At 45.1% G+C, this 137,306-nt stretch overlaps 2 protein-coding genes across 8 annotated transcripts; one reads left to right on the forward strand and one right to left on the reverse strand.

The window, feature by feature from the left end:
• Window positions 1–32,597: 32,597 nt before the first annotated feature.
• MAMDC2 (MAM domain containing 2) lies at window positions 32,598–120,994 on the forward strand. Of its 7 annotated transcripts, XM_081880984.1 has the most exons (14): window positions 32,598–32,664; window positions 32,781–32,897; window positions 63,950–64,221; window positions 65,405–65,489; window positions 66,781–66,918; window positions 83,474–83,730; window positions 85,006–85,099; window positions 89,672–89,818; window positions 93,384–93,649; window positions 108,675–108,768; window positions 115,994–116,146; window positions 117,870–118,129; window positions 119,595–119,679; window positions 120,205–120,994. In XM_081880984.1, exons 1-14 carry the CDS (start codon window positions 32,634–32,636, stop codon window positions 120,267–120,269), a joined length of 2,064 nt encoding a protein of 687 aa, XP_081737110.1. In that variant the 5' UTR covers window positions 32,598–32,633; the 3' UTR covers window positions 120,270–120,994. The 7 variants fall into 7 exon arrangements, with proteins under 7 accessions (XP_081737110.1, XP_081737113.1, XP_081737115.1 ...); XM_081880987.1 differs by lacking the exon at window positions 66,781–66,918; XM_081880985.1 differs by lacking the exon at window positions 32,781–32,897 and having other exon boundaries at window positions 32,606–32,664.
• On the reverse strand, window positions 46,330–47,153 carry LOC309352573 (uncharacterized protein; the record flags this gene model as incomplete). The annotated part of the gene is made up of 2 exons (XM_081881119.1): window positions 46,559–47,153; window positions 46,330–46,485 (listed from the first exon to the last, which is right to left on the reverse strand). Exons 1-2 carry the CDS (start codon window positions 46,877–46,879, stop codon window positions 46,330–46,332), a joined length of 477 nt encoding a protein of 158 aa, XP_081737245.1. The 5' UTR covers window positions 46,880–47,153.
• Window positions 120,995–137,306: the final 16,312 nt, after the last annotated feature.

Here is a 137,306-nt window from a genome sequence, read left to right on the forward strand (position 1 = left end):
GGCGCTCATCTTGCTTTATTGGCCAAGGGAGCCGGCGTGCAGCTTCCGGGTCATGTGGCCAGCTTGACTAAGCCGCTTCTGGCGAACCAGAGCAGCACACGGAAACACCGTTTACCTTCCCGCCTATTTATCTACTTGCCCTTTGATGTGCTTTCGAACTGCTAGGTTGGCAGGAGCTGGAACCGAACAATGGGAGCTCACCCCGTCGCGGGGATTCGAACCGCCAACCTTCTGATCGGCAAGTCCTAGGCTCTGTGCTTTAACGCACAGCGCCACCCGCATCCCTTAGGTCTTCCCACCTCAAGGTTAAATCATGGTAATATAAAATTTTATGTTTGGATGATGTGGATAATTCTTGTCTTCTTCTTCTTTGGCGATCACTCATAGCCGAGTAAGACTGTCTTCCATAAACACGGTTTTAACAATGCGTAAGTGACTATGGAGGCCAATTCTGGACCCACACGTCTTTCCACAGTGGGGACATTGGTTTCCGGGTGGGAGTTGATCACAGTGTGGATTTGCCAAGCGTGCCTTCCTCTTAACATGTTTCTCCCTTGAGTCCTGAATTTGAGTGTCTTCAAAGCCCATGCACCTTTGGTAAAGGCTGTTCTCCAACTGGAGCGCTCGCAGGCCAGTGTTTCCCAGTTGTCGGTGTTTATACTACTTTTTTTTAAGAGTTGCCTTGCGACAGTCTTTAAACCTCTTTTGTTGACCACCAGCATTACGCTTTCCATTTTTAAGTTCAGAATAGAGTAGCTACTTTGGAAGACGATCATCAGACATCCGCACAACATGACCAGTCCAACGAAGTTGATGTTGAAGAATCATTGCTTCAACACTGGTGATCTTTGCTTCTTCCAGTACACTGATATTAGTTCGCCTGTCTTCCCAAGTGATGTGTAAAATTTTTCGGAGACACCGTTGATGGAATCTTTCAAGGAGCTGCAAATGGCATTTATAAGTGGTCCATGGTTCACAAGCATATAGTAAGGTTGGTAGTACAGTAGCTTTGTAAACAAGCATTTTGGTTTCCCTGTGAATGTCAAACACTTCAGTTGGGAGAAAGCTGCACTTGCAGAGCTCAGGCGATGCTGGATTTCGGCATCAATGTTGGCCCTTGTGGAAAGATAACTGCCTAGGTAGGAGAAGTGATCAACAATTTCCAACGTTACACCATTGAGTTGGATTTGGGGCACTTTCAAGCACTTTGTGTGGAAACTTACCCAGTGCCAAATATTGTCATTAGGTACAGAATCAGTTCTCCCAAGAACATTCTTTGGCAAATGTGTGTGTTTGTCAGTGATTTTCCAATTGATATGATCACTGTTAAATCTGAGTTCTCTTTCCTCCTCTAATAATGACAATAGCTGGGTCATTATTGTGTTAATCATTATATGAGAGCAAAACCTTTTGGAGTGTTCTTTAACTACGTTTCCCTCAAATCTCCTAGAATGACCTTTTCAGCCATGTATTATTTAATAATCAAAAAAGTATTCTCTCTGTGTTGAAGGTGCTTGTCAGCTGGGGTGCTGTTTTGTCTAAGGCTGGCTTTCCTGCGGTCCTGATTTTGCAAGCCAGCCTAGAGGTGCACAGTAGTGGCTTAATGCTATAGCTGGTTGAGTTACCAAAAAATCAGAAAAATGCAATGTACTGCTCTTCTGTGATACACAGAAATCAACATGTGAATTTTTTCACATAATAGAGAGGAAAGTATTACTTGCTGGCGTTTCCACACCAAGTGACTCTTCAAGACGCACCTAGATTTATCACTTGAAAAGCTGGCAACCCACAGACTATTCCTCAGGCCTGTGCTATATTGTATAATAAGGCTGTGGCACAGGCTCTCAATGAAGCAAAACACAAATATATCCAAAATAAAGTGTCTCTTGTTTCCCTTCCTTAGCTCCGTTAAAAATGATCATGTGATACTGAAGAAATACACTGGTGTCTCTTGAAGAAACTCTTATCCTGAAGAATGCTGTGTAAATAAATAACAGTCATAGAGAGTGTAATCTATATCCTGATTGATTGATTGATTGATTGATTTTAAACTGTGGAGCTGTAATCTCTTTACAGTGAAATGACGTAATGGATAATAATTCTGCCCCTGTTACGCTATGGCCAGAAACTCAGGATAAGCTTAAATCCTTTGGAACCTCTTCTTGCAATCTGAGGAAAGACAGAGCAGAAAAGCAGGTGCTAAGAAGTAATCTCAGGAGGCTGGCATGTCATTCAGGGGAGAACAGCCCACCAGTCCGGTGTCTCTAATAAGGCATCTAGACAACAGCTGGGAAAGTGATGTATTGCCTTTCATGGAATTCTAGGAATGGATCAGCGGCAGCTGTGTTAACTGACAGTTATAAGCTCCCCAACAGTAGCCATGTTCAAATTATAGTTGTTGGTTGTAGCTCTAATTTAACCCAATAATAAATAATAATAATAAATTTTATTTATATCCCGCCCTCCCCAGCCAAAGCCGGGCTCAGGGCGACTAACAACAATAAAAACAGTACAACACAACACTCTAAAATCATTCATTATAAAATTAATTCAAAACAAACCACTGGCAACCATTGGGCCAGAGCTCGGCGAAGATTGCCGAAGGAGGGGGTCAGGCTGTGCCCTGGCCAAAGGCCTGGTGGAACAGCTCTGTCTTGCAGGCCCTGCGGAAAGATGTCAAGTCCCGCAGGGCCCTAGTCTCTCGTGACAGAGTGTTCCACCAGATCGGAGCCACAGCCAAAAAAGTTCTGGCTCTAGTTGAGGCCAGCCTAACCTCTCTGTGGCCTGGGACCTTCAAGATGTTTTTATTTGAAGACCGTAAGTTTCTCTGTGGGACATACCAGGAGAGGCGGTCCCGTAGGTACAAGGGTCCTAGGCCGTATAGGGCTTTCAAGGTTAAAACCAGCACCTTAAACCTGATCCTGTACTCCACCGGGAGCCAGTGCAGCTGGTATAGCACCGGGTGAATGTGATCTCGCAGCGAGGACCCCGCAAGGAGTCTCGCTGCAGCATTCTGCACCCGCTGGAGTTTCTGGGTCAGTCTCAAGGGCAGCCCCACGTAGAGCGAGTTACAATAATCCAGTCTGGAGGTGACGGTCGCATGGATCACAGTGGCTAGGTCAGGGCGAGAGAGGTAAGGAGCCAACTGCTTAGCTTGGCGGAGATGGAAAAATGCTGCCTTTGTTATAGCTGCAATCTGCGCCTCCATGGAAAGGGAGGTGTCGAAGATTACACCCAAACTCTTAACGGACAGTGCTGGCACTAATTGGGTCCCCGCAAGAGATGGGAGTTGCCCCCTCAATCCCATATCGTCCCGTCCCAGCCAGAGGACCTCTGTCTTTGAAGGATTTAGCTTCAACCGGCTCCCACGTAACCATCCAGCCACAGCTTCCAAACATCTGGTCAGTGTGTCTGGGGCCAAGTCAGGATGGCCATCCATCAACAGATAGACTTGGGTGTCATCAGCATACTGATGGTAACCCAGCCCAAAACTCCGGACAAACTGGGCGAGGGGGCGCATAAAGATGTTGAAAAGCATCGGGGAGAGTATCGCACCCTGAGGTGCGATACTCCACACACCAAGGAGTGGCGTGATGACAATTCCCCCCCAAGCGCCACCCTCTGTCCCCGACCAGAGAGAAACGAGCACAGCCATTGAAGCACTGTGCCCTGGATCCCCACGTCGGCAAGGCGGTGGTCCAGGAGTTCGTGATCGACCATGTCGAAAGCTGCTGACAGATCTAGAAGAATCAGCAGCCCCGACCTGCCTCGATCCAGCTGTCTACAAAGATTATCTGTTAGGGCAACGAGAGCCGTCTCGGTACCATGATCAGCGCGGAAGCCGGACTGGAATGGATCCAGAGCCGATGTTTCATCCAGAAACCCACCAAGCTGTTCAGCAACTGCTCTCTCAATCACCTTGCCCAGGAATGGAAGATTCGAAACCGGGCGGTAATTGGATAGATCTAAAGGATCTAATGATGTTTTCTTTAAGAGCGGGCGCACCACTGCCTCCTTCAGTTCCCCTGGGAATGTCCCCGTGCCAAGGGACAAATTGATGATATCCCCCAGGAGGGCCCGCATCTCGTCTGGACACGCTCTAATCAGCCAAGACGGGCACGGGTCGAGAGGACAGGTGGTGGGCTTTCCAGCTCAGAGGAGTCTGTCCACATCGGCTGGGGATATCTGGTTGAAGTGGTCCAATACTGGACCCGAGGACAGTCAAGAGGCCTCCAGTTCCTTTATTGTATCCAAATTGGCAGGGAGGTCATGGCGGAACAACAAGACCTTCTCCGCAAAAAAGCTCGCAAATGCCTCACAGCTGTGTGTCAAATTGTTATTTAAATTTGGCTGTCCCTCAAGGGATGTTAAAGACCTAATTATACTAAATAATTGCGCTGGGCGAGAGCTAGCGGATGCAATGGAGGCCGAGAAGTAAGACTTCTTAGCAGCCTTCACCGCCATCTCGTAGGTTTTCATAAAAGCTCTATAAGATGTTCTTGAGGCTCCGTTACAGGCACCCCGCCATACTTGCTCTAGCCATCTGAGGTCCCGCTTCATTTTCCAGAGCTCCTCGGTAAACCAGGGAGCCCAGTTTCTGTGGGGTCGCAGAGGGCGCTTAGGTGCGATCTCATTGATGGCTGCCAGGAGCTGGATATTCCAGCCCTCAACAAGTTCAGTCAATGAGTCGCGAGGGGGAACAAGGTCCCGCAAGGCTTGACAGAATCTATCAGGGTCCATCAGCCTCTGCAGGCGAGCCCAAATCGGCTCGCCACCTAAGCAGGGTGGGGGTGGAAAGTCAATCCTGGCTTTCAGAGCGTAGTGATCAGACCATGGCACCTTCATCGAAGGAGACATGATCACATCTATACCTACGCCAAAGATCAAATCCAGCGTGTGGCCTGCTTGATGTGCGGGGCCCGAAACAAACTGGGAGAGCCCTAGTGTCGCCATGGAAGACACCAGGTCCAGAGCCTGTGAGGAGGGAGTGGCATCAGCATGGATGTTGAAGTCCCCCAATACCAATAGGTTAGGGAACTCCAAGGCCCAGCCGGCCACCGCCTCCAGCAGGCCTGACAGGGTGGCTGCTGGTGCGCTAGGTGGCCGGTACACCAGCCAGACAGCCAAGCTCTCCTCGGAGCCCCACACTAGGCCAACACATTCAATGCCGGGGATCGATGGCGATGGTAGAGCCCTGAAAGGACAATCTTCCCGGATTAATAATACCACCCCTCCCCCCTGGCCCACAGTCCGCGACTGGTGGAGGACGGAGAAACCCAGGGGCGCCATCTCTCGTAAGGTAACTGTTTCCCCTTCACGCACCCAGGTCTCCGTCACACAAGCCAGGTCGACCCCCTGCGAGGTAAAGAAATCTTGCAGGGTGGTGGTTTTGTTGCCTATAGACCTGGCATTGCACAGCACCAGTGACAGAGGTGAGTAATCCTTGCTCACCCTACCCTCGTCCCTCGGGATGGGGCACAGATTGGAAGGGGTACGAGCATATCCATATCTCGATCCCCTTCGCCTATAACATCTGCCCAAGAGGTTGTGCCACGTTATCTCCAGTAACACTGCATGCTCTGGTAGTGGAGAAAGCAAGGTCACACTTTAGTAGGCTAAAGGCCTTCAGGGTGTTAATTTGTAATAGTACTTAAGGATATTAACTTTTGTTAAACATCTGTCACATCTGGACACTAAACTGACTGGCCCTTGCAGCATGCATGTACCCTTTTCAGGTGGATACTTCTCCTCATTTTCAAATTATGGAAATGCATTTTTGTTGCTGTGTGTGAGATTTTATGGCACCAAAACTTTAAAAACAGACGTTGTCATGCAACACCCTCCACAAGGGATACTTCATTCACTTTCATCTGTTGTTTAAGGAGAACAACTGACAGCACAATACTATACTTGTCTATTCTGAAGTAAGTGCCTTTGTGTTCAGTGGAGCTTAACTCCCACATGTGTTTGCTACATGAATTACCGTATTTTCTAGAGGTGAACACTTATTTTGAAGAACTCAGCTCCTATTTCAAATAACAATTGGCACCTGAGAGCCAGATTAACAGATTACGAACAGACTGTGAAAGCAACTTTAATTTGTTTCACGTATTGGTTATTATTCTGGAGCAGTGCTGTAGCAACTGGGTTGGGGGCTAGCTGGGGTTTTTGCCCTGGGTGAAGCCTCCATAGGGGCGTCATTGGGGCTCACAGCCATGTGTGTGTGTGTGTACACATGTGTGTGGGGGGGTGTCAAACTGGGTCTTTGGCCTGGCTGAAAGAAAGCCTAGTTTCGCCCCGTCCTGGAATATTTGTGTGCAGTGGCTCATCACTGCAGTACCACAAATAAACCTCTGATTTTCTCCTTGCGATACTGGAGGACAGGGAAGGAGGGAGCACATGAAGGTCAGGGTCCTACATGTCCAAATTGTCTCTCATAAGTAAATCAGCTCTAAAACTTGTTATATGGGAGGTCATTGGGGGTTGGGGACGGGGCTTTAGCTTCCGTTAATGATGTATTACCTACGGGACTGCCTCTCCCGGTATGCCCCACGGAGAGCCTCAAGGTCCATAAATAGCAACACCCTAGTGGTCCCGGGCCCTAAGGAAGTTAGATTGGCTTCAACCAGAGCCAGGGCCTTTTCAACTCTGGCTCCGGCCTGGTGGAACGCTCTGCCTCATGAGACCAGGGCCCTGCAGGATCTGATTTCTTTCCGCAGGGCCTGTAAGACAGAGTTGTTCCGCCTGGCCTTTGGCTTGGAGCCAATTTGATTTCCTCCCCCTCTTTCTTTTTTCTTTTCCTTTCTCCTCCTGCGATGAGGCTACATTTTAATATTTTAATGTTGTATTTTAATTTTGTTTTTAAGTTGTATTCATTCAACTTGTTTTTATTATTGCTTGTTAGCCGCCCTGAGCCTGGCCTTGGCTGGGGAGGGCGGGGTATAAATAAAAATGATGATGATAATGATGCATTTGCGATTGTTTAATCATCAGTTTGGGTACATAATTACAAGACTGAAGAAGAAGAAGAGTTTGGATTTGATATCCCGCTTTATCACTCCCTTTAAGGAGTCTCAAAGCAGCTAACATTCTCCTTTCCCTTCCTCCCCCCAACAAACCCTCTGTGAGGTGAGTGGGGCTGAGAGACTTCAGAGAAGTGTGACTGGCCCAAGGTCACCCAGCAGCTGCATGTGGAGGAGCGGAGACGCGAACCCAGTTCCCCAGATTACGAGTCCACCGCTCTTAACCACTACACCACACTGGACACGGAAATCAGGCTATTGCTATCTCAATCATGTGACCACTTTGAAATGTTTCATTCATCAATACTCTGGGACCAAGTGGATATCTTATAATGTGTTAACATAGCCACATGTATTCTTCTTAAGCACATGTTCAGTGATTTATAAAACAAGTGTCAGCAAGTGTGAGTTGGCTGGGTTCCTTGCAAATTAGCCCTAGGACAAAAGCTTTGCAATGGCCCCTTTTGGAGACAACAAACATTAACAATGAGGTGAATGTAAGTCTACAGTTCTCAAAGGAATCCAGGATTCTTTCATTATGGTGCAGATTATTTTCCAGTTAATGGTGAAAAAAATCCAGCCTGTTTGGCTCAGAATTACAAAAAGCAAATGCACTGCAAATCATATCCTATAACTGTGTCACTCTGGAACAAGTTAATGAGAAAGCAAATAACTGTAAATGAACTGGGAGTTTAACCTAAAACTATGAGTTTTGTATGAAGTTCCCACTATCCCCCAGGAGAGAGAAAAATGAGATCACACCATTAATACAACATCAAAACAGAATAAAGAAAGCTGTAACAAAAGGAACCTCCCAAATAGCTATCTATTCCCCCCCCCTCAAATTTTGGCTCCTTCTAATCAAAGAGAACTCTTCCATTTGCTACAAGGTTTAGTTTAGAGAAGGTCAGCCAGCTCAGCTGCCTAGAAAACATCACAAAAAAAATGTTCCATACAGTCTGAAGTCTTCCGGGAACTGATCCTCACAATATAGTTCGGCTGTGTTCACACTCTTTTACCATGCACTCACTGTGTTTCTAGTGCTGAGTTTTTAATTTTAATTATCCAAAATGTATGTGTGTCCTGTACTTTGTTACAAAACATTACTGTTTGGTGCATTGTTTCTCAAACCAGTTTCTTCTTTAAAACCTTCCTTGAAATGAACATACGAATGCTGTGAATTTTTTTTACTCAGTGTAAGTCAAATCTTGCTGCAATCACATGGCTTACTCCCTAGCAAAAGGACTCAGCTACATTAGTAAAGAAACAGCAATTTGAATGAGCTATAAACATGCAACACCTGATTGCACCAGAGAGCAGGAAATTTTAAAACACAATTTTCAATAAATATTTTTTTCTTTTGTTAAAACAATCTAATTTCTGATTTATTTATATTCCCCCCTCCCCCCCGTGCTTAGATCCACCCAAAGTGTAGAAGGACTGTGACTGTAATCTAGTTTGATTTATCCAGGACTTATCTGCAAAATCAGTTATTTGTGCCGTGGCGTCAGCACCACCAGCTGAGTGGCATCTCAGCACTGGAAATGTGGAATTTTCCCACTTAAAAACCACAGACCTCCTGGACCCCAAGCAGCTCCATCCATCCAAGCAGCTCTGTGCCTTGCTCCACATCTCCCCACATGAATAGCCAATGCCATTCTCTGCTTCTGTATAAATGTCCTCTTCTTGCCAGACCATTTTGTGCAATGAAGCATTTCCAGTGTGCAGCTCAGACTCACTGCTTTCATGTGTTTCCCATAGGACATCCGCTTGGCTAACTGGACTGAGCATCTGCTTAGAACACCATTGCTAGACTCTCTGGCAGCACTGCCTTGCTCCCTGCTGCTAGACTACTAGAAGTCATGATCTTGCCTGTCATGAATGAGCCAGCTCCCAGTGAAGGAAGCAGTCAGGGAGAATTAACTGCCAGGCAAGATGAGGATAGCCTAGTGCCAACTCCCCCGCCCTTAGGAATGCCAGTGGATAAGAGAATGATGGAGGGTGAACCAGAGCCCTGCCAACTCTCTTGAGAAGTGCAAAAGACCGCCAAGAGAGAAGGAAGCAATTCATCAGGCGGGAACAGAGACAGAGATAGTGGCTCAAAAGAGATTGGAGCTGATCCAATCTCTCCCCGGAGCCGGTGTATGGGGGGCTTGCTAGACAGGAAGCAGAAACAACGTAAGCTTAGTAAGTTCACTTTCTGTTTTAGGAAACAGAAGGGACCTTTAGAAGGGTCATCGTAATTCATTTGTTAATGCCATCCGGAGTTATCTGTTTGTTTTGACAATAAATCATCCTTTTTAATTAGCTACGCTCACTGTGTTATCAAGCCGGGGACTGGACTCTTGACATTGCCCCTCCTAGGCACAACAAATTTGTCACAAAACATTTGTTTCTCATTTGTCATGCAAAGTTGGTATCTCAGCTTGCACTATTTTGCACATGAGAATAGAGGACAACTCTCCCACTGAAAAAGAAACGCAGTAGGAGTATCAGTAAAGGCTAAAATGTAGTTGTTGCTGCAGATTGACTGGTTGGGTGGCCATAAAACAAGCAAAAATGCCAGAGAAAGGTATACCGTACTTATACAGCATGGTCAAGCTATTGTAAACAGAATGGAAATACCAAAGTCACAGGAGATCCTGAAAGAGATAAAGTTATACCAAGTACAATATATGAAATTGATGAATCAGGAAATAGAATGGAAGATTAAACAGATGAGACAAAAGACATTTGAATCGGCTAACAAATGTGGGAAACTGCTGGCTTGGCGAATGAAAAAAAGACAAAAACTCAACACTATTACTAATTTGGAAGTGGAGGGAAAGAATATACAGAATCCTGTGGAGATCAGGAAGTGTTTTCAGGAGTATTTTAAACAGTTATATACACAGGAGACCCAGAAAGAAATGGATATTGTCAGGGAACTGACATCAGAGAGAAAAGCGGAGGCAGGGCTCCAGAGCGATGCCGGAGAGGGAACCAGTCAGGGGGAAGGAATTCAGCGTGACACCAATAGAGAGGAGAGGGAGATGGAGGAATCGGTGTCAGGGCTCCGAGACCCTTCAACCGAGACCAGCGGAGAGAGCGCTGGCACGCCCTTGCCGTCCCCTTACCTGCGCAGACGCGTTCCGCGCAGGGAACATAGGTGGAGACTTGGGGTCAAACAGCTTTTATGCTGGAAGAGATTTAAGAAACGCCCACTGACGGATTCTGCAAGTGACTAACAGGTCACGGAGGGCGAGCTCTAACCCTTAACATGGTTGAGCAAACGATCTAACTGAAGTGGAGGCAGTTTACACACAAGTAACCCACCCATAACCATCACAGCAATCCGTCAGTCCCTTGCTGTTACTCGTGAGTAAGCAGTGGAAACATGAGCCAGACTGGAGGCGCCGGGGCAGCGGAGCCAGCTGCGGGGGCGCAGGACCTGGTGAAGAGGAACCAGGAGCTGGAACGACATGTAGCACTGCTGATGGCGCGGCTGGACGAGAGGCACACCCAGGACGCGCAGGTGAGACCCACCCCAGTGGCAAAGAAGGTGCCTGGACTGGTACACAAGTTTGGGGGGAAGCCCCAGGAATATAATGGCTTCCGAACAGAAATAGAGTACGCACTGCAGCTGCAGCATGATGACTTTGCTGACGAGGCAGCGCAGGTGGCGTATATCGTGGGGCACCTTGAGGGCAGCGCGAGGGAATGGGTTAGACCCCTAATGGCCGCGCAGAACCCCGCCATGAAGGACGTCCGGAAGTTTCTTCAGGCAATGGACGCTATGTATTCAAGCCAATTGGGGGAGAGTGTGACCCAGAGGGAGCTGATGAGATGCAAGCAGGGGGACCTTTCCGTTAGAGATTACTGGTCCCGCTTTGCAATGTTAATACACCGGCTCGAATGGGATCTGAATAGCCCACCCATACGGATGCTGTTTGAGGAGGGGTTGTCCCCAGCCGTTAAAGATGAGCTCTCCCGTGCGCCCCGCCCGGAGACTATGGATCAGCTGACTAAGGCGGCGCTGGCGATAGGCTCTCGCCAGGAAGCGCACGCTTTGGAAAGGTGGGAAGGGAGAGGGGAGCGTTGTCCTGATTACCGCATTCCTGAGATGCCAAGGCAGCCTTCAGATGACGTGGTGCCAATGGAAATTGATGGGGCGCGCGCACGCGAGGTTCCGAGCGCCCACCAAGGAGGCAAAAGGGAAGGAAAGGCTGGGAAAAGCACCAAGAAATGTTTCCTCTGCCAACGGCCAGGACACTTTGCCAGGGTCTGTCCACAAAGAAAGGCTTGGCAAGGGATGGTGGGAGCCGCTGGAAACGAGGAGGAGGGGGCAGAGGAAAAGGTGCAGGGAAACGACAGCGCTTGACTGCCCACAGGGGGGCACAGCAGCCAAGCGAACGACTAACAGAAGTGCCCCAACCTGACCCACCCAAGGTTTCTATAGCGATAGAGGTGACGCTAGAACTCCCAAATGGACACCCAGTCAAGGTGAAGGCAATGTTGGACTCAGGCAGCTCCTGTAATTTTTTTAGTAAGGAGTTTGCACTGGAGCACCAGATCCACTTGCTGCCACTGGATTTCCCACTTCAAGTGACCACGATTGATGGCAGGGAGTTGCTGGGGGGGGGGGAGTGACACATCAAACCCCGCCAATGAGAATGAGTGCATCCAGGCACACAGAGACCATTGCCTTCCACGTGGCCACACTGGCGGGACCCCCGATAATACTGGGGATGAGCTGGCTAGTGCTACATGATCCAGTGGTGGCGTGGCACCAACGCACAGTCACCTTCGGGTCAGCGCACTGTTTGGAACACTGTCTAGGGGGGAAGAAGCCCAGGGTGAGATTGGCCAGAGTGGCAGCAACCACGCTGAAGCAGAATGCGCAGGTGCCGCCACAGTACGTGGACTTACAAGAGCTCTTCAGCGAGAGGGAAGTGGACAGGCTGCCGCCACATAGGCCCTTCGACTGCCAAATCAACCTACTCCCTGGGGCGCAGCTGCCGGTGGGTAAGCTGTATGCCATGTCCGACAGAGAGATGCAGGAGTTGCGAGACTTTATAGACAAGAACTTGAAAAGGGGGTTTATAAGAGAATCTAAGGCAGTGGGGGGCAGCCCTGTGCTTTTTGTGGATAAGAAAAACTCGGATCAGCCGAGGCTCATCGTAGACTATAGAAAATTAAACCTTGTATCGGAACCCGTGACCTTCCCAATGCGCAGAATTGATGATATTCTAACCAGGGTAAGGAAGGGTAAGATTTTTACCAAGCTGGACCTTAGGGGAGCCTACAATTTGATTAGAATGAGAGAGGGGGACGAATGGAAAACCACCATGTTCACCCCCCTAGGGGCCTTTGAGTACTTAGTCATGCCATTTGGATTACAGTTGGGCTCCGCCTGCTTTCAAAGCTTCATGCACCATGTGCTAGGCCACCTGCTGTACAAGAACTGCGTAGCATTTCTGGACGACGTCCTGATCTATTCGGACAATGAAAAACAACATGTCCAGGACGTCAGGGAAGTGCTGAAGAGGCTACAAGAGCATCAGTTATGGGTCAAGCTGGAGAAGTGCCAATTTCACGCCAGAGAAGTGGAATTTCTGGGATACAGGTTGTCAGACAGAGGTCTAGCCATGGACCCCGGCAAGGTGCAGGCGGTGCTGGAATGGAAGGCCCCCAAGACCCAGAAGGATGTGCAGAGGTTCCTCGGGTTCAGCAACTTCTACCGGAAGTTCATCAAGAACTTCGCCCACTTAACCACACCTATCACGGATTGTCTCAGTAGCAAAAAGAAGTTTGTCTGGACGGAAAGTGCCCAACGATCCTTCGAAGGGCTAAAGAAGGCATTCGCCTCGGAGGAACAGCTCCTGCACGTGGATCTGCAGAAGCCGATGAGGCTGGAGACCGACGCATCAGACCGAGCGGTAGGAGCGGTGTTGCTGCAGCCGGGAGGGAGCCAACACACCTGGAGGCCGTGCGCCTTCTTCTCACGGAAACTGAACAAATCAGAACAGAACTACACGGTGTATGATCGCGAGCTGCTAGCTATTTACACAGCCTTTCGGCAGTGGAGACATCTCCTAATAGGGGCTCAGCACAAGATTCAGGTGTGCACCGATCACAAGAACTTGGAATATTGGAGAACAGCTCGAGTCCTCAACCAGAGACAGATTCGATGGGCAGAGGAGTTCTCCAAGTTCTTCTTTGAGATCAAGTACGTGCCGGGAGAACGTGAGGGCAGACGCGCTTTCCCGGAAGCCGGAGTACACGGAAGGAGAAGGACAGCCGGAAGCTCGACACGTGTTCCCAGAGGAACGATGGGTGTGTGGGGGAGCGTTGGTTGGGAAACGAGAACTAGCCGAGCTGATTCGCCAGGACGAATTCGCCCAAACCAGAATCAGGGAACTCAGGGGAACTGGGGGAGACCGGGGAGGCTTTGAGGAAAGGGAAGGGCTGCTGTATTACAATGGAGCAATGTATGTGCCCGGGGAGGCCTTGTGGGAAAGGGTGCTCAGACAGCTTCACGACAACCCTACAGCGGGGCACTTTGGGCAACACAAGACTATGTTATTGGTCACTAGGGAGTTTTGGTGGCCGAAGGTGAGGGAAGATGTACGGGGGTGTGACCGCTGCCAAAGAGCCAAAGGAGAGTGGGCAGCCCCGGCAGGGTTACTAGAACCCTTGCCCACACCGGGAAGACCCTGGGAGGTGGTGTCGATAGTTTTCATGACAGATTTGCCCAAATCAAGAGGTAAGACAGCAGTCATGGTAGTAGTAGATCTGCTAACCAAGATGTGCCATTTTATAGCATGCTCTCATGCGGTGACAGCCGAGGAAACCGCACAACTGTTTGTTACTCACATCTTCAGGTTGCATGGGGCTCCTTCGAGGGTTATCTCTGATCGAGGGAAACAATTTACCTCGAGGTTCTGGAGGAGGCTTATGAACTTATTGCAGGTGGAGGTGGGATTCTCGACGGCAAGGCACCCGGAAACTAACGGGCAGGCAGAGGGGGCGAACAGCATATTGCAGCAATATCTCCGCTGTTACGTCAATGAGAGGCAGAATGACTGGGTAGATAAGCTAGCACTGGCCGAGTTTGCGTATAACAATGCGGAGCATGTGTCCACGGGGATGAGCCCGTTCTTGGCTAATTATGGGTGTCACCCCAGGGCCTTTCCTGGGAGGGGGAGGAGGGGTGGAGCGTGCCCGCCGCAGAGCAGTTTGTGGAAGAAATGGAAGCACTGCACCAGCAGCTTAAGATGAATCTGGATAGGGCCAAGGAGGAGTACAAGAGGCAAGCAGATAAACGTCGCCGGGAAGGGGAGACCATTAGGGTGGGGGACCGGGTGTGGTTATCCACTCAAGGATTGCCCTTCAAGGGTGGGTGTAAGAAACTCAGGCCGAAACGGCTGGGACAATTTGAGGTGACACACCAAGTCAACCCGGTGGCATTCAGGCTCAAGTTGCCAGACAACATGAAAATCCACCCGGTATTTCATAGGTCACTGCTCTCGCCGTACAGAGGGGAGCGGAGGGTCCGGGAGGTAGGAGGAGAAGGGCTCAGACACCCACCACTGGAAGAGAGGGAACACCACCGACACATAATGGAGATCCTGGATTCGCGATGGCGGGGGCGGCAGGTGGAATACCTAGTAGCTTGGGAGGGGGAACCCGAGTCAGAAAACACGTGGGTTCCAGAAGGGGAAATAGGTGATGGGTATCTAGTGGAAGAGTTCCACAACAGGTATCCGAGGAAGCCCAAACCCCTGGAGAGATTCTGGGAGGAGCAATTTGCCACCACCGATGAGGAGGAGGAGGATTTTGTGGGTTTTCCAGCGTCCCCAGAGGAAGAAGGGGAATCGTCAGGAGAGGAGGAATCAGATTGGGAAGGCCTTCCCGTCAGAAACCGGAGCGGGTGGGAAGCGGGGTTTGAGTCCTCGGACGATGACGGCAGCTCCTTTCGAGGGTTCCCTGCATCGTCGGCTGAAGATGGGGACAAGGTCACGTCACCGGGTCAGGCCGCAGGTGGAGGGGGTCCTGGGGGGGAGGTGGATGTCAGGGAACTGACATCAGAGAGAAAAGCGGAGGCAGGGCTCCAGAGCGATGCCGGAGAGGGAACCAGTCGGGGGGAAGGAATTCAGCGTGACACCAATAGAGAGGAGAGGGAGATGGAGGAATCGGTGTCAAGGCTCCGAGACCCTTCAACCGAGACCAGCGGAGAGAGCGCTGGCACGCCCTTGCCGTCCCCTTACCTGCGCAGACGCGTTCCGCGCAGGGAACATAGGCGGAGACTTGGGGTCAAACAGCTTTTATGCTGGAAGAGATTTAAGAAACGCCCACTGACGGTTACTGCAAGTGACTAACAGGTCACGGAGGGCAAGCTCTAACCCTAAACATGGTTGAGCAAACGATCTAACTGAAGTGGAGGCAGTTTACACACGAGTAACCCACCCATAACCATCACAGATATTGACCGATTTTTGAAAATAAATGGACTACAAAAAAATCTCTCAAGAGAATAAGTTAATGCTGAATTATAAAATAACAGATCAAGAGGTGGAAGGAGCCATTCAGAATATGAAATTGGGCAAATCTCCAGGGCCGGATGGCTTGACTTCAAGATATTATAGATCTTTGAAAGAATGGTTAGTACAGCCTTTGAAGGAAGTTTGCAATGGAATATTGGAGGGGGAAAAGGCACCAGAGTCGTGGAAAGAAGCTTATATTACACTTATACCGAAAATAGAGTCTGAGAAGACACAGCTTAAGAAATAACGGTAGAGAAGGGTACAAGACAAGGCTGCCCACTCCGTTGCTATTTATAATAGTACTGGAAGTACTCCTTGCTATTTATAATAGTACTGGAAGTACTCCTGAACTCAATAAGACAAAATAAGAAAATAAAAGGGATTAGAATCGGTCAAAATGAATATAAAGTTAAGGCATTCGCAGATGATTTAGTAATAACAACAGAAGACCCGCTGAACTCAATAAAAGAGATACTGGAAGAACTGGAACAATTTGGTAAGGTGGCTGGTTTTAAGTTAAACAAAAGGAAGACTAAAATAATGGTGAAGAATTTAGATTCGAAGGCAATCGAGGAATTACAACAACAAACAGAAATAGAAGTGGCCAAAAAGGTAAAATATCTAGGAATATGGATAACCCCGAAAAATATAGACCTATTTAAGAATAACTATGAGCAGGTATGGAAAGAGATAAAAAAGGACTTGGAGAGGTGGGGGAAGCTGAGATTGTCATTCTGGGGTAGGATAGCTTTAATTAAGATGAACGTTCTCCCGAGAATGTTATTTCTGTTCCAGAACTTACCGATAATCAAGGGCACTAAGATATTCAAAGAGTGGCAAAGATGAATCTCAAAATATGTCTGGCAGGGCAAAAAACCAAGGATTAAGTTTAAATTGTTAACAGAAGCTAAAGAAAGAGGGGGATTCGCTCTGCCAGATCTGAAGTTATACTATGAGGCATTGTGCCTCTGCTGGGTGAAAACGTGGATAAAATTGGAAAATAAGGAACTATTAGACCTGGAGGGGTTCGACAATAGAGCAGGATGGCATGCGTACTTATGGCAGGGGAAGAGGAAGCACAAGGGTTTCGCAACACATATCTTTAAAGGCCCTCTAATGGAAGTTTGGGAGAGGAATAGATTTTTACTAGAACCTAAAGTACCACACTGGCTATCCCCATTGGAAGTTATGAGCGTGAAAAAAGTAAACATGAGAGGTGATTGGATAACTTATGAACAATTGTTAACAAAAGTAGGGGGGACATGGAAACTGAAACCATATGACCAGGTTAAAGGAAAAGTCTATGATTGGTTACACTATTTCCAAATAAACGAAATGTTTAGACAAGACATTAAAGAGAGAGGATACGCGGATAAAGAATCTAAATTCCAGACTGAAATAATAAACAATGATTACAAAATTCTTTCTAAAACGTATAATATGCTATTAGAGTATAACTTGATAGATGAGGAAGTGAAGTCTGTGATGATTCATTGGGCAAGGGACATCGGCCATAATATATACTATGAAGAATGGGAGAAACTCTGGAAAAAAAACCTTAAATTTACAGCTTGCATAACGTTAAAAGAGAACCTCATGAAGATGTTTTACCGTTGGTATATAACACCTGCAAAATTAGCAAAAATATATAAAACTTGCAATAAATGCTGGAAATGCAGGGGAAAAGAGGGATCCTTCTTCCACATGTGGTGGGACTGCAGAAAGGTCAAAGGCTTTTGGGAAAGTGTATATAATGAAATGAAAAGTATATTAAGATATAACTTTGGGAAAAAGCCGGAGGCTTTTCTGTTAGGCCTAGCAGGAAGTGATATAAAGAACAATGACAGTAAATTCTTTCAATATGCAACAACGGCCGCAAGGGTCCTATTGGCTCAAAATTGGAAACAACAGAACATACCGACGCTTGAGGAATGGAGAGCAAAACTACTAGAATACGCGGAGATGGACAGATTGACGGGGAAAATTAGATATTTAAAAGACCAAAGGTTCATTGAGGACTGGGGAAAATTTGTGGAATATCTGGAAAATATAAGTGAAGGTCAGATAACGCTAGTTGGGTTTAAAAAAGCTCTGTGAAAAGGTTGGAATATTGTCTAAAGAGAAAAAGAAGGAAAGAGAAAATAATGTCAATATAAGCTAGGATTTGTGTGAATTTGTTAAATTAGGGTATGGATGATTTCAGGGGAAGCTGAAGGAAGTCTTATAGAAAGAAATCTGTGACAACAAGGTGTAAACTGTTTTATTTTCTTGTTTGTTATGATTTAAAAAACAATAAAAATTATGCGAGAAAAAAAAAAAAAGAATTACCGCCCCATATCTTTGCTCAATGTGGATTACAAAATTTTTGCTGAAATTATGGCTAAAAGACTAAAAAAGGTATTGGTAGAAGAAATACATAAAGATCAAGCGGGCTTTCTCCTGGGGAGACACTTGTCAGATAATACAAGGAATATAATTAATATTTTAGAAAAATTACAAGTGAATATTAATACTAAAGCGGTTTTGATATTTGTGGACGCGGAGAAAGCCTTTGACAACATTTCTTGGAGCTTTATGAAGAAAAATTTACAGGGAATGGGGGTAGGCCAAGGTTTTGAAAACGGTATAGGTGCAATTTATTCAGAACAAAAAGCAAAATTAATTTTGAATAATGTAATTACAGAAGAATTTAAGATTGAGAAAGACACACGACAGGGCTGCCCAATTTCCCCATTGCTTTTTATATCGGTCCTGGAGGTCCTGCTCAATATGATTAGAAGGGACCAATTGGTCAAAGGCATACAACTCGGAGCCAAACAGCTTTTGCTGATGATTTAGTCTTGACATTACAGGAGCCAGAATCCAGTACTAAAAGAGTATTACAATTAATTCAAGAATTTGGTCAGGTTGCGGGTTTTAAGTTGAACAAGCTGAAAACTAAGGTGTTAGAGAAAAATTTAACAGTGACTGAGAAAGAGAGAAGGAGACAGGATTAACATTGGTTAAGAAAGTGAAGTACCTGCTAAGAATGCAAATTTATTTAAAGATAACTATGAAAAATGTTGGATGGAAGTGAAAAAGGATCTAGAAATATGGTCAAATTTGAAGTTATCATTGCTAGGCCGAATTGCTGCGATAAAGATGAATGTATTGCCAAGGATGTTGTATTTGTTTCAAACATTGCAAATTTTGGACAGGATGGACTGTTTCAAGAAGTGGCAGAGAGACATTTCTAGATTTGTCTGGCAGGGCAAGAAGCCTCGAATAAAATTTAAGATTTTAACCAACGCTAAAGAAAGAGGTGGATTTGCCCTGCCAGACCTGAAGCTTTATTATGAATCAGCCACATTTTGTTGGCTGAGAGAATGGCTGCTTATTGAAAACACGGACATTTTGGACCTAGAAGGTTTTAATAATGTCTTTGGGTGGCATGCATATTTGTGGTATGACAAGGTCAAAGCACATAAAGCCTTTAAAAACCATATTGTCAGGAAAGCACTGTTTAATGTATGGATAAGATATAACGACTTGCTTGAAAATAAAACTCCAAGGTGGTTGTCACCAATGGAAGCTAAGGCTCTGAAAAAACTCATTATGGAGGCAAACTGGCCGAAATATTGGGAAATTTTGGAACAAGAAGGAGACAAATTAAAACTGCAGAGTTTTGACAAATTAAAAAACAAAGTACAAGACTGGCTTCATTACTATCAAATAAGGGAGGTTTTTAATTTAGATAAGAAAATTGGTTTTCAGGTGGAAAAATCAAAATTGGAAACAGAATTGTTAGATCCTAAAACTAAGAATTTGTCAAGAATGTATAACTTGCTGTTGAAATGGAATACACAGGATGAAACGGTTAAATCTGCTATGATTAAATGGGCACAAGATGTTGGACATAACATTATGATGGCTGACTGGGAACAGTTATGGACCACTGGTATGAAGTTTACGGCATGTAATGCCTTAAGAGAGAATATAAAGAAAATGATGTACAGGTGGTACATGACACCAGTCAAGCTTGCAAAAATTTATCATTTGCCCGATAACAAATGTTGGAAATGTAAAGAGATTGAAGGTACATTCTTTCACCTTTGGTGGACGTGCCCAAGGATTAAGACCTTTTGGGAGATTATTTATAATGAAATGAAAAAGGTATTTAAATATACCTTCCAGAAGAAACCAGAGGCCTTTCTCTTGGGCATGGTCGGCCAATTGGTGCTAAAGGAGGATAGAACTTTTTTTATGTACGCCACAACAGCAGCAAGAATACTTATCGCAAAGTATTGGAAAACACAAGATCTACCCACCTGGGAAGAATGGCAGACGAAGGTGATGGACTATATGGAACTGGTTGAGATGACTGGCAGAATCCGAGACCAAGGAGAAGAGTCGGTGGAAGAAGATTGGAAAAAATTTAAAGTTTATCTTCAGAAATATTGTAAAATTAAGGAATGTTAGAAAGATGTTGGAATAGAATTATGTGGTTTTAGCAGAAAAGATATAAAGGATTAAGTAAAAATAATTTGGTGAAAGAAGAGAATGCAAAATCACAATATATTAAGATAAAATATTAAGATAAATTATTAAGATAAAAACAAAGCTGGAAAGGATTTGCTGAAATATCTAATTGAATTAGAATACAAAAATGGGAGGTGTGAGGAGGTCAAGGAAATAAGTGAATGAAAGCAAGTGATGTAAACGTTTGATTTGTTTTTTCTTCAATTGTTTGTATTTTTTCTGTTTTGTCTATTTTTCTTTTTTTCTTTTTCTTTTTTCTCTCTGTAACCTTTAAAATTTGAATAAATATTATTTTTTTAAAAAAAACACACAACAGAATGGAAATACCATTTATACACAGCACGTCAGGGAACTATAAGTTTCAATGAAGTGCAAGTAGCAGAAAATCCAGTGAGCCAGTTTCTTTAAGGAAGAAGTATGTGCAGACACCTTGATTCTGAATGTATTGATAAACTGCATTGTGCAATTGTCTAAAGAATGATAGTGCTTCTAGAACTAATACCACCAGAATAGTTCATCAGAAATGTACGGTAATTAAAAACAAATATAGCTTCAATTAGATGGCTTTCTTTGTTGCTTACTTGCTAAATCTGGAATCCTAAGTAGAGCCAGGTATGATTTCAAATTGGATGGGGGACTATCCAGTGGGGCATGTTGATATTTCTGCATTTCAGGGGGTTGGACTAGACTACCCCGGGGTCCCTCCTAACTCTGCAGAACTATGATTAGCAACCTATTCCCTTATGACATTGTTGCATATTATGTCATAGTTGAATCTCTACCAGTACTTCACAAGATGATGAGAGACAAAGTCTGTTTTATAACGTGCAGAAAGGTGGTGGAGCTTGGGTCCCAAAACGCAGCACATGTTTCTTTGGTGTGACACAGAAGACGTGCACAAACCGTGTGTCTGTGCAACCTAAACATGTCTATTTGTAACACATGGGGAACCATTGAAGCTTGTGCCACAGAAGATCTGGCCCAACACTGCAGGAGAGGCGGATAAGGGAGTTCTCCTGCCTTTGCTGCAGTGCTCTGTGAGCCTTGGTGGTTGAAAATAAGGGAAAAGGTAGAGGTTTCATAGAAGCAAGACTGAGCCTACTTGCCCTATACTGTACATTGTATTGTGATGGCATTTCAATATGTAAACCATTGCAACTGGGAATCCCTAGTGCTACTCATTGTTGTCCACAAATACAGGGAGAGTTACTACTTTTTGCATAAGTATTCTCCACAATCTCTCTGGATTTTTATTTTCTCTTGCTATTCTGGACTTTGTGCAATGGGACAAGAGCCTCTAAAGTAATGGGTAACCTGTGACCCTCCAGATATTGGACTGCAGTTGCCATTGTTCCTGACTGCGGTCCATGCTGGTTGGAGTTTATGGAGTTGCAGCTCAACAACATCTGGAGAGCCATAGGTTCCCCATCCCTGCTCTAGAGAATAACATACGTACATGTTCAAAAATCTGTTTTGCAGGCCATCTGGCATCCCTTGCAAAAAGTATGGAACGTGCTGCTACACTTAATATATCCCTAACTTACCAATATAGACAAAACAAAACAAATTCCTTCCAGTAGCACCTTAAAGACCAACTAAGTCAGTTCTTGGTATGAGCTTTCGTGTGCATGCACACTTCTTCAGATACACATTTTCGTGCATGCACACGAAAGCTCATACCAAGAACTGACTTAGTTGGTCTTTAAGGTGCTACTGGAAGGAATTTGTTTTGTTTTGACTATGGCAGACCAACACGGCTACCTATCTGTTACCAATATAGAGATTCACTGAGAATGTTATTCCTTGAATCAAGTACAGTAGAACTTGATCAAACAGTTCCGCTACTGGCAGTGTTGTCTTATTTCATCTTTTGGAGGCAACTTTACTGCACAGGAAGATTTCTTTTTCTAACTCACCCTGAGTAGGGAGAAATGCATCTACTGACATTTTTAGTTTTCACTTAGCATTCAGTTGCATGTGGCTACGAATATACACTGGCAGGAGAGCAATTTGAGCACATTTGTCAAGCAAGTTCACAGTACAGCTTGTATCGTTTCCAGCATGCATTTGGCAGAACTGCAGCCCAGTTCATTAAAATAGTCACTCTATTGTATATACATTTTAAGCAGATGTCTGTTTTGTTTTGCCCTGAGCAAAAGCTGTCTAAGTGAGAGATCTAAGACAAATGCCAACACTATGCATCATCCTAAAAAACTGGGCTATGGAGAATATCCAGTAAATACATTAATAAAGTGGGCTGAGCTTTGGAAACCAGGTTTGAATATATACGGTACATGTGAATAAAAGGGCATTGTTGTAGAGCACTGCATATGCATTTGTTTTGTGGGTTGTGGAAGAGTCTGGGTTTAAACAAAAAAAATTCCTTCCAGTAGCACCTTAAAGACCAACTAAGTCAGTTCTTGGTATGAGCTTTCGTGTGCATGCACACTTCTTCAGATACACATCTGCATGCACACGAAAGCTCATACCAAGAACTGACTTAGTTGGTCTTTAAGGTGCTACTGGAAGGAATTTTTTTTGTTTTGACTATGGCAGACCAACACGGCTACCTATCTGTATCTGGGTTTAAAATTAGCCAAATGGCAAGTCTGAACTAGCCCAACTGGGTGGTTTTAAAAAACCACACACTACAAAACTAGATTTTTTTTGCTTCTCGCTGATGCTAGGCAATGAGAAAATTAAAATATATTTAGAATACAAAAATGTCTAATGGCATATCCTTTTGGAGAACAGGCAACTTGGTTTAAAAAATGCAAACGTGGATAGTACATTTTTACAAATGATACTGATACCACATTTTAAACATAAATATCTAACATAATTTGGTATGGAAACTGCAAGAGATAGTTTACATTCAAATGTATGCTTCTTCAGTACCACAGAGAGTATGTGGAGTGTGCAGATGTTTAATTGACTACATTTCTTCTTTAACCAGGTCAGGTTTGGGGGAAACACATTATCAAAGTGACAAAGGGGGAAAATGAATGGCTTCCCTTAAGGCAGATGGAATAGTGTTGTCTGAGCAGTCTGTATTGTAAGACAATGTAGATGCTGTAAACCAGGGATGAGGAACACTGGGCCCTCCAAATGTCACTGACTTACAACTCCCATTAACCCTGGTCATTGGCCATGCTTACCAGGGGCAATGGGAGTTGCAGTTAAGCAACAGCTGGAAGGCAAAAGCAATTCCCTACCCCTGCTGAAAAGTGAACCCAGTTGAAATTCCTCCTTGATTATAAGCTCTTTAAAGTCTGCTGCCCTTATGAATATGACTGTAGAAATCTCTGTTTAAGCAGCAGGTTATTCAGTGAAATCTTGTACATGAGAAAAAGTGTCCTTTATTCAATTAGCCTTTCGGATGCTGATTGTTAGGGGAGCAAGCACTTCTGATCCTTAAGCACATACATAGGATGATTCAGTTTGTCCTGCTTCCCCATAAGTCCACATAGGGTGCAGCCAGACAGGATTCCATCACATATCAGCAAATTCATGTCACACAATTATAGTTGATTGGGGAGGTCTTGCACAACAAACCTGCACCCCTAAAATATTGGACTTTTTGCAAGACTGGCCCACTCATGAGGTCAGGTAAGGAGGCCATCTCAGCTGGCAGGATCCACCAGGGCAGCAGATCCTGATGTTGCCCCCCCCCACCCGCCCGTGGTCATGATATAGCAGCTCTTCCTTTACTTGTTCTTCCCTGGTGCCATTTTGAGGTCTGCTTTAGGTGCCAGAATGCCTTGGGCCAACCCTGATTTTTTGTGATAAGGAAAGTGAAGGAAAATGCACTGGGAAGTGTATTTGCTCTGATGCCTCTGATGTATTGGGCCTCTGGTATATTTTGTACAGGTTTATTCCATTTTATTGCTTCCTGTTAATGTGGGCTATGGGATTAGTGATCAATAGATTGTTAGTTGCACTTGAATAGCATTACAGTGGTACCTCGGGTTACATACGCTTCAGGTTACTGACTCCGCTAACCCAGAAATAGTACCTCGGGTTAAGAACTTTGCTTCAGGATGAGAACAGAAATCGTGCTCCAGCGGCACAGCGGCAGTGGGAGGCCACATTAGCTAAAGTGGTGCTTCAGGTTAAGAACAGTTTCAGATTAAGAACGGACCTCTGGAACGAATTAAGCACGTAACCAGAGGTACCACTGTACTGAATTTCCCCAGTATCAATTTCAGTTCCCACCAGGAAGGGGAAATTTGGATTATTGTATTAATTTATAATAGTGAAATTGCTTTTTAAAAATAGTGAAAAGGTACTAAGAAAAAATAATCAGAGGAAACCGTTATTAAAGTCTTCCACCACCCCTACATGAACAACACTGGGGCAATTCAGAGAGGCTATTCAATGGCAAATAAAAATCAGCTTGTGAATATTCTCCTAGCAATGACATGAGATGAGTCTTAATTTAAAGGCACAGGGAAAATCTAAATAGCAATTATCTTTTACTATAATAATAAAAATAAAATTTAAAAACTACAAATCAGCTCAGGGCAGGGGGACATAGGAAGACAGCAAAGAAACACTAGATTGCCATGGACTTAGAAATGCTTTTAAGGATACTCTGTAAAAAGTGAGTGAATAAAGGATGGCAATTTGAGAGGAAATGGCTCTTGTAGCACCAGAAGCAACCAGTTCTCCGTCCGATTTCTATGTTTCATTACAGAACCTCAAAGGCCTATTGTAAGGAAAGAGAGATTAGGCTGCAAATGCAGGACTGTGTTTACATATGCACAACTGAGAACTAGATTGCTGCCAGAGATGTGAAATATTTATACACATGCTTTATATTTCAGGTTCTTATCAGTGGAGACTGGGAGATACAGCATATGGCAAACCAGTTTCGATTTCCTGCAAAACATTCAGTTGTTTATCTTAAAAGCCTTTTGAGATAACTTAAAATGTTTGTGAGTTTATCACTCCAAGGCATTGTTGTTTAGTCGTTTAGTCGTGTCCGACTCTTCGTGACCCCATGGACCAGAGCATGCCAGGCACTCCTGTCTTCCACTGCCTCCCGCAGTTTGGTCAGACTCATGTTCGTAGCTTCAAGAACACTGTCCCACCATCTCGTCCTCTGTCGTCCCCTTCTCCTTGTGCCCTCAATCTTTCCCAACATCAGGGCCTTTTCCAGGGAGTCTTCTCTTCTCATGAGGTGGCCAAAGTACTGGAGTCTCAGCTTCAGGATCTGTCCTTCCAGTGAGCACTTAGGGCTGATTTCCTTCAGAATGGATAGGTTTGATCTTCTTGCAGTCCATGGGACTCTCGAGAGTCTCCTCCAGCACCATAATTCAAAAGCATCAATTCTTCGGCGATCAGCTTTCTTTATGGTCCAGCTCTCACTTCCATACATCACTACTGGGAAAACCATAGCTTTAACTATATGGACCTTTGTACAGTAGTATTCCCATGTAATGATGTCTATTTTAAAAGACCCAGGAAGTGATGGATGCTGCGAAGAAGGCTATGCAAAAGAAAGAAAGTATGAGATGGACTCTGTTAAGTTGTGGGTGAACATATCAGACAACACAGCGATTCTTCAAACAGCTCTTGTTTATTCACAGACCAGAACAGAACTGAACTGAAGGGTTCAGCCAGCCTGCTTATAAAGAGCTCCACTAGAACGCAACAGTAACCATTTTCTGTAACTATCCAATCACTGAACGTCACTTTCAATCCCTTATTTGCATATGTGGACCTGAGTGAAAACTATCTACAGTATCCCCCTGCTGGCTCAGGGTGAGAACTTCAGTACATAATAATAATAATAATTATTATTATTATTATTATTATTATTATTTATTATTTATACCCCGCCCATCTGGCTGGGTTTCCCCAGCCACTCTGGGCGGCTTCCAAAAGAATATTAAAATACTGTGATACATCAAACATTAAAAGCTTCCCTAAACAGGGCTGCCTTCAGATGTCTTCTAAAAGTCTGGTAGTTGTTGTTCTCTTTGACATCTGGTGGGAGGGCATTCCACAGGGCGGGTTCCACTACCGAGAAGGCCCTCTGCCTGGTTCCCTGTAACTTGGCTTCTCGCAGTGAGGGAACCGCCAGAAGGCCCTTGGCGCTGGACCTCAGTGTCCGGGTAGAACGATGGGGGTGGAGACGCTCCTTCAGGTATACTGGACCGAGGCAGTTTAGGGCTTTAAAGGTCAGCACCAACACTTTGAATTGTGCTCGGAAACATACTGGGAGCCAATGTAGGTCTTTCAAGACCGGTGTTATATGGTCTCGGCGGCCGCTCCCAGTCACCAGTCTGGCTGCTGCATTCTGGATTAGTTGTAGTTTCTGGGTCACCTTCAAAGGTAGCCCCACGTAGAGCGCATTGCAGTAGTCCATAACACCCCTCCCCACCGAGATAAGGCGTTAGTTACAAGCGTAATGGTTTCCTTATATACAGCACTACACGTAATGGTTCAATTAGGCACAAAAGCATATCGGTTACATTTCACCTACTTCCATTAGATCAACAGTATTACATGTCCAACAACATAGTCCTTTAAATAAGTTGGGCGCTTGGAAACTCTGCCAGACCACTGGGGACTGGTACCCAGGTCCGGGGGGGGGGGCGCCCGATTCTTGCTGAGGCTGTGGCGCGACCCTAGGTGGCGTTGAAACCAAGTCCCCTGGATCCACTGCTGTGGGTGGAACATCCGCAAGTGGAGTTGGCGGAACGTCAGGCACGGCAGTGGTCTGAGTCTGTGGGAAGTCTGGCAGACTCTCTGAAGCGGCTTGGTTCGGCTCCACACCTGTAGTTTGTGACGGAGGTGTAGGTGGAGCCTCACCATCTGTAAGTGTCTGTTCCGGAGCCACGAGCACAGTTGGGGGCACTGCGGTAGTGTCCAAGTCTCCAACCCTGCGCCTAAGCTGGTCTATGTGCCGGCACCACAAACGTCCGTCTTCGAGTGCCACCTGGTATGAGCAAGGTCCAGTGACTCCCACTACTGTGGCTGGCACCTAAGGAATGTCCCCCACAAAGTTCCGGGCAAAGACCTGGTTTCCTGGAACACAGCCTGGGGGTTCGGCCACGGCAAAGTCTGGGTGCAGCCGGTCAAGCGGAGTTCTTAGGCGGCGGCCCATAAGTAGTTTGGCAGGACTCCGCCCTGGGGCCGCATGAGGGGTGACGTGTTGCATGAACAAGTATTCGGTGACCCGCTCTTGCCAGTCTCCCTGGTCCAAGCTCGCCAGTGCCTCTTTTGCCGAGCGCACCATTCTCTCCACTTGCCCACTGATGGATGGATGAAATGATGCCGTTAGGGCATGGCGGATGCCCAGTCCCAAAAGGTACCGCTCAAAACTGCTTGACGTGAACTGCGGTCCGTTGTCGGAGACGAGGACATTAGGACACCCATGCATCGCAAAGAGGCCTCACAGCACCCAGATGACAGCCTTGGTAGTGGTGGAGGGCATCAGGGCCACATCCAGCCATTTGGAATAGGCGTCCACCACTACCATAAAGGTCTGGCCATGAAAGGGGCCAGCCAGATCGATGTGCACCCTCAACCAGGGTGTCTTGGGCGTCTCCCAGGTTTGTCCCTTAGCTGCTGGTGGTGCAGGCCTAGATTCTTGGCACGCTTGACAGATGGAAACCCAGGCAGTGATGGCATCGTGCCACCAGACGTAACACTGAGCCAACGCCTTCATTTTGACGATTCCTGGGTGGCCAACGTGCAGAGCCTCAAGGACGCGTTGACGGAGTCTTTGGGGAATCACGACATGGTCTCCCCACAGCAGACAGCCGCGATGAGCTGAGAGTTCATGTTGTCTGGTTGCGAAGGGCTGGAACTCCAATGCAAAAGGCCCTTGTGGCCACCCCCTCCACGCCCAGTTCAGCACATGGCTAATGGTGCGATCCTGGGCAGATGTGGAGGCCACAGTGGCAGCCGATATAGGCGCTGCTGGAAGATCCTCAATCAGGAGGAGCGATAGAGCAGGAGCCGGGTCTTCCACAAACGCTGAAAGAGGGCAACGGCTGAGGGCGTCAGCATGGCCCATCAATTTCCCCAGGCAATGGACGAGCTGGTGGTGGTAGGCAGCCAGGAAAACAGTCCATCGCAGCATGCGCGGTGAGAGGACCGGTGGAGTTGGTCAATCTCCGGCAAGGAGGCCCAGGAGCGGCTTGTGGTCGGTGATGAGGTTGAAAGTTCTGCCGTAGAGGTATTCATGGAACCTCTTCACTCCAGCCACAAGTGCCAGTGCCTCCTTGTTGAGCTGGCTGTAATTCTGCTCAGTCGGAGATAGCGTCTTGGAAAAGTAGGTGAGCGATACTTCTCTTCCGTCTGGAAAATGGTGACTAAGGACAGCGCCAATGCCAAAAGGTGAGGCGTCGCAGGCAAGGACCAGCGGCCTGGCTTCACTGTACCAGCACACTGTCCGATGAAAGGAAAGCCTTGACCGCGTTGAAGGCTGCCATCTCCCGATGACCCCAGGACCAAGGTGTCTTCGTGCTGAGGAGTCGGTGAAGAGGCTCAGCCACCATGGCTTTATGGGGCAGGAACATGTTCTAAAAGTTCAGCAGGCCCAGGAACGCCTGCAACTCTGTCTTGTTCTTTGGGATGGGGCCTGCTGGATAGCGCGGATCTTCGATGTCGTCGGGTGAAGGCCGGAGGCTTCGGTAAGATAGCCCAGGAACTCCACCTGTGGGATGGCGATCTGGCACTTCTCCTTCTTTACCTTGAGCCCGGCCTCCTGGAACCTGGTCAGCACGGCAAGAAGGCACTCAAACAGCTGCTAGTGTGAATCTGCGGACACCAAGACGCCGCCGAAATACGGCATCATGCCCGGAAGCCCTTGCAGGAGATGCTCCATAAGGCTTTGGAAGATGCCAGGAGCCATACTCACCCCAAACTGCAAATGGCGGCAACGAAATGCCCCTTGGTGGGTGATGATCGTCTGGGCTTCAGCAGCGGCATCATCGACAGGCAGTTGTTGATAGGCTTGGGCAAAGTCCAGCTTAGCGAAGACCTTACCCTCACCCAGGGAATGCAGCAGGTGCTGAACAACAGGAACCGGGTAAGCATGCTGCTGAAGTGCCTTGTTGATCGTGCATTTGTAGTCAGCGCAGATTCTCACCGACCCATCTGGCTTGACAGGCGTGACGATGGGGGTTTCCCACTTGGCGTGGTCAACTGGCTCCAAAACTCCTTGGGCGATCAGCTTGTCCAGTTGATCGTCCACCTTAGTCTTGAGAGCAAAGGGAACCCGGCGTGGCTTTAGCTTGATGGGGGCGACTTGTGGATCAAGGCTAAAGGAGATGGGTGTAGCTGTATATTGACCCAAAGTGCCGTCCAAAACCTCGACAAAGTCTTTGACCAGACCCTCCATCTCTGCGTTAGAGATGTAGTTGATGCCGGTGACTTCCAGGCCGAGGGCATCAAACCAGTCTAGCCCTAGGAGGCTTGGCCACTGCCCTTCGACCACCACCAGTCGGAGCAGGCCTGAAAAATCCTTGAAGGGGATTCGGAACCGGCCAACACCTACCATGGGAATGTCATTTCCCTGGTAGTCTCTCAGGTGTACATGGTGAGAGTCGAGTTGCCTTTTGGACACTCTGGGTACCAGTCTTTTGAGGGTGCTCCACGACACGATGGACAGGGCAGACCTGGTGTTGATCTCCATGTCACACGGAGCTCCTTCAATGAGCACCGTGACGTTCAGCTTGCGTCGCGTATGCGAGTCAGTTTGGCCAATCGTGGTTCCGGACGGGCAGCTGCAGTTGGTGAGAGCGAAACAGCTGTCCTTGGCGGACTGGAGTGAAGCCTTGGACTTGCAAGTTGGTGAAGGGGGGTTGTCGGACAGAGCCGATTGCCAGACCTTAGCGATGTGGCCCCTTCTGGAACACTTCTGACAGATGGCGTCTCTGAATCAACACTTGGCACGGAAATGGTTGCCTCCGCAGCCGGCACATTCCAATTGGCCCTTGGACTTCTGTTTGAACTTCCCGTGCTCTCGTTTTGACTGGTGCACGTCATCATCTTCACTGGAGGATGCCCCGTCACTGCTGGCCTCTTCATGATGCACCGGAACTGGCTTCCTAGCAAGATGTGGGCTGCTGGCCTTGCGGATCTCCTGGGCGGAGCGTTCAGCAGCTTCCGAGGCCACAGCCTCCTCAATGGCTTTCTGCAGCATGAGGTCTGGCTTGGCGAGGAGACGCCGTTGCAGACGGATGTCCCAGACCCCGCAGGCGATTCAATCCATCAGGGCATCGTCTAAGTCTCGGAACTTGCAGTGCATTGCAGCCTGTCGGAGGGCGGTGGTGTAGTTGTTGATTGACTCCCCCTCTGCCTGGTTCCGGTGGTAGAACGCATGGCGGGCCGGGCAGCAATCTTAATAATAATAATAATAATAATTTTTATTTATACCCCACCCTCCCTAGCCAATGCCGGGCTCAGAGCGGCTTACAAGCAATAATAAAAACAAGTTGAATGAATACAACTTAAAAACAAAATTAAAATACAACAATTAAAATATTGAAATATTGAAATATTAAAATGTAGCCTCATTGCAGGAGCAGAGGAAAGGAAAAAAGAGAGCGAGGGAATCAAATTGGCTCCAAGCCAAAGGCCAGACCGAACAACTCTGTCTTACAGGCCCTGCGGAAAGAAATCAGATCCTGCAGGGCCCTGGTCTCATGAGGCAGAGCGTTCCACCAGGCTGGGGCCAGAGTTGAAAAGGCCCTGGCTCTGGTTGAAGCCAATCTAACTTCCTTAGGGCCCGGGACCACTAGGGTGTTGCTATTTATGGATCTTGAGGCTCTCCGTGGGGCATACCGGGAGAGGTAGGTACAAGGGTCCTAGGCCATTAAGGGCTTTAAAGGTCAAAAGCAGCACCTTAAATCTGACCCTGTACTCTACCGGGAGCCAGCGCAGTTTGAAAAGCACTGGGTGAATATGCTTCCATGGCAGAGACCCCATGAGGAGCCTCGCTGCAGCATTCTGCACCCTCTGAAGTTTCTGGGTCAGCTTCAAGGGCAGCCCTGCGTAGAGCGAATTACAGTAGTCATGCCTGCAGATGACCGTCGCATGGATCCCTGTGGCCAAGTCGGGGCGGGAAAGGTAAGGGACCAACTGCTTGATGCGGCGAAGGTGGAAAAATGTCGCCTTGGCTGTTGCTGTAACTTGCGATGGCACTAATTGGGCCCCCGCAAGAGAAGGAGTTGGTCCCTCATCCCCATGCCATCCCGACCCAGCCATAGGACCTCTGTCTTTGAAGGATTTAGTTTCAATCGGCTCCCACGAAACCATCCAGCCACAGCTTCCAAGCATCTGTTCAGTGTGTTTGGGGCCGAGTCGGCTTGGACGGCTTTGGCGCATAGTGGTTGCAGAGCTTCTCTTGAATCGTGTCCCATGGCGCTGCCTGGACTGCTTGAGGCGTAACCAATGCTTGGGCCGTCTCGAACACCTTGTGCCCATAGAGGCTGAGGAATAGGCCTCACTTCCGCTCCTGTGATACTTCTGTCAGCTCGTTGGCTTGGAGGTAGCAGTCAAACTGAGGGAGGTAGGAGTCCCATGATTCAGAGGCTGGCGCAAATGGCAGTAGAGGCACAAGTGAAGCCATAATTCCGATGCCGGCGTGAAGGGCGATGGCTGGAAGACAGTACTCTAGCCAGAACAGTCAACTCCGAATTGGTTCTGTTCAGTGATTTCGCTCAGTGATTCAGCTCAGTGATTCAGCTCAGTTCAGAGGATGGCCGCATCTGGCTGTGCTCTGATGTCCATTGATCCCACCTTCGTCACCAGTGTTAAGTTGTGGGTGAACATATCAGACGACACAGCGATTCTTCAAACAGCTCTTGTTTATTCACAGGCCAGAACAGAACTGAAGGGTTCCGCCAGCCTGCTTATATAGAGCTCCACCACAATGCAACAGTAACCATTTTCTGTAACTATCCAATCACTGAACGGCACTTTCAATCCCTTATTTGCATATGTGGACCTGAGTGAAAACTATCTACAGTATCCCCCTGCTGGCCCAGGGTGAGAACTTCAGTACATAGCAGACTCTACAAAGGTTGAAAAGAAAGGCATGAAACCGAGAGGATGCTCTCGAACAAGCGGCCCCATGAAGTGGCGTGGAAGGCCCCCCCTCCCCGCAGAGGCGCAGGCCAAGCCGGGCTGCAAGTCCTCCGAGCCCCCGCCCGCCCGCCCGCCCGCCCGGGAAGTGGCGTTTCCTCCGGGAAGTGCTGCCATTCCCAGCCCCGCGTCGACCCTGCACTTCTGGGGCACTGGCGGGGGGGGGGGCCGCGTGCTGGACAGGCAGCTGGACTCCGGCCCCGGGGCTGCGCAGCCCCCAGGGAGACCTGGGCAGGGCCTCCGTCCCTGGGCGGGCGCCTCGCCGCCGGCCGGCCGGGCAGCAGCTGCTGGGCTGGCGGGCCGCCTTCCTCCTCCCGCCGCCGAGCCAAGCTCAGCCCTCTTCCCTCCTCCGCCCCCTCCAGCCCGCCCGCCCGCCGGCCTTTTAACGCCGCTTCCCCTCGGGGCGGGCCAGCCTTTCCTCGCCGCCGCCGCCGCCGCGCCTCTCCTTCCTCCGAGGGACGCGATGCTGCTGCTGGGTCTCCTCGCGGTGCAAGGTAAGCAGGTGCGAGAGAGCCGGCCCGAGGGCCGCCGCCGCCGCTCTCCCCCGGGCCGAGCTGGGGCTCCTCCGGGCTCCTCCCGCCGACTGAGCGCGCTCGCTTTGTCCCCGCAGCCTTGCGCGTCTCCGGAGCGCTGCGCCTCCCGCCCGCCGGCTCGTGCGCCTTCGACGGCAGCGCCTGTGGCTACGCGTCCGAGCCGGCGACCCTGCCGTGGACCCTGAGCGAGGAAGGTAAGGAAGATGCTCCCGGCTCCCGCTCTGCCTCTCCGGCTCAAAGATGGCAGAGGAAGGGACCGACCTCTCGCTTCCCCGTTGCGAAGCCTCCGAGAAGAGACGCCTGGTCGAAGCCGGAGAGAAAGCCGCGCCAAGGCGCCTCAGGGACCCCCGGGCAGCTTCCCCCGGGAAAACCCCTACAGCTCTGCTTAAGCCATACAAGAAGAGCGCAGACTAGATCCCATCCAAGGGCTAAGCTAACGAAAATGCTTTGGGAACTTCAGAGCACTAGTCTGCTGTCAGGCAGCTGCAGGTTTAAAAAGTTTAAAGAAAGTTTTCAAAAGCCCTCTTTAGTTGTTCAGTACAAAGCACATGAAGGAGCACCCAAGACTGCTCCAGGGGGCTCGGCCTCCAGACACTGACATACATTTTGGGGGGGGGGTATTAATATTTGCTGAAATAATTTGAATTACCTATAAAGAAGTAAAGTGATGCAGAAAAAAGAAAAAAAAGGGGGAAAGTGTAGATTCATGTCAGCTGTGCTGCATCATTTGGAAAGAGAGACTAGTGAATGTGCAGATGCACATAAGTAGGGTTTCCTTCAACTCGGAGGGAAAGGTTACTGTGTGCACATTGGCATCTAGCTAATGCTTTTTTGGAAGTCCCTTTCAAATGTCTGAAAAGGGTGAAAATCCTTTGCAGAATAAAAGATTATTTATGACATACATACACACAAAGTGAAACCAACAAAACATCCTCAAATCCAAACAGAGAAAAATAAAAGCAGCAGAAAAAATACCACCAGTACTCTCCAGAAAAGAATGTATACCCAAAAGCTAGGTGGAATGAGTGTTTCTGCTTTTTGAAACCTGTTTCCAGGGAAAGCCTGGAGCTACCAGTGAAAAGGCCCTGCTCCAAGTACAAGAGTGGCTGGTGAAACTCAGCCAGATGGGCGGGGTATATATTATTATTATTATTATTATTATTATTATTATTATTATTATTATTATTATTTCGTTCTGGAGGTCCATTCTTAACCTGAAACTGTTCTTAACCTCAGGTAACACTTTTGCTAATGGGGCCTCCTGCTGCCGCCGCACAATTTCTGTTTTCATCCTGAAGCAAAGTTCTTAACCCGAGGTTAAGAGGTTCAGTCTGTAACCTGAAGCGTCTGTAATCCGAGGTACCACTGTATTTGAAAGTGTTATGCAACCTGACTGCTACAAAAGTGTTGTTGTCTGCTGTGGAGGGACAAGTTGGTGGTGAGGTTTGGGCTGTTTGGCAGAACCAGTGGGAAAACCAAGTTGGCTCTGTCAGCGCCTCCCCATGGCCCTGGCTCCTCCTCCTCCTCCTCCTCCTCCTCCTCAGTACCATCCAGGTAGGCAGGTGTGGGGAGCCTCTGGCCCTTCAAATGTCGCAGAGGTACCCTTGCTAGCATCCCTGGCCACTGGCTATGCTTCCTGGGGCTGATGAGAGATGCAATTCCGCAAGCTCTGGAGGGCTAAAGGTTCCCCACACCTGAGGCAAGCTATGGCAACGCCAGGGTCAGAAGATGTGCCCCACCATACTGGCCGCTACTGCTCTTCTGTGGGCCTGAAGAGAGACCCAGGCAGGACCATAGTGGGGGCTCGGGGGCCATAGCCCCGGGCACACAACTTTTAGGGAGAGCAAGCCAGGCGCCCACACACAGGGATCCCTGTCCTACCCTGCCCCACCTGGTTCTGGGGGTCTCTGGGCCCCAGAGCCCAGTCTGGCCTCACCTCTGTGTCCCCAGGCCCCTCACTGGAGGGCTGCCTGGCCAGCGTTGGGGGAGAGTTGCCTCCAAGGGCCACGTCTGCCAGTCGGGCTCCTCCCTGTGCAGACAGGCTGGCAGTGCACCGCCGCCCCTCTAGGCTCCGGTGGCAAGGGCTGGGCTGGCACGGTGGGTTCTGTTCACCCTCCGTGTCCCGCACCTGCCCGGCATGTGTGTGTACGCTGCCCCAGGTGCCAGCGAGCGACGCAACACTGCTGGTCCCAGAGACAGGGAGGTCGGTCTGGAAGGCTGCATTTCACCCTTAGGCCTGGGCTTCCCCAGCTCTGTTCTAGAGACTGACATGGGATTGCTCTGAATTGATGCACTTGTATTGTACTGTTTCAGACATTTATTGTACTTTATTTTAAGGACAGTTCAAGTAGATGCCTCATAAATGAATGTATTTTTTATTTTAAAAACCTGGTGCAAGCCATTTATTTATTTATTTATTTTATGAACCTCTTCCCATGAGAAATCCCAAAGCAATTTTCAATAAACTAACCTATATAAAATAGTTACATAAAGAAAACAGTTAAAGAATTCCATATATAAGGACAATTTTAAAAATGTAAATATAGAGAGGATACGCGGATAAAGAATCTAAATTCCAGACTGAAATAATAAACAATGATTACAAAATTCTTTCTAAAACGTATAATATGCTATTAGAGTATAACCTGATAGATGAGGAAGTGAAGTCTGTGATGATTCATTGGGCAAGGGACATCGGCCATAATATATATTATGAAGAATGGGAGAAACTCTGGAAAAAAAACCTTAAATTTACAGCTTGCATAACGTTAAAAGAGAACCTCATGAAGATGTTTTACCGTTGGTATATAACACCTGCAAAATTAGCAAAAATATATAAAACTTGTAATAAATGCTGGAAATGCAGGGAAAAAGAGGGATCCTTCTTCCATATGTGGTGGGACTGCAGAAAGGTCAAAGGCTTTTGGGAAAGTGTATATAATGAAATGAAAAGTATATTAAGATATAACTTTGGGAAAAAGCCGGAGGCTTTTCTGTTAGGCCTAGCAGGAAGTGATATAAAGAACAATGACAGTAAATTCTTCCAATATGCAACAACGGCTGCAAGGGTCTTATTGGCTCAAAATTGGAAACAACAGAACATACCGACGCTTGAGGAATGGAGAGCAAAACTACTAGAATACGCGGAGATGGACAGATTGACGGGGAAAATTAGATATTTAAAAGACCAAAGGTTCATTGAGGACTGGGGGAAATTTGTGGAATATCTGGAAAATATAAGTGAAGGTCAGATAACGCTAGTTGGGTTTAAAAAAGCTCTGTGAAAAGGTTGGAATATTGTCTAAAGAGAAAAAGAAGGAAAGAGAAAATAATGTCAATATAAGCTAGGATTTGTGTGAATTTGTTAAATTAGGGTATGGATGATTTCAGGGGAAGCTGAAGGAAGTCTTATAGAAAGAAATCTGTGATAACAAGGTGTAAACTGTTTTATTTTCTTGTTTGTTATGATTTAAAAACAATAAAAATTATGCGAGAAAAAAATAAAAATAAAATAAAAATGTAAATATAGAAAGTTTAAAACAACAACACCACATACATTAACATCAATTCAAATCCAAGACAGGTACCATCTTTAGGAGGCCTTGAAAAGACAATAGAGAAGACAACTGTCAAATATACAGTGGGCGCCATCAGGACCAGGTGGAAAAGACGAGAGGACTCTTAACCTTAACTCTTCTCTCAACCCAGAGTGTGGCAGCTGGAGAAAGGTGAATTCCTGAGTTCTTTAAGAAAGGAGTGGAAAGTAAAACAGCCAATTGTAAGAGTCTAAGGTACTACTGCAGTTGGAATGTTTCACCTCAGAAAAGGAAATTGAGTTCTGGTCCTGTAATGGTTCTAGGGGTTGCTCGTGCGTAAGCCGGTGCAAACACCTGGCTGGGTTGCCTGAGTGAACCTTTTCTGTCCGGACAGCCACTCACCCGTGGCTGTCTCAATCGCTGGCAGAATCCGTCAGTGGGCGTTTCTTAAACTTCTTCCAGCAAAGAAGTTCTTTGACGCCTAGTCTCCTCCTACTCTCTCTGCGCGAAAGCCTTCTGCGCAAGGAGGGCGTAGGCAGCGGAGGACCCTTACTCTCCCCGCTGGTCCCCGGCAAGGAGTCATGGGACCACCTCGCTGCTTCCCCCATCTGCCCCCCTTCTCCACTGGTGCTATGCTGATTCTCTTTCCCAGAAGATGGGCTGCCTCTCCCAATCCCGGGACACTCTCTGGAATCCCTCTGGATTTTGCTCTTTCCCTCCAGCACTGATGGCAGTTCCCTGACATCCACCTCCTCCTCAGGACCCCCCTCACCCCTGACGTGATCTTCCGATACCACCTCCTCTCTCTCCTCGGTCGACGATGCGGGGAATCCCCTGAAGGAACTGTCATCATCATCTTCATCACCAGCCTCCCATCCGCTCGGATCTCTTCCCGCTGGTTGAACCTCCCAGTCTGATCCTTCTCCCTCGGACACTTCCCCTCCCTCCTCTTCAGAGGCAGGAAAACCCACAAAGTCCCCTTCGTCGTCTGTGGGCCCAAATTCTTCCTCCCAGAATCTAGCTAATGGTTTGGGCTTATCCGGGAACAAACCGTGGAATTCTTCCACCAGATACCCGTCAGTGATTGATTCAGGAGGGACCCAAGTGTTTTCAGCCCTGGGTTCCCCCTCTCAGGCTACCAAGTACTCTACCTGGCGATCTCGCCACCTTGAATCGAGTATTTCTGTGGCTTCGTTACAGTGTTCCCTCTCCTCTACCCACGGGTGGGTGGTAACCCCTCCCTCCCATCCCAGGACTTCCCGCCCCTCCCTGTAAGGTGAAAGTAGGGACCTATGGAACACTGGATGTATCTTCATGCTGTCAGGCAACTTGAGTTTAAATGCCACTGGGTTAACCTGCTGTATTACCTCAAAAGGCCCCAGCCGCCTAGGCTGCAACTTCTTGCACCCTCCCTTTAGGGGCAACCCTTGGGATGACAACCACACCCGGTCTCCCACCCGTATGGCCTCCCCCTCCCGACGGTGCCTGTCCGCCTGCCTCTTGTAAACTTCCTTGGCCCGCTCCAAGTTCAGCCTGAGTTGCTGGTGTAAGGCCTCCATTTCCTCCACAAATTGCTCAGCCACAGGTACACTCCATCCTTCCTCCCCCCTCCCTGGGAAGGCCCTGGGGTGACACCCATAATTGGCCATGAAAGGGCTCATTCCCGTGGACACGTGTTCAGCGTTATTGTACGCAAATTCAGCCAAAGCTAATTTCTCTACCCAATCGTTCTGTCTCTCGCTGACATAGCAGCGTAGGTACTGCTGGAGTATACCGGTCGCTCTCTTGGCTTGTCCATTGGTTTCTGGGTGCCTCGCCGTCGAGAAGCTCACCTCGACCTGTAGCAAGCTCATGAGTCTCCGCCAGAACCGGGAAGTAAATTGTTTCCCGCGATCCGAGATTACCCTCAAGGGATCCCCATGCAGTCTAAAAATGTGGTCCACAAACAGTCTGGCTGTCTCCTCTGCCGTAGCTTCATGCGAGCAAGCTACGAAATGGCACATTTTAGTCAGTAGATCGACCACTACCATGACCGCTGTCTTTCCCCTTGACTTGGGCAGATATGTCATAAAATCGATGGACACCACCTCCCAGGGCCTTTCCGGTGTAGGTAAGGGTTTTAGTAGCCCCGCGGGGACAGCCCTTTCCCCCTTTGCCCTCTGGCATCAGTTGCACCCTCGTACATATTCTCATACGTCTTCCCTCACCTTTGGCCACCAGAACTGCCTGGTGACAAGTAGCATGGTCTTGTGCTGTCCAAAGTGCCCAGCTGTTGGGTTGTCATGGAGTTGTCTAAGTACCTTCCCCCTCAAAGTCTCCCCTGGTACATACAGCGCTCCCTTATAGTACAGTAGCCCTTCCTTTTAGTACAGTAGCCCTTCCTCCATTGGAAGTACAGTAGCCCTTTAGTACAGTAGCCCTTCCTTATAGTACAGTAGCCATTCTTCCATTGTTTCCCTTTCCATTCCTGAGTTCCCTGATTTTTGTCTGAGCAAACTCATCGTCTCTAGTGAGCCCTGCCAGTTCTCATTTCCCAACCAACGCTCCCCCCCACACCCACCGGTCCTCAGGGAACACGTGCCTGGTCTCTGGTGGCCCCTCTCCTTCCATGTACTCCGGTTTCCAGGAGAGAGCATCTGCCCTTACATTTTCCTCTCCCGGCACATATCGTATTTCGAAGAAAAACTTGGCGAACTCCTGGGCTCATCTGATCTGTCTCTGGTTGTTCACTCGCACGGTCTGCCAGTACTCCAAGTTCTTGTGGTCAGTTCAGACCTGGATCTTGTGCCGCGCCCCTATCAATAGATGTCTCCATTGCCAAAATGCCGCATAGATCGCAAGCAATTCTCGGTCATACACCGTGTAGTTTTGCTCCGACTTGCTCAGCTTCCTAGAGAAAAAGGCACATGGCCTCCAGTTCTGCTTGGCCCCGGGCTGCAAAAGTACCGCTCCAATCGCGCGGTCGGACGCGTCCGTCTCCAGTCTCATGGGTTTCTCCGGATCCATGTGCAGGAGCTGCTCTTCCGAGGCGAACGCCTTCTTCAATTTCTCAAAGGATTGCTGCACATCCTCTGTCTACGCGAACTTCTTTTTGCTACTAAGACAATCCGTTATGGGCGCTGTCAAGTGAGCGAAGTTCTTTATGAACTTCCTGTAGAAGTTGCTGAAGCCTAGGAACCTCTGCACATCCTTTCTGTTTTGGGGGGCTTTCCATTCCAGCACTGCCTTCACCTTGCCCAGATCCATGGCTAGTCCTTTGTCTGACAACCTGTACCCCAGGAACTTGACTTCCCTGGCGTGGAATTGGCATTTTTCCAGCTTGACCCACAACTGATGCTTCTTCAATCTCTGTAGCACCTCCCTGACGTCTCTGACATGTTGCGTTTCATTGTCCGAATAGATTAAGACGTCATCCAAAAAGGCTAAGCAATTCTTGTACAGCAGGGGCCCCAACACGTGGTGCATGAAGGCTTGAAAGCAGGCGGACCCCGATTGTAATCCAAATGGCATGACTAAGTACTCAAAAGCCCCCAGGGGGTGAACATGGTCGTTTTCCATTCGTCCCCCTCCCTTATCCGAATCAGATTGTATGCTCCCCTGAGGTCCAGCTTTGTAAAAATCTTCCCCTGCCTCACACATGTCAAAATATCGTCAATCCTGGGCATTGGGAAAGTCACGGGTTCCGACACCAGGTTTATGGCCCTATAATCCACAATTAATCTGGGCTGATTAGTCTCTTTTTTGTCCACAAAGAACACTGGACTGCCCCCCACCGCCTTTGATTCCCTTATGAAACCTCTCTTTAGGTTCTTGTCAATAAACTGCCGCAACTCCTGCATCTCCCGGTCGGACATGGCATACAGCTTACCCACCGGTAACTGAGCCCCTGGAAGCAGGTTGATTTGGCAGTCAAATGGCCTGCGGGGGGGGGGCAGTCTGTCTGCCTCCCTCTCGCTGAAGACCTCCTTCAAATCAGCATATTGTGGGGGCACCTCCTTTTTTTGCTCCAGGGCCACCCCAGCCACCCTGGCCACAGTCATTCTTGGTTCCTTCCCTCCCAGACAGTGTTCTAAGCAGTAAGCTGACCCAAAGGTGACCGACCGCTGATGCCATGACACCACTGGGTCATGTATTGCCAGCCAGCACATTCCCAGTATTATTGGGGGTCCTGCCAGCGTGGCCACGTGAAAGGCAATGGTTTCCGTGTGCCTGGAGACCCTCATTCGCATTGGCGGTGTCTGGTGTGTCACTTCCCCTCCCAGGAGTTCCCTGCCATCGAGGGTGATCACCTGCAAGGGAAAATCTAGTGGCGACAGGTGGAGCTGGTGCTCCAGAGTGAAGTCTCTGCTGAAGAAATTACACGAGCTGCCAGAATCTAGCAGCTCTTCCACTTTGACGGTGTGCCCGTTTGGGAGTTCTAGCACCACCTCTATGGCTATAGCTGCCTTGGGAGGGTCAGGCTGGGGCACTTCTATTGGTTGCTGGCCTGGCTGCTCCCCTGCTGGTTGGCAGCCAGGCTTTGTCATTTCCCTGCACCAGCCCTTCTCGTTGTGGCCTGCAGCCCCCATCATGCCTTGCCAGGCTTTTCGTTGAGGGCAGACCTTTGCAAAACGTCCCGGTCGCTGACAGAGGAAACACTTCTTGGTAGTATTCCACTCCTTCCCCTCCCTTTTCCGGCCTTTGCCAGCGTTTGAAACTTCGCGCGCGCGCGCGCCCCATCAATTTCCATTGGCTCCGCCGCCTGGGAAGGCTCCCTCAGCATCTCCAGAATGCGGTTGCCATGGAAACGTTACGCCCTTATCTCCCACTTCTCCTGAGCCCACACTTCCTGGCGTACACCGATCGCAAGCACAGTCTTTGTGAGTTCATCCATCGACCGCAGGCGGGGCGCTCGGGACAACTCGTCTTTCACTTCGGGGTCCAAACCCGCTTCAAACAACATTTGTACTGGTTCAGAGTCCAGATCCCACCCGAGCTTCTGGACTAACATCGCAAAACGCGACCAGTAGTCTCTGACGGACAGGCCCCCCTGCTTGCACCCCATCAGCTCCCTCCGTGTCACACTTTGCTCCACCTCGCTGGAGTACATTGCGTCCAATGCCAGGTAGAATTTCTTAAGATCTTTCAATGCATCATTCTGTGTCGCCATTAGGGGCCTGATCCATTCGCGTTCCCCATCCTGCAGATGTCCAACAATGTAAGCCACCCTCTCCCCGTCATCCACAAAGTCATTTTTCTGCAATTCCAAAGCGTATTCAATTTCCGTTCGGAAGGCATTTTAGTCTTGGGGCTTTCCACCAAACTTGTGTACTAGCCCAGGGACCTTCCTCCCTATCGGGGTGCATCCTGAGCCCGTCTCTCCTCCAGCCGCGCAGACAGGGTAGCGACATGCGCCTCCAGGTCTCGGTTCCTCTCGACCAGACCTCGCACCATGACTTCTTGCTCTGTCTCTCCGGACGGCCCTGTTTGGCTCATCATGCTGCCTCTCCGAGGCTGCGCACAAGCAACGTCAGGGACTGACGGATTGCTGTAATGGTTCTAGGGGTTGCTCATGCGTAAGCCGGTGCAAACACCTGGCTGGGTTGCCTGAGTGAACCTTTTCTGTCCGGACAGCCACTCACCCGTGGCTGTCTCAATCGCTGGCAGAATCCATCAGTGGGCGTTTCTTAAACTTCTTTCAGCAAAGAAGCTCTTTGACGCCTAGTCTCATCCTACTCTCTCCGCGCGCAAGCCTTCTGCGCAAGGAGGGAGTAGGCAGCGGAGGACCCTTACTCTCCCCGCTGGTCCCTGGCAAGGAGTCATGGGACCGCCTCACCACTTCCCCCATCTGCCCCCCTTCTCCACTGGTGCTACGCTGATTCTCTTCCCCAGAAGATGGGCTGCCTCTCCCAGTCCCGGGACGCTCTCTGGAATCCCTCTGGATTTTGCTCTCTCCCTCCGGCACTGATGGCAGTTCCCTGACAGGTCCCCTTGCCTCAAAAAGCAGCTCTCCAGTGAGGCATGGCAGCAACATGCGGAACACTTCTGTTTAGAGAAAAGTTAGTAAGAGAAGACATGATAGAGGTGAATGAATTGTGCAGTAAGATGAAAGTGCTCTCTCTGTCTCTCATAATACTGGAACGTGGGGACACCAAGAAGGCTGAATGTTGGAGGTATCAGGACAAAGAAAGTGTTTAGCATGTAGCTGGACTATAGAATTCACTCGCACAAGAGGTGGTGATGGCCAGCAGCTTGAATGGCTATAAACGATTAGACAAATCCATGGAGGATAAGGCTGTAAGTGGCTGTTCCACTTTTGGAGGCAGTGTGATCTCCATAGACCAGGTTCCGGGAGTTGCAGTCAGATCCTGCTTGCAGGCTTTCCATCAGCATGTGGTTGGTCACTGCACACCGAATGCTGGACTACATGGGCCACTGGCCCGATCCATAGAGACCGTTAAGCATTAGCAAGTAGTGTAGCGGTGTAAACAATAAAATTGCAAAAAAGAAGACAGGTAAAAACAGTTTTCCAAAAGACATTTGGTGCCTCCTTGAGTCAACTCATCCTTCTGGGAAAGCCTGTAGAAATAGGAGAGTTGTGTTTCCTATTAATCTCTCAGTAGTATGCAACCATGTCAGAAGCACAGAATCTATACCAGTTACCGTATTGGCCCGAATATAAGCTGCACCCACAAATAAGCCGCACCTTGAAAAATGAAGGGGGGGGGAAGGGAAAAACCCCCACAATACCAAGGCTGCTTCCTGGCGAGGAGCCACACCGCTTTGCCGGCTTTGCCCTCCCCACTTCTTTCCGGCAGCTCAGGGGAGGCTGGGGAGCGGTGGGCGGCCGCACTCCCAGGCTGCTTCCTGGGGGCTGCACAACTCCCCCCCCCCCCGGAGCAGTCTGGGAGCGCAGGGCAAAGGCGCGCAGCCTGCCACTGGAGATAAGGGGGGGGGCTGCCAGCAAAGCAGCGTGGCTCCCCCGCTTCCCCCTTCATTTCCAAGGCTTTTGGGAGGCGCTGGAGTAGAGAGTAGCCACGCTCCTGGGCTGCTTCCTGGGGGGGGGGCGCACCACTTTGCTGATGACATAAGGTCCCGAATATAAGCCGATGCGGGTGGCGCTGTGGTCTAAACCACTGAGCCTCTTGGGCTTGCCAATCAGAAGGTCGGTGGTTCGAATCCCACAACGGGGTGAGTTCCTGTTGTTTGGTCCTTGCTCCTGTCAACCTAGCAGTTCGAAAGCACATCAAAGTGCAAGTAGATAAACAGGTACCGCTCCGGTGGGAAGGTAAACGGCATTACCTCCGAATTGCCAACCTTCCAATCAGCAAGCCCTAGGCTCTGTGGTTTAGACCACAGCGCCACCCACATCCCTTAAGGATATTGCTTAAGGATGTTCAAATACTGAATGAACATAACAAGGCAAATTGTCTTATTATTCTTAAACTTGCACTGAATCGTTCAGTAAAATTAGATGGGCAGATGTGTCCTGGTTTTAAAAACATGACTGATTTTGTTTTGTTTTCTTCTCTAGTCAGGAATATAATCTGAGATCTGCTGATTTGCCAGTTTGCTAGTGCTGGAGATAGGTTGCAATAGATGGGCAGCTTGCAAAATAGACCTTGTGTATTATGCCATACTTATTTCTCCAGAGTTTAGTGATGTGAGCTGTGGGGGAAATTATGTGTTTTGTGTCCTTTTGTGTGTGTGCCTCCAGTTTATGGGCACATCTGCTTGTCCAGGCAACATACTGAAATAATAAAGCCAGCATTATGATTTATAAATAGATTGTAATATTTATAAACGTTTCTAAAATAAAAAAGGACTTTGTAAATTATGCTGCAAAATATTTAAATATTGAGTGAGCATTTGTTAGAAAGATTTTTACCAGAACTATTGAATAGACTTTTATTTATTAAGTTTTGAGTTAATGTATAGATGCTTCCAGATAAAAGGTTTGTCGAATGTCAGTTTTTCTTAATTGGTGCACCTGACTCTCAAAAGCCTCTTTGAAACCAGGACAGTCTTGGTGCTCATTGCAGCTCAAATGGAAGACTGTTCTCTTTGCCCTACATTAGGCAAAAGGTTTCCTGCATTGCAGGGGATTGGACTAAATGACCCTTGTGCCCCCTTCCAGCTCTACAATGCTATGATTCTATGAATACTGCTTTAATTGTGTTTTAAAAAGTGATTTTGTGTTTGAATGTAACACAAGCTCTGGGAACTTCTCAGCTAAAATAGCCTAAAATAAATGCCTAAAATAAACAAATAATACAATTTATTTATTTATTTATTTTTAACACATTTATATTCCGCTTAATATCTCAGAAATATTAAACCAGGGATTTGTGAAACCAGCACAAATGGGACACTCCAAATGCAGGTGTAGCTCAGAATACTTGAGGGAACTTTTATATTTCTGACTGAAAGTTCAAATGTTAACTTATTCCATCTCTCTAGCCAAAAGAGAAAAAGAAGGGACACAAATGGTCAGATCAAACTGCTGAAGATTCAGAACAGAAAAGGCTAAATTAGTTGCCACTCTCTGAGGATACCACAATGTCTTCAGGTCAGCTTTTTACAGCTAACAGATGCCTGGATTTTGATCTTCCTTGAAGGACTGCTTCAGAAGTTTTCGTGTTCTTACGGCTCCTTCTTTCTCAGCTTCCATTTACATAAATTCATTATTTAGCTCTCCTCCTGCTGCTTTTCTCTCTTCTCTGGACAATCTTGATATCTCCTGTCACTCTGAAATCAGATTCACCTGGCTTGTGCCATAGCCGCGCGCAACCCCTCCCGGCAGGGAGAGGCTGCGTGGGGCTGAAGGTAAAGGTAAAGGTACCCCTGACCATTAGGTCCAGTCGTGACCGGGGTTGCGGCGCTCATCTCGCTTTATTGGCCGAGGGAGCCAGCGTACAGCTTCCGGGTCATGTGGCCAGCATGACTAAGCCGCTTCTGGCGGACCAGAGCAGACACGGAAACGCCGTTTACCTTCCCGCCGGAGCGGTACCTATTTATCTGCTTGTACTTTGACATGCTTTTGAACTGCTAGGTTGGCAGGAGCAGGGACAGAGCAACGGGAGCTCACCCCGTTGCGGGGATTCGAACTGCTGACCTTCTGATCGGCAAGTCCTAGGCTCTGTGGTTTAACCCACAGCACCACCCGCGTCCCCTGCGTGGGGGTAAAGAGGAAGCCAAAGCAGTGAGCGGGATCCATCCCGCTCGCTGCCTTGGCTTGTGCCATAGCCGCCCGCAACCCCTCCGGCAGGGAGAGGTTATGCGCAGGATGCATTTTAATTGTTTGATTTTATCTTGATGTGTTATATAATTGATGTTAACTACTCAGAGCCTCATTTTGGCCGGGGAGGGCAGGGTATTATTATTATTATTATTATTATTATTATTATTATTATTAATAATAATAATAATAATAATTTTTATTATTATGATTTCTTGCACAGAAAGAAATTACTCAGCTCTTGTTGTTAAGTTGTGGGCGAACATATCAGACGACACAGCAATTCTTCCAAAGCAGCTCTTTATTTGTAAGCTGGAACAGAACTGAACTGAGGAGCTCAGTCAGCCTGCTTATATAGAGCTCCAGAACAATGTAACTGTTGCCATTTTCTAAAACTATCCAATCACTGAATGTCACTTTCGATCCTTCATTTGCATAACTATCTACAATATCCCCCTGCTAGTCCAGGGTGAGAACTTCAGTACATAACACCCCTCCCCACCGAGATAAGGCGTTTCCTTATAAACCGTAATGGTTTCCTTATATACAGCACTACACGTAATGGTTCAATTAGGCACAAAAGCATATCGGTTACATTTCACATACTTAGACCAACAGTGATACATGTCCAACAACATAGTCCTTTATATAAGTTGGGCGCTTGGAAACTCTGCCAGACCGCCGGGGACTGGTAGCCAAGTCCGGAGGGCCACACAATTCTTGCTGAGGCTGTGATGCGACCCTAGGTGGCTTTGAAACCAAGTCCCCTGGATCCGCTGCTGTGGGTGGAGACTCCGCAAGTGAAGTGGTCTGAGCCTGTGGTAAGTCTGGCAAACCCTCTGAAGTGGCTTGGTTTGGCTCCACGCTGGCAGTTTACGAGAGAGGTGTAGGTGGAGCCTCACCATCTGTAAGTGTCTCTTCTGGAGCCACGAGCGCAGTTGGGGGCACCACGATAGTGTCCAAGTCCCCAACCCTGCGCCTAAGCTGGTCTATGTGCTGGCGCCACAAGCGTCCGTCTTCGAGTGCCACCTAGAATCATAGAATCATAGAGTTGGAAGAGACCACAAGGGCCATCGAGTCCAACCCCCTGCCAAGCAAAAACCTGGTACGAGCGAGGTCCAGTGACTCCCACTACTGTGACTGGCACCCAAGGAATGTCCCCCACATAGTTCCTGGCAAAGACCTGGTTTCCTGGAACAAATGACCGTGGCGCGTTGGCACAGCCTGGGGGTTCAGCCACGGCAAAGTCCGGGTGCAGCTGGTTGAGCGGGGACCTGAGGCGGTGGCCCATAAGCAGTTCAGCAGGACTCCGCCCTGTGGCCGCATGAGGGGTGATGTGTTGCACAAACAAGTATTTGGCGACCCACTCGTGCCAGTCTCCCTGGTCCAGGCGCGCCAATGCCTCTTTTGCCGAGCGCACCATTCTCTTCGCTTGCCCGTTGCTGAATGGATGAAATGGTGCTGTTAGGGCATGGCGGATGCCCAGTCCCAAAAGATACCGCTCAAAAGTGCCTGACGTGAACTGCGGTCCGTTGTCGGAGACAAGGACATCAGGACACCCATGCGTCGCAAAGAGGCCTCACAGCACCCAGATGACGGCCTCGGTAGTGGTGGAGGGCATCAGGGCCACCTCCAGCCATTTGGAATAGGCGTCCACCACTACCATAAAGGTCCGGCCGTGAAAGGGGCTGGCCAAATTGATGTGCACCCTCGACCAGGCCTCGATTCTTGGCACGCTTGACAGGCGGAAACCCAGGCAGTGTCCACGTTAGGCCACATCGACATAACCCAGGCAGTGTCCATGTTAGGCCACAAGACATAACACCGAGCCAACGCCTTCATTTTGATGATTCCCGGGTGGCCAACGTGCAGAGCCTCTAGGACACGTTGATGGAGTCTTTGGGGAATCACGACGCGGTCTCCCCACAGCAGACAGCCGCAATGAGCCGAGACTTCATGTTGTCTGGTTGCGAATGGTTGGAACTCCAATGCAAAAGGCCCTTGTGGCCACCCCCTCCACACCCAGTTGAGCACCCAGCTGATGGTGCGATCCTGGGCAGATGCGGAGGCCACAGTGGCAGCCGATACAGTCGCTGCCGGAAGATCCTCAATCAGGAGGAGCGATAGAGCAGGAGCCGGGTCTTCCACAAACGCTGGAAGAGGGCAACGGCTGAGGGCGTCGGCATTACCCATCAATTTCCCCGGGCGATGAACGAGCCGGTAGTGGTAGGCAGCCAGGAAAACAGTCCATCGCAGCATGCGCGGCGAGAGGACCGGTGGAGTTGGACGATCACCGGCGAGGAGGCCCAGGAGCGGCTTGTGGTCAGTGATGAGGTCAAAAGTCCTGCTATAGAGGTATTCATGGAACCTCTTCATTCCAGGCACAAGTGCCAGTGCCTCCTTGTCGAGCTGGCTGTAATTCCGTTCCATCAGAGATAGCGTCCTGGAAAAGTAGGCGAGCGGTGCTTCTCTTCCGTCTGGAAAACAGTGACTAAGGACAGCGCCGATGGCAAAAGGTGAGGCGTCGCAGGCAAGGACCAGCGGCCTGGCTTCACTGTACTGTACCAGCACACTGTCCGATGAAAGGAAAGCCTTGACCGCGTTGAAGGCTGCCGTATCCCGATGACCCCAGGACCAAGGTGTCTTCATGCTGAGGAGTCGGTGAAGAGGCTCAGCCACCATGGCTTTGTGGGGCAGGAACATGTTCTAAAAGTTCAGCAGTCCCAGGAATGCCTGTAACTCCGTCTTGTTCTTTGGGATGGGGGCCTGCTGGATAGCCCGGATCTTGGATGTGGTCGGGTGAAGGCCGGAGGCATCGATAAGATAGCCCAGGAACTGCACCTGTGGAACGGCGATCTGGCACTTCTCCCTCTTTACCTTGAGCCCGGCCTCCTGGAACCTGGTCAGCCTGGCACAGAGGCACTCAAACAGCTGCTCGTGTGAGTCTGTGGACACCAAGACGCCGTCGAAATACGGCACCATGCCCGGAAGCCCTTGCAGGAGATGCTCCACGGTCAACCGGCTCCAAAACTCCTTGGGCAATCATCTTGTCCAGTTGTTCGTCCACCTTCGCCTTGAGAGCAAAGGAAACCCGGCGTGGCTTTAGCTTGATGGGGGCGACTTATGGATCAAGGCTAAAGGAGATGGGCGTACCTGTATATTGTCCCAAAGTGCCATCAAAAACCTTGGCAAAGTCTTGACCAGACCCTCAGTCTCTGTGTTAGAGATGCAGTTGATGCCAGTGACTTCCAGGCCGAGGGCATCAAATCAGTCTAGCTCTAGGAGGCTTGGCCGCTGACCTTTGACCACCATCAGTCGGAGCAGAGTCGAAAAATCCTTGAAGGCGATTCGGAACCGGCCAACACCTACCACGGGAATGTCATTTCCCTGGTAGTCTCTCAGGTGTACGTGGTGAGAGTCTACTTGCGTCGTGTAGGCGAGTTGGTTTGGCCAATCGTGGTTCCAGACGGGCAGCGGCAGTTGGTGAGAGCGAAACAGCTTTCCTTGGCAGACTGGAGTGAAGACTTGGACTTGCGAGTCGGTGAAGGGGGGGTGTCAGACAGAGCCGATCGGCAGACCTTAGCGATGTGGCCCCTTCTGGAACATGTCCGACAGATGGCGTCTCTGAATCAACACTTGGCACAGGAATGGTTGCCTCCGCAGCCGGCACATTCCGGTTGGCCCTTGGACTTCTGTTGGAACTTCCTGCGCTCCCGCTTTGTCTGGTGCACGTCATCGTCTTCACTGGAGGATGCCTCACCACTGCTGTCCTCTTCGTGTTGCACTGGAACTGGCTTCCTAGCAAGACGCGGGCTGCTGGCCTTGCGGATCTCCTGGGCGGAGGGTTCGGCAGCTTCCGAGGCCACAGCCTCCTCAATGGCTTTCTGCAGCATGAGGTCTGGCTTGGCAAGGAGACGCCGTTGCAGATGTATGTCCCGGACCCCGCAGACGATTCGATCCATCAGGGCATCGTCTAAGTCTCGGAACTTGCAGTGCATTGCAGCCTGTCGGAGGGCAGTGGTGTAGTTGTTGATTGACTCCCCCTCTGCCTGGTTCCGGTGGTAGAATGCATGGCGGGCAGCAATCTTGGACGGCTTTGGTGCGTAGTGGTTGCGGAGCTTCTCTTGGATCGTGTCCCATGGTGTTGCCTAGACTGCTTCAGATGCAACCAATGCTCGGGCCGTCTCAAACACCTCAGGCCCACAGAGGCTGAGGAATAGGCCCCGCTTCCGTTCTTTTGATACTGCTGTCAGCTCATTGGCTTGGAGGTAGCAGTTGAACCAAGCGAGGTAGGAGTCCCATGATTCAGAGGCTGGTGCAAACGGCGGTAGAGGCACAAGTGAAGCCATGATTCCGATGCCGGCGTGAAGGGCAATGGATGGAACACAGTGCTCTAGCCAGAACAGTCAGCTCTGAATTGCTTCTGTTCAGTGATTTTGCTCAGTGATTCAGCTCAGTGATTCAGCTCAGTTCAGAGGATGGCCGCATCTGGCTGTGCTCTGATGTCCATCAATCCCACCTTCGTCACCAGTGTTAAGTTGTGGGCGAACATATCAGACGACACAGCAATTCTTCCAAAGCAGCTCTTTATTTGTAAGCTGGAACAGAACTGAACTGAGGAGCTCAGTCAGCCTGCTTATAAAGAGCTCCACTAGAACGCAACAGTAACCATTTTCTGTAACTATCCAATCACTGAACGTCACTTTCGATCCTTCATTTGCAAAACTATCTACAGTATCCCCCTGCTGGTCCAGGGTGAGAACTTCAGTACATAACATTTGTGGTGTTGGTTTTTCCTACCATGATAACCAACAATGAATTTCCTGGATAACATGCATAATTTGATGGCTTCCTCTTTGCTCTTTCTGCATTGGTCCCCCCCCCCACATGTAGGAGGTGGTTTTCACTGGCATGTGAACTTTTAAGGATAGTTCTGGTGTTTTTGTTGTATCTGGAAATCGTCTAATTGTTTTCTTAGACTCACATAATTAACTGTGGAGTTCTATTCTTATCAGCATATATTATATTGGCTCATATCCTAATAAACAAAAGCAGAATGAGAAAACTACAATACCTTTTTTATTCTAATTTATTTTAGTGTAAGTATTGTAAACTGCTATATAACCAAGTCGTGGTGGTGGCTTACAACAGTGCTGATTCAACAGCGACTAGGGCTGATTCATTTTTATACTATGACATTTTAAACGGGCTTTCTCGGTGATAGTGCCCCGAATGGCCCCCCCCTTTGGAAGTTCAGCTGGTGCTTGTGCGGTTATCCTTTTGTCAGCTGCTTGAATATAAGCCACACCTTTAAAATTGAAGGGGGGGAGGGAAACCCCCCCCCAAAAATCTGAATATAAGCTGCTCCATTCCTCTCTACTCCTGGCTGCATACGTGGCCGGGGGCTCGGGGGGAGCCGAGCTGTGTTGCCGGAGGCCTTTTCCCTTTCTCGCTCTCTCCCTTCCTGGCCTTGGGGAAGAGGACAGGGGACTACGCAAGGGGCAGGCACTGCTTTGCCACACTCCTGGCACTGTTTATCCCGTGCTCCTGGTTGCATACCATAAGGTCTCAAATATAAGCTGCACTTTAACTTTTCATGGTTGGAATTGGGGGGGGGGGTGAGTGAGGCTTATATTCAGGCCAATACAGTAATTACCGTACTTTTCTGTGTATAACACGCCCCCTATTTTGGGGAACTTCAATTTCAGAAAATGGCCCAAAGTTGTTGAGCTTTTTTTATTTTTTGACCATTCCTCAGCAGCCCTTGGCACAGCAACCAATCACACACCAATTTCCCACAGCCAATGCAGAGCAGCCCTTGCCGCAGCCACCAATCACACTACAAATTGCCAACTCGCGGCTGCAACCAATCACCCATCACCCCTACCCACTACCCGTGTAGAAGATGCCCCCACTTTTTAAACCTTCTTTTTGAGTAAAAGAACCTAGTCTTATACATGGAAAAGTACAGTATTTCCCCAGACTTTTAAGTATTGTGATTTTATAGAACCATCTATAGCATTTTATGGTTTTATGCATTTTAATTGAATCGAGTATTGGTTCTGCTTCTCCCATGCATTATGCTTTTATGTTTGTTTGTTTTCCCATAATACATTTGTACACCACCATGGGATCAATGACGATGAAAAGTGGGATAAAATGTTTCTAAATAAATAAACTATAACTAAAACTAGGAGATTCCCAGTAGCATCAAAGTCCTTTCTTGTAATCTGCCTATTTTGATGGCAGTAATAGTTGATGCAAAACCAAAATTTAGAAGCTGAGCAATGAGTGCTGGATGTTGGACCACATTTATTTCAGAACCAGGTCACAAAGGTAGAAAAATTATCTAGGTTGCTTTGTGAAGTCAGTGCATGATGGACTCAATACAGCACATTGAAAGTATTCCTGCTGTTGCTAGCCAGATTTTTGGGAACAATACTGTGTTTACAGATATGAAATGATGATGATGAATATGCTTTCCCCTTCCCAGAACTTGTAACATTCACATAAATGACCTTTTGGTTTAAAGTCATAGGGTTTTAATTAGCAACTAATCTGATCAAGACGATGAAATAAATTTGACTTGATTAATCATTTGGTTTTTAATAGATTAATCCATTATTTTTAAAAAATACTTTCATGGCACCAAGCCATCAGCACATGTGCCTAGAAAGATTCCCTAGTAGGTATACTTATTCCCTCTACCAGAGCAGCACCTTCCCCTTCCTCTGCAAATTTGTCAATAAGCCAAGAGAGAAACTGAGCTGCTCTGCTGAACCCCAGCTGCCTTCTGTCCACCTCATTGATCAAATGACTAAAGTAATAACTGTCCTGAGTGGAAGCGGCAATTTTAAAACATTTCACCTTCCAGAGGCCCACAGATGAGGAGAGATGAATTAGCTGAGACCTCCCGCCAAGAAGATAAGCAATGGCAACCAGAGCAGCTGCCCTGTGATGGCCTGGGAATCTGATTCAGAAGCTGAATCTGAGGAGTCCCAGCCTGCACAGGAGTCCCCACCTCCAGGGCCGGCTGAGCCGGGGTAGGGGCTTGAATCTGAAGGGCCCTCACCTGTGCCGGATCCTCAGGGGCAGGCACCAGATGTATCCGCTCTGGCTCCAGAGGTGATCGAGGACCCATTGCCCTCAGGTCCTCCACTCTCAGCCCCGTCAGGGGAAGAGGAGGTTGCCCCTGGGTCCAGTAACCCTCCAGCCTCTCCTGAGCTGCAGAGGCTCAGGGCAGAGAGGCGGAGGAAACTAAGTTCTCTCAGGAGGAGTGCTCGCCTTAAGGCCAGGGGAGGCGGGTCACCTGTGGTCAGGGGGAGTCCTAGTTTAAAATCTTTGCTAGCTTTAGTAGGTTTGTCATATCCTTGGTTCATCCTCAGTTCCCACCTAGGGGGCCCAATCTGGATGAGTTAAATGGTTAAAAGTCCCTCTATATCCCCAAGTTCTGATTCAGAATTTTGATTCAAATCTGGCCCTTTGCACTGGGAGTTTGTAAAAGCACCTAGAAGACAATGTGTCTAATGCCACATGGATTTGGGCCCTTATTATTGCCTCCACAAGGTTATAATGGAGATGAATAGCATCTGGGTTAGTAAGCACTCTGTACATTTAAAGTGCTGTGTTAATTATAAAATGGGAGAAATGTTCTTTGTTATGTGAGAAATGTTATGTGAAAATTATGGTTACATGAATTTTTCACTTAAACTGGTACACTTTAATATAAACCAGCTTAGTCTTATTTATTTGAATGCACTTAGGTTAGTTATATGATTTATTTTAAGTTATGTGGATTACAAATAACACCTGTCAGGTCATAGTAATGTTAATGGGAGTTTAGGAATTTGTTCCCATATATATTTTGCAGGTTCATTATTTTTCGTAAGAGTGTATTTATGCAATTGAATGGAAACATCAGAGTATTTTTTTTAAAATCAGTAACAGATTGTTCCCTAAATATAGCTACTTTAGTGCTTATTTTAAACTAAGTGTTAAGTCAGGATTGTTATGATTCTACCTTCTATTTTAAAAAGGGCTTTTCACTACAGCTGTCTTATATGGTCATGAAGGCATGAAGAGGTCTTAGTGCATGGTGGTAAAAATAACAGAAAATGAAGCACCATTGTCAAAACTTTCTTTTATTGCTATCCCCTTATTTATGTTTTTACACACCATCTGCTTTGGAGAATGAACAGAATGTCTAATGCTGTGGTCTTCAAACATGTTGCCTCCCATAAACCTTGTCCATATCAATTCATGTGCCTCTGAATAGCTGCCAAGGCATGCAGGGTACCCTGGACCACAGTTTCAAAACCAATGGGCAGATGCATTCAAAAGACTCAGAAACTGTACATGTCAGCAGAAGGCCTGTGCAAGGACTTCCATTTGTACAATGGGGCTTCTCCCTTCCCCCCTGCATGCCCCCCAAATTAGCTCTTGAGTGGTCTAGTGGAACCCCCTAAATAGTGTGCAGGGCCATTGTTCCGTATGGGAAACAGAAAAGCTAGTCCTGACACAATGATTGAAAGAGATGACGTTGAATTCCTCCTAAATAACATCTGCAAAGAAACAAAACACCACAAAACGAAACAAAAAGCCGGGTAGGATAATACACAATACCCTGACATGCAATTGGATGACAATTACATCCTCTGCACACTCTATAAAAAATGGAGAAAAAATATATCCAGTAGCACCTTATAGACCAACTAAGGTTGTTCTGGTATAAGCTTTTGTGTGCATGCACACTTTTTCAGATACAGATACAGATACAGATAAAAAACTTGTGTACAAATAAACAAGATTAAATATATAGCTTAAGTTAATCCTATTAGATATTAGAAATACAAGGTATTGTGTGGTCAAACTAGGTTTGACTCCAAGTAGACCCACTGAAAATTAATGAACATGACTGTTAGTTCCATTAATTTCAATAGGTCTACTCTGAGTAACAGTTACTTGAATTTCACCCATTACTTATAGATGGTAGAAGTTCTGTTCAAAGAAGATACCAGCTGTAAAGGTAAAGGGACCCCTGACAGTTAAGTCCAGTTGCTTTACAGGCCGAGGGAGCCGGCATTTGTCTGCTCTGCAGACAGTTTTTCCAGGTCATGTGGCCAGCATGACTAAGCCACTTCTGGCGCAACAGAACACCAACACCAGAGCAGCGCACGGAAACACCGTTTACCTTCCTGCTGGAGCAGTACCTATTAATCTATGTTCTAATTCCTCACCCACAATTCAGCTGCTGCTGAAAGGATATTTTATTTTTTCCTTTATTCAATAAGCAGAAAAATACTGTCATCTTCCACAAAGTAGATAGAGGATGCTACTTTAATGCATTAAATGGACTTATTAAGTGCTAGTAAGTTTCTCACTGGGCCAAGATACAGTAGTTTGAGCATGTAATGCCAATCCTGGCCTGACTTCACTGGCTGCCAATTAGTTTCTGAGCCCACTTCAAAGGCCTTTGAAGCCTTAAATGGCTCAGGACTGCAATACCTCAAGGATGCCTCTCCCCATGTGAACCTACCCGGACCCTGCAAAGATCTGAGGTCCTTCTTCATGTGCCTCCTCTGCAAAAGGTCTGGAGGACAGCAACATGAGAAGAGGCCATTTCTGCGGTGTCCCCCCTTGTGGAATGCTCTCCCTAGGGAGACTCACCTGGTGCCTTTGGTACAGATCCAGGTGCCAGGCTTTTGGCTAATGAAGCAATCTATGGCCTTTATACTGGGCAGGAAGTATTGCTTTGTTTGTTACTTTGTTATATATTTTTGTGTTTTTATATTGTAAACTGCCCTGTGATCCAATGATCACACTGAAGGGCACTATATAAATTTAATAAATAGGGGGAAATAACATTAATTGCATCTTTAGTGAATCTAACTGAATGACTGGGGGGAAAGTTTAGTAGTAGTCTAGTTAAAACTTTTTAAAATAATTGACAACTTATTCTTGACTGCATCCAGTAATTTAAGTACACTTAAATACACTTAAACCAGTGCTTCTTATTTTAGCCTGGGACAAGTGTTTATTACAGGCAGAGTGTTCAAATGCATGAAGTCATGGCGCATAATTGTATGCAGAACTGGCAAACTAGACTGCATATGAAAATGTGTGGCAGCTGATTCTCATGCAACGTTTTCCATCTACAGTGATCACAAGAGTGCTGTAGTTGTAGTTGTATTTGTGTTTAAGTATTTGTGATGAAAAGGGCTCATGTGGCTGAGAGGAGAAATGGGCAGCTGCTTGCATAGAAAGAAATCATATTGGTGAGAGAACCCTATTAATTTCAAAGCTGGTTTCAGCAACAAACCTTTCTCCCCACCCTCCGTCCATCCCTCTGCTTTTTAATATGTTAGCGGCAACGCTTTTGGCTTAAGAATACAGCTTCTCCTTTCAGACAGCAAGAAAACTGGAGCATGTCTGTGGTTATAGTTCCAACTGTCTACACCAGTAGGAGTTTGCAAGCAATCTCAGTTTTTCCCAAATGATTTGTACTCTTTTTTATAACCACCAATAAATTAAAAACAGAGTTCCATTTCCCCCCCTTTATATTGTTCATTGAACTCTAGTTTTCTGACTTTATTTTCTTTAATCAAAATCCATCACAGTGCTGATAAAATATGTTTCACCATACCCAAGAATTTTGCTTTTGTTATTGTTATAAGTTTTGTTGTATGGTATGATTTGGTAATGAACATGTTCATTTTGTTGAATCTTTTTTGTTAGCATCCAAATCTTTATGATGTTCCATGAAGTATTGGATTTTGAAAACACCAAGGTTAGCTTTAAAAAAAAAAAAAGGGGGGGGAATGTGTGCCATACATGTTCTATTGTGTGTGTGCCTTTTTAAAAAGCAACAGCAGTATGACCTAATAGTTTTGAAATAGCTGCTTTGTCCATATTGTATTGAGCTCATTGAAGCAACCTTCAAGGTATTAATTACAAAGCTGGCTCATTTTATCTAACCATTGTTTGTTGAAAACAATAGGTAAAGGTATCCCTGCCCGTACGGGTCAGTTGTGTCCGACTCTAGGGTTGTGCGCCCATCTCACTTAAGAGGCCGGGGGCCAGCGCTGTCCAGAGACGCTTCCGGGTCACGTGGCCAGCGTGACGAAGCTGCTCTGGCGAGCCAGCACCAGCGCAGCACACGGAAACGCCGTTTACCTTCCCGCTATAAAGCGGTACCTATTTATCTACTTGCACTTAGGGGTGCTTTCGAACTGCTAGGTGGGCAGGAGCTGGGACCGAAGGACGGGAGCTCACCCCGCCGTGGGGATTCGAACTGCCGACCATGCGATCGGCAAGTCCTAGGCACTGAGGTTTTACCCACAGCTCCACCCGCGTCCCCTGTTGAAAACAATAGTTACCCCATTTATGCATACCGAATAATCATTAGATCAGAATTCAAAATGACATTAAAAGATTAGAGAACTGGGCCCAAGCTAACAAAATGCATTTCAATAGGGACAAATGTAAGGTTCTGCACTTAGGCAGGAAGAACCAGATGCACAAGTATAAGATGGGGGACACCTGGCTTACTAGAAGTACACGTGAAAAGGATCTAGGGGTCCGTGGACCACAAGCTTTTCATGAGTCATCAATGTGATGCAGCAGCAAAAAAAGCTAATGCTATTCTAGGCTGCATCAACAGAAGTCTAGGATCCAGATTAAAGGAAGTAATACTCCCACTTTATTCTGCCTTAGTCAGACTACACCTGGAATACTGTGTCCAGTTCTGGGCACCGCAATTTAAGAAGAATGTTGAGAAGCTGGAACGTGTGCAGAGGAGGGCAACCAAGATGATCAAGGGTATGAAAATCAAGCCTAATAAGAAATGGTGGAAGAAGTTGGGTATGCTTAGCCTGGAAAAGAGGAGACTGAGAGGAGACATGATAACCATCTTCCACTATCTCAAAGGCTGTCACATGGAAGATGGAACAAGCTTGTTTTCTCCTGCTCTGGAGTGTAGCATTCAAGTCATTGGCTTCAAGTTACAAGAAATGAGATTCTGACTAAACATCAGCAACAATTTTCTGAGAGTAAGAGCTGTTTGACAGAGAAATGAACTCCCTCAAGGGGTTGAAAACTCTCCTTCCTTGGAGGTTTATAAGCAGAGGTTAGATGCCTATCTGTCATGGATCCTTTGGGTTTCTTCCAGCTCTACAATTCTATGATCGACTTATGGAGACTTGTTCATAGTTCAGTATTTTGTGCAAACACAGCCATTAAGTTTCATCATATTGAGAATGCATCATGTAGGGAAATTTTTTGGAAAAATTGCTAACAATATAATAAAATTGTAAGGTGGCTGTCAGGTTGCAGTTCCCATGGCCACCAAGAGGCAGCCATGGCAACCCTAGTGTGATGACAGCCCAGCAGGCAGGTGAGCAAGCGGTATGAGTGGCAGGAGGCCAAGGTGAGGGGGAGGTGCTCAAAGAGCAGATTGGCAAAGCACTGCCCCCCTCACCATTGATCATGGTTGCAGTGGTGTTTAAAGGAGACCAGGATGAGTTTCAGAAAGCAGCGTCATGAGCTGGCAGGACAGTGGGGAGGAGGAGGAGGGTCCTGGCGAGGGGTGCTGCCATGACTGGGACACACAAGAACAAGCTGGGGATGGATAAGGAGAGGTTGCAGGCAGGTGTATTTGTGGTATCAGAAGGCAAAAGTACACAAAAGCTTCCACAATCACATAATAAGAAATGCAATTTTTAAAGTCTTGGAGAAATAAAAGGATTTCTTAGAACAAAAAACACCATGGTGGCTTTCCCCACTGGAAGCAATTATCTGTGAAAAAAATAAATGTGAAATTTAATTGGGCAACATATACAGTGGTACCTTGGGTTAAGAACTTAATTTGTTCCGGAGGTCCGTTCTTAACCTGAAAGTGTTCTTAACCTGAAGCACCACTTTAGCTAATGGGGCCTCCTGCTGCCGCCGTGCCACCAGACCACGATTTCTCTTGTCATCCTGAAGCAAAGTTCTCAACCCAAGGTACTATTTCTGGGTTAGCGGAGTCTGTAACCTGAAGCGTATGTAACCCGAGGTACCACTGTAGAGAGAGCTGTTAACGGAGACAGATTACCAATTAAAATTGAAGGATTTTCAAGAAGTAAAAGGAAAGTTTACAGATTGGTTACAATATTTCCAGTTAAATTAAATATTTAAAAGTGATAAAAAGAAATGATTTACTTATGAAATTTCAAATTTTCAGAGAGAAATAATTGAAAGTGGTACTAAATTACTATTAAAAATGTATAACTTGCTGTTAGAATGGGAAGCTAAGGATGAAGAGGTCAAGTGTGTTATGATAAAGTGGGCAAAAGATGTAGGACATAATATTCAGATAACAGATTGGGAAAGACTGTGGAAGAATGATCTAAAATTTATGGCCTGTATCTTACTTAAAGAGAATTATATGAAAATGATCTATAGGTGGTATTTAACACCGGTTCAATTGGCAAAAATGTATAAAACAAGAGAAAATAAGTGTTGGAAATGTAAAGAAATAGAAGGTAAGTTTCATCATGTGTGGTGGCAATGTAAGGTTATTAAAAATACTGGGAAATAATAATATATAATAAATTGAAAAAAATGTTAAGAATAACCTTTGTTAAAAAACCAGAAGCTATTTTATTACAGGAATGGTTCTACCTAAAGAATATAAGGATTTGTTTATGTATGCAACAATGGCCGCCCAGATATTGCTAGCCCGACATTGGAAAGAAGAAGAAGTCTCCACTAAGAAAGATTGGCAAATTAAGTTAATGGAGTATGCTGAAATGGCTAAATTAACTGGGAAACTTAGAAATCAAGATGATAACAAATATTTTAAAAATGGGAAATGTTTATTGTATATTTACAAAAGCAATGTATGCAAGTTAATTCTTTAGCAGGATTTTTTAAAAAACACTTGTCATATTATAGATAATGTACAAAAACTGGAAGTATTCAGAGATAAAGATTTTATTGATATACGTGAATGAAAATATTATAAAGGAACCAAGGGAGGGGGTGGAGAAAATTCAGGGGATTCAAGTAATCCCATACAGCGGATTCAATATGGATTGTATATATAGTTGTTTAAAATGTTTTATTTTATGCTTTTTTTCTTTCTAAAAAGTAATGTTTTTGTGAAAATTAGTAAGAATGTTATACAAAAAGAGAGCGAGAGAAGGAGAGGTTGGTGAAGAAAGTACTGATGGGGCGAGGGAGGATGGTGATGGGATCAGGGTCAGGGCACAAGACCCGCCCCAGCAGGACCCAGAGCCAGAGGGAGCTCATCAGCAAGGGTGGGGCTGCTAGCTGAACAACATTTAGCAAATCCACTTAACTCTGTGATGCACAATAATTACTTAGCTTTTGTAGCTCTCCACTTTTATCTCCCAGTCTTTAGGTTAATAAATATGAAAGAGTAAAGGGAACTGCATGCAGTGACAAAATTGCTTTACAGAGCTAGCATAACTGTAGTGCAGAGACTTCATCTGCATTTCTGGTTTGCCAGACAGATGACATAGCTTGGTTCTGATTAAATGTCACATTCAATTGAGAACAAACACATTCTTGCTGTATTTTGAGAAGGGGAACAACAAATTCTATAGCGGCATTGACATTTAGATAGGAGACCCCAGAGGACACAATTTTAAACAAATGGCTGTTTGAGACAGAGAAAATGCTATGCTGCTTAGAATGAACAAACCATTTAAACCCTGAGGGTGCCACTTAAGATATAATTCTGACTGTGGTGCTGTTGTGAATGTACCAAAAATGTAAAATGTAATGGTTTGCATCTACAGAAAAGCTTTCTCATATGTTTAAACCCAAAATTCTAACCTACAATTGCAGTATGGATTTCGAAGTATATGCTACTTTGATAATAATATGTTGATCTTGGGTAAAAGCAAGATTATTTTGGAATACTTTGTTTTAATTTGAATGTCAACTGATTACTGCAAGCAGAAATCAATCAGAATTACCTTTTAAAATTCTATTTAGGAATTAAAATACAGTATCTCTTGGCATTTGTTTTTACCTTTTAGGCCCTAACCAGATTTCATACTCTTCACTTCACTCTGAGGAAATAAAATTCAATTGATTTTAAATGGAGATTATATACCTAAGTTAAGTGTGCCTGCAGTTATCAACTTCCTTGGACGTGTGTTTAATAAAGCTATGGGAATAAAGACTGATTGAAGTGTTTCAGTCCTTATGTGGAGGCTGCCAATGAAAAAGGTTTCCGTGTAATGGCGCAGCCACAGGATTGGGACCAAAACATGGTTTGTAGCAACACTGGGGAAGCTTTCCCTCCACCAGCCCAATAGTGTGGAGAGGGCTGCACTTTCAGATGTATTTTGAGATTGATCAAACTGAAATCTAGGGGTTAGAATGATTGTGTGGATTCCTGGATGCTTTGTTTTCCTTTGGCTCTCTGATTCAGGCCTGGAGGGAAGCTCTCCAACTTCACTGCTAGCTGGCAACTGTCCTGAGAGAGCCTCTGGGCAGCAAAGGACAGAGCGTGCTGTTCTTTGGGATAGGACGTCCACTCTCCACAGCGACACAGTGCCCTAGTTGTGTTGGAACGAGAGCACATTGTGTGAAGAAATCATTACAGATTTATAGTTTTCACTATCAGGTGACATGATGCCAGCCTCCCTTTGGTCTTGGACTGCCTCACCTGTTACTCATGCAGTGCAGACTTGGGCCTATTTACCAACAAGCAAGTTCTAGTAACCTCAGTGGAGCTCACAGCTTTGAAGCATGCTTAGAATAGTCATAAACATGTACATGTTCCCCTAGATTGTTTATAAATGTGCACAAATTGCTGGGAAATTATTATTATTATTGTTGTTGTTGTTATTATTTTATATCCCACCCATTTGGCTGCGTTTTTCCCAACACTCAGGGTGGCTTCCAACACATAAAACCATAGTAAAAGATCAAACATTAAATACTTCCCTATACAGGGCTGCCTTCAGATGTCTTCTAAAAATTGTATCGTTCCCCACTGTTATTCATTTCAGTCCTGGAGGTGCTCTTGAACGTGATTAGGGGGGACCGGTTGGTGGAAGGGATTCAGGTCGGAGCGAAACAGTACAAACTTAAAGCTTTTGCAGATGACCTAGTTTTGACTTTACAGGAGCCAGAATCTAGTACGAAAAGAGTACTACAATTGATTCAAGAGTTTGGTCGGGTGGCGGGATTTAAATTAAATAAGCAAAAAACTAAGGTATTAGAAAAAAACTTGACAGTTACAGACTCAGAACGGTTTCAGAGGGAGACAGAGTTAAATGTGGTCAAAAAAGTAAAATACCTAGGGGTAAATATAACAGCAAAAAACTTGAGTCTTTTTAAGGACAACTATGAGAAATGTTGGTCAGAAATTAAGAGAGATTTAGAAAGTTGGACAAGATTGAAACTTTCCTTGTTAGGCCGAATTGCTGCTATTAAGATGAATGTCTTGCCAAAAATGCTGTTCTTGTTTCAAACATTACAGATTGTGGACAAAACAGAGTGCTTTCGGAAGTGGCAGAGAGATATTTCCAAATTTGTCTGGCAGGGCAAAAAGCCCAGAATTAAGTTTAAGATATTAACTGATGCGAAAGAAAGAGGGGGCTTTGCCCTGCCAGACTTAAGGTTGTATTATGAATCAGCAGCTTTCTGCTGGTTAAAAGACTGGCTACTTCTTGAAGACACTGATGTACTGGATTTGGAAGGTTTTAACAATGCTTTTGGTTGGCATGCATATCTATGGTATGACAAAACAAAACAAATTCCTTCCAGTAGCACCTTAAAGACCAACTAAGTCAGTTCTTGGTATGAGCTTTCGTGTGCATGCAAGGTTTTCAAGAACCATATTGTCAGAAAAGCAGTGTTTAATGTCTGGACAAAATACAAAGACTTACTGGAAAATAAAACTCCAAGGTGGCTTTCACCACTGGAAGCGAAGGCCCGAAAAAGACTCAATATGGAGGCCAATTGGCCAAAGTATTGGGAAATATTAGAAAAAGATGGAGATAATTGGAAATTGCAGAGTATGGATAAAATGAAAGATAAAGTGCGAGATTGGTTACACTACGCTCAGATTAAGGAAGTTTTCAAACTTGACAAAAAGTTAGGATTCCAGGTGGAAAAATCGAAGCTGGAAACGGAATTGTTAGAGCCTAAGACTAAGGTACTTTCAAGAATGTATAACTTGCTGTTAAAATGGAACACACAAGATGAAACGGTAAAATCGGCCATGATAAAGTGGGCACAGGACATTGGGTATAATATCATGTTTGAGGACTGGGAAAGGTTGTGGACCACTGGACTGAACTTCACTGCATGTAATGCTTTGAAAGAAAATGTTATGAAAATGATATATAGATGGTACATGACCCCAGTCAAACTTGCAAAAATATACCATTTGTCCGATAACAAATGCTGGAAATGTAAAGTAAGCGAAGGAACGTTCTTTCACCTCTGGTGGACCTGCCCTAGAGTGAAGGCTTTCTGGGAAATGATATATAATGAGCTGAAAAAGGTATTTAAGTATACCTTCCCTAAGAAACCAGAGGCCTTCCTTCTGGGTATTGTTGGCCAGAGGGTGTTAAAGAAGGACCGAACATTTTTTATGTATGCAACAACGGCAGCAAGGATACTTGTCGCCAAGCACTGGAAAACCCAAGATTTACCCACACTGGAAGAATGGCAGATGCAACTGATAGACTATATGGAACTGGCCGAGATGGCCGGCAGAATCCGAGACCTGGGAGAGGAGACCGTAGAAGAAGATTGGAAGAATTTCAAGATTTATTTGCAAAAATATTGTAAATTGTATGACGGTTAAGAAGGATGCTAGATTATAAATAACTTGGCACCATTAAAATAGACGAAATGAATTATGAAGATAAGTTAAATTTAGGAAAAGACAAATTTTGGATAACTATTAGACTAAGCTTAATTTTTTAAGGTATGAAATAAACGTATCTAAAATTTGAGATACAACATTGGAAAATTAGATAATAAGGATGGAAACAAGGTGATAAATTGCTGGTTTAAGTTTTATAATTTGGAATGCTGGAGCGGGAGATGTGAGGAAGTCCAAAGAAGATAAGAAAATATGTTATGATATGTACTATTGTGTTTATTTATTTGTATTGTAATCAAAAAAACCTTTAATAAATATATTTATAAAAAAAAATTGTATCGTTATCTCCTTGACATTTGGTGGGAGGGCATTTCACAGGGCGGGTGCCACTGCTGAGAAGCCCCTTGCCTGGTTCCCTGTAACTTGGCTTCTTGCAGTGAAAGAAATGCAGGAGGCCTTCAGAACTGGACCTCAAATACATATTTGTGTTACTTTTATGCTGAGTGATACTTTTTACACTTTAGTGTTTGTGTGTCTTTTTTTTTTTAGGGATGGGGAATTCAGCGTATTTTCTAATTTAATTATGGATGTTGCACATAGTTTCTCTGTTACAACTGAATTTTGTTTCTGCATTTCTAGGTCATTATATTTCTGTGGACACCTCCCAGGGAACAAATGGTGACACAGCTGTACTCCTCAGTCCTGACCTATATAGCGAAGAGTGGAGCTGTCTTAGACTGATATATCAGATTGCAGCATCTTCAGAGTTACCAGTAGATCCTACTGCCTTAAACCTGTACCTAAGGGTGGAAGGTGAAAGTTTTGACCATTTGCTTTGGACAACCACTGAGCGCTCCGAGAGCTGGCTCATAGCTAGTCTAGATATACGAAACAGTACAGACAAATACAAAGTAAGTATAACATTCGTATGCTCGAATATAGTCTACATGCATTGAACAGATGTGGGGGTGGGGAGGCTGTGCCCTCAAGGCAGCAGTAGAGCTGCGGGGATTTCCTGCAGAGGTTGTAGTTGACCTCTGTGTGTGAGGGGAGTGGCAAATGCTACCCTGTGTGAGAGAGGGGTCTGCTGTCTCTCTTGTGCATTCATTGTATCCCAATGAACACCTGAAAAGAGCTACAGGAATTGTATTACTACTACTACTGCTGCTGCTGCTGCTATTTTATATTTTCTGAGGAAGACAGCTGTTGCAGGAGCTACCAAGGTAATCATATTGGAAAAATCAAAGCTTTTTTGTTGGAATACAAACAGGATTCCTTCCCATTTTGACCTCTGACCAGCGGCAGAGCACATGCTACCGCTACCCAGGGGTGGGCATGCAGGGCACGGAGGGGCATGGAGCTTGCTCGCTGTGCTTCCGGGCCAAGACCTGGGAGTGGAGCTGTGGGCAGGAGCAAGAGAGCTGCCTCAGCAGCATCCTCGCAGAGGATGGGGTGGCAAAGTTGCCACCGACTTTCCTTTTCTCTGCCCTGGTGGCCCTGGGCCATGGCGCAAGGAAGCTGTCTCCATGGTTTCTTTGTGCTCCAGAGCCAGGCTCTGGTGAGGCAGCTTGTTGTAGGGGTGCCTGGGTGTGCCCCCTCAAAAACATGTTCCCAGGGCCACGGCTCCCTGTCAGCCCCCCGCCCCCCCCCCCGTGCTACACCACTGTGACTGACTTCATTTATATGCAAAATGAGATTGTGAAAATGCAGGTTTTCAGAGTTTATTTTGTTGCCAAAATCAAATCTTAAATTAAATAGTGCTATGTATGGTATTTCAGTGTGTGAAATCATGAGCAATTATTTCTCTCTTTCATATACATGTAATCTCTGAACAGATATTCAGGGACTGTACTAGCTGAAGGTGTTAGGCATTGCCCTTTGTTAATAATAATTAATAAAATTTTATTATTTATACTCCGCCCATCTGGTTGGGTTTCCCCAGCCACTCTAGACTGTTCTTCAATAGAGTCTTGCAAGGAAAAGAGTCATTGTAGAGTCTTAATTCCAAAACTGAGATCTCTGCTGCTTCCTTAATTTTAATAAATGTTATGAAAAATATTAGCACTAAATTCCTGTATTTGTCTTATTTTGTAGATTGTTCTAGAAGGCATCTTGGGAAGAGATATTTTCGCCAGCATAGCAATTTTTGAAATTAAGATAACTACTGGCTACTGTATAGGTAGGTGACTCTTGTAATAATTGGCTCTAGTTAAAATGAAAATTTGGTGTTTAACTGTGAAACTGGGACCATTAACTCACATTGGTATAACATTAACATATTCCTTCAGATTGTTTTTGTAGCAATTTATTATTATTTTTTAAATCCAGAACAAAGTCAAAGTATTGTAACTAACATTTTATTTATCTTAAACTGAACAACAGCCTAATTACTCTCATCTGTCTAGGGAATGTTGCACCAGTGCAAAGTTGCTACAGCAAAATATCTGGGATGTAACATTTACTGCAGAGCAACTTCACAGTGTTGTCATGCAACAAATGAGGATGCAAAATATTTATGGCAGTGGCAAAAAACTTAATAGAGAGAGACGAAATGATTCACATGTGTCTGTAGTTGCTTGGGAGGTCTGGTGATGTTATTGTGGGGGTATCGAACTGCAACAGAACAGGGGGGGGAGGCTCCTTCTCAGAGGTCACTTTTATCACATATTTATCAATTGAGATAAGCCGTCAAGTTTGGAGGCACTGATCTAATTTACTAGAAAAGCAGATGTGAAGATGAGTTTTACTTTTGCCATTCTGTCTGTCTTGCTGAGAATCTTGAACCATGGGCAGAGCTTGTCTGAGGCCCTTGATGGGACTCTTGTTAGAATAAAGTTATAAACTCAAACTAAAAAGCAGCTGGTCCCTGGTGGGGGCCCCTGGCCTCTGAGGCCTGGAGCAAGGGTACCTGGCTACCTTTCCATCCCCTGCTGACATGGGCCTGCATGTGGGATTTGGGAAATTTGGTTTCATATCCCAAATCTGCCTCTGATTCCCTGTGTGGTTTGAACCTCAGGTAGCCCTTTGTAATAGTGAGTATAATAATGAGGCATTGTACAAAACTGTTAAATACTTTGTTTTGAAAGCAAAATAATAAACACCAAAGTTTATGGAAATGTGAATGTATAGATTTGCTTCCAGCCATTGCTGCTATTAAGTGAAAATTGGCTGTCAATGGTGCATTTGAATTTTTCAAACAACAACTCCTGTAGCACTGGAAAGAAAGAAACCAGCCACATATTGACAGTTTGGTTGAAAGTTTAATGCGTGGGTGATGATGGCAACAGGTGGGAGGAGAGTATGGCTCAACATTTGTATATCTTTGTGAATAAAATAAGAAACATACTTTAAAAAAAATTATTAAAGGACTGTGCTGGTTATCGCTAATGCACCAGATGTTTAGGGATATTGTGCAATGAAGGGTTGTGCGCCATGCTCTCAGAGTTTCATTGTATGCTTTGCAACTGCAGAATGTAATTTTGAAGAAAACCATCTGTGTGGTTTTATGAATCGCTGGAACCCCAATGTAAACTGGTTTGTTGGTGGAGGAAATGTTGGAAATTCACAATCCATCCTTCCAAGAGATCACACTCTTGATGATGAGTTTGGTAAGCAAGAAAGATCATTTGCTTGTTCACTGGAAAAGTGTTTTCATTTCTTGTTTCATCTATATGAGGGTCCTTGTTCTCATGGGAATATAAGAGCACAATTGATTTTTAAAAAATAGCATACAGCTTTAGAAAGTACACTGGAAGAAAGAGGGAAGGGAGGGGAATATGCAGACTAAATAAGTTAATGGCATTTCTTATATAAAGAGGGCATTCCTCTGGGAAAAAAATCTGTTAACACTTTTTCTGGGGAAAACATCTGTTAACAGTTTTTCATGAAAGTCTGCTCCCTAAAATACTTACATATATGACATACATTAGTGCAACTCTGCTCTTGACTATTTTCCAAGTAAATTGTGACCTACATCTTCACTAAATGTTTTCAGGCTTGTTTTTTTTTTTGAAGGGCTGATAGGTTTTTAATTGTATTCCCATTGAATAAATTCAGATACTGTGACTTATCTAGGCATTTTTCCAAAAACAATTTCTCTGGAATGTTGTCAACTGTGCATATAGTCCAGACTAATTATTAATTAGCACTGCTAATTAATTAGAACTTTGCTAATTCTAGATTCTCCTGTTTTTTAAGGAAGCTGAGGCTTTGTAGTAGAGCACAGGAAGCCAGTGTGTTACCCTTCAGATGTTGTTGGACCACAGTCCCCAGCAGGCCCACTCAGCATGGCCAGTGGTCAGGGATGATGGGAGTCATAGTCCAACAACACCTGGAGATGTTGGCAGAAGGTCCTAGGTTCAACCCCAGCATCTTCAAGTACAATTGGAAGAGGCCCTGGAGACCCACTGCCAATTCCTATGCTGACCAAAGATGTGCATCCATTTGTACCTTGGTCATTACTTGCACTATGAAGAAACTCTATTCCATGAACCACACCATTGAGAAAGTGTTAACTGTAACATACTGTGTAAAGAAACATGAACAGAAAGAATATGTAAACCTGTTCTTCACTTCTGTGGAGACCGGCTTTTCTGGGCCATAGTATTGAATAACCACGCAAACTCTCTGGGGCAGGTTGGATCTTCTGCTTTTAGGCACTACAGACACAACTAAGAGATGCCTCAGGATGTCCTCTTGCTTTTAATGTTTTTTTTTTGTTTTTTTTGTTTTTGTTTTTTTTTTGTGTTGTATTCTATGTTTGTCTTTTTTTGTATATTATTTCTTGCTTGTGTTTTTTTTCCTTTTTTCTTCTTTTTTGTACGTCTTGTAGTTGGTTTTTGTCTTTTTTATGCTTGTCTTTTTTCTTTTGCTATGTATGGTGTATTATGTAAAAATTTAATAAACAGCTTTTAATGTATCATGTGGGATTTACTGTTGTTAGTTGTAAGTTGCTTTGAGTTGCCCTGAGCACATTTAATAAATAATAATTCAATAAATAATAAATAAAAATCCAAAAGCAGATGTTGCCCTTTACTTTCAGTGAGATGTAGATACAGATTTTTATTGGGATGCATATTCCCATTCTGAAAGGCAAATTAGACATAATGTTAAATGCATTTGCATTTAATGTACACCATCTGCGCTGTGTGATAATTATTGTTATCATACCTGGTAGGGACAGGAAATTTAACCCCTTTCCTGCTGAAGTCCTGACCATCATTGTTCCCAGAAACTGCTATTTGCATTGGGATTAAATGGGTCTGAGAGAATTTGTCCACACAAACAGAACCACAATACAATGGTACCTCTGGTTGCGAACACCTCTGGTTGCGCACGCTGTGGGTTATGAGCACCAGTAACCTGGAAGTAGCCGCTCCAGGTTGCAAACTTTGTCCTGGGATGCAAGCAGAAATCGCACGCCAGAGGCGCACACGCAGCAGGAGGCGTACTTTCACTAATGGCGTCTCGGGTTAAGAGTGGTTTCCGGTTATGAATGGACCTCTGGAATGGATTCGGTTGTAACCAGAGGTACAACTGTATTCACTTGGAATTTTAATCTGTTGGATTACTGGCCATCCTTAATATATTAAATGTACAGCAATTTATATCTAGGCATTGGCTTTGAAAACACATTGAAATAATTCTGTTGATTTCAGCAGAAGTTATTTAGATATAAAAGATTGGATCCAGCCTTGAATTGTGTCCCTTGAAAACATTTGGGCAAGTTAGTCATCTCTTACATTTTAAACTGGATTTTTAAATCATTTTGTGTGCTACAGAAAGAAAAAATATGAGGTGAATATAGACTAATAGCACAATCCTAACCTTGTCTACTCACACATAGGGCCTACTGAACTCAATTAGCGCTTTGTTATTAAGCCCATGGCCTTGTTGAACAAAGTTCCCTAAAACTAACTTCCCAACTAAATCCAACTCATAGTGTTGTGTGTATGTACTGGATGGCTCCACTTAATGGATCCAAATGGTTTCCAGAGAGTGGTAGGGGATGTTTAATCCCACCTTGATAGCCTTTCAGCTGATTCCCTGGTGGCCCACTGGAATGTGGAGTTAACTAGGTATATTGACTGTTTTGCTCCGAAGCGCCTTCTCTGATTGCAAACAACCCGGACAGCTCTGTGGTTTCCCCCAAGGCTGAGGGTGATGAAACAATCGCTGAGACAGCTAGAGCACCGGTAGTGCAAAACTCATTTTGAATCAGACCGGACACAAAGTTAGAGCTCAACATCGAGCCTATCAAGTGGCGATAGCGATGGTGAAGAAGAGGACCTTCTTTACCGCCTGTATTGCATCTACAGAAAATAGCAGCAGGAGACTTTTTCAGGTCGTTTGCAATCTAACGGAACTACCTTTGCCATCGGGACCCAGTAAGTTTTTTGCCCCAAGTTTTTTGCAGATAAAGTTGCTCAGATTCGGGAAGAAGTAGACAGAGTCCTGTTTAGTCAAGTAGCATGGGATCAAAGGCTAGGGCTAGGGACAAAGGTGAGAGCTATTTCCTAGTTCTGCTGGATCTCTCAGCGGCCTTAGATAGCATTGACCATGACATCCTTCTGGACCATCTAGAGGGGCTGGTAGCTGGGGGCACTGTTATACAGTGGTTCCACTCCTTCCTCCTGGGTCATGTCCAGAAAGCGGTGTTGGGGGATGAGTGTTCAGACCCCTGGGCTCTCACTTGTGACACCACAAGCCTCAGAGTTCCGTCCTCTTGCCTCATGCCTTTTAACATCTATATAAAGCCGCTGGTGGGGGTCATCAGAGGGTTTGATACCCAGCTCAACCTCTCTTCTAAATAAGAACCAGTGAAGGTGGTGAAGGTCCTGCTTGAGTGTCTGGAGGCGGTTGGAGGATGGATGGTGGCTAACAGATTGAGGTTGAATCCTGACAAGACAGAAGTACTGTTTTTGGGGGATGGGGTGGGCAGGTGTGGGGGACTCCCTGGTCCTGAATGGGGTAACTGTGCCCCTGAAGGACCAAGTGTGCAGCCTGGGAGTCATTTTGGACTCACAGCTGTCCATGGAGGCTCAGGTCAATTCTGTGTCCAGGGCAGCTGTCTACCAGCTCCATCTGGTCCACAGGCTGAGACCCTCCCTGCCCGCAGACTGTCTTGCCAGAGTGGTGCATGCTCTAGTTATCTCCCACTTGAACTACTGCAATGCTCTCTATGTGGGACTAACTTTGAAGGTGACCCGGAAACTACAACTAATCCAGAATGCGGCAGCTAGACTGGTGACTGGGAGCGACTGCCGAGACCACATAACACCAGTCCTGAAACACCTACATTGGTTTCCAATTCAAAGTGTTGGTTCTGACCTTGAAATCCCTAAACGGCCTCAAAGACCCAGTATACCTGAAGGAGTGTCTCCACCCGCATCGTTCAGCCCTGACACTGAGATCCAGTTCCGAGGGCCTTCTGGTGGTTCCCTCATTGTGAGAAGTGAGGTCACAGGGAACCAGGCAGAGGACCTTCTTGGTGGTGGTGCCTGCCCTGTGGAATGCCCTCCCATCAAATGTCAAGGAAATAAACAACTACCTGACTTTTAGAAGACATCTGAAGGCAGCTCTGTTTAGGGATGTTTTTAATGTTTGATGTTTTATTGTATTTTTTAATATTTTGTTGGACGCCGCCCAGAGTGGCTGGGGAACCCAACCAGATGGGCAGAGTATAAATAATAAATTATTATTATTATTATTATTATTACACGTACATACACATTTGCTATCTAGGAAAGCAGTCTAAATGTCTGCGAGATGAAACTCTTTCAAATCTAGGCTTACTCATGAAGCTCCCTTCATGTGCCCTAAGGGTAAAATAAAACAAATTGCCACCACTCTGAGTCTTTGCAATAAAGCCTGAAACACATCAAAATAAATAGTGAAAGAAGAATATTCTTCCTTTTCTTTTACTAAAAGATAAACGTTTTAAATTGAAGCAACTTGACCAGAAGTAGAATTTCTGGCCTTTTCAAACATTCAGAGAATTGTATTTATTGATTTGCCTTTTTAAGAAGAATTTGCCACCTTCTGCCATGCTGAGAAGAAAATAGAATATATTTTTGGTGACAAATAATGCATCTAATAAATAAACAGAGCAGTGTTGAGATGCCGGCATTGCAGGGAGTTGGACTAGATAACCCTCGGGATCCCTCCCTCCTCTATTATTCTGGCATGTTGTAGCCCTAATAAGAAATACATTCACAAAAAAGAAAGTGAGGGCCATGTCATCTTTTCTCCTACAAAAGTTTATATTGCCTGTGAAGTTTGTTTCCTCTGTTTCACAATCTAGGGATGAGACGGCAAATTAGAGGCTTCTTCAGAGATGTTAAACCACAAAGTATTATATTTGTTCACTGGAAAGACTGAGTGCAGCAGATGCATTTTGCTCTAAAACTAGAGCAGATGTCAACTCCAGAGGCTACTTTTGCTCATTCAGCAAATTCTGCTTTTTTCATGTGATCTTTTGATGACAAAAGGGAGTTCCACAGCTACGTTTGCAGAACTTTATTTGGCAGAGGCAAATAATATATGCAACCTTATGTTAGGATGATTCTTTCTGCATTTTTCTTTTCCTGCGTAGTTGAGATATATCCTGAACAAACAAACAAAACCTTGATTTTTTTTAAAAAAATAACAAGTAATGACGACTGAATTTTAAATTTTAAGTTTTTTTATGTTTTTCATATAATTGTTTGTATTGTTTTATTGTTCTATTGTGTGTGTTTTTTGTTTGTTTTTTAAAGGTTTTATTTTGTTCTTAAGGGGAGGGGTCAGGGCTGCCGGGGAGTGGGTCCCAGCCAACAAAATGGCTGGGGCAGGTTACACATGGGGGGGGGAATGCACTGAGACAACCAATCTCAGTGATCATGGGTAGGAGGAGGAGTTACGCTAAGACCAGACTATCCCTGCCTCCGGGTCTGGTCCGGACCGGACAGTTACTGGAATCAGCAAGGGATACCCACATGACCTGAAGGTGCTGCTGTGCAATGCCAGGTCAATGATTCATAAGACAACTGCCATCCATGACTTGATCATGGATGGAGGACTTGACTTGGCATGTGTGACAGAAACTTGGTTGGATGAAGCAGATGGGTCTGTCCTTGCCGCTGCTTGTCCACCAGGTTTCTCTTGCGCACAGCAACCCAGGTCATGTGGGCGGGGAGGGGGGTTGCAGTGATTTTTAGGAAGTCATTAGTTTGCACCAGGCGTTCTATTGGGAAGACCCAGTTCTCTGAGTGCATGTTCTGGAAGCTGGGCAATGGGGGAGTACAGGATTCCTTTTGGTGTACCGATCTCCCCGCTGCACCAAGGATTTCCTGCCCGAGCTTTTCAGGTCGTGGTGGATGTTCTCCTGAAGACACCTAGTTTGGTTGTCCTAGGGAATTTTAACATCCATGCCGACACGACCTTACAAGGGGCCGCTCGGGACTTTGTGGAAAGCATGGCCTCCATGGGGCTGTCCCTGAATAAGTTTGGCCCAACCCATAGCCGCGGACATGCCTTAGACCTGGTGTTTACCTCTATGGATATTGGTGATCTGACATTAAGTAAAAGCGAAATGAAATAAGTGCCATGGTCAGATCACTTCTCTGCGACCCTTCCCCTCTACAGGGAGGAGGGACCGATTCGGATGGTCCGCACCCGCTCCTTAATGGATACAAATGATTTCAAGAGAGTGGTAGGGGATGCTTTATCCCATGTTAATGGTCTTTCAGCTGATTCCCTGGTGGCCCGCTGGAATGTGGAGTTAACCAGGGCTATTGACTGTCTGGCTTCGAAGCGCCCTCTCCGATTGCATGGACCCCGGACAGCTCCGTGGTTTTCCACGGATCTGAGGGCAATGAAACAATTGCTGAGACGGCTAGAGCGCCTGTGGTGGATAACTCATTCTGAAGCTGACTGGACACGGGTTAGAACTCAATGTCGAGCCTACCAAGTGGCGGTAGTGACGGCAAAGAAGACTTTCTTCAACGCCTCTATTGCATCTGCAGAAAACAGAAGCAGGAGACTTTTTCAGGTGGTTGGCAATTTAGCAGAACCACCTGCTACATCAGGGCTCAGTACGGGCCACATGATCTCCTGCAATGATTTTGCGAAGTTTTTTGCAGATAAAGTCGCTCAGATTAGGGAAGAGGTAGACTCCACTGTGGGAGCAGGGCCGGGGCAGGAGAGTGCTAGAGTTCTGTCTAGTCAGGTTGAGTGGGCTCAATTCCAATCTGTTACCTCCGAGGATGTGGACAGGCCGCTTGGACGAGTGAAACCAACCACCTGTCTCCTTGATCCTTGCCCATCCTGGCTTATAAAAGCTTCTCTCTGTGAGGGAGCCTTTCCAGACCCGCTGAAAGAGGCGGTAATTAAACCGCTTCTTAAAAAAATATCTTTAGACCCAGCCAGTATGGCCAACTATCACCCAGTCTCAAATCTTCCATTCTTGGGCTAGGTGATTGAGCGAGCGGTTGCTGAACAACTCCAGGCACGCCTGGAGGATGCGGACCATTTGGATCCCTTCCAATCGGGATTTAGGCCTCATCATGGGACTGAAACTGCTTTGGTTGCACTGGTCGATGATCTCTGGCGAGCAACGGACAAAGGTGAAAGCTGTTTCCTAGTTCTGCTGGATCTCTCTGTGGCCTTTGATACCATTGACCACAACATCCATCTGGAGCAGGGGTAGGCAACCTAAGGCCTGGGGGCCAGATGTGCCCCAATTGCCTTCTCAATCCAGCCTGTGGACGGTCCAGGAATCAGCGTGTTTTTACATGAGTAGAATGTGTTCTTTTATTTAAAATGCATCTCTGGGTTATTTGTGGGGCATAGGAATTCGTTCTTTTTTTTAAAAAAAATAATTTTTATTAGTTTTACAACACAAACAAAAAACAAACAAACATAACACGACTTCCCCATGCCTCCCCTTCACTGCATCCTTATTTTAAAATTTTTTAGCAATACTTCATCCGTTTTTATATTTAATTCTCTTTAAAATTTTCTTAAGTTTAAATTTTTACAACTGTAATTCTTTGTATCAAATCCCTTGACATCTTAACATTCCGAAATTTTACAACAGTTTTTAAGATAAATTTTAAATTTTTCCCAGTCCTCTTCCACTGTCTCTCTCCTCTGGTCACGAATTCTGCCGGTCATCTCTGCCAGTCCCATAAATTCAGTCACCTTGGTCTGCCATTCTTCCAGAGTAGGTAGTTCTTTAGTCTTCCAATACTTTGCCAAAAGAATTCTTGCTGCTGTTGTTGCATACATGAAAAATGTTCTATCTTTCTTTGGAATCATTTGGCCTACCATGCCCAAGAGAAAAGCCTCCGGTTTCTTTACAAATGTCCACTTAAGGATTTTCTTAATTTCATTATAGATCATTTCCCAGTAGGCCTTAATCTTCGGGCAGGTCCACCAAAGATGATAAAAAGTTCCTTCGCATTCATTACACTTCCAACAGTTGTTATTGGGCAAATGATATATCTTTGCAAGCTTGACTGGGGTCATGTACCATCTATAGATCATTTTCATTATATTCTCTTTTAAGGCACTACATGCCGTGAATTTAATACCTGTGGTCCATAACTGCTCCCAGTCAGCAAACATAATATCATGACCAATGTCTTGTGCCCACTTAATCATAGCTGATTTAACCGTTTCATCCTGTGTGTTCCATTTTAGCAGCAGATTATACATTCTAGACAGATTCTTAGTATTGGGTTCTAACAATTCTGTTTCTAGTTTTGACCTCTCCTTCTGGAATCCTAGTTTCCTGTCCTGCTTAAATGTCTCATTAATCTGGTAATAATGTAACCAGTCTCGGACTTTAGGTTTTAATTTCTCAAAACTCTGTAGTTTCAACTTTTCACCATCATATTCTATAATTTCACAGTATTTTGGCCAGTCTGAATCCATGTTCAGTCTTTTTACCGCCTTAGCTTCCATTGGTGACAACCACCATGGGGTTTTACTCTCTAACAAATCTTTATATCGATTCCATACATTATACAGTGCTTTCCTGACAATATGGTTTTTAAAGTTTCTATGAACCTTTACCTTGTCATACCATAAGTATGCATGCCAACCAAAGTTGTTATCGTAGCCTTCCAGATCCAAGATATCTGTATTCTCAAGAAGTAGCCATTGTTTCAGCCAGCAAAAAGCTGCCGCTTCATAATAAAGTCTTAAGTCCAGCAGGGCGAAGCCCCCTCTATCCTTTGCATCAGTCAAAATCTTAAATTTTATTCTGGGCTTTTTGCCCTGCCAGACAAATTTAGATATATCTTTCTGCCACTTCTTGAAACAGTCCATCTTGTCTAAAATTTGCAGTGTCTGGAACAAAAATAACAGTCTCGGCAATACATTCATCTTGATAACAGCAATTCGGCCTAACAAGGAAAGTCTCAACCTAGACCATATATCAAAATCTTTCTTCACTTCCAACCAACATTTCTCATAATTATCTTTGAATAGGTTCACATTCTTAGATGTTAAACTCACCCCCAGATATTTCACTCTTTTTGCAATTTCCAAACCAGTTTCTCTTTGGAAACTATCTTTTCCCCCCATCGTTAGATTTTTTTCCAGCACCTTTGTCTTATGTTTATTTAATTTAAAACCTGCTACTTGACCAAATATTTCAATTAATTCCAGAACTCTTTTTGTACTGGCTTCTGGCTGTTGCAATGTCAAAACTAGGTCATCTGCAAATGCTCTTAACTTATAATGTTTAGTTTCGACCTGTATTCCTTTAACCAGCTGGTCCCTTCTAATCATATTCAGCAAAACCTCCAGTACCGATATAAACAATAGGGGGGATATTGGGCATCCCTGTCGTGTCCCTTTCTCAATTGGGATCTCGTCCATGACCATACCATTTACAATTAGTTTAGCCTTTTGCTCAGAATATATTGCACCTATACCGTTTTCAAAATTTTGGCCTACCCCCATCCCTTGAAGATTCCTCTTCATAAAGCTCCAGCAAATATTGTCAAAGGCTTTCTCTGCATCCACAAAAATCAACACAGCTTTTCTATTTATGTCAGTTTCCAGAAGTTCCAAAATGTCTATAATATTCCTCACATTATCTGACATTTGTCTGCCTGGTAGAAAGCCTGTTTGGTCCCTGTGAATCTCCTCTAACAAAACTTTTTTAAATCTTTTTGCTAAAATGTCTGCAAAAATTTTGTAATCCACATTCAAAAGTGATATAGGGCGGTAGTTCTTAACTTGATGTTTCTCAGTTTCTGTCTTCGGTATAAGTGAGATGAATGCTTCCTTCCACGATTCGGGAGCCTTTTTCCCCTCCAAGATTTGATTACAAACTTCTTTCAATGGTTGTACTAACCATTCCTTCAATGCTTTGTAGTATCTCGCGGTCAGCCCATCTGGTCCTGGTGATTTCCCTAGTTGCATATCCTGAATGGCACCCTCTATTTCTTGATCTGTGATTTTCTCATTCAAACTCCTTCTGTTTTTTTCCGAAATTTTTGGCAGGCCGTGTTTTTCAATAAATTCTTCTATCTCTTGTTCATTCTTTGGCCCTTGTTTATACAGTTTCTTGAAAAAACTTTGAAAACAATTACTTATCTCATTTGGTTTATTAATAAACTTCCCATCTACTTCGAGTGATGTCACCGTATTCAACTTTTGTCTCTTTTTCAATTGCCATGACAGTAGCTTTCCACATTTATCTGCTGACTCGAAGGTCTTTTGCCTCATTTGTTTTATTTTCCATTCTATTTCCTGATTCATCAGTTCCATATATTGTGTTTGATGAAACTTTATTTCTCTTAAAATCTCATGAGACTTAGGTTTAGATCTAAGTTTCTTCTCCCCTTCTTTTATTAGGTTCCAAATTTTCTCCTTCCTCTCATTCTGTTTTTTCCTCTTTATTGAATTCTGTTGTATTAGGAAGCCACGCATCACGGCTTTGCTTGCGTCCCAAATTACTCTTTTTTCTACATCTGATCTCAGGTTTATCTCGAAGTAATCTTTAAGTGTCTTTTGGGCCTTTTTACAAATTGCTTCATCTCCAAAAAGGGTGTCATTCATTCTCCATCTAAAGGTTCCAGCTGTTGTCAGTCTCATTTCCATCTTTACAGCATTATGGTCGGAGCAGGTTTTTGGGCAAATTTCTGTTTTTTTAACCCTTGATGCCAGGAATCAGCGTGTTTTTACATGAGTAGAATGTGTTCTTTTATTTAAAATGCATCTCTGGGTTATTTGTGGGGCATAGGAATTCGTTCTTTTTTCTTCTTCTTTTTCAAAATATAGTCCAGCCCACCACATGGTCTGAGGGACAGTGGACTGGCCCATGGCTGAAAAAAGTTGCTGACCCCTGGTCAAGAGGGGCTGGGAGCTGGGGGCACTGTTATACAGTGGTTCTGCTCCTTCATTCCGGGCCGTGTCCAGAAAGTGGTGTCCAGACCCCTGGGTTCTCACTTGTGGGATGCCTCAGGGTTCTGTCCTTTCCCCCATGCTTTTTAACATCTATATGAAGCCTCTGGGAGAGATCATCAGGGGGTTTGGGCTGGGTGTTCATCAGTATGTGGATGATACCCAGCTCTACCTCTCTTTTAAATCAGAACCAGTGAAGGCGGTGAAGGTCCTGTGTGAGTGTCTGGAGGCAGTTGGAAGATGGATAGCAGCAAACAGATTGAGGTTGAATCCTGACAAGACAGATGTACTGTTTTGGGGGGACGGGGCAGGCAGGTGTGAAGGACTCCCTGCTTCTGAATGGCCTAATCATGCCCCTGAAGAACCAGGTGCGCAGCCTGGGAGTCATTTTGGGCTCCCAGCTGTCCATGGAGGTGCAGGTTAATTCTGTGTCCAGGGCAGCTGTTTATCAGCTCCATCTGGTATGCAGGTGAGACCCTACCTGTCTGTGGACTGTCTTGCCAGAGTGGTGCATGCTCTAGTTATCTCTCACTTGGACTACTGCAATGCGCTCTATGTGGGGCTACCTTTAAAGGTGACCCAGAAACTACAACTAATCCAGAATGTGGCAGCTAGACTGGTGACTGGGAAAGGCTGCCGAGACCACATAAAGATTAAAAAAAGAACTTATATGGGGGAAATAGTGCAATGTAGTGATAATCTCTTATAGAAAGAGAACCATTGTTTTACCTCAAGCAAAGAAATAATGCATTTTCCAGGGATTTTTGACATTTATTTCAGCACTGATTATAGAATTGATGAAGCGCCACAGGCTAGGAGGAGGTGTTTTATTATCATAAACTTCTTCCAGACTCCAAGCCAGCACTCAAGAGTACCCAGTCCTGGCACCTTTTTGTTGTTGCTGTTGTTAAAATGTGTGGCACTTACTTAGGGTTGCTATATCTTAAAGAGCAAAAAAGAGGACAGCCCAAGCTGGGAAAGAGAGGCCCAGAGCCACCAGACCTGCAGCCGCTTTCTTTGGCTGGGGCTGGCAGTGGCTGCAGTGTGCAGAGCAGCCCGAGCCAAAGAATCCAGAAATAAACAACAAATTTAATCTCCCCCAACACCCAGACATTTCCTTTAAAATTTAAAAATCCCCCGGATGGGCATGTTGGCCCCCCAAGAGAGGACATGTCCGGGATTTCCCAGACATATGGCAACTCTAGCACTGCTCCAAGGCAGTGCTAGAGTTGAAGAGTGCTTGAAGTGCTGCTTGAAGAGCAGGAAACATTAAATGCTCGATGATGCTGAAAGATGAAAGGAATAATTTACAGAGCTGGCTCATAAGTAACAGTAGCCTAACTACTGTTGTCTATGTTCTGGTAACCTCAAGGTTAGATTACTGCAATGTGTTATACGTAGGGCTACCTCTGAAGACAGTTTGGAAACTTCAGCTGGTGCAGAATTCAGTGGCCAGGTTGCAAGACGGTTTGAGCATATTACACCAATCCTGGTCCAACTGCACTGGCTGTCGATTAGTTTCTGGGCCCAATTCAAAGTGCTAGTTTTGACCTATAAAGCCTTAAATGGCTCAGGACCACAATACTTCAAGGACCGCCTGTCTCCATAAGAACCTACCTGGACCCCGAGATCATCTTCCGAGGCCCTCCTTTGTGTGCCTCCCCCTTGAGAGGTGCAGAGGGTGGCAACTCGAGAATGGGCCTTCTCTGCAGTGGCTCCCCCTCTGTGGAATGCTCTCCCCCAGGAAGTTCACCTGGCGCCTTCACTATACACCTTTAGGCGCCGGGCAGAAACGTTCCTTTTTAACCAGGCCTTGGTTTGACCTGATCAACATCCCCATACCCTTGTAAAATGTGGTTCTTTTGGAGGAGGGTGGTATTATTGGGTAATTGCTTTTATTTTTATTTTATATACTGTGATCCTTTTATGTGAACTGCCCTGAAACCTTCAAATATAGGGCAGTATATAAATTCAATAAATAATAATAATGACTGCATTTTAAAGACACGTGGAATTATTTGATGTTCTATCAACACAGGGTAATATATCATAGTTCTTTGTCACCTTTTTGCACTAAAAACACATTTTAACAATGAAAAATACTAGAAGTGGGATGTCTCAGGGCTATTTTCGAAGACATACTGTACTCTGGTTCAGATACTTGATTATAACCTATCAATGCAGTAAATTAGTTATAAAGATCTGTTTATTTACTTTGGGTAAATACTAACAAATTGAGCTCCTGTCTTTGTATTCTGTATGGTCACAGAATACAACTTTCTGTGTATAGAATTAGAAATGGATATTGCAACAAACTCCCACGAGAATGGTTACCATAGAGGGAAAAAGAATAAATAGGTGGTGAGTGAGTTCTTAGAATTCCAGAGAGGTAGACAGTGGCCCCAGCTCCTTGCCTGGACAGTGGTCACTGGTCACACTTTTTGGTGCTGAGTACACATAGCCCAAACATTTCTAAATCTTTTTCGATCCAGCATTATGCTTTGGTTTTGGACAAAATTGTTCCATTTAATTTGGCTTAGGTTTTACTAATTGGTTGCACCTTTAAAGAAGGGAAAAAAGATGTCCTGATCGAATTATGGTCAACATAAAATCTGTGTTGGAAATGCATTGGGAAGCAGGAGTTTGCCAGCACCATAAAAAGAGGCACCCACTGTAAAGCCAAGTCTTTTCATAATCCAGAAGAGAAGTGGCCATTAACTAAAAGTTAACAGTTTGAAAAATGAGCCAGTTACTTCCGCTACCGTTGTATAATTCCTCCCTAGCAACAAGTATACACAATACAACAGAAAACTTTTCATGATGAAACATGTTGTTGTTTTAGTATCTAGCCCCACAGTTTTTATGCACGTTAGCTTGACTAATGTCTGATATTTTCCTCTCTCCCTCTTTACCCCATCTCCTCAATGAAATAGTTTTTAAACTTTGAGACTACAAGCAGCCGTGGTACTTACCTAGGCCAGTCTGGCCCAGTATTTTTGTATGTGTGCCTGAGGTGGAAAATCTAAATGGATCGCCTTTCTGCATATGTATTAGTCCATCAACCAGTACCCATGGTCTCATTGTCATGTCACACTAAGCCAAACGATGGTTCAGTGCAAATGTGCTGGCTCTTGAGGAGATGGTAGCTGCTTTGCTCTTCCTTGGTCCTTTCAGGTCAGCATGGTGGGGCAGCTAAACCAGAGTTGGGCTTGGCCATGCACACCATAAATTTCATGCACTCTGATACCACTGTAAACAGTCATTGCTGCCCCCAGGGAGTTCTGGGTGCTGTAGTTTGTTATAGAGAGAGGTTAGGACACCCCTGTTACCCTCCCTGAACTACAATTTCTCAGAATGATTTAACAATCAATTCCTCTTCATAGGGAACTCTGAGAACTGTAGTACTGTGAGGGGAACCAGGGTCTCTTAACAACTGTTGGCACTTATAACAGCCAACTGTTCCCAGGAAGCTTTGGGGGAACCTTAGTTTGTTGTTTGAACCAGGGATCCTGGTTAAGCTCTCTCCTCATTACCTGTGACCTGTAGCCAAGGTTTGTTTGGATGATATGCTGTATGACAGAGAACTAAAAGGATACCAGGGAGTTCCAGGGTTGTATTTTGGCTGGAAAATCAGAACACAACGGTGGCTACAATGTCTTTATGAACTAAGGTTTATTTACATTGGCTCCCAGTACGTTTCCGAGCACAATTCAAAGTGTTGGTGCTGACCTTTAAAGCCCTAAACGGCCTCGGTCCAGTATATCTGAAGGAGCGTCTCCACCCCCATCGTTCTGCCCAGACACAGGTCCAGCTCTGAGGGCCTTCTGGCGGTTCCCTCACCGTGGGAAGCCAAGTTACAGGGAACCAGGCAGAGGGCCTTCTCGGTAGTGGCGCCCGCCCTGTGGAACACCCTCCCACCAGATGTCAAAGAGATAAACAACTACCAGACTTTTAGAAGACATCTGAAGGCAGCTCTGTTTAGGGAAGCTTTTAATGTTTAATAGACTATTGTATTTTAATATTCTGTTGGAAGCCGCCCAGAGTGGCTGGGGAAACCCAGCCAAATGGGCAGGGTACAAATAAATTATTATTATTATTATTATTATTATTATTATTATTATTATTATTATACATATTTATACCTGAGCCTTGATGGAAGGAGTGCAGAACACTGCACGTCAAGGTGCCTGTTGTTGCATCTCCCATGGCTTCAGCAAGCTTGGGTCCAGAGCAGAAGCCAGCTATGCACCCAGGTTTCTCCATGAAGCCTCTCCCAGCATCCCACATGGAGTTCTGTCCCTCCTTCCTTCTTGCTCTTTTAATAAAACTCCTGCAAAGGCCGCTGTTCTCTCCTGTGGTTACATCATGTCAACCTCCAACCTCCTAGTTCTCCTGTCTCTGTCCACGCATGGGGGTGGGGACAGTATTTGCATTGTCAATTAATCTTAATGGCCTGTTACTGTTGCTGTCTCTTTGTTTCTTGATGGCACTTCTGTCAGTCAACCTGATCAGGAAAACTGGTATAGCCTGCATTTTTACACTGTGTCTGGCATCTTCCCATAATGCTCCAAATATTTGCACTGGCATTCCTGAAAAACTTAGAATCATAGAATCATAGAGTTGGAAGAGACCACAAGGGCCATCGAGTCCAACCCCCTGCCAAGCAGGAAACACCATCAGAGCACTCCTGACATATGGTTGTCAAGCCTCTGCTTAAAGACCTCCAAAGAAGGAGACTCCACCACACTCCTTGGCAGCAAATTCCACTGTCCAACAGCTCTCACTGTCAGGAAGTTCTTCCTAATGTTTAGGTGGAATCTTCTTTCTTGTAGTTTGGAACCGTTGCTCCGTGTCCGCTTCTCTGGAGCAGCAGAAAACAACCTTTCTCCCTCCTCTATGTGACATCCTTTTATATATTTGAACATGGCTATCATATCACCCCTTAACCTCCTCTTCTCCAGGCCAAACATGCCCAGCTCCCTTAGCCGTTCTTCATAAGGCATCGTTTCCAGGCCTTTGACCATTTTGGTTGCCCTCCTCTGGACACGTTCCAGTTTGTCTGTGTCCTTCTTGAACTGTGGTGCCCAGAACTGGACACAGTACTCCAGGTGAGGTCTGACCAGAGCAGAATACAGTGGCACTATTACTTCCCTTGATCTAGATGCAATACTCCTATTGATGCAGCCCAGAATTGCATTGGCTTTTTTAGCTGCCGCGTCACACTGTTGGCTCATGTCAAGTTTGTGGTCAACCAAGACTCCTAGATCCTTTTCACATGTACTGCTCTCAAGCCAGGTGTCACCCATCTTGTATTTGTGCCTCTCATTTTTTTTGCCCAAGTGCAATACTTTACATTTCTCCCTGTTAAAATTCATCTTGTTTGTTTGGGCCCAGTTCTCTAATCTGTCAAGGTTGTTTTGAAGTGTGATCCTGTCCTCTGGGGTGTTAGCCACCCCTCCCAGTTTGGTGTCATCTGCAAATTTGATCAGGATGCCCTTGAGTCCATCATCCAAGTCGTTGATAAAGATGTTGAATAAGACCGGGCCCAAGACAGAACCCTGTGGCACCCCACTAGTCACTCTTCTCCAGGATGAAGAGGAACCATTGATGAGCACCCTCTGGGTTCGGTCACCCTTTGGGTTTGAAGTAGAGTGCTCAGTATTTGTTGTTTATAAAAAATAACACATCCAATTTACTTCCCACTGTTTATATGTTGCAGAAGCCATTTCATTAAGCATTAAAAGAAGCTTCTCTGATTTTTAGGTCATTATATGTATGTGGACTCTCTCTATGTCAAACATTTCCAGGAAGTGGCTCAGCTGGTCTCACCTAGGACAACAACTCCTATGTTGGGCTGCTTGTCCTTTTATTACCAAGTGCAGCAGGAAAGTGGAATTGTATTCACTGTCTACATGAGAGACATAAATGGCTTTTATGAAGAACTTTGGAAAGCAGATGGTTCTGTGAGTAAGGATTGGGTCTTAGGAGAAGTTGACTTCAGTGCACCATATCCAATGGAGGTAAGGCTCCAAATACTGAACTGCACACTTGCATATTCTACAGTTTGAAAAGTACTATCACATGAAAGTGACTTTTTTATGCCATTCTCTTTTCTTCAGTATGAATAGTTAAAACTCATACAACTTGAATGTTCCACTTGGAAGTAGATGTCTTCTGACAAATTGCTCTCTCTCCAATATTGCTGTGAAAACTATGTTTAACATGCAGCCATGGAGTGTGTGTACGGACTTGATGCATTAAGCAGTGTATTAATATACTAAATAGAATTTTCTAGAAGATATGATCAATTTCTAGGATGAACCCTAGAAAAATTATGGGTGATCAGTGCAGTTCAGACAGCTTTGTGGAAAGTTCTTCTTCACAATGTTCTGCATGGAATGACCATACGGCTTGTGATGGCTCAGGGTGGGGAGGGGTCTTCCCATGCTGATGGAATCCCATGTTGTTTAAGGGTCCGTCCCAAAATAATTACTATATATTTTAATAATTATTTTTCTATTTATAGCCTAACTTTTCTCCAAAGAGCTCTCTCCTTATTTTATTTTCATAACAGCCCTGTGAAGTTGGTTAGGCTGAGAGACTGTAACTTACCCAATATAGTGACACATTGTGGTGACAGTGAGCCTCATGGCAGATTTGAACAATGGTTTCCCAGGTCTTAGAACAACACTCTAACCCTTGTATCAAACTTTCCCCAAAAGAATATTCATATTGGATTTCTTCTATAAGAAAAACACCTTGAACTTTGATAGATACACATATTTCTATTTATGAGCACAATCAGGTTTAGTTTCGCTACCAACAGTTAAATGCTGGCGAATAGACGCATGTGCAATTGTCACACATTATGCTGTACATATGGTGTGCACTTATGAAATCTTACACAAGCTGATGTATGCACAGAGCAATCTGTATACGCTACGGTATATCAATTTGCCTGCCATTGTTGGTCATTAGTTGCCTTTTATTTGAGTTATATGAACATCTGCCCCTGAAACAGGCATGAAGAACCTTGGCCTGCAGACCAAATTAAGCCCGCCAAGGATCTAATTTGGCCCATGAGGCTTTTTCCCAAGCCACCGTCATCTTCTCCACATGTCCTGTCCTCCTGCCAGACACCTGGAGGGTGTAGTTTCAAGTATTCCCTCTCATGTGTGGTATTGGGAGTTACGTAGCTTTGTTGCAATGAAATAATAAAACTATCATTATTAAGCTATTAGTTAATGAATGATTGGTACAACAAAGAAGTTTCTCTACTTGGATTTTGTTTCCAGGTGATTTTTGAAGTTGCTTTCAACAGTGCGAATGGAGGATATATTGCTCTTGATGACATTTCTTTCTCTCCCGTTTTCTGCAGCAATCGGACAGGTATGAATTTCCTCCCTGAGTTTTTTGATTTGCTGTTAGATTTCAAAATGTTACATGGATTTGCAAGTGCTGTACTTAGATGTATCTTATTTAGTGCAACTTTTTTATTTAATTAGTTGTGTAAATTGGGACCATCAGTAACTCAATAACACAACATTAATGGGGAATAATGGTAATATGTCACCTAATATCAAATGACCACTGAGTTAAAAGAACTCTCTCCATTTGTATTTACATTGTACAGTGGTACCTCGGGTTAAGTACTTAACCTGAAACTGTTCTTAACCTGAAGCACCACTTAACTAATGGGGCCTCCCGCTGCTGCCATGTGATTTCTGTTCTCATCCTGAAGCAAAGTTCTTAACCCGAGGTACTGTTTCTGGGTTAGCGGGGTCTGTAACCTGAAGCGTATGTAACCTGGAGCGTATGTACCTGAGGTACCACAGTATTTCTGTTATGTGTAATCCCAAACGTAGCAAATGTTGGTGATTTGGTGTCAAAATTGCATATAGCTAATCTTTTAAAATTGGGTGATATATAAGTATTTCAACAGTTTTGTTATGGGTTTAGGGGCTGCTTGTGCGTAAACGGTTGAGTTCTCAACTCATGCAATCTGTTTCTAAACTCTCCCAGTCCGCGGAGCCATGGACGTATGGCTACCTCAATCGCTGGCAGAATCCGTCAGTGGGCGTTTCCGGAATTTACGCCAACATAAGAGTTCCTTAACGGAAACTCTCCTTCTGGATTCTCTGCGTGACAGTTTCCTACGCGGAGTGGGCGTCCCCAGCGGAGGTCCTGAAACCTCTCCGCTGTTCTCACTGGAAGTCTCTGGGAGCCATCCCTCCGACTGAGTTTCTGTGGGAACTCTCTCTCTCCCCCTGCTGGTTCCTTCCTCAGCATCCGAGGCTCTCCTACCCTCCTTGAGCCCCTCCACCACCTGACTCTCCGATGGCAGTTCCCTGACAAGTTTCAAATTTTGCCAAGTTTTGTTAATACTTTGTGCATGGTAGAGAAGGTGCCACCTTTTCTATTTTAGTGCTAACATGAACCAGGTCCCATTTATCACAGAAAAATATGATGCAGGCCAAACTGTGCTCTTGGTATTCTCCATATATGTGGATATATAACAATTCATCTTTATTGATTTTTTACAACAGAAATGCTTTCTTAACATAAGATCACAATATAAAGTTTCAATTTATTCTTGATGTACAGTGGTACCTCAGATTACATACACTTCAGGTTACAGGTTACAGACTCTGCTAACCCAGAAATAGTACCTCGGAGGCCCCACTAGCTAAAGTGGTACTTCAGGTTAAGAACAGTTTCAGGTTAAGAACGGACCTCCGGAACGAATTAAATACTTCACCCGAGGTACCACTGTACAACTGTTTCTAAATTTAAGGTCTTCCCTCCACAGTTTTTGCCAATCTGAAAGTTGTATGTTATGACCTAGATCTCTTGCCCACTTTATCGTGGCAGATTTTACCTCCTCATCCTTCACCGACCATTTTAATAAGATTTTATACATTTTGGACAGTGTTTTATCGGCATTGTATATCAAGTCTCTTTCAAACCTTGAAAGTTCTTTGTTAAAGCCCCTTTTTTATCTTGTTTGAATAGGTCATGTATTTGGTCATACTGTAACCAATTAGAATCATAGAATTGGAAGGGACCCTGAGGATCATCTAGTCCAACCCCCTGCAATGTAGGAATACGCAGATGTCCCATACAGGGATCGAACCTGCAACCTTGGCATTATCAGCACCACACTCTAACCAACTGAGCCATCCTAGTCACTCTACTTTTTATTTCTTCAAAATTATTGAGTTTTAATTGGTTGCCTTCTTCACAGAGAATTTCTTTATATGTAACCCAATCATTCATTATGTTAACCTTTTTTTACTGTTATGGCTTCCGTCAGCGACAACCACCAGGGTGTCTTTTGTTCCAAGATAACCTAGTTTTTTAACCTGACTGCATATAGGGACCTTCTTATTACATGATTCGTAAAATTTGTGTGAACTCTCGCTTTGTCATAACATAGGTAAGCATGCCAACCAAAATGATTGTTAAAGCCCTCTAGGTCTAGTATGTCAGTGTTCTTCAATACTATCCATTCCTTAATCCAAGATAGGCATGCACCTCCATGATACAACTCTAAGTTTGGCAGTGCAAAACCTCCTCTTTCTCTGTAATTTATAACTTATTCTCGACCTCTTGCCCTGCCAAATAAATCTTGTTATATCTTTCTGCCAGGTCTTAAAAAGTTTTACACTGTCCACTACTGGGATGGCTGGGAATAGAAAAAGCATTTTAGGCAACACATTCATTTTTATTGGGGAGATGCTACCCCAGAATGATAATTTTAACCTGTCCCATATTTTCCAAGTTTCTTTTTATTTCCTTTCAGGTTGGTATATAGTTGTCTTTATATAGATTTATAGGTAAAGGTAAAGGTAAAGGTAACCCTGCCCATATGGGCTAGTCGTGTCCGACTCTAGGGACTCTAGGGACTTAGATGGACTCTAAGTGCCCATCTCACTTAAGAGGCCGGGGGCCAGCGCTATCCGTAGACACTTCCGGGTCACGTGGCCAGCGTGATGAAGCTGCTCTGGCGAGCCAGCACCAGCGCAGCACACGGAAATGCCGTTTACCTTCCCGCTATAAAGCGGTACCTATTTATCTACTTGCACTTAGGGGTGCTTTCGAACTGCTAGGTGGGCAGGAGCAGGGACCGAAAGACGGGAGCTCACCCTGCCGCGGGGATTCGAACTGCCGACCATACGATCGGCAAGTCCTAGGCACTGAGGTTTTACCCACAGCGCCACCCACGTCACCATTAGATTTATATTCTTTGCCAATATCCAGATTCCTAGATATTTGATTCTTTTACAAGTTGTCAGTCCTGTAAGTTGTTGTAGTTCTCTTCTATCCTCCTCCCTCATATTTATTTTACTAACATTTTGGTTTTTTCTTTATTGAGTTTGAAACCTGTGACTAGCCCAAATTCTGTAATCTTTTCTAGCACTATTGACACACTTTCTTTTGGGTTTTCTGTTGTTATAGTCAGGTCGTCAGCGAAGGCTTTTACTTTGAAGGTCTTATTTCCGATAACTATACCCCTTATGTTCTTTTCTTTTCTGATGTTCATCTTCAGAATTTCCAACACCAAAATAAATAGCAGTGGGGATAAAGGGCACCCCTGTATTTTACCTCTCTTAATATTATAGTTTTCTGTTAGATTGTTATTTATAACTAGTTTAGCTCTTTGTTGCAAATATATTGCATTTATACCTTTATAGAAATTCTCTCCCACTCCTATCATCTCCAGTGTTTTTTTCATAAACCTCCAGGAGACATTGTTGAATGCTTTCTCAGCATCAATAAACAGCAACGCTGCCTGTTTTTTGTTTATCACTTCTAGATACTCTGGAGCAGGGGTAGTCAACCTTTTTATACCTACCGCCCACTAATGCATCTTTCTTGATGGTAAAATTTCCTTACCGCCCGCCAGCGCTTGATGGAAGGAGGATTCAGCTTGTGCCATAGAACCCCCAACCGCCCACCTAGAATCCTGAAACGCCCGCTAGTGGGCGGTAGGGACCAGGCTGACAATCCCTGCTCTAGAGTATCTATTGCATATCTTATATTATTTTTCATGTGGCACCCTGGGAGAAATCCTGCTTGATCCTCAGGGATATACTCTTTCAATATGCATTTCAATCTATTTGCTAGTATGTGTGCAAATATTTTGTAATCCTTATTAAGGAGATATAGGCTGGTAACTCTTAACTGATGTTGGATCTGTTCTTTTAGGGAAATATTGATTTATGTGTTTTTTATATGTTAGAGGGCTGTCACATTGAAAACTTTAAATTTCTACCATATATTTTTAAAATGGAGCAACAGCACAAAAATGGATCTATTTAAGCATGATATCTTGAAGGAATTTTCATTCTTTTTGATATGTTATTTATTTTTATGGGCCATTTTTTTTTATACTTAAAAGAAATAAAGACGGCTCAATTTGTCATACAGATGTGAGAGGTTTATATCCGCTTGAGTTTTGCCATATTTATTTAGAGCAGGTATTTATTCTGTCCAGTGTGTAGAGACAGACTTCCATAGGTTCACTGGTTTGATTTCCTCTTTCCATGTGTACACAAGGCCATGGGCAGGCAAATGGGACCTTAGGTGAAATGGGAGGTCTGGACACATCTCCCCAGAGCCTCCCTTCTTACTTACTTGTTCAGACAACTTGCACTGATGACCTGAGTGGGAAGGCTGCATGGGAGCATGGGAGGCATGCACAGACCTCCCGCCCCCCTGTTGGCCCTGTTGCATGGCTTCCACATATGCACAGGTGGGTGCAGAGGGACCTTTTAACCCAAAGAGAGTCTTCACATATGTCTGCCTTGCATAATATGCACAGCTGCCGTTAATGAACAAATAAAACAACATTGATTGTTGTCTTGATGCATTGTTGTTCTAATGCTTGTATTGCTCTGTGTACGCTTGCTTACCATGCAAATTCATTTTATCTCTTCCTTTCTCCTAACTTCCTTTCAGAAATTTCCTTCAGTCCTTCACAGGCAAGTTGCAGTTTTGAGGAGGATCTGTGTAATTTTTATCAGGATCGCAAGGATGGCCCTGGCTGGAGCAGGGTCAAAGTAAAGCCTAATGCATACAGGCCAGGAGACCATACTACTGGCATGGGTAAGTGACAAATCTTCTTCACCTGAAGAACAAGCAGAACATACAGATGAAGTACCTCAATGTTCTGAACCCAGTCGCACATTGCCATGAAAGTTTTGTGGGAATTCTGGAACTCCCAGCAATTTTTCCAAACTATTTTTCTTAGGTTGGCACAAAGAATAGACAACAGCAGCCCATGAAACAACAGCCAGAGACCAAAACAGGCATCACTGTATTCTGGTGAAATGCCTTCTGGGGGCGGGGGGGGGGAGAAGCTGGTATAAATAGGAGGGGACAGGGGATCTAGCACTACTGTAAGTCTGTAAAAAAACAATCGCTGGTGGGATGGCTCGGTTTGGACCTGTGGGAACTGCCCAGCCTCAGAAATGCAATTCTCCCGACTTCCGGGTTAGCGCGAACGGCTAATGGCGGATTCCCTCCGAGCTCCGGAGGGAATCGGCTCTGCTGAGGACGGGTCTTGCCGTGCCGGCGACACGGGGACCCTCAGAAACCGCAGGCGCGGAAGCCTGCGGACTTGGTGACTCGGTGGGCACCTTAAGCGCCCTCCCCGACCCACGAAGAGCCTTTTTAAAGGCTGCGGAGAGGGTACGGAGAGTGGCGTGGTGCTGAGAGTAGACCGCTACCTCAGTAGAGCGAAGCCGCAAGCCATGGCCGGAGAGCGCTGACTTTCTTCCCAAAATTTGGACTGGATAACAAAGGACCCGTGAGTAGTGGAATTTGGACTTTAAAAATTTTATCCTGTGAATTCGGCACGATCGGGGGATGTGTTAAAGGGAAGTCCGCACCCCCTCTACTTATAGACGTTTCAAAGCAAGGAACGGAGAATTAAGGCGGAATGAATACTGTTTTGATGATTTAAAAGTTTCTCACAAATTTGATAGAACAAGATTTTTGTGCTGGAGAGAAAGGGAATTTGGAACTTTGTGTGTATCCCCCCCAAAAAACCCGGGAGTGTCCTATTTGGGTCCCGGAGGAAGAAGTGAAAGGAGTTTGACAGCTGTCAAAGAAGCTGTCAAACGGGCGGACAAAGTAAAGAATTTTGCTATTTAATAACTCGTGGAATTAAAGCTGATACATTTGGACTGAGGCGATTGGAAACAAAGTATTGATAATAACAAAGTAACAGATTATTGGAAAAGGACTACTAAATAACTGAAAGCCCCCTAGGGGGAATTAGTGACATTACAATGGCCGCAGAGGGAAAATTACTGGCGGAGATAGAAAAAATGTTCTTTCTCGTGGGAATCCTGCAGGAGCAGAGTATGGCTCTGAGTAAAGTTTTTATGACCTTGAATCCTGAAACAAACAACTCTGCTGAATGCACAAAGGAGATGTATGATAAAAATTCTGCAGCTGAGCAGGAAGAGATGCCTTTGGAATTGACAGAGAAAAAAGAAGGAGTTCAGACACTACAAGTGGAAAATATCAACCAGGAATCTGCAGCGTTAGAGTATGAGCAAGAAGACCTCTGGATTACAGACCTGCGAAAGATGAGAAAGAAGAAGAGAGAAGCCCCTGGAGTACTTGGAATATTAAAACTAGAAAGAACAAAGCAATATGATTGGGACTTTTCTCTTGAGTATGGAAAACTAGATGGTCTTTCGCAGCAAACACTCTTCAACATTTTGAATGAAAGAAAATATGATCTGACTCTGACTGAACTCCTTCGGGGTCTTAGGACCATCGAAGAGGACTACCAATATAGCTGGCAGAGAGGGACTGACAGAGAATCAGACGCCTCGGACGTGAGGAATCCGGGCTAGAAATATTTTTTGTTTGTTTTCTGGACATTTGTCTAGGAAGGGACAGAAACCGGGGCAGGGGGGGGAGAGAATAGAATTATAAAATGTTATGTTTTGTTTTACTTGGTCAATGGGACCTACAATTAATATAATAAAGGGAAAATTTGTGAAGGGGAAGTTAGATCGACCTTAAAAAAAAAAGAAATTAATGATTATAAGAGAATTGGATAGTTGAATATAGATAAACAAAAGAATTTAATTTTTAAAAGCAATGTGAATATCTTTAAGAGGTTAGGTAAGAACTTGCTGAATTAATTTTGGAATTGGGATGTAAGAGGAGGGGGTGGGGGGAAGTCAATGAAAGTGGGTAAAGAAACTTAGGGTATGTAATTGTATTTGTGTGTTTGTTTGTCTTTGTCTTTGTGTGAGTGTCTGTTGTTATAAAATGTAAAAACCCAATAAAAATTATTTTTTTAAAAAAAAAACAGAAATGCAATTCTCCCTCAGCTTAATGTTTCTCAGTTACAGGGTACTTTTTAGGCGTTTGGGAAACACTGGACATTCCTCCAAAGAAGAATGGGTAATGAAAGTGCGGGACACATGATAAATTGCAGATATTGCATACATTGCAGATGAGTAAATTCAAGTTTGGAAACCAATAATATAACAAATAACATGATACACATAATAAGTTTTTACTTACCTGAAAGGCAAAAACAGGATCAGTGATTTACTATGGACAAACACCAGAAAATATTGTTTCTGGGCAGCTGGAGGAGATGGCACACATGGGCTGAGGTTTGAATAGCTATTATAAAAACTGACTAAAAGGTGTTTAGCTCGGCTTTCATGCCCCATCAGTTTTCTGAGAAGAGAATCAGTGGTCACATGGTGGTGAATGAAATCAAGATCAAGTGATGAATGCAATTCCTTGATATTCTGAAGTTGCTTTAAGTCCAAAATCCCCTGTTACCAGCTGCTTCATTAAAGGCTTAGTAAATGAAGTACTATTTAAGAACTCTCAGAAATAGCATTTTCTCTGACCTCATTCCTCTCTACATGTGTGTACATCTGCCTGCCATTTTAGGATTATACTTCATGTATCTGGTGAAGTGGGTATCTATTCTCTTCCATAATACATACTATAGTATTTAAGGTGCCATGAGAATCTTTGTTACTTTATCTCGGAATAGCTTTTCTGGTAAAAATGAATTTTACCAAACTACTTCAGATAGAGACTGGCTTAACCGGCAGTCTGTACTCACCTGGGAATAAGCCCCATTGAACTCAGTGGGTGTTACTCACTTCTGAATAGAATTGCATAGGATTGCACTGTCAGTCTGGTGAGCAGTGAAGTATGGTCAGTGACACAGCAATATGATCTAAACTATAATTCAGTATCCAACAATGTGTTCAATAGAGCTTTAATATCTACTGAGGAGCTGCTTGAGGAAAATGTGTTGGGTGATTTAGCGTCATGTCTGGATGGCCTTGGAGCTGAGTCAGCTGCCACCTGAACTGGTGAAGCCAGGGCTTCCTGCAGAGAAAGAAGTTCTCTCGTTGTAAGATTGAAATGTCTTGATCTTCAATAACACCTGGTAGTTGTCTAAATGCAATATAGGTGAAACTTATTTGGGAGGTTTTCTTTCAAACACTCATTTAGAAACATGGTGTTATATAATCAGTAATGGTTATAACTTGCAACTTTGCCAGCGGAAATTTTCTGTAACTCTAGAATCCAATGAAATGCCTAAAAGTGTCCTAAAATGAGGTGATGGAATGAGTTGGCCAGAAATGTTTTTTAACATTTTATTGTTTTGCAGGTTACTACTTGCTAGCGAATACAAAGTTTACATCACAACCTGGGTACATTGGCCGTTTGTACAGCACTACTTTGCCAGGAAATTTACAGTACTGTCTGCGGTTCTATTATGCCTTATATGGCTTTTTCAAAATGACTGATGCCCTGGCTGTTTACATCTTTGAAGAGAACCATGTGGTACAAGAGAAAATCTGGTCTGTCTTGGAAACTCCCAGAGGAGTCTGGACGCAAGTGGAGATCAGCTTCAAAAAGCCCATGCCTGCCAAGGTAATGACCAGTAATTTCTGTATGTCAGATTGCAGGGTTCCAAAGTAAGGCATGATATTTCCCCCCTTCTATTATTTTCCATTGAAACTTCCCTGACAGATGGGAATGTGATCACAGATAAAGATTTAGCCACTAAATGGGTTGAGTAGCAATTGGTTCTAAAGGCAATTTCCCAATTAATCAAACCAAAATTTGATATTTAAATTGGATACAATATGAGCACCTCTCCCAGGAAAGAGAGACACCAGCCACTACCTTTTTGCTAGAGGGTTCACATCAATTTAAACTTTCCTATTGAGAACCCTACAACTGAGGTTAAGAAAAGAAAGGAGCCAATAATGGATAATATAGTTTTGCCTAGTCATATGACAACCTTATTGTGTTTGGCTGCTTGAAGGCCTGGACAGGGGGGCTGCAATTATTTACTTGTGGAATAAATGAGCACTGATAAGTCTCCATTAGCACAAGCATTTCTGGTAGGGGTGGTGATGTGCTGCACTCTCTGCAAATTGTTTGTCTTTTACATGAAATAAGGCTTATTATTATTATTATTATTATTATTATTTATTATGTATACCCCACCCACTCTGAGCGGCTCACAACGGAATAATAATAATAATAATAATAATAATAAAGCAACATCAAACATTAAAAACTTCCCTAAACAGGGCTGCCGTCAGATGTCTTCTAAAAATCAGATAGTTGTTTATTTCCTTGACATCTGGTGGGAGGGCGTTCCACAGGGCGGGCGCCACTACCGATAAGACCCTCTGTCTGGTTCCCTGTAACCTCACTTCTTGCAGCGAGGGAACCGCCAGAAGGCCCTCGGCGCTGGACCTCAATGTCTGGCCTGGACGATGGGGGTGGAGACGCTCCTTCAGGTATACTGGACCGAGGCCATTTAGGGCTTTAAAGGTCAGCACCAACACTTTGAATTGTGCTCAGAAATGTACTGGAAGCCAATGTAGGTCTTTCAGGATTGGTCTTATGTTGTCTCAGAGATATTCTTGGCAGCCTGCCCAGAAACATAAGTCTTCCTCACAGACAGCCTGTTGATTGGTTAACAGTAGGTATAAGATAAGGATTGGTTGAGCTCAGCCAATCAGTGTTATACTGTAACAGAGCAGATATAGATATAGATATAGATATAGATATAGATATAGATATAGATATAGATATAGATATAGATATAGATATAGATATAGATATAGATATAGATATAGATATGCCTGCATTCTGAGAGAGTCTTTCTGTCTGTGGTGGTTAGAGTATGAGGGATTGTTTAATGGCAGTTTGCTGAGAGAGTGTACATGCTGTTAACACTCTGTATCTGTATATAGTAATCTATGTGTTTCTTACTGTTTTCTACAATAAACACTAGTTGTAGCTTTCAAGCCGTTCTTTCCTTCATTGTCCAGAAGGACAGTGTTCAGACTTAAATTGGCTTCCAATGACATTGCGTATTCTGCGAAGCTCACACCAAAGGAAGCGTGTGGGTACAAGATTTATCAGCACACTTTGCTTGCAATAAATCTCTCAAAGTTATGTGGTCTCGGCAGCCACTCCCAGTCACCAGTCTAGCTGCCGCATTCTGGATTAGTTGTAGTTTCTGGGTCACCTTTAAAGGTAGCCCCACATAGAGCGCATTGCAGTAGTCCAAGTGAGAGATAACTAGAGCATGCACCATTCTGGCAAGACAGTCCACAGACAGGTAGGGTCTCACCTGCATACCAGATGGAGCTGATAAACAGCTGCCCTGGACACAGAATTAACCTGCACCTCCATGGACAGCTGGGAGCCCAAAATGACTCCTAGGCTGCGCACCTGGTCCTTCAGGGGCACAGTTACCCCATTCAGGACCAGGAAGTCCTCCACACCTGCCTGCCCCGTCCCCCCAAAACAGTACATCTGTCAGGATTCAACCTCAATCTGTTAGCCATCATCCATCCTCCAACCGCCTCCAGACACTCAAGCAGGACCTTCACCGCCTTCACTGGTTCTGATTTAAAAGAGAGGTAGAGCTGGGTATCATCCACATACTGGGTGTTGGGCTGGGTGTTAATCAGTATGCGGATGCGTGGGGCTACCTTTGAAGGTGACTCGGAAACTACAACTAATCCAGAATGCGGCAGCTAGACTGGTGACTGGGGGAGGCCGCCGAGACCATATAACACCGGTCTTGAAAGACCTACATTGGCTCCCAGTACGTTTCCGAGCACAATTCAAAGTGTTGGTGCTGACCTTTAAAGCCCTAAACAGCCTCGGTCCAGTATACCTGAAGGAGCGTCTCCACCCCCATCATTCTGCCCGGACGCTGAGGTCCAGCGCCGAGGGCCTTCTGGCGGTTCCCTCATTGCGAGAAGCAAAGCTACAGGGAACCAGGCAGAGGGCCTTCTCGGTAGTGGCGCCCGCCCTGTGGAACGCCCTTCCAGCAGATGTCAAAGCGATAAACAATTACCTGACATTCAGAAGACATCTTAAGGTAGCCCTGTTCAGGGAAGTTTTTAACGTGTGATATTTTACTGTATTTTTGCTTTCTATGGAAGCCGCCCAGAGTGGCTGGGGAGGCCCAGCCAGATGGGCGGGGTATAAATAATAAATTATTATTATTATTATTATTATTATTACTGATGAACACCCAGCCCAAACCCCCTGATGATCTCTCCCAGAGGCTTCATATAGATGTTAAAAAGCATGGGGGAAAGGACAGAACCCTGAGGCATCCCACAAGTGAGAACCCAGGGGTCTGGACACCACTTTCTGGATACGGCCCGGAATGAAGGAGCAGAACCACTGTATAACAGTGCCCCCAGCTCCCAGCCCCTCTTGACCAGGGGTCAGCAACTTTTTTCAGCCATGGGCCAGTCCACTGTCCCTCAGACCATGTGGTGGGCTGGACTATATTTTGAAAAAGAAGAAGAAAAAAGAACGAATTCCTATGCCCCACAAATAACCCAGAGATGCATTTTAAATAAAAGAACACATTCTACTCATGTAAAAACACGCTGATTCCTGGACCGTCCACAGGCTGGATTGAGAAGGCAATTGGGGCACATCTGGCCCCCAGGCCTTAGGTTGCCTACCCCTGCTCCAGATGGATGTTGTGGTCAATGGTATCAAAGGCCACAGAGAGATCCAGCAGAACTAGGAAACAGCTTTCACCTTTGTCCATTGCTCGTCAGAGATCATCGACCAGTGCAACCAAAGCAGTTTCATTCCCATGATGAGGCCTAAATCCCGACTGGAAGGGATCCAAATGGTCCGCATCCTCCAGGCGTGCCTGACAGTACAGTAAGAGAACTTACTTACAAGAACTTCCTGACAGTAAGAGCTGTTTGACAGTGGAATTTGCTGCCAAGGAGTGTGGTGGAGTCTCCTTCTTTGGAGGTCTTTAAGCAGAGGCTTGACAACCATATGTCAGGAGTGCTCTGATGGTGTTTCCTGCTTGGCAGGGGGTTGGACTCGATGGCCCTTGTGGTCTCTTCCAACTCTATGATTCTATGAGTTGTTCAGCAACCACTCGCTCAATCACCTTGCCCAAGAATGGAAGATTTGAGACTGGGTGATAGTTGGCCATATTGGCTGGGTCTAAAGATATTTTTTAAAGAAGCGGTTTAATAACCGCCTCTTTCAGCGGGTCTGGGAAGGCTCCCTCACAGAGAGAAGCATTCACCACCCCGCGAAGCCCATCTCCCAGCCCTTCCCAGCTAGCTTTTATAAGTCAGGATGGGCAAGGATCAAGGAGACAGGTGGTCAGTTTCCCCCGTCCAAGCAACCTGTCCACATCCTCTGAGGTAACAGATTGGAATTGATTCCATGCAACTTGTCTAGACAGGACTCTAGCACTCTCCCGCCCCGGCCCTGCTCTTTCCAAATCTGCATGACTTTATCTGCAAAAAACTGCAAAGAGATGACAGTACCAATAGCCATATTTTAAAGCACTCAGCATTAAGTGCCTTCAGCATTTTTGCTTCAAGGCCAGCTAAAAAGACAAGTAGGAGCAACATGAACAGTTTTTGATGAGCAATGGGAACTACTACCAATGATGAGAGAAGTTATCTGCTTTGATATGGGTGCTCTGCAGAATGGGAGAGGTAGCAGAGATCTTGCCTCTGTGTAGCTGTGGCTGTTCGTGTGTGCTGTCGCTATGGATGAAAGTTCTCAGGGAGTACAGTATGACTTACATATCAAAATCATGTGAGGTGTACAAAGTATGTTTCTGCTTTAGCTCTCCATATTCCTTACTGCTATTTCTACCTGTTTCCATATTCTAGATTTGCTCTTCTCAAAAGAAGCAATGCCTCAAGGTCATTTTATTATTAGGAGTAGGAGTAGAAGTAGTATCCTCATCACATCTTTAAGATTTCTTCAACTAAACAAGTTAGTAGCATGGTTGTGTGAGTTTTATTCTGTTTGCTATAAATATAAATAGTGCACCCTCACTCTCTCTCTCCCCTTTTGGGAAAAACCTAAAATATTACAATAAGAAAAGTGAACTAAATATGCAAGCATTAAATGGCAACTTGGATAAGTGGTAGCACTTCTTGAAAACATTTAGGGGTTATAGTGGGTGGCAAAATAACAGTATAATGCTATGAGTCGAAAGACCAATGGCATATTAGGTGTCATCAACAGGAGACTCATTTTCATTATTGCTACTAATAATACTAAGTAAGGTAACACCATGTATGTACACAGTGCTTTGCAAAGTCAAGAGGGGCGGTCCCTGACTCAAGGGGATCACAGTCTATAGTGCAATCTTCTTCTTCTTCTTCTTCTTCTTCTTCTTCTTCTTCTTCTTCTTCTTCTTCTCCGGCAATCACTCATAGCTGAGTAAGATTGTCTTCCATAAACACGGTTTTAACATTGAGTCCGTAAGTGACTGTGGAGTCCAATTCTGGATCCACACGTCCTTCCACAGTGGGGACATAGGTTTCTGGATGGGAGTTGATCACAATGAGGGTTTGCCAAACGTGCCTTTCTCTTAGCTTGTTTCTCCTTTTCGCTCTGACTTCAAGCATCTTCAAAGTCCATGACGCCTTTGGTAAAGGCTGTTCTCCAATTGGAGCGATCGCAGGCCAGTGCTTCCCAGTTATATATAGTGCAATATAGGAGGCATTACAGAAGAGACAAAGGGTCCACACAAGTAAGATCACACCCTGAGTGCTGTGTCACCAGCAAAGGGGGCGGCGCATGATTGTGGTTGCAAAACTTTTACATTGAAAGAAGAACATGTAGAATTTATAATTTAGTGCACAGCATTTTCTTACAGGTCCCATTTGTAATTTCAATGCAAGCTTAATGAAAATCAGTTTATATTTTCCTGTTCTCCAGCTTTATTCCTTCTCATGAATCTTCATGCCTAGCACTTGTTTGAGCTGGCCTGTGGTTGATTTATGCAACTTTGATTTCCTGGTTGTCTATGGAAATAGTAAATAGTCTATACAGCCAAGTTGTATTTTGGCCATCCTTGAATGTCAAATAGAGTGAGAGAATCAGATGTTTCCATTCCATCCTTTTTAGAACCGTCCTGGTTACATAACTTTTGTAGTTGGAAAAACCTTCTAAAACTTTTTAGCAACTTATTTTACTCCATGCTCCTCCACACTGTAAAGAGTACATCATGCAAATATTAAATGAAGTCCATACTTTAGCTTTTGGTGCAGCGTTTTGTGAACATATTTGTTCTCTGAGTCAAAACTGCGTAACGGATGAATGAAAGAACTCTTGTTTCTGAGGCTGTGTAGGGTTTTCCAAGGTATGTTTGAATTAGCTGTTTCAGGCAGTTACTGGCTGGAGTATTTTGTACAGGAAAAGTAGCAAGTAGGCCATGGATACAAAATGTGATTAGCCATCTTAGAAAACTCTTGAGTGTGAGTTTAAACAGATAAGCGATAAATCAATAAAGATTTTTAACAGTAAATACAGCTAACAGTTCAACTTAAAACAAAAATAAGAGTATCTGTAGTTAATAGTTCACTCTCTGTCCATCAACAAAGTAAGGACTTAATGCTAAAAAAAATCCCTACCATCATGAGAGTTATTTTGCTGGAACCCAAGGATGAAAAGGGGCAGAAACTTTAGGATTTTTTAAACTACATGTTTTCCTAAGGAATTCTACCCTGTCCAGTCAACACTGTTGCTTTTTGGAGGAACAGGGATCTAGGCCTGATTAAGCAGTGAAGATCCCAGTATGTTCCAAATTTCAGGGGGCTGTAAAAACACCAGTACAGTGGTACCTCGGGTTACAGACGCTTCAGCTTACAGATGCTTCAGGTTACAGACTCTGCTAACCCAGAAATAGTACCTCAGGTTAAGAACTTTGCTTCTGGATGAGAACAGAAATTGCGTGCTGGTGGTACGGCAGCAGCAGGAGGCCCCATTAGCTAAAGTGGTGCTTAAGGTTAAGAACAGTTTCAGGTTAAGAACGGACCTCCAGAAGGAATTAAGTTCTTAACCCAAGGTACCACTGTACCAACTTAAAAACAATAGATCATTTATAATAAACATAGACAGTTCTGCCTTGAAACCGGTTTGTCCCATAACTGCTCTAAAGGGACCACTTCCATGTTGTACTCTTGCAATAGTTTGTCAAGTCAGAACTTTATTATTTGCTGTCAGTAATTTTTCCATTGTTGTAGAAAAAATTGGGATTGGCTTTTGCATCCCAACCTCCCAAGGCACAAGTCCATGATTGGTCAGAGAAGAATGAATGGAGGCAGGAACCAGTAGAAGGAAAGCAGGGAAGCTCTTTAATTTCCTGCTGCAACAGAGTTCCCCTTCTCTTGCAAAGAGGTGAGGAACCAAAACAAAGGTGTGCAAAAATTTTTAAAGACTTTAGAAATTGCCCAACCCCTTGTCACCTGGGGCTTGTCTCCTGTCTTACAAGCTACCTGATGTTGTTTAGTCGTTTTGGCGTGTCCGACTCTTTGTGACCCCCTGGACCAGAGCACACCAGGCACTCCTGTCTTCCACTGCTGCCCACAGTTTGGTCAGACTCATGTTTGTAGCTTTGAGAACACAGTCCAACTATCTCGTCCTCTGTTGTCCCCTTCTCCTTGTGCCCTCCATCTTTCCCAACATCAGGGGCTTTTCCAGGGAGTCTTCTCTTCTCATGAGGTGGCCAAAGTCTTGGAGCCTCAGCTTCAGGATCTGTCCTTCCAGTGAGCACAAGCCACTCCAGTATCCCTGCCAAGAAAACTCCATGGACAAAGACAACAGGCATATAAAAGCTACCTGATAATGGCTACTAATTGCATTACCTGGCCAGTCTGGGGCATTCTTTTGAGTTGGTAAATTCTTCAATTCTTGAATCCAGGTCACAGGCCTACAGTGGTATCTTGGTTTATGAACTTAATCCATTCCTGAAGTCCGTTCTTAAACCAAAACCGTTCTTAAACTGAGGTGTGCTTTCCCTAATGAGGCCTCCCACTGCCAGTGCCCTTCCACCGTTTGGCTTCCATTCTTAGACCAAGGTAAAGTTTGCAAACCAGGACACTACTTCCGGTTTTGTGGAGTTCGTAAACCGAATCATTCGTAAACAGGATTGTTCTTAAACTGAGGTACCACTGTACTGGGAAAGTTTCTACAAGTTATTTCCTTCTGCAGAGGAAATATTTAGAGTCATTAGGAGAGCCAAAATGGCTTTTGGGATTGTTCTGTATGCTAAAATAAAGTGTAATTTTCTCAGGGACTATTTCCTAAATTCTGAAGGGTAAAGGATTAGTTTTCTGGAAACTAATGTGAGTTCACTATGTGTGTGCCCCCTAAAATTTTATCATACCATAAATATATTGTAAAACATTGATTTTTCTCCTCACTTTCTTGTTGGTGACTGTGTAGGAAAGGGGGAGGCTAAGATTAATTTCTGTTTAGGACAAAATATTTCCCTATTGTAAAAAGAATCAAAGAGGTATAGTTTCACCAGTGAAGAAACAGACTTGTAAAATTAAGACACGGGAAGTCTAATTGAATGCTGAGGACTTGCTAAACACATCACTATCCTATTTTTCTGTTCAGGTAGCCATTTCTGTTGCACTGTGTAACTGTTTGAATATACAGGAGATGCAACAGGAATAGTCTCCAGCCTTGGTTTTCTCTCAGGGCTCTTTTCTCCTTCATTCTTCAGTGCTGCAATTGCTGTTCCTTTTTTATCCTTGGACAGAAAAGCATCTGCATAATTTGTCCACATTATACTTTAAACATTGGGATACTGGAGATCTGATATCTGTGACTATATTTTATTTTGGGGTGCATTTATATACAACACAATCGGCCATGACTTCTGGACAATTCACATTACAGTTCAGTAACCAAGAAATACAGATACAACCAATTAACATCTACTAAAACAATCAGTATGAAACCTGTATCAGCACAAAGTCACTGATAAGCCAACACAAAGCCTTATGAAGCAAGAACAAAACAGTTGCAAGCATGTGGTCATTATCCACTTCCTGCTGCACTCCCAATTAAATTATTCCCATAGATACTGCCCACATAGCACTATATTCACTCACAAATAAAGTGACATTGTTGGATTTTCTGTTACAGAAGGGGAAATGGAGTCTCAAAAGCAGTACAGTGGTACCTCTGGTTAAGTACTTAATTCTTTCTGGAGGTCTGTACTTAACCTGAAACTGTTCTTAACCTGAAGCACCACTTTAGCCAATGGGGCCTCCCGCTGCTGTCGTGCCGCCGGAGCACAATTTCTGTTCTCATCCTGAAGCAAAGTTCTTAACCCGAGGTACTATTTCTGGGTTAGCGGAGTCTGTAACCTGAAGCGTATGTAACCTGAGGTACTTGGTTGACAAGTGGGTCCTGAAAGAATAACAAGTTGAACCAGTTTAAAAACATTTGAGAAGTACTGGTATAATGGTTAAAGTGTCGTCCTAGGACTGGAAATACTAGTATCAGACATTGGTCCAGTATTTCTACTGCCTCACCAGGACCAGATTAAAAAGGAGGAATGTTTACATGGCTTCACTCAGCAGCTTCATGTAGTAGTTGTCACAGGGGAAATGTAGACGCTGAAGATGGAAGCCGCCTGACCCCATAGAGTCAGGAAGGAGGGAGCAAAAGGCTAGGTGAGAGCATAGCTGTCAAGTGTCCCTTATTTGAAGGGACAGTCCCTTATTCCAGCGCCATGTCCTGCTGCTGTCCCTTATTGATGGATGTCCCTTAAATGTCCCTAAAATGATGTCCCTTAAATTTCAAAGGAAGCAGCTCCTCTCCCTCCCTCCCTGCCAGCCAGGGAGGAGGGAGGCTCCAACTGTGCTTGGCTGTGTTGCTCACCCAATAAGAAGTCTAAGAACGACTGGGGGGTGCAGCTTGCATGCCTTGTGCTGATCAAATCAGCTGCGATCCCTGGGGACGCGCCTTTGCTCAGCGCTTCCCAGTGGAGAGGTGATGGTGGTTTTCCTTGAGGCTTCGTTTGGCTGCTGGCTGGGCTTTCTGCCTTTGGCTCAGAGGGGCTCAGAAGTTGAACATACCTGTGCTGAGTGCTTGGATCGGGATCGGATGGATACGTCATCGACGGCCCACTCACCCTTGCCAGTGAAAAGGTCTGTCTGGAGCGGGGGCACATGGTGGGGGAAAAGGAAAGGAGATCTCGTGGGGGGGGGAGGCTGTGTGTGTGTGTGGCTAGTTAATGCAAGCTGAGGGGGGTTTTGAATGCTGGACACCATTTTGTTGCACGTGCTGCTGCAAACTTTGCAGTGCAAAGCCAGGCCGGGGAGCCAACTTAAGTTGAGGCTGCATAGGCCTTGTGGTGCATGTGATTCAGATTCTATTCAGTTGAACCTCTGGTTACAAAGTTGGTTGGACAGTGTTCTCGAAGCTACCAGCATGAGTTTGACCAGACTGCAGGAGGACAGGAAGACTGGAGTGCCTGGAACAGGTGAGGCTGCAGGTCCCTTTTTTTGGCTGCTGGTCCCTTATTTTCAAATCTGTGTCCAGTTCTGGGCACCACAGTTCAAGAAGGACACTGACAAACTGGAACGTGTCCAGAGGAGGGCAACCAAAATGGTCAAAGGCCTGGAAACGATGCCTTATGAGGAACGGCTAAGGGAGCTGGGCATGTTTAGCCTGGAGAAGAGGAGGTTAAGGGGTGATATGATAGCCATGTTCAAATATATAAAAGGATGTCACATAGAGGAGGGAGAAAGGTTGTTTTCTGCTGCTCCAGAGAAGCGGACACGGAGCAATGGTTCCAAACTACCAGAAAAAAGATTCCACCTAAACATTAGGAAGAACTTCCTGACAGTAAGAGCTGTTTGACAGTGGAATTTGCTGCCAAGGAGTGTGGTGGAGTCTCCTTCTTTGGAGGTCTTTAAGCAGAGGCTTGACAACCATATGTCAGGAGTGCTCTGATGGTGTTTCCTGCTTGGCAGGGGGTTGGACTCGATGGCCCTTGTGGTCTCTTCCAACTCTATGATTCTATGATTCTATGATTCTATGAAATCTGTAAGTTGACAGCTATGGGTGAGAGCCGTCCCTGGACGGGGGCTGGTGGTGGTGGTGGGGTGGTGGGGGCACTCCTCACTGTCTTTGGTGTGCACAAGTCAAGGGTCTTGCTGGGCCCTAGAGAAGGGGGATCAGTGGGGTGGGAAGGAGCGGCAGGGGTTTGGGGAGATTGCGGCAGGTAGGTATCAGCTGTGCAGAAAAACCTGTCTGGTGGGGGAAAGCAAACTCGGACTCCTGTTTTTCGACTGGAGAGGGGAAGATTTTTCAGATCCCCTCTAGTGTCTCTCACATCCACACACACACATTAATAAGGAAAGGGGACCTTTGGGGTCACTTTGACTCCTGCTCTGTGCACTTGGATCTTCTCTGGGCGGGATTCCAGGGGCTGGATTCTCTTTTACACACACAAATACTGGGTTCTCCTGCATTTCCGTGCAGTGCATCTGCCAGGGACAGATTAAATTTGCTTAATAAATAAATATATTAAATCTATTAATTGTGTATATTAAATAATATTGACTATGTTGTGAACACTTTAATTAATGATATGGAGCTGCCTGTATACTTCTGTGCTCAACTCATCTTCTAAATCCTGTTCTTCTTTCTGGAATTCAAAGTTCTACCTCTTTCCTAGCCTCTTCTTTGGCAGTGAGGCTCAGAGCAGAGATCCTATTACAGCATTTTGACTCATCCATTGTAGGAAGGTACAAATGTGTGTACTCAACACATTTACAAATTGTAACCATGTTTTCTGATAATTTAATATAACCTCTGTGGAGGGAAAAACAGTATCATTGCAGAAGTGGAAACCCTGATATTTAAAAATTATTCTACATTGTGTGCATACATGCAGTTCATGTTTCTATTTGTGATTTGTTTGGTTGTGCCCTGTGAGCTTGAAAGTACAGATGATAACCAACTGGAAACTGTAACCGATTTTGTCCTCACATCATAGATTTTTTTAAAAATCAAACGAGAAGACGCATTAGATCACAGTAGTTTTCAGATACTGTGGCATGAAAGAACAACAAAGATGGCTGAAATAGCTAGTGTGGGTATCCTCTGGGAGACCAGGGTTCAAATCCCCACCTATGCATGAAGGTCACTGAGTGACCTTGACAGTCACCACCTCTCAGCCTGTCCTGCCCCACAGGAGGGTAACATGGGGAGGGGGAGAACCATGTGTGCCAGCTTGAGCTCGGTGGAAGAAAAGAGGGATAGAAATGTAATAATAAAGAAATAATGGCTAGGGTGTTGGGTCTGAAGAAACATAATGAAAGGGCAAATCACTACATTAGCTTCAGTAAGAATGGAAATGATTTGTTGCAATAGTTTCTCATTTGATGTTGAATATCTCACAGAAAGCACGATACGGTACTTCATGCGGTATGATTAAATGTGAGATATTGTTCAGCTGTCATGCTACATTAAATTGAAAAGACTATGCAGATTTAGATCCTCTTGAGAATTTGTAATTTAATTCATGTGATTGTTCATTGGCAAGTTTTTGAGGAACTGTTTGCTTGGAGACTTAAAGTGTATCTGCCAAAGGGCCAACAGAAATAATTCGTGTTGGCAGGTCATCTGCAAGATACATTAACCAGTTGAAATGGCAAATGGAAGTATGTAAAGTCAACATTTGAACAGCCCCCACCCAGATTCAAAGTTTTTACAAGGGATTTCAGTTCCATCTGTTATAGATGAAGCAGCAGAATAATTGCAGAGATTGTTCAGATGCTGTTCAGAAAACATATTTATAATTGTATTTGTTGCCTCTTGCAAAAGGGCTTCTTGCTTCAAGCATAAACCTGTCAAGTATCAGTGGAAGAATTACTACCTACAGTGGAGTCTCAGCCAGCAGACTTTGGCCTTTACAGTGGACGCTCGGCTTGCGAATGTGATCCGTGTGGGATGCACGTTCACAACCCGCAGCTGCGTGCCTGCGCACGCATGGGTTGCGATTTGGTGCTTCTGCACATGCGCAAAGCACGATTTAGCACTTTTGCGCATGCGCAACCACCGAACCCAGACGTAATCTGTTCCGGTCCGTAACCCGAGAAAACGCAACCTGAAGCGTCTGTAACCCGAGGTATGACTGTATTTGCCAATTCTGCTACTAATTATCCTAAAAAAGAATTAGCTTTCTGGTTTATAAAATAGGAGGGGGAACAAATGGTCTTTTGTTAAGGTCTGGCATGCAATTTGCATTATTCACTTGCCTACTCCCTTTCAGATAGTACATGGGAAAGAAATTTTTGTTTCCAAATACATTAACCCAGCCCCGGAAGCAATGTTTATTTACTTTAGATTATTCCCCATGGTGGCTGTGTTCCCATAACATGCCATTTGTGTTCAGAGGCTTACCACGGATGGAAGATTTTTTATTTATAGGAATGGAGAAACTCCCCCTTTCTCCTTCAGTTGTTTCATCTTTTAAGTATAGGGTAAAATGGATCAGGTAGCTCCTCTCACACCAATGTATTAATCTAGTTAAACTGTATAGTGTCCATCTTACTGTATTTCCATTCCCAATAATTGGGAATAATTGCTTCACCTGTCTGCCCATAAGCTTTGCAATCTTATACTATTGGCTTTAATATTTATATGTTGTGATTAGTGATGTTATGAGAATACATGCCCCCATGTATAAGACGACCCCTATATTTTGTGACCGGGGGGTCACCACCGCCAGTCGCTCTACAGCCTGCACACCACCGCAAATTGCACGCATTGCCATGGCCACCAATCATATGCATGGTCGCCACTCAAAGCCCACCTGCCCACTAGACGCAACCACACACGCCTCAACACTGCCGTAAATCAACGTCCAGTTGCCACAGTTGCAGCCAATTGTCAGCAGACCTTGCTGCAGCAACCAATCACAAGCCGAATCGCTGCTGCCAATCTTCTGGCTGCTGACACCAATCGCCCAACCCCCCCTATGCTATCCGTGTATAAGACGACCCGCTATTTTTGCCTATTATTGCTAAGGAAAAAATATCTACACTGAAAAATGTGGTAATATTTTGGAGAATATTCTCGATTAATGAGAACATTAGAGAATTTTCATTTAATATAGAATCTTCATTTTAATGCATTGAAAATTATATAATAATAATAAATTTTATTTATACCCCACCCTCCCCAGCCAAGGCTGGGCTCAGGGCGGCTAACAACCAATAATAAAAACAAGTTGAATGAATAGAACTTGAAAAACAAGATTAAAATACAACATTAAAACATTAAAATGCAGCCTCATCACAGGAGGAGAAAGGAAAAAAGAAGGAGGAGGAGGGAATCAAATTGACTCCAAGGCAAAGGCCAGGCAGAACAACTCTGTCTTATAGGCCCTGCGGAAAGAAATCAGATCCCGCAGGGCCCTGGTCTCATGAGGCAGAGCGTTCCACCAGACCGGAGCCAGAGTTGAAAAGGCCCTGGCTCTGGTTGAGGCTACTCTAACTTCCTTAGGGCCCGGGACCACTAGGGTGTTGCTATTTATGGACCTTGAGGTCCTCCGTGGGGCATACTGGGAGAGGCGGTCCCGTAGGTACGAGGGTCCTAGGCCGTGTTTATTCAAAAACATGTTTATTCATGGGTAAACGTGTTAGGATGGCAACCAAAATCTGTACAGATACTTTTATTCAATGGGGCAATGCAGTGAATTCACGTTCTTTGATTTTTTGCACCAAACTTGAAATTGAAAATTCAACGTGAAAGACTCACATTAATCACTAAGCCTGCCACTAACCGTATATTTTCCATCAACTTTGAATTCTAATTATGTATACATCACTGTATGGCCAAGGGTATAGAATTGCTAAGAATAAGGTCACACCAAAATAGAAAGAAGGCTGTTACACAGGGGTCAGCAACCTAAGGCCCATGGGCCACAAGCAGCCCACGGGGGTGGTTTTACCGGCCTCCGAGCCGCCTGCTTGGTGAGTCCCCGCGCGCTGCGCTAAACCGACAGCACAGCATGGGGACTCACTTTTGCAGCACTGGAAATCAAGACTGCACAGATGCCAGAAATCGCACGCACTCAGGCGAGGGATCTCCACTGGAGTGAACTGGCCCAGACAAGGTAAGCCTTGCTGACCCCTGCTATTACATATAGTTGAAATTACTTACACTAGCAATATCACAGCTTGACTTATTATTTACTAGATTTTTTTAATGTGGGTTGTAAAACTGGTTCTTACATTAGAATTTAGTTTGTGGAGAATATTCGCACCTCCCATCACTAGTTGTGATAAAATATATTTTATTGCCGTCTCATCCTTTGGGATGAAGTACTGCCTAAAAATGTAAATAGTAAAGAATATTTTGTACTAGAGCTAGTCAGGATTTATCATACATTCAGAAAAATATAAATGTTACTTAACATAGGCTTGTGCTGAGATGAGACTACATAGGAACGCCTCTCTTTTCAGACTAAAATTGTTCAGATGTCTTCAGCAGAGAACACTAAAAAAGAAATGCAGGAAAGCTCTCTTCCTAGAAAAAGGAGACTACTGATAAAACAAAAGCATTTAAAAAGTAACATCTTTTCTATAAATTTCAGGTGGTGTTCGTGAGCTGGTGTAGAAGCTTTTGGGATTGTGGACTAGTGGCGCTAGATGATGTGTCAGTGAGTTTAGGAAGCTGTCAAGCAGCTGGTAAGTTAAATATGCCAATGCATTTCTGGGCAGCCAATGCAATTCTGGGCTGCATCAATAGGAATATAGCATCTAGATCAAGGGAAGTAATAGTGCCACTGTATTCTGCTCTGGTCAGACCTCACCTGGAGTACTGTGTCCAGTTCTGGGCACCACTGTTCAAGAAGGACACTGACAAACTGGAATGTGTCCAGAGGAGGGCAACCAAAATGGTCAAAGGCCTGGAAACGATGCCTTATGAGGAACGGCTAAGGGAGCTGGGCATGTTTGGCCTGGAGAAGAGGAGGTTAAGGGGTGATATGATAGCCATGTTCAAATATATAAAAGGATGTTACATAGAGGAGGGAGAAAGGTTGTTTTCTGCTGCTCCAGAGAAGCGGACACGGAGCATTGGTTCCAAACTACCAGAAAGAAGATTCCACCTAAACATTAGGAAGAACTTCCTGACAGTAAGAGCTGTTCGACAGTGGAATTTGCTGCCAAGGAGTGTGGTGGAGTCTCCTTCTTTGGAGGTCTTTAAGCAGAGGCTTGACAACCATATGTCAGGAGTGCTCTGATGGTGTTTCCTGCTTGGCAGGGGGTTGGACTCGATGGCCCTTGTGGTCTCTTCCAACTCTATGATTCTATGAAATATGCATATGGTGTCCACAGGGTTTCTAAGAATTATCTCTTAATATGTCTCTTATAGAATTCCCTAATTAATTCCATATTTTTCTTTCAGAATATCTCACAACATACCACAGTACGTTATTGTTGTGACGTGGGGTTTGTGATTTCAGCTCTCTTGACATAATATGCTGGAGACAGTTCTCTAGTAACACTTCTTTATTAAAAGCAACAAGACTAAAACCTGAGGAGGGGAGAGCTACATTTATAGGGACAGGGAACAAGCTAGAAGGGATACATTTTGGAGGGAACAATATCAGGCAATCACAGTCCTGCCTTTTGGAGGCAACCAATAAGACAGAGGATCCAAATACAGCAGCTTAAATGAACCAATAGTAGCTGTACCCTCTGGAACCAAAAGGCAGTTACTTTACCCTAATTCAATTACAGACAATAATAATACAGATATAAAATCCTTTGACTCAATACACAACACCCCTCCCCCCCCTAGTGAGCACAGCAGACGTAATCTCTCAGGTACTGTGGGGTCCTACAACTTCTACTTGATCTCCTGACAACAGGTGTTGCCGGTTCTGGATTGGGTGTCACCAGTGGTAGGGGGGCTGCTATAGGGGTTTCGTCAGGAACAGATGGAGTCCCAGACATCTCAGGGTCCCCTACCTGTACCTCGTCATCCTGAGGACTAGCAGACCCTGGTTCATTTGCTGAAGCCCCTGGTGAATGCACCTCTGGGCCATTTTCACTCTGGTCTTGCAGCTCTGCGTCGTTAGCCAGGGATGAATTATCAGACTCCTCCCTGCTGAGCGCCCGGCGCCTCAGCTGATCTATATGTCTCTTCCAAACTTGCCCATTTTCCAAAGTCACATAATAGGACACAGGTCCACTAGCCCGGGTGACCACACCAGCCACCCACCGCGAACCTCGTGAATAGTTCCTCACCCAGACCAGATCTTCAGGGGCGAAATACCTTGTTGTGTCAGTCTCAGCCTGGGGGTTTGCTCTTGAATTACGGTTTGGCATTTTACCCGGGTGGACATAATCCAACACCGTTACCAATCTTCTACCCAAGAGCAGCTCAGCTGGCGACTTGCCCGTCGCAGTACACGGCGTCGCATGCTGCAAAAATAACATTCGCGCGATGCGAGCTGACCAGTTACCCTCCATTAAGCGCGCAATGGATTCTTTGGCTGTTCTTACCATGCGCTCCGCCTGCCCATTGGAGGATGGGTGAAAGGGCGCGGATGTGACCCCCCTTATGAAGTTATCAGCCAGGAATGCCCTGAATTCCTGGGATACAAAAGCTGCCCCATTATCTGATACAATGGTCTCAGGTAACCCATGGGTTGCAAACAGCTGCCTCAACACCTTGATTACGGCAGCTGATGCCATGCTAGGGACCATCGCCACTTCTAACCATTTGGAATATGCATCGACGATAACCAAAAAGACCTTCCCCTGGAATGGCCCAGCAAAATCTAAGTGCAGCCGGCTCCAGGGAGATCTGGACTGCTCCCACCAGTGAACTGGTGCTCTGGCCACTTCTGGCCGCACCTCTTGGCATGCCTTGCATGTTCGTACCCATTGTTCTATGTTCTGGTCCATTCCAGGCCACCACACATAACATCGGGCTAGCGACTTCATCCTGACCATTCCCGGGTGTCCCATGTGAAGCGTCTCAAGAACCCTGTTTCTCAGTGGTGCTGGGATGATCACTCTATCTCCCCACAGGAGACAACCCTTATGCATGGATAACTCATGCTGCCTTGTCGCATAAGGCCTGAATTTGTCTTCATGCGGACCACCTGGCCACCCCCTCCCCACCCAAGTGAGCACATGGGAGAGAACAGCATCTTTCTTCGTTTTCTCAGCAATATCAGTAGCCATTACAGGAGCCCCCGGAAGTGTTTCCAGCATCATTATGTGCTCCGCTGGAGCAGGATCCTCATTGCTCCCGCCAGGAAGGGGCAATCGACTCAGCGCATCAGCGTGGCACAACCGTTTTCCCGGCACATGGGTCAAGGTGTACTGGAACCCGTTCAGGAATATAGACCAACGCAACATTCTGGGGGACAGAATTTGTGGCGTTTGTTTGTTCGGGTTGAACAACCCCAACAGTGGTTTGTGGTCCGTTTCAATGGAGAAATGGCGACCGTACACATAATCATGGAACTTTTTGATTCCTGCCACAATTGCAAGCGCCTCTTTGTCAATTTGAGCATAGTTGCGCTCCGTGGGCGACAACGTACAGGAATAGAAAGAGATGGGCTTTTCCGACCCATCCGGTTCTCTATGACTCAGCACCGCCCCCAGGCCGTATTGAGAGGCATCACATGCCAGGACCAACGGCTTCGATTCATCATAATGAGCAAGGACGCTCTTGCTACTCAGCATTCCTCGCAAGGAGTCAAAAGCCTTCTGCTGCTCCTGCCCCCATCGCCACACATTCTTTTTCTGCAACAATCTATGTAATGGTTCAGCTACCGAAGCTTTCTGGGGTAAGAACGAATGATAAAAGTTAATAAGTCCCAGGAATGACTGCAACTCCGTCTTGTTCTGTGGTCGTGGTGCCTCGATGATGGCCTTAACCTTAGCATCTGTGGGGTGGATGCCTGATGCATCAATTTTAAACCCCAAGAATTCCACAGTTGGCACCCCAAAACTGCATTTTTCCTTTTTAAGTTGCAACCCTGCCTCCTTGAACTTGAGCAACACTGCACGGACACGCGCAACCAGTTCCTGTGGGTCTTTTCCAGCAATCAAAACGTCATCAAAAAATGGCAAGACCCCCGGCAGACCTCTTAACAGGCGTTCCATGAGCCCTTGAAAAATCCCTGGGGCCACACAAACTCCAAATTGTAATCTGTTAACTCTGAACGCCCCTTTATGTGTGACAATAGTCTGTGCTTCCGCTGATTGTGGGGTTACTGGCAGCTGTTGGTAAGCTTGTGCCAGGTCAATTTTGGCGAACACCTTGCCCCCAGCCAGTTTAGCCAACAGATGTGATACGACTGGAATGGGGTATGAGTTTCCCCTGAGTGCCTTATTGATAGTACATTTGTAATCAGCACAGATCCTGACTTCCCCATTTGCTTTAAGGGGCGTGGCGATTGGAGTCTCCCACTTAGCGGAGTCCACGGGTGAGAGAACTCCCTGCTTGACCAATTTATCCAGCTCTGCTTCAATCTTGGGTTGCAGTGCAAATGGCACTCGCCTTGGTTTGAGTCGGATTGGGGCCACCCCAGGGTCCAATTCGAAGTCAACTGGGGGCCCTTTATAACAACCCAGTTTTCCATTAAAGAGACCAGCAAATTCTTTGCATAATGCCTCGCTCATCTCAGGGCAGGTTTGGATTGAATTAAGCCCTGATATACTCAGTCCCAGGGCGGGGAACCAGTCAGTGCCCAGGAGACTGGGGCGACTGCCCTTCGCAATCACCAGTTTCAGTACCGCCTGTTTGTCCCGGAACTGTACTCTCACGGCACACATTCCCATGACATGGATGCGGCCCGCTGAGTATGACTGCAAAGTTGCCGGGAAGGGCTCCAGAGGGGGCAACTTACCCCTGGGGAAGAATGTCCTCGCGGTCTGGTCCGACACGATAGTGAATCCAGATCCGGAGTCCACCTCCATGTCGCACAGCTGACCCTCAATCTTCACCTTGACGTGTGCCTTGCCTTGCGCTGGAAACTGCACGACCCTCCCGTTGATCTCCGTTACGTAGTGGCAGTCCTTTAGAACATGGTTTGCTGTGGGCGATCTGCGATGCTCCAGTCTAGGTGCTCCTGTCGCTCCCAACGCCGCCGATCTACAGACCCTGGCGATGTGACCTGTCTTTCCGCACGTCCGGCACATAGCATCCCGGAAACGACAACTCTTCCGCTCATGGTTTCCGCCACAACCAGGGCACCTGCCTCGGTGATCTTTGTGCACTGTGCAGGCCTGACGCACTGACTCGACCCCACGGACTGGGCTCTGGCTCGGAGTAGCCTCTAGCTCGTCCATGGCATGCGCAACTTCTATCTGTGGCTTAGGGGCCCTGCGACTGGCATCAAGCTCCTCTCTTTCATAATTCTCCGTGGCAGGGGCCTCCTTCAAGGCTGAAGCAAGGGTAACCTCTTCTTTAGCCACGATGCGTCTTCTGGCTTTCTTGCTGCTCAGACCACCGATAAACCGATCCAGGAGAGTCTCTTCCAGATCTTGGAAGTCGCAGTGCTGAGCGAGCTTCCGCAGTTCAGCTAGAAATGCAGATACAGACTCCCCAGCACGCTGCTGCCTCTTATGAAACTCCATCCGCCAGGCCATCTTGGTCTCAGTAGGCACTAAATGGCTTGTTAGGCAGGCAAGAATATCTTTGAGAGATGTCTCACTTAGCTTCGCTGGGGCAAGCAATGCCTTGGCCAGCTTGAAGGTCTCAGGCCCACAGTAGCTCAGGAATGTGGCCCTTCTTTTGCTGGCTTCGGTGATCCCTTGAGCCACTGCGAAGAACTCGAAGCGTTCGACGTAGTCTTCCCACGTGTGGGGCTCTGTTGGCTGGAAGGGCTCCAATACCCTTGGACTCTCCATTGTCCTGTGGGCAGGGTCGTCTTCTCACCCGGCCAGTGAGTCTTGTTCTTAGCTACAATCCGGACTCTGAGGCAGGGCTGCGTTTAACCGCTCCTCAGCATTCCGGATCCCACCTTCGTCGCCAGTTGTTGTGACGTGGGGTTTGTGATTTCAGCTCTCTTGACATAATATGCTGGAGACAGTTCTCTAGTAACACTTCTTTATTAAAAGCAACAAGACTAAAACCTGAGGAGGGGAGAGCTACATTTATAGGGACAGGGAACAAGCTAGAAGGGATACATTTTGGAGGGAACAATATCAGGCAATCACAGTCCTGCCTTTTGGAGGCAACCAATAAGACAGAGGATCCAAATACAGCAGCTTAAATGAACCAATAGTAGCTGTACCCTCTGGAACCAAAAGGCAGTTACTTTACCCTAATGCAAATACAGACAATAATAATACAGATATAAAATCCTTTGACTCAATACACAACAGTTATCCTTTAAATATTTTTTTTAAAGATTTTATTTATATATTTCAAATTGTTATCGGTACATTATTTTCCAATTTACATTTAACTTGACCACCCCTCCCTCCCTGGTTTTCCCCATTTTCCAAAATATGCTCCATGTTGTAGTGTTTTCCATGTTGTAGTCCATGTCCAGTGTTTTCAAATATATATTTTATTGCTGATCTTACTGTAAAGCCACTTGCATTTTTGCTTAGTTTACAGTAGTTTTTTTTAATCCTCGATTTCTGTTTCTCACCACAGTACATTATCATTGCTCAGTTAGTTGTAAAGATACAAATTAAGTCAAATAACTATGCATCTGAGCCTGCCTTTACTCAGTAATATGGAAATGATAAACGGATTCACAGGCTTTACTCATATGTGTATTGTGACATATGGGTTACATCAGTCCCAATCCATGAGCAGCACATGCATAGAAATCTCACCATACCAAGCACATTCCCAGCCTAAACCCATAGGGACACCCAAACACACCTGAATATGCAGGCGTGCTCTGTTCTGAGTGTTCTCCTATTAGTGACCTAAAATTAAGTAGTGTGGGAACAGATAAGCTGTGGCTGTCCAAGACATTGTTGGGCTGAGCCCTCCTCGGCCCCCAGCCAGCATGGCCAGTGGTCCGCAATGCAGGGTGTTGTAGTCCAGCAAGATCTGGAGTGCCAGAGATCCCCCAGCTCTGAAATACTTGCAATCTTCTGGAGAATCCAGGGCACCGGAGAAATAGTAGCCAGCTCACACTAATGCTAGCAGTTCATTCAGGAAAATGATGTTGGTGGTTGCTGGGAACACTGGAAACAGGCCTGTGCATCCTTGCCTCCATTGTCCCACAAGTCTGCCTTATAACCACATCCATAGAGCGGGATGATGTTGCTGATGAGTAATAGAATGTATTCAAAGGGAAGCGGCAAAGAATATGGATGCTTTCCTTTAGCACACTTGTCATGAGATGCGCCTACAGGGTTTCCTCCCTGTCTGCTCTGAAAGCAGGAACTTATGGAAGGCCAGAATGAACTGTGCTTTCTGCATTGTGCAAGATGCAGTTTGAGTTCTCCCATGTCAGTAATGCTTACTTTCTGGGGTAACACTTCCTAAATGTCCACACTGGCATTAGAGATCCAAACTGTGAGTAGGGAAAAAAATCCTATGCAAATATATAATTAAGGTCATATTCTTAAGTCTCCAGGACCAAGGCAAACTATATTTTCAGTCAGGCCTGCATTTTCCTCAAGTACATTATTTGTCCATAAAGTTTATTTTAGAGTGAAAAGCAGGTGTGTTTTATGGTTTATGTAAAGGGATCCAAAGCCATTTTGCTTTCATAATTTCAGAAAGTAGAAAACCTTGGAATGTGTCATCTGTGTTGCTTTTTAAAACTGACAAATTCAAATAGATTAATGGATACTGCAAATTTTAGGTAACAGGTAAAGTTGGTGATGACTTCCAACCACAATGCCATATATGTGTGGTATTTCAGACAGGGTTGGACCTACTTTGAACTGTAACTCTGTAAATTCTTTGCTACAGATATATTGCCTGCTTTTCCTGGAGAATGTACTTTTGAGCGAAATGAATGTGGGTTCATTCAGCAAAATAGAAACCGGAGTGGTTGGCATAAGAGAAGAGGTCAGACACCAACATCTTATACTGGACCCAAAGGAGACCACACTTCTGGGGTAGGTGAGTTAAACTGTAAATTTTTAGCTAGAGGGCATTGACTAAAATATGGAAGATCAGAGAATAAGACAGAAAGTTTTCTTATCCAATACATTTTAGGTAAGGCAGGACATTTTAGGTAAGGCAGGACTCAGAGTTTTTAGAAGGGATAATTTCTTTTATAATGTACACGGGTCAATAAACCATAGTTGCTTATTCTGCAAAGAGGACTTACACAGTTAAGAACCCAGACAAACCCCTTTAAACAGGTTTACTCTTTTCCTTTTAACAAACAAAAAAGCTGATCTTACAATGTAGGTTGCTTTGTGCATTAAAGAGACCTGTAACAGATTATTGACAGTCTCATTTCTTTTTCAGTCACTTCCAATAAGCCTGGGCAGGAAAAGAACAACACTTGAACACTCAAACCATTATAAAATCTGGATTATTTATTCCAGTACCCTGACATTTTGCAAAAAGTCTGCCTGGTGAGAGCTCTGAGGTGGCCAAATTATGAAAAGCTAAGAAATAGGTTGATAATAGAGCTGTGAAAATATTTTCCCTTTCAGTGCAATTTTAACCTGTTGGGATGTCCATATTTTGTGCACCCATAACATACCACCAGTTGAGATTCTATCAAAACTTCAGGAGAGCCAAAGGGAAATAATTCACAGAATTCTACAATTTTGCCTCTACTGTATCTTCAGTAAAAATATTTAAAACATGGGTATAAAAACAACTAGAATTAGTAATTAGTAGTACTGAGGCAACATCAGATGCTATTTCTACAGTTCATAGTTCTGATTTTTAAAATGATGCACAAACTTGTGTTTTAATTTAGATGATCTTGGATTCCTAAATTTTCAATTTTCTCAGCTTCATTGTGTCACAGAAGACTAGCTTAGAAACCAAATAATGTGTTGTTTAACGATCTGTGTACCCCAGTCGGTTTTATACCATCTTCAATGGATTCTGTGTTGTTGCCAAAAATAAATTTCAAATTAGGTTGAAAATATGATACAGATTACCGTATTTTTCGCTCTATAGGACACACTTTTCCCCCTCCAAAAATGAAGGGGAAATGTGTGTGCATCCTGTGGAGCAAATGCAGGCTTTTGCTGAAGCCTGGAGAGCTAGAGGGGTTGGTGCGCACCAACCCCTCTCGCTCTCCAGGCTTAAGGAAGCTATCCGCAAGAAACTAGGTGCGCCCTATGGTCCGGTGCGCCCTATACAGCGAAAAAATACAGTACTTAAAAAAACACTTCCCAATAATATTTCTCCAAGTTCAAAGAATCCTCAAGCACATTGTTAACTAATGCAATTCTGTGCAGCGATATCCATAGCAGCCAACAGCTGTTCTTGCTATTCTTGGTCTCTTTCCATCTCCTGAGATTGCTATCAATTCTTATTTCTTTCAGGATTGACTGGGGTGGTCAAGAGGAGGTGGGAGAATTTTTTTCCTTGACAAAATGAGTAGCAAAGAAGAGTGGAATTGTAGCAATAGAGGCAGGAATATATGAACTTGTTGATTATTAGATGCAGTTGTAGTTTGAACATAAAAAACTGCTGCCACTGATGATTGTGAAATGGCGACACTGTGAGAAAGCAATGCCTTGGTGCACTAGGCAGCTCCAGGAAAGTCTAACTGAACTGTGGACAAATTAATTCCTTATGCAGAACAAGCCCCAAGGGTAGGGTACTCATTACAGCATTTATGGAGGTGCGTTATCTTTTTCTTTTAAAAAAGGACATTACATGTACATAGAGGCATCCAACATGATCTATGGACAAAAGACACAGCTTGTTTCAAGGGTATTACGACGGACTGTTGGACATCAGTGTCTTACATTTTTTTATCACATGTATGGCTCTGGAACAGGGCTATTAAATGTTTATATGAAAAAGCATGGTGATAAGGACGAGATCCTCCTCTGGAGAAGGCATGGTGAACAAAGCATCACATGGTTAAGAGGCCAAATAGAATATACATGTGATAGATCTCATCAGGTAAGTTTACATTGCAGCAATGGATCCCATGGGGGATGTTTATGACATGTTATAACTCACTTTTAGTTGCTAACACACATGCTGCAGTCTTGCAACAGAGTCTGAAGCAACTCAAATGAATGGGAAAGAACCACTGTTAGAATTGGTGTTCCTTAACTCACTTCACTTTCAGCTTAGGATTCATGGTAAGGAGGATTGTTACCTCTTTGCAATGCAGGTAAATCCACTGCAGTATTATGTGCTTTGGTTCCATAGCCAAGGTAACAGTTTTTTCTTTATGGATTTAGGTAGCAATAGCCTGAGTAACATTGGGTTGTAGTCCCAAACTGGCCCAGGTGTGTTCCCATGTAGTCACTTTTAAAAGTAATGTGGGAAAAATAATGTGGGAAAAACCGTGTACACATCTAGCTATTTAAACCAACACAGTGAAAATAACTCAGTGGAACAAAAATATTTTTTTCAGCTCAGTTCTCCTGATTGGCCTTGTCTGCAAGTACAAGTAACCTTTGAGTGGCCCAAGCAAGGGAACATGGTGACTCAAGTTAACAGTGAATAACTCTGAACCAGCTGATCATATAATATAGGTGGGCCTTCTTGGCAACAATGCCATCCTTGTACCTGTATGCTCAGAAGTAAACTTCATTGAGTTCCATGGTACTTACTCATAGACCTGGGATACTGCTATAATACAGACCTGGCTGGAGCCACATATGAAAGCTGAAGAAGCAGAAGGGATACAATCCTATGCAAACTTGGAGAAAGTTCAAATAAGCACAGTGGAACTTGCTTCTGTAAACATGCTCTGTATGTTGATCTAATGGTGCAATCCTAGGCATACCTGCTCCGAGGCAAGTCCCACTGAATTCAGTGGGACTTACTCCCAGGTAAGTGGGTATAGGATTACAGCCTTAACTGTACCTGAGAAGCTACAATACTGGTAATAATAATTGGAATTTTTCTTTAAGTTAAGGTATCTATCTGCCAGGCAGTCCTAAGAGAATATGTTTAATGTTCTGGATGCAATAAAGAAATAAAGATTTCATTAAAACACATTGGCCTGGATCCTAGCTAATGTGACCACAAGGAAACCAGTGTAAGGGGACGTTTTGTCTTCCTTCCAGCACATCCAATGGTCACTGGAGGGTCAGAGAACCCTCCAGAATAACATGGAGTGGGAGGTGGATGCTGAAGTAGGGGGTGGGGTGGGTGGGAAGTTTCCCAAAATTCAGTAGGGTAGTTCCCCCTCCCACATCACAAACCCTCCAGAGAGACTTTTCAGTGGGTACAGAGGGTTGGAGTGAAGGAAGTCCATTTGCATGAACTTCTTTGCATTAATTAGGTCCATGACATGATGGCTAAAAAATATTTCAGTTGACTGAAGAATTTCTTCTATATATACTTTTCAAATTATTGGAAACTTTACCTTCAAAAATATTTTAAAAATTGTATTTTTTAAAAAATACAGATTATATTTGAAGCAGTTCGTGGAATATCAGTAAGAAGTGACATTGCCATTGATGATATTTTATTTCAGAGAGGACCGTGTAAAGGTAAATTATATTTACTTTAAGTTCTTCTTCACTTCATTTCTAGTCCCCCCCCCCATTTCCTTGTGATAGATGACTATATGAACTACAAATAAAGCAGTACAGTGAGGCAGCTCCTAGTGGCACTTGTGTGTTGAATCCATGTAGATGTAAACATACCCTCAACTTGTTGGTGGAGTGCTTCCCCAACCCTTCCAAGCAGATTTGGGGGTGCATGGCACGGAGGAGAGGAAGGAAAAGTCCTATTGCATGAGTGAACCTCTTAAGTCAAATCCCGCCTGATTCTTTTATCAAATGATACCAACTGCTTGAAATTCCACTAGGCCATTATTTGAATGAATTTCATTATTATGGCTGGAATACTATACCCTCCTACCTGGGAGTAAGCTCCATTAAAGCTGATGTGACTTATTTCCAAATAGACAGGTATAAGTTTGCACTGTGTTTGTTTTTCAATAGTAGCCCATGTTAAAATGATTATCTATAGAATAGTATGCTACTTCAAATATTCTTTTCCTCCACCTCTAGAAACAGGAGAAACCATACTGCAGTCTTCTGGTTATTCTGCCGATTTTAATGAAATTGAATACTGAGCTCCACAGAAGCAGATGGAATATCACCTTGCTTATCTACAATAGGAACTGCACAGCTCCCTCCCTGCTCTCAGTTGTAGAGTGATAAATACTGAACTATTTTGTTAGCAGCATGAAGGTATAGCAAGAATTCAGCCTTGCCAATGAAGTTACTGACTCAGGGTTTCCCTCACTTTGTTTTTTATTGTATTTTATTTTGCATGTGACATCAGTTATTCTAAAGGGCTATTCATTTTGCACAGAGTGTGAAGTAATAGACAAATGTGTTTTTGGTAAACATTTTTGGGCACATAATTACAGAAAGCAAAATAGACAAAATATATAATTTGTCATTGTGTTAACTAAAACTGCATTCAGTGAATGTCTTGCCTTTGGCAAATTATGGATTTAATTTTAGAATTTAGAAAGAATGGAGAAAATATTATTAAAAGCTAGTAATATTCTGTAGGTCAAGTGAAATAGTTTTCAATTGTTGTTCAGGAAACCCAATCACTTCAGGGAACCCATTTATAAAAATATTAAGTATCACATATAAACGATTTGGGTAGGTTTTTTTGTTTTTGTTTGGCTATTCCTTGCCAAACAATTATTGTAATGAATCCATTTGTCATTCCAGCAGCTAACAGATGAACTGCTGTAAAGGTTCTGTTAAAGTGTTGATTACAATACATAAACAGTGACTTGCATACATTACAGCAAACTGGAATGCAGGTTTTTTTGTTGTTTTTTTTAAAAAAAGCTTTATAGACTTGTGCAGAATTGTCTTTATCATACTCAGCCACAAACAATCTGCCTTCCTGTTAGAAATAGATGATGCATATTTGATTGCTGAATATTTTATAGATATGTATGGGTGTGTGTTTTGTGTGCGCATGCACATGTATTTACATCACATTTTTCTATAATTTGGAACAAGGTAATAAAATACAATTTAAAATAATTTCTCTGACTCCACTTAAGTGACTAGAAGTGGCTAAAATATATTTTCAAACCTCACCCACGCACTGGTAACTTCCAGACCAGACTATTACAATAGGCTACTTTTGAAAAAAAATAATCTGGAAAATATAGCTAGCCCAGTGTGTGGCAGCTACTTTCTTAACTAGGGCTTGTTGCAATGAATACAGTCGTACCATGGAAGGAGAACAGAATCTGTTCCGGAAGTCCATTTGACTTCCAAAACATTCGAAAACCAAAGCACGGCTTCTGATAGGCTTCAGGAAGTTCCTGCAGCCAACTGGAAGCCACGGAAGCCTCGTTGGACATTCGGCTTCCCAAAATAGTTCACAAACCAGAACAGTCACTTCCGGGTTTGCGGCGTTCAGGAGCCAAAACATCTGAGAACTAAGCTGTTCCAAAACCAAGGTACGACTGTACTTATGTTTCAAGAACTTCACTGGCTTCCAGTTGGTTTGCACATGTAATTCGAACTGTTGCTGTAAACTGTTGGGAGTTCTAGGAACACAAGACCAGCTATTCCTACATAAGTCTGCCTCTGCATGTTCCGAGACTGTAATGATCACTGCACGGATTGGGTTTGGATTGGAAGGCTCTGATGAAGAATGAATAAATGGGGTGGGAGGAGGCACTAAATGGTGGGAACTTGGGTTACAAAGGCGAAATTCCCATTTCTTCCTCAACTTAAGCAACATCCAAAAGGGGAGAAAGAATGTTGGCTCTATTCGCCGCTTCCTGTGGAATGGGCTCAGGAGAATCTAGGGGGAGGCTTTGAGCAGTGGGAGGTGGGGGGAAGCAGCAGCTGAGTAGGATGCAATATGGTGCCACCTTTACAGATGGAGCAGACCCCCCCCCAATGGAGTACAGGCAATTCTCGTTTTGCACGGGGGTTGCATTCCGGACCCCCACACGCAGCAGCAGGGCCCACATAAAGCCTTCCGCCCTTTTAGTAACATTTTAGAGTCACTTCTGGCTTGGGCGCCGTGAGCAATCATGCATCCATCGGCCACAGCATGTATGCATTTGCAATCCTGACATTCCCACAAGTAAGAATGCCACAACTTGTCTTTAAAAAGAACTTTTCAAACACCGATATGACTTCCATCCCACTTACCTAGATGGAAGTAAGATCTGCTTGCTGCTTTTGGGGTGGGAGCCTGGGATGACTGAAGGCCCTGCTCTAATGGGAAACACATAACATTTTAAGATCATACCTATTCCAGTGCAACCAGGAGAGTAACACAGCAAAGCTTCAGGATCTTCAACCTTTTCTGTTGCCAGCCATTTCAGAATTGATGGTGAAGAAAACTCCTTGCCCACACAGTTCAAAGTGAAGTGTTTCATTGCCTCAAGCCAACAAGACAGTTATTTACACAATATACATAGTTACAGGTAGGTAGCCGCGTTGGTCTGCCGTAGTTGAAACAAAATAAAAAAATTTGTTCCAGTAGCACCTTAGAGACCAACTAAGTTTGTTACAGTATTGGTATGAGCTTTATCTGAAGAAGTGTGCATGCACACAAAAGCTCATACCAATAACAAACTTAGTTGGTCTCTAAGGTGCTACGGGAAGGATTTTTTTTATTTTGCTACAACAATATACATATTTAGGAGATACTGGTGCATCATAGACTACAGACTAACTAAATAAGTACAGCAGAACTTTCCTAACTTTTCATGTTGGTGACATACTTTTTAGACATGCATCATTTCAAGCCACAGTAATTCAGTTTTACTAACAAACCAAAGGTTAAACTAACCCTTTTCCAGCCCCGGGAGGAACGTGGGGAGCATTCGCACAACACACCTACATTCTGCAGCCGACACAGTAAGGTGTCCTGACACAGTTTGGAAAGCTCTGAAGTACAGTAACTTGGTCTTAAAAGGTTGTGGTAAAAATGGTAAAGAGACTCAAACTGGAAAGAGATCAATACAAAACTGCTGGATGCTGCTGGTTATATGTAAGACACACACACACACACTTTGGGTAAGAAAGCGGGGGTGGGGGGATGAGTCATGCCAGAAGCCTGTGGCCTTGAGCTGTTTCGAGAGGCCCACCCCAGCTGGCGTCCTAACCCTGAACAGAAATCAGACATGGGGCAAGGCAACACAAGAGGCAAACCAAAGCATTCCATCAACGGTGTCTCTGAAAAATTTTACACATCACTTGGGAAGACAGGCAAACTAATATCAGTGTACTGGAAGAAGCAAAGATCACCAGTGCTGAAGCAATGATTCTTCAACATCAACTTCGTTGGACCAGTCATGTTGTGCAGATGCCTGATGATCGTCTTCCAAAGCAACTACTCTATTCTGAACTTAAAAATGGAAAGCGTAATGCTGGTGGTCAACAAAAGAGGTTTAAAGACTGTCTCAAGGCAAATAATAACAACAACAACAATAATAATAATATGCTCAATATATTACAGTATAAAATATACTACAGTATAAACACCAACAACTGGGAAACACTGGCCTGCGAGTGCTCCAGTTGGAGAACAGCCTTTACCAAAGGTGTCATGGACTATGAAGACAGTCAAACTCAGGACACAAGGGAGAAACGTGCTAAGAGGAAGGCACACTTGGCAAATCCACACCGTGATCAACTTCTGTCCGGAAACCAATATCCCCACTGTGGAAGGACGTGTGGATCTAGAATTGGCCTCCACAGCCACTTACAGACTCACTTTTGGAAAACGTGTTTATGGAAGACAATCTTACTCAGCTATGAGTGATCACCAAAAAAGAACAAGAAGTGCAATTAACACCAACATTTAAATTGCACTAACAGAAATGAGGGAAACAGGGCTTATTCTGTTTAAACATAATATAAAGTCAAAAAGGAGAGATAATAAAAAAAGAAAAAAGAAAAAACAAAGAAAAGATTATTTCTTACTTACTATCTTTATAACCCTCTTTCCTGACTTCCTCACATCTCCCTTTTCTGTGTTCTCCTTTACACAATCAAATTCAGCAATTCCCTACCCTCTTTCCAATCTTATTCAATATTATACATTTCAACCTATTATGCCTTTGGTTTCCTTTCCTCTTAAAACCATTTATCACCTGTTCTTTATAACTTAATCCTTTATATCATTTGTTTAGTCTCGGCATAAGAATACTCTGGTCTTACCCCTTTTTTCTTGAAAACATTTTTACATATTTCTTTTTACCATGTCACTGATGCCCTATTCTCTTTATATCCGACATCATTTTAACATTCAAACATTTTACAGTGTTTTTGGAGATATTCTTTAAACTTCTTCCAGTCCTCTTCCACCGACTCTTCTCCCAGGTCTCGGATTCTGCCAGTCATTTCTGCCAGTTCCATATAGTCGATCACTTGCATCTGCCATTCTTCCAGGGTGGGCAAATCTTGTGTCTTCCAATACTTTGCGATGAGTATTCTTGCTGCAGTTGTTGCATACATAAAAAATGTTCTGTCTTTCTTTGGCACCAATTGGCCGACAATGCCCAAAAGGAAGGCCTCTGGTTTCTTAGGAAAGGTAAACTTAAATACCTTTTTTAGTTCATTATAGATCATTTCCCAGAAGGCCTTAACTTTTGGGTATGTCCACCAAAGGTGAAAGAATGTTCCCTCAGTTTCTTTACATTTCCAGCATTTGTTGTCAGGCAGGTGATAAATTTTTGCAAGCTTGACTGGGGTCATGTACCATCTATAGATCATTTTCATAATATTTTCTCTTAAGGCATTACATGCCGTAAACTTCATATCAGTGGTCCACAACTTTTCCAGTCAGCAAACATAATGTTATGACCAATGTCCTGTGCCCATTTAATCATAGCTGATTTAACTGTTTCATCCTGAGTATTCCATTTTAGCAGCAAGTTGTACATTCTCGAAAGTATCTTAGTTTTAGGTTCTAACAATTCTGTTTCTAATTTCGATTTTTCCACCTGGAAGCCTATTTTTTTATCCAAGTTAAAGGCCTCTCTAATTTGATAGTAGTGTAACCAATCTCGCACTTTATCTTTTAATTTCTCAAAACTCTGCAATCTCAATGTGTCTCGATCCTGTTCTAGTATTACAGGGCTTATTCTGTAATGGTACCACAACTGCCTGGCCATCCCTCTCCTTTCTTTTAGATTGCAGGTGAAAACAATCTGGGAGAGGAGGACAAATGGTTCGAGGAAGTGATTTGTTACTTGGAATTAAATATATTTAGCACATTTTGTTAGTTGGTGTTCAGTGTTATAGAAGCAGGAGAGAAGGCAACTCACACAATCAAACTCTCATTCTCCCATCTGTATCTCCCCTCTTAAATACCTGTGTCTCATAGGACAGAGAACTCTTGTAGTTGGAGAAGTGCAAGGGCTCGATCTATTGAGTGAGCTTGTAATCTATTTCCACAGCATTGAAATTTATGAATAAATAAATGCATTGCTTGATTGTAAAAAAACCACCCAAACCACTCAAGGTTGTTTACAAAAAAAGATAAAACAATAAAATTATCACTAAGGAATATCAACAACGATAATTGAAGAAAATCCAAAAAAACCCACAAAACTGAAATTAGAATCCACTGGATCCTAGGACAGAGTAGTAAAAATTACATAAAATTACCTAACAACCATCTAAAAAAAAAGAAAAAAGCAACAGCAGCTGCCATTGCCTAATCATTCAACTTTCCCTTCCGTTTGAGCAATGCTCAGGATTGGGCTTAGAAGATGACAGCGGGCAAGTGGCCAAAGACAGTGTGAGAAAGGAATTGGGGTCCCCTTAGGGCAAGAAACCCTCCCTGGAGTTAGAAAATCAAAGTAATTATTGGCCATTTGCCAATCTCCCCTTCTCGTACAAGGTTTTTGAGCAAGTGGTTGCAGAGCAGATCCACAAGCTATTGAAAGAAACTGGTTTGCTAGATCAAATCCAGTCTGGGTTAAGCCTGGTTTTGGACAAGAAACTTATTTGGTCACCTTGTATGATGACCTTTGTTAGGAGAGACAGGGTAAATAGGTCCTTGTTAATTCACAACCTCTCAGCAGCTTTTCATACCATCAACCATTGTAGCCATCTGGAGCAGCTGTCCGAGTTAGCAACACGAGAATGGGCCTTTTTGGTGCTGGCTCCCCACTTGTGGAACGCTCTTTCCAGGGAGGCTCAGGCAAAATCATTCCTCTTCTCCAGGCCTTTGCCTAATTAAACAATCTGTGGGCTTTTAAACTGGGGGGTTGGTGCAAGAATTACCTACTCTGGAAGAATGGCAGACGAAGGTGACTGAATTTATGGGACTGGCAGAGATGACCGGCAGAATCCGTGATCAGAGGAGAGAGACAGTGGAAGAGGACTGGAAAAAATTTAAACTATATCTTAAGAACTGTTGCAAAATCTCAGACTGATAAAATGTCAAGGGGTAAGAAACAGAGAATTATAGCTGTAAATATTTAAGTTAAGAGAATTTTGAGGGAAATTAAATATAGAAATGGAATGAAGGATTGCTAAAAAAAAATTTTTGAAGTGAAGGGGAGGCATGGGGAAGTCATGCGTTGTTTATGAATGTTTTTATTTGTTTATGAATCTCAAAGCGCCTGGCACAGCTATCTTAAATTGTCTCCGAATGAATTAGCTTCCCCCCCAACTCCAAAATCTAGCCCCAAATCACCAAGAAGAGAGGATCACTACACTCTCTCCAAGCAGTCATCCTCGAAAAGAGCCAATGGGTGTGTTTTTTTAGACACCAAAGAACTGCTGGACGTGGTGGTGACATAGATCCAGCTCCCCGAAGGGACCGGGGCCTAAAAGTGCTGTCTTGGAATATCGCGGGTTGGCACGCCAAGAAAAACAACCAACAATTTTTGTGCTACCTTAAGCAATTTGACATCATCTTCCTTCAGGAGACATGGCAGAATGACCCTATATTTCTCAATGGGTATAACTGCCACTACCTGCCTGCCTCTCCATCTTTAAGGGGCGGCAGATCTAGTGGTGGCCTAGCTTGTTTCATTTCCACGGAGCTGGCGCATTCTCTAACAGCCCTACCCAGCTGCAACTCTCTAGCAACAGCCGCTCTACTTAGCTTTAAGAGAACTACTCTTCTGCTGGTCAATGTCTACATTCCCCCAGGCCAAAAAAACCCCGCGGTCAAGGCTATATGGGCTGAGCTAGAGGCGTTTTTAGAGCCTTTCGACTCTACTTACCCGTCTGCCCTGACTATTGTGTGTGGAGACTTTAACGCTAGTATAGGAACAGATGACAACAGTCTATACACTCACTTCAACCTATTTATGGACCCTGAAGAACAGACGGATATTGGTGCGACACGACTGTCCAAAGATAGAAGAAGTAATTTGTCAGGTCTTTGCTTAGTGCAGGCTGCCAGTCGGAGGGAACTGCTGATATTAAACGGCAACATAGAGGGGGATCGCCCCGGGGAATATACTCATTTCTCTAAGGCTGGGGGAAGCGTCATAGATTATATTCTAATCTCAAGATTTGCTCACAGCTTTGTAAGGAAGTTCCAAGTGGGCCACAATACTCTGAGTGATCACCTACCTCTAATTTTAGAGCTTGCAGGTCGGCCTTTTGACCACTCTATTGCCGAGCCACAATATATACCTTCTATAAATTTGGGTATACCTGCTCCCAAAAGACTCAAATGGTCCCCAATACTGAATGAAAATCTAACCCTCCTTCTTCAGTCAGCGGAGTTAAAGCTTATTCGCTCTGCTATTGTGTCAGGCAATTCAGCAGATGCGATTATGGAACGTTTTAAATTACTTTTGGAAAGATTGAAATCCCATTTAACAACAGTGATACACAGCGCCGCTACAAAGAGGGCAAAGGACGGAGCTAGCTGGTTTGACCTGGAGTGCAGGCAAACAAGGAGTCAAATGAGAACAGCCTACCAGAGATATAGGAAATTAGGGACTGCCCTCCTACTTAATGCTTATATTTATCTGAGAAGGTCTTACAAACAATTACTAAGGAGAAAGAAACTGGAAGCTGAAAGAGCCGCGTGGCACAGTCTGGTTAAGGCATCGCACGAGAAAGATACTACTTGCTTTTGGCGAACTATATCTGGTCTACTGGGCCAGGAGCGTACTAATTCCATCTGTATAGTGGAACCAATGGAGTGGTTGCGCCATTTTCAATCTTTGTTCTATGACCAGGAAGTCCAACACTACAAATTATGTATTCAATTGGAGGACCTACCTCATTGGCCACCAGTAACTGTAAAGGAAGTTGAGAACTTAATCGCACAATTAAAGAACAACAAGGCCCCAGGGAATGACTATATCCCTGCCGAACTTCTGAAGTCCAACATTGGCTGGTGGGCCCCCCTGCTGGCGTCTTTATTTTCTTGGATCGACTCAACGGGTTTACTCCCAGATGGTTGGACTGAGGCAATAGTTATCCCAATCTACAAAAAAGGACCTATGTCAGACCCGGCGAGTTATAGACCAATCAGTCTTCTGCCTATACCCAGCAAACTATATGCCAAACATCTTTACATTATTTCCTGTCTTCCATCAACTTTTGACAACTACCAGTTTGCATACAGGGCAAATAGATCCACGGAAGACGCTATCACTACCACTCTCCATGCTGCTCTGTTCCATCTGGAGCAGCCGGGGAGTTATGTGAGGCTGCTGTTTGTGGATTTTAGCTCTGCTTTTAACACTATCCTCCCCCATAGACTGGTGTCCAAGCTAGAGGCGATTGGACTCTCCAACTCCACCTGTCTCTGGGTTTTGGACTTTTTGTCAGAACGTTCTCAGAGGGTTAGAGTAGGGTCACATATGTCCACAGCCCTTAGCCTTAACACCGGCTCACCACAGGGTTGTGTGTTGAGTCCCCTGCTCTATACTCTCTATACGTATGATTGTACAGCCATTTATTCCAGCAACAAAATCATCAAGTTTGCTGATGACACTACGGTGGTGGGGCTCATTTCAGGAGGGGATGAGTCCGCCTATCGGGACGAGGTGGAGCGGCTTTGTGCTTGGTGTGGAGAGAACAATCTGGCTCTTAATACGGCTAAGACCAAGGAATTGGTGGTGGATTACAGGAAAAAAAAGGCGGACATTCAGCCCTTGTATATCAACGGGGAACGGGTGGAGAGGGTGGCGGAATTCAGGTTTTTGGGAGTGACTATCGATCAGGGCATGACTTGGAGCGCAAATACCACTGCTCTGGTGAAGAAGGCCCAGCAGAGAATTTATTTCCTCAGACTTTTAAAGAAGAACAATCTGAGTGAGAGACTGCTGGTGTCCTTCTACCGAGGCTCCATAGAGAGCATTCTCACATACTGTATTTGTGCCTGGTTCTCCAGCTGTACAGCTAGGAAGAGGAAGGTGCTCCAGAAGGTCATAACCACAGCCCAAAGGATTATTGGTCATCCCCTCCCATCTTTGGAAGAACTGTACGGTTCCCGTTGTCTTAGGAAAGCAAACAATATCCTGCAGGATGCATCTCACCCGGGACACAGTCTGTTTGTACTACTGCCTTCTGGCAGGAGATACAGAAACATCAAGTCAAGGACAAATAGACTGAAAAATAGTTTCTATCCAAGAGCTGTGGCCTTCTTAAATGCAGTAACTCGATAGTGTGACCTGGGAGTTTGATGGGTGTGGGTGTGGGTGTGGCTGGAATGTGGTTTGTTTGGTTGTTGTTGTTGTTTTGCTTTTGTTGTTTTTAAGGGATGGCATCCAATTTCGTTGCACTTGTGCAATGTTGCACTTGTGTAATGACAATAAAGAATCTATCTATCTATCTATCTATATTAAGCTAACTAGCTGGCTGGAAACTGAAGCTATTCTAGCGGAAGAGCAGGCGGGATTCAGACAAGGCAGGTCCACCATAGACCATTGCTTCACTCTAGCCTACTTTATTGACAAATATGCCAAAAAATCCCGCGGGGTGCTATATGCAGCCTTTATCGATCTAAAGGCTGCTTTCGATTCAATTCCACGTGCAAGACTCTGGGATAAATTGAGCACATCAAGTATAGACAAAAGACTATTATTTCTGATCAGCTGTTTATATAAAGACACGGTGCTGCATGTAAGAACTTCGCCAAATGGCCATCTTATAGGACCAGTTCCTGTCTGTAAGGGGGTCAAGCAAGGTTGTATCTTGGCCCCAGCTTTATTCAACTTTTACATCAATGATATGGTTAATTGCTTGTCATCTCCGGACTTCCACGCCCCCAAACTGGCTGACAAATCAATATCAGTACTTTTGTATGCTGATGATGCGATACTCCTATCTCGAACAAGAATAGGCTTAAATAGGCTCATAGGTGAATTTTCAGCATACTGCAGGAGAGAGCAACTGGTAATAAACTATCAGAAAACCAAAATTATGGTTTTTGCAAGGAAACACAGACAGTACAGCTGGAGGATGGATAACCAGACAATTGAACAGGTTAAAGCCTTCAAATATCTGGGTATCGTTTTCCAGTCAACCGGGTCCTGGGATGTCCATCAAAAATGTGCCAAAGAAAAAGCAGCTCAAAGTATTAAGATGCTGTCCCGCTTCTTTTATACGAAGGGGGGCAGATACATCCCAGCAGCCGTTGAAGTTTTTCAAGCAAAACCTCTGGCGCAGTTACTGTATGGGGCACAAATCTGGACAGGGAACCACTGCTCTAGTCTTGAAACTGTTCAGTCTAAATTCCTAAGGCAGATATTCGGCGTCCCCACCTGTGTTCCAAACGCAGCATTACGACTCGAGGCCTGCCTTCCATCTGTAGAAACTCAGACCTGGCAAAGAACATTTAACTATTGGCTTCGTCTTAATCTAAATCCACCTGGTCTACTGCCTCTAGTAATGCAAGACCCTTACAAAAGCAAGTGGTTCAAAACTGTGCATCAAAAACTTCTTACATGCGGTCTGCATTCACAGTCCCTATTATCAATGGGCCTCATTAAAGCAAAGAGTCTAATAGGCCAGCGCCTGAAAGACATTGAACGGCAAAACAACCTGACTATCTTAAAGAAACTGTGCCCATGGTATACCTATTTTCCCCCTTCTCATTTTGATTCTCCAGTTTCATATTTGTTTAAACTAACCATCCCAAAATACAGACGTGCCTTTACATTGGCTAGATGGGATGTTCTCCCTTCTGCCGTACTCGAAGGTCGCTACCAAAAGACTCCATTTGAAAAACGACTCTGCCCATGTGGAGATGGTAATACGGAAACAATGTCCCACGTTCTCCTATCCTGCCCCCTTTACAAAGACCTAAGGAATGAGATTATTACTCCACTCATTCTCGCCAACCCCGGCCGTTCACCAGACATCACACTGTATTTCCTCTTATCTGATACGGATAGTCAGATAACAGAGAAGGTTGCGAGGTACATCGAGAGAGCTATGAAATTGAGGGCCACCATCTGAGTGACAGACTTGTTCATCTGACGGACCTCCTTTTGCTTGTTCTTTTCTCTCTTTTATCCTTATTTCTATTTTTAATTCCTGTATAGCTGTGGCCTGTTGGCTTTGCTAATAAAGTTTTGATTGATTGATGAATGTTTTTATTTGTGTGTTTTTTGTTTATGAAAATTAATAAAAATTATTTAAAAAAATAATAATAAACTGGGGGGTTGGGATTGTTTTTGTTTGTTACCATGGTATGTATTTTTATACTGTAATCCACCCTATGATCCTCAGATGAAGGGCAGTGAAATATACTCAGAGTCGCAAAGTGATTTCATGCTCTTTATTCAGCTCATAGTGGTGAGGAGGAATGAATGTCCCCTCAAGTATCTGCTTCATATACATTATTTACACAATGGGCTGCACATGATTGGCTAATTCTGGAATTCTACTGTAAGCCAATCAGGTTGTGGATTCACTTATATCTGGAGCATGATTGGGTGGTTCCTGCCAACCAATCATACTGCTGCATTGTTCTAGGACCAATCAGAATGCTGCATTCTGAATCCTATTGTTCTAGGACCATTCAGACTGCTGCAATTTGGATCCTATTGTTCTAGGACCAATCAGACTGCTGCAGTTTGGATCCTATTCAACTCAGTACATAACACCCCTCCCCCCTAAGTTCCAATCCTGCCCGGGAGGTCGCATTCATAGTCCTCGAGGTACGCCGGCGGCCTACGTGTGCGTTGCGGCCTGTGGTGTTCCCTGGTCCAGGGTTCAGGGTTCAGGTTCTGGCTCGTGTTCCAAGGATGCTGGCTGTGATGGGCCTGTTTGGTCTGGTGCAACCGGCTCGCTCAGTCGTGGTTCTGGTTCCGGTGTCCTTTCGGCCTCGCGGGTCCTCTCTGTATTTACTGATTCTGCCTCTCCTGCTGGCCCCTCCTGCTCTATGGGCCTCACTGCCCCTCTGTTCCCTTGGGACTCCTCTGACCTTTCCTGCTCCTGGTTTTCTCCCAGGAATCGTCGCCGTATCTGGTCGCAGTGGCGGCGCCAGCATTGCCCCCCATCCGTTAGCACCTCGTATGACACGGGGCCAGTGACCCTGGTGACTGTGGCGGGTACCCATGCTGGGCCTGCCCCAAAATTCTTTGCGTACACTGGGTCCTGGGCCTCGAAGGTCTGGGGGTTCCTGCCTTCCCCCACCACTACCTCATCCTGAGCTCTATCAGGGTGAAGGCAGTCCAATCTGATTGCAAGGCGCCAACCCATTAGTAGTTCAGCGGGGCTCCGGCCAGTCGTTGAGCTGGGGGTGGTGTGCTGTGCTAGGAGGAATGTGGCAAGGCGGTACTCCCAATCCCCTTGTGTCATGCGGCGAAGGGTATCCTTGGTGGTCCGCACCATGCGTTCTGCTTGGCCATTGGTGGCAGGGTGGAATGGCGCCGAACGGATGTGGCGGATGGCGTTCTGCGCTGTGAAGGTTTGGAATTCTCCTGGCGTAAATGCAGTCCCGTTGTCTAAGACGAGAGTGTCAGGGAGCCCGTGGGTTGCAAACAGCCTGCGTAGTACCCGGATGGCTGCGGATGTAGAAGTGGACGGTACCAGTGCGACTTCCAGCCATTTGGTGTAGGAGTCCACCACTATGAAGAATGTTTTCCCCTGAAAGGGGCCAGCGAAGTCCACATGCAGGCGTGACCATGGTGCTCGGGCGGACTCCCAGGACTGGACTGGGGCACTTGGGGGATCTGGGTGGGATTCAGGCCTGGCAGTGTTTGACCCAGGCCTCTATCTCTCCGTCGATCCCCGGCCACCACACATAACTCCTGGCCAGGGCCTTCATTCTTACTACCCCTGGGTGTGTCTCGTGTAGGGCTGTGAGGACCCTTTTGCGGAGGGGCTGGGGAACAACGACCCTGCTTCCCCATAACAGGCACCCCTTGTGGGCCGACAGTTCATGTTTGCGGGTTGTGTAGCCAGCGAATTCTGGCCCAGGGCTGCTGCTGGCCCATCCCCTCCACACCCAGTCCAGGACCCGGGAGATGACCCTATCTTTCTTGGAATGGTGTGCAACTTCTTGTGCCTGAATGGGGAGGTCGGGAAGCAGCTCCAGGCTCATAACCTCTTGTGCAGGTGCTGGGTCGGGGCCTGTTTCCGGTAGTGGTAGCCTGCTGAAGGCGTCCGCATGGCCCATCGCCTTCCCCGGGCGGTGAATCAGTGCATACTGGTAGCTGGCAAGGAAAATTGACCACCTGAGGACACGAGGAGACAGCACTTGGGGGGGGTCTGCTTTTCGGGGGCAAACAAGCCAAGCAACGGCTTGTGGTCAGTCACCACGGTGAAGGGCTGCCTGTACAATAAATCATGGAATTTTTTTACTCCCTTCACGATTGCCAGCCCCTCCTTGTCTATTTGCGAGTAGTTCCGCTCGGTTGCGTTGAGTGTCTGGGAAAAGTATGCTACCGGTACCTCTCTTCCATCCGGGAGTTGGTGTCCCAGGATAGCGCCAATGCCATAGGGCAAGGCGTCGCATGCTAGCACCACTGGCAGCCTCTCATAGAAGTGTGCCAATACCGAGTTTGAGACAAGCAAGTCCTTGACTGCCTGGAATGTAGCCTCCTGGCGCTGGCCCCACACCCAAGGGGCCCACTTGTCCAGGAGTCTGTGTAGTGGCTCCGCTACCGCCACCTTGTGGGGAAGGAAGGAATGGTAAAAGTTCAATAGTCCCAAGAAGGCCTTGCTCTTGGGCGCTGGGGCATCACAAATGGCCTGTACCTTGTCCCCAGTCGGGTGGACCCCTTCTGAGTCCACCATAAATCCCAGAAAGTCCGCCTGAGGCACTCCTAGTAGACATTTTTCCTGCTTCACCTTGAGACCCGCCATCTGGAAACGGTGCAGAATGGTGCGGAGGCGGTCCTCAAACTCCTCTGGTGTGGGCCCGGCAATCAACACATCATCGAAGAAGGGGGTGACGCCAGGAATCCCTTTAAGGAGAGAGTCCATTAGATTCTGGAATATGCCTGGTGCCACACTGACACCAAATTGCAGCCGCTTTACCCTGAACGCTCCTCTGTGCGTCACAATCGTCTGTGCCTCTGCTGTGGCCTCATCTACTGGCAGCTGTTGACATGCTTGGGCCAAGTCCAGCTTGCCAAAAATTTTTGACCCAGCCAGGGTGGCAAGGACATGGCTGACCACTGGCACTGGGTATGCATGGGCCGTGAGGGCCTTGTTTATGGTACATTTGTAGTCTGCGCAGATGCGGACCGAACCATTAGGCTTGACGGGTGTGACGATTGGGGTTTCCCAGGGGGCATTAGGCACCGGCTCCAGCACTCCTTGCTCCACGAGCCGGTCCAATTCCTCGTCTATATGGGGTTTCAGGGCGAACGGGACCCGGCGGGCCTTGAGCCTGACCGGTCGTACTGTGGGGTCAAGCTGTAGAGCAATGGGGGGGCCGTATACTGTCCCAATTTCCCATCGAAAACCCCTGGAAATTCCTTGCATAAGGTGTCCACATCCACTTGTAAGGTAGTGTGGTTCACCCCGGTGATGGCTAGCCCCAGTGGTCCAAACCATGCCAATCCCAGTAAGCTAATGTAGGGGCCCTTGACCACAAGCAAGTCCAGTTGCCGCGTCCGCCCTCGGTATTGCACCCTGAAGGTTCCCACCACCAATGTGGGGACCTTACATTTCTGGAAGTCCCGGAGGGTGGATGGGGCCGGCTTGAGTTTGGGACCCCCAGTAGGACACAGTTTCCTCGCCGAGATTATGGATAGAGTTGAACCCGTGTCAAGCTCCATGCGGCATGGGGCCCCCTCTATCTGTACCTCTATATAAATTTTCTCTACGTTGGGGTGGGGCAACTGGTATACCTGGAAGTCCGTGAGCTCCGTCGAGTTGCCTTGGTGCGTTGGGCCCCGGGACCTGGGGTTCTTGGATTGGTCATCTGATGCCTGGCATCGGGTGGGCTGAGCTCGACACACCCGGGCGATGTGTCCCGATTTTCTGCACTGCCTGCACTCTGCGTTGCGGAAATGGCAGGTCCTCCTCTCGTGACTTTTCCCACAGCTTGTGCAGTTCCCTCCTTCTCGAGGCAGCTGTGGTCTGTGCGCTGCTTGAGTGCGCTGCTGTACTCAGTGCACCTCCTCCCTGTCAGATCCTGAGTCGTCGGTGAGGTCTTCGTGGTGGACCCTTGGTTGGGATGGCAGCCTCGGCCGTGCCTCTTGTGTCGACCTCTTGGCAGCTTCCGTTGCCAGGGCCTCCCCCAGAGCGACCTGGAACGTTAGGTTCTTCTTAGCGTAGAGGCGTCGTTGCAGCTTCTCATCCTTCAGGCCACCGACGAGGCGGTCACGAAGCATGTTCTCAAATTCTGAGAAGTTGCAGAACTGGGCGGGAGAGAGGTCACAAACCCAATTATGGTTTCCCCAGGGGCTTGCCGCTTTGCGTAGAAGGCATTTCGACGAGCCACCACTGAGGGCTGCAGCAAAAAGTGCCCCTTCAGCTGTTCCATTATTGTTTTGTATGGAACAGTAGTGACGTCTTCAGGCGCAAGGAGAGCCCGGGCGATTTCAAACGTCTCCTCTCCGCAGACGCTGAAGAATATCGCCCTCTTCTTGGCGTCTTCTTCATTGGTGACCCCTTTGGCTTCTAGGAGGCAGGTGAAACGGGAGGCGTACGCTTCCCGGTCTCCAGATGCTGGGTTGAACGGCGAGAAGCTGCTGTCGGTTGCCATTCTGAGTTCTTTGTGTCCCGGAGCTGAAGCCTGGATACACGGTGCGAGGCAGTGGTGCGGCAGGTTGCGGTGCTGCGTGTGGCAGTCAGCTCAGCGGGATCCCACCTTCGTTGCCAGTGAAATATACTCAGAGTCGCAAAGTGATTTCATGCTCTTTATTCAGCTCATAGTGGTGAGGAGGAATGAATGAAAGTCCCCTCAAAGTATCTGCTTATATACATTATTTACACAATGGGCTGCACATGATTGGCTAATTCTGGAATTCTACTGTAAGCCAATCAGGTTGTGGATTCACTTATATCTGGAGCATGATTGGGTGGTTCCTGCCAACCAATCATACTGCTGCATTGTTCTAGGACCAATCAGACTTCTGCATTCTGAATCCTATTGTTCTAGGACCAATCAGACTGCTGCAATTTGGATCCTATTGTTCTAGGACCAATCAGACTGCTGCAGTTTGGGTCCTATTCAACTCAGTACATAACAGGCAGTATAGAATTTTAATAATAGTAATTATTCTTATCTTAGGTGAGACCTCTCAGAATCTTAAATTGAAGATGCTCCTGAGAAAATAGTTTCCGGGCTAGAATCTACATTGAAAGCAGTAGTGGGCCAAGACTTTGAGAGTTCCCTTGCCTCCTGCTTAGGTTTGTGCTACTGCAGCTAAAGTTGGACCCAGTATATACAGCAAGTGGGGAAAGGTCAGCCACAATGGGGAGGAGGACCATGACTGCAGTGTGAGATGTTATAACTGCTGACAGGTGCCATCTTTTCTCATCCAGTCCCCCTAACAGTTTTGCTGCACTGTTGAGTTTTATAGTTTCTTTTTTATTTATGTACTTCCTGCCATTTTGCCAAGGAATTCAAAGTTGTTTACAATTTAAAAATTCTAAAATACACTCTCCCACACCAACCGACAATAAAGCAGTATTTGGTCAGGCAAATATTACTTCTTTTCAGGAGCTGAAGGCAAGAACTCTAAGGTCTGGGCTCCTCTTAGTTCAAACGGTCA

The sequence above is a fragment of the Podarcis erhardii genome, assembly GCF_964252035.2.
Source record: "Podarcis erhardii genome assembly, chromosome: 11".
Lineage (NCBI taxonomy): Eukaryota > Metazoa > Chordata > Lepidosauria > Squamata > Lacertidae > Podarcis > Podarcis erhardii.

What these genes read in the sequence shown, in the direction of transcription:
- MAMDC2 (XM_081880984.1), top strand. Translation starts at nt 32,634, where the DNA reads ATGCTGCTGCTGGGTCTCCTCGCGGTGCAAG. An exon ending in GGGTCTCCTCGCGGTGCAAG is followed by an intron (nt 32,665 to 32,780) that starts GTAAGCAGGTGC and finishes TTGTCCCCGCAG; the next exon opens with CCTTGCGCGTCTCCGGAGCG. An exon ending in CACTCTTGATGATGAGTTTG is followed by an intron (nt 66,919 to 83,473) that starts GTAAGCAAGAAA and finishes TCTGATTTTTAG; the next exon opens with GTCATTATATGTATGTGGAC.